Here is a 141,127-nt window from a genome sequence, read left to right on the forward strand (position 1 = left end):
ACTAAGAATAAAGATGATCAACAAACTGGAGGAAAAAGCTCTGTTGTAGCTCTCTGATGTTTACACAACACATTTTTCAACAAATTTGATGGGATAATAAAGGTTTATTCTATTCTATTCTATTCTATTCTATTCAGAAGGCTGAATGTCAAGTCCTTTTACCCCCTCAGCTTTGATGGCAGGGGACGGCCAGGGGACCTCAATCTCTCTCATTACGCCACTTTACTCGACAGAGCCAATCATGTTCTGCAGTGTGATGGTGATGAACCAATCAGACCTGTCAGATGTGGCAAAATGTAGGACAAGCTGGCGTTTTTAAATCTGAGAAGTATACTGCTGCTTCATTAGGTGTGGACTGCTGTACTGAAGAAGGAGACAAGATGAAGATGTTCTTTGTGAACGTTTTCCTGATCTGCTCATTATGTAAGTAAAATAAATTGACTTGTGTAAACTTTTGATCTTCATTTGTGTGAAACTGAGTCTGTCTGAATTATTTCAGGTGCAGCACAGTTAAGTGACGTCTCTCAGCCTGAATCTTTGAAAACAGTGAAGATTGGCGACTCAGCTACTTTTAAATGCTTCGTAAAGAGCGCATCAAAGAAAACCGTGTGGTACAAGGTGACTACAGGGAGGAAACTACAGCTGGTGGTAAAAGCTGATTCTTACTATAATGTGAGAGAGTTCAGTGATGAATTTGTTAACCGTTCTTCAGTTAAATTTGACATGACTAACAATCATCTGACCATAAATAAAACATCATGGGAAGATGTTGGAACATACTTCTGTGGAGTCTTACACATAAGTGAGGTTCAGTTTGGGTCAGGAACATTTCTGATGTTGACAGGTATGTTTGGACATGTTTGCATTTCAAATAATTTCAACTGAATGTGAACACAGTGCTAACAATCACAGTCCAAATGGTTTGTTTTCCAAGGTGCAAAGACAATCAGCGACTCTGTCGTCCAGCAGCCAGAATCAAAGTCAGTGAGGTCCGGAGACTCTGTGACTCTCAGCTGTTCTGTTCACTCTGCTCAATGCACAGCAGAACTCACTAGTTTCATGTGGCTGAAAAACTCGGATGGTTCTGCTCCAGAGATGATTTATTGCTCTGACAATAAGAACAACATCTCCCAGAGAACTGACAGAGGACGAACTACCTGCGAGTACAACTTTGTCGTCAGGAGCCGGGATGACGCTGGAGTCTACTACTGTGCTGTCAATGCATGTGGACAAATACTGCTTGGAAATGGGACAACAATCAATAATGGTAAGACACTAGCAGTGCATTTTTAAAGTTTTTACTTTCACTTTAAAGTTCAAAGGTATTGAAATATTTTTCTTCAAAGTGCAGTTGACAAATTGTTCAAAAGTTAGAAAACCTTCACTGAAACAAAAAGTCCAAATTTACAAAAACTATTTTGCCACCTGATTATTTGTAAAAAATATTTTTAAAGTCTTTACCTTAACATATATAAATGAGAGGGTGAAAAACCGATCAGTTCAGTTTTTTAATTTTTTTTATTTTTAACTGAGGCAATGTGAAGTACGTACGGTGTCCACAGAAAGTCAGATCTAGTTAAACGCATTAAAAATAAAAAACCCACAAACCACCCATTCAAGTCAAGTGGCAGATCATCTTCTTCATATAAGTGTTTGTCAAGAAAATGTGGTAGCTTTGAAGAGATCAGAGATGAGATAAGGTTTTCACTTTGCACCAGGTTATCACAGCAAGTGGTAAAAAAACCAAAAATCTGAATATACCATATACTTCATTTATCTTTATCTGTTTCACTGCTGTCTGACTTTGTTGACCCATTTGTGTAGAAAACAAAATGCTTGTGGTAACAGTCAGTAGCCAAATTCTACATTAAATCCAGTTAATCGCAATTAGTGTTGTCTAAATCAGTAAATGTGTGTTTATTAAATGTTAAATCATGTATCATGTTGACAGCAGACACTGAAAGCATATCACTGAGTCCGACCGTTATTGCACTGATGCTGTCAAACATGGTTCTTGGAACTGTGACGCTCCTCCTTGTAGTGACATTTTGCAAGACAAGAATGAAGAAATCTGCAGGTGTGTAAAACTTTATGCAGGATGAGATCCACATTCTGTTATTCTGCAGTAACTACTAACTATAGGTATCTTTTAATGCTTGTTTTTCCACAGAAGCGGCCGATGAAGGCGGTCAGGTGAGAGTTTGTCTTAGTCCATCCACCTCATGGCAGCCTATCCCAGTCATCAAACAGCAATAGATTATTTCACATATTTTAATTTGTTTGTCAGGACATGACTATATTTATTATATATTTATTTATTGAAATTTCCTTTTTTCACAGACTGGTGATACAGTCGTCTATACATCTGTGTGTTTGACTCACAATAGTATCAGGCCCAGACAACCTACAGTAAAAGCCAACAAAGATGCTGTAATTTACTCTACACTCAAACCCTGACAACAGAACATCAACGTTTCATCAGGGGAATACGACCAAGCTATGACAAATAATGGCTAAGGGATGTCTTGCAACCCTCATAGGTAGTATATCTCTGTTCAGTGGTGCATAGAAGCATTCAAACTATAATCAAAGAAGTTTAGAACATTTCCTCAACTTCACCTCTTTGTAGGCTAAATTCACATTTTTGTATCCTTCGGATTTTAAAACCAGCATGCTTTTCATGGACTGTCACGTTTAACAACCAGCTTCTCACTAATGGAATGTATAAGTCTTCAATTATTTACTCTGCTTTGCACTGTGAAAACCAAATGTACTGTTTTGATATACTTTTATGTTTGGATTGAAATTCTTTCCATTTCACAAATTGTCCTGCAGAACACTTTGCTATGTGATGTTTGCTGTAGGTTTGCATTTGGCAGCAAGGCTATTGGTTACGAAATTACACTAACTAGTGTAACAAAAAAAATCTTTTAATTCAGAGAAATGTGTTGTGACTTATATCATACACGACAATATATTAAAATGTAGATTCCTCTCTTCTTTTCTCTTCAGATTAATATGAATGTTTTAAGTGAGCATCTTTTCTGCAAAATGTTTTACAATAAAAATGTTCATGTTTGGAAAAACCCTACACTCACCAACGATAACACCCTTCTTCTATAATCAATATAATATTTTAAGTTAAACAGAGTCATGAACAGATACAGAAGGTTAAGATGGCAGTGATAGGACTGTGTTTGTATCCCTGACCAGTCCTTGGCTGGTTTTTGACAGTAATGAGAGCCAGTGATGTAGTGTGTACAGCCATGAGAGGTATACCCTTAAGCAGGATATAGGAAAACGTGTGTTTCCACCAGGAGACCAGCCATAATAGAAGCTCATTTGTTTACCTGCTGTCATGCACTTTAAATTTGCTCAGGGCTTCTGTAATTGTCAGGGAATCATAATTTTGAACCTTTCTCTAAAGCATTTTGTACGTACTTGCCTGCAGAAAATATCAACTGGAAGTAGTTCAGGTTGAGCAAGAAGAAAGATACAGCCTGCAGTTATTGCTGATCAATGTTTTGTAACATAAAAGCTTGAAAATTTTAGTTAACAAAACTGAAAATATTCCCATATGAGAACTCAAATTTAAGTTTAAACATGAATTAATTAATAATTGATCAAAAGACAACCCCAAAGAGAAGAAAGACTTCACAAGGCCATAGATGCAGACCAACAGTTTAAAAACACCCAATTTACCCCCTCGGTGCTAACAGTAAAAAATTGAGATACGATGCATGAAAAGATTAAAATGCTTTACTTTAAGTCAAGATTTGGGTTTATTAATGATCAAGAAACTGGTCTGTCATATAAAAATGACAGAAAGAGAAAGTGAGCAAGAGATTACATCAACATGTCAGCTTTCATCTCACACGCCTCTGTCTTACAGAATAGATAACAAAAATTTTATTTAGAACAAAACAAAGAAAAAAAGAGCAGGCTTTAAACCGATTGAGCAGGATAATGTTAGAAAGAGCTAGAGAACAGCCTAAACATTTCAAAGCTGCAGTAATAAGTTCATGTCTAGACATTTGGCATCAAAGTCGTAACGGCTTCAGTTCAGTGTAGCTTCACCCTGGAGTACACACATTCACTCCAGATACCATCTCTCTGTTCATTTGATCTCTTGATTTCGAGGTTTTCTTCACCTCGAACCTGAGAAACAGTACAATAATGTGAATGAAATCAAAGTTATGAGCCACTTAGGATGGTGTAATGATTATATAAATATTCAACTAAACAGCACACACCTTGGACAGAGGTGAAAGTCCTGAGCTAAACTCTGAAAAGCAGGCAAAGTGATTGGTGTTATGCTCAGTGGAACATACAGTATAGAGATCAACAGCATCGGTTACTGTACAGTGGTAGCAGTTTCTCTTACTGATCATGAACACAGCGAAAACCAGATAAACACCCATGATGATGATGATGATGATGATGATGCATGGTATTGGTGTCTCATGATAATTGATGCCGTCTGCAAATGCAGACAGAAGGAGGCATAAGAAGTTCAGTTCAAAGCAACTTCTAATGTATAAAATAAAAAGCAAAAAAGATCTTAAAAAGTTAACCACCATACGTGCATTTTGGAAATTTTAAATGCATGATTTTCTACTGCAAAGTTACTTACACTTAAAACCAATCTTGGTCCCATTTCCAAGCAGAATTTGAATTTGGGGGTATTGGTATTTTTAGAGGGTTTAATTAGATCTGACATTCTGATAAAAAGGACAAATCTGGCAAAGTTTCACAAACTTGTTGTCTTTGGATCTAATCTACTGGAAACTACACTTTAAAGAAACACATTTAAAAACCGTTGAAGCTTAAATTGAAAGCCTTAAAAAGTTGAAAAATGCACTGCTAGTGTCTTACCATTATTGATTCTTGTCCCATTTCCAAGCAGTATTTGTCCACATGCATTGACGACACAGTAGTAGACTCCAGCATCATCCCGGCTCCTGACGACAAAGTTGTACTCGCAGGTAGTTCGTCCTCTGTCAGTTCTCTGGGAGATGTTGTTCTTATTGTCAGAGCAATAAATCATCTCTGGAGCAGAACGATCCGAGTTTTTCAGCCACATGAAACTAGTGAGTTCTGCTGTGCATTGAGCAGAGTGAACCGAACAGCTGAGAGTCACAGAGTCTCCGGACCTCACTGACTTTGATTCTGGCTGCTGGACGACAGAGTCGCTGATTGTCTTTGCACCTTGGAAAACAAACCATTTGGACTGTGATTGTTAGCACTGTGTTCATATTCAGTTGAAAGTATTTGAAATGCAAACATGTCCAAACATACCTGTCAATATCAGAAATGTTCCTGACCCAAACTGAACCTCACTTATGTGTAAGACTCCACAGAAGTATGTTCCAACATCTTCCCATGATGTTTTATTTATGGTCAGATGATTGTTAGTCATGTCAAATTTAACTGAAGAACGGTTAACAAATTCATCACTGAACTCTCTCACATTATACTGAGAATTAGTTTTTACCACCAGCTGTAGTTTCCTCCCTGTAGTCACCTTGTACCACAAGGTTTTCTTTGATGCGCTCTTTATGAAGCATTTAATAGTAGCTGAGTCGCCAATCTTCACTGTTTTCAAAGATTCAGGCTGAGAGACGTCACTTAACTGTGCTGCACCTGAAATAATTCAGACAGACTCAGTTTCACACAAATGAAGATCAAAAGTTTACACAAGTAAATTTCTTTTACTTACATAATGAGCAGATCAGGAAAACGTTCACAAAGAACATCTTCATCTTGTCTCCTTCTTCAGTACAGCAGTCCACGCTTAATGAAGCAGCAGTATACTTCTCAGATTTAAAAACGCCAGCTTGTCCTACATTTTGCCACATCTGACAGGTCTGATTGGTTTATCACCATCACACTGCAGAACATGATTGGCTCTCTCGAGTAACGTGGCGTAGAGAGAGATTGAGGTCCCCTGCCATCAAAGCTGAGGGGGTAAAAGGACTTGACATTCAGCCTTATGTGTTTTTTAAAAGTTCAGAGTGCTAAAACAGAGCCTTTCCTGATCTACTAGTATGGCAATCATCTTTCTTTTTAATCAACAATAAATCAAAAACGTAAGTGATCATGCAGAGAAATGCAGTTTAAGTAGTGCATATGTCTAATGTTTAGAGTTTTCTGTGTAGACATGAGCCATAATTAATCTTTTGTATTCATGTGCTTAATATGAATATGAAGAAAGGAGAGAGAGAGACTACATGAGAGTGCACACAGTATATTCTGATCTCTGAATATCTGACATTTCAAGTTCATGATTTCGTTAAAACGGAGACTGTATTGAGTAAACTCTGATTGGCAAACACAATTTTAAAAAGAAAAAGTATTTGGATTAAAGGAATATGCTAAGGTGAATGCTCTAATGAAATCTAAAATGAATGAAATATAAAGCAAAGCTTATTCATATATGACTGAATGTTCAAATGTAACAGAACTGTCGATGTTAAGAGGTTAACAGTTCAGACGATTGGATCTCAGAAGTTCAGCAGAGATGCTCAGAGGCAGGAGACTGCCCACAATCTGGACTTGCTGTTATGTCAGTAATCCAGTCATTCATGACACAAAGCAAATCCAGGCATATCTTGAGTACTTTTAGCTAATTACATACTCCATCTGTGGTTTCTTTTATTTTTTATGTTTTTTTTTTATGTTTGTCACACTTAAATGTTTCAGATCATCAAAAACTTTAGATAACACAAACTTCAAAAAATGCCTTTTCCAAATGAAGGTGTTTATTTATAAGAACAGAAAACCTACATGGTCCTGTGTGAAAACGCCTTTGCCCCTAATAACCTAATGAACCTAATAACTGGTTGGGCCACCCTTAACAACAACAACAACTGCAGTCGAGCGTTCGCTGGCAATCAGTCTTTTACAGTGCTGTGTAAGGGAAGGGGGCGGGCACTTTTTCAAACCACTGTATACACACTCCACTCACGTTCTGAGCTAAACACACAAACATCAGAAAATTTGAAATAATTTTAATTTGGATTTGGGGGTTCAAAGAGATTCTCATAAGGTCCTGTGTTTCTACACTGAGACCAAAAGCCTGTCCACTCTTCTGCTTTACACAAGAATAGACAGCATAAATTGGGATGCCTGGAGGTGTTCTGGGTCGGTCTCCAGCAGCCTGTGAGGTTAACAATTCAGTGGCTTGGATCATTTCCAGGTGGATTGCAGCTTCTCTAGACTTCCAAGGCCTTCCCTGTGGATTAAAACTTTGAGAAGTTGTGGGATCTATCAAGAAGTCCTCCTTTTCCCATTATATCAATGAACACAGAGCATTAAAGTGGAACACATCTTCAGTGCTGGAAGTCCCTATCACCACCAACCTCTCTCTCCCTCAAAGATATGAACACAATCATCATTAGCACGGAGTGGGTTAATTAAATAAGAAGTTTTTAATGTTTTATGTTCTTCACACTTAAATGTTTCAGATCATCAAAAATTTTTTCAACATTAGACAATATAGAATATAGGACCGGAGTGCAGGACTCGAACACAAACAGGTGAACTCAACAGCTCTATTCTAGCTTTATTTGCTGGGAAAAAACTGTAACATCAAAAATGAAACTAAACTTGACACATGACCAAAAACAAGAAATTCAGAGTAGAATTGGCCAGGAACACAAAGGGAAAAACACAGCACTGTGAGGGTACAACATGACAAAGGGCAGAGGAAAACACAGGGCTAAAATACACAAGGAAGTAAAAAGGGAATGGGAAACACAGCTGGGACCAATCTGACTTAATGAGACGAGGGGGAAGCAAAACACACCACTGAACACAGGACACAAGATGTCTGTGAAGGTTCTCAGTCATCCAGGTCATCGTAGTCTAAGGAGCTTGGAAAGAAAAGCGTCTGGACTTCTTCAAGTTACTTGAAGACGTTTCACCTCTCATCCGAGAAGCTTCTTCAGTTCTAAGGTCAAATGGTGGAGAGTCCCAGATTTAAACCCAGTGGGAGTTTCCCCCCAAAGAGGGACAAAGGACCCCCTGATGATCCTCGACCTAATCACATGAGCCAAGGTGTGAAAACAGGTGTGGGTCACAATCAGCCAGGGTTTCGGGTGAGCTCATTGTGAAACCTGGCCCCACCCTATCATGTGATTTCTCGATGTCAGATGGCCCAGGATGTGAGTGGGTGATAAGGTGCCTGGGGAGGGAACTCAAAACTGGATTATAGATGGCAGAGAGTTGGTGTCGTAAGCCACCACCTCTGTTCAAAGATGGTCGCTCACAGTGGACATAAATGGCTTCTTTCAAACCATCTGTCTTCTCTGTCCAAAATGTGAACATTGGCGTCCTCGAAAGAGTGTCCTGTGTCCTTTAGATGCAGATGGACTGCTGAGTCTTGTCCCGTGGAGGTGGCTCTTCTATGTTGTGCCATGCGCTTGTGAAGTGGCTGTTTGGTCTCTCCAGGACGCAAGACTACCAAAGTAAAACAGGAAACACAAAATAGGCATGGAGACACAGACTTTACCAGGAGGCACGGAGGAGACTAGACGAGAAACATGTAACACAGGACAGGCAAAGAAACAAAGAAAAAAATCACTAAAATACAACCAGATATTCACAGACACAAACAATACTAATAATCAAAAAACAAACACTGAGTCAGCCTCAGGACCATGACAGCCAGTTATCACATAAATACAGTTGTTGCTGTTAAGGGTTCCCCAACCAGTTGTTAGGTTTAGGGGTAATCACCTTTTCACACAGGGTCATGTAGGGTTTTTTGCCCTGATAATAAACACGATCATTTAGAAATTGCATGTAATCTTTACTTATAAAGATTACATGCAATAAGTTAAACATAAGTCAAACATTTAAATTCGTCTCATGATCTCGTAAATTTAAATTTGACAAAATAAAAACATTAGAAATCAGGAAATTGGGGGGTGGGGGGCAATGTTCAGAAATGTTCCCTCTAATTTTTCATGTGTCTGAGCAAACACACAAACTCCCTGAGCGGTCTCTTGGACCACTGTGAGCAACATTAGACGTGTACACTGTGGTCACGGCAGCATCGAATCCATCCAAGTTACATGGTTTATTAAAATAATCAAATTACAGCATTTACATTTATGTTAGACTACTTTTAATTAACTGCTTTAGCCCACTTACATGAAACTCCAATTTTGAAAACCCAACTGTCTTTCTTCATATATAAAACACCCAGCACGCCCCTGCGGGCGGTTTATCCTTCAAGCTCGGGTCCTCTACCAGAGGCCTGGGAGCTTGAGGGTCCTGCGCAGTATCTTAGCTGTTCCCAGGACTGCGCTCTTCTGGACAGAGATCTCCGATGTTATTCCCGGGATCTGCTGGAGCCACTCGCCTAGCTTGGGAGTCACCGCACCTAGTGCTCCGATTACCACGGGGACCACCGTTACCTTCAGCCTCCACATCCTCTCAAGCTCTTCTCTGAGCCCTTGGTATTTCTCCAGCTTCTCGTGTTCCTTCTTCCTGATATTGCTGTCATTCGGAACCGCTACATCGATCACTACGGCCGTCTTCTTCTGTTTGTCTACCACCACTATGTCCAGTTGGTTAGCCACCACCATTTTTTCCGTCTGTATCTGGAAGTCCCACAGGATCTTAGCTCGGTCATTCTCCACCACCCTTGGGGGCATCACCCATTTTGACCTCGGGACTTCCAGGTTATACTCGGCACAGATGTTCCTGTACACTATGGCGGCCACCTGGTTATGGCGTTCCATGTATGCCTTGCCTGCTAGCATCTTGCACCCTGCTGTTATGTGCTGGATTGTCTCTGGGGCATCTTTACACAGCCTGCACCTGGGGTCTTGCCTGGTGTGATAGACCCCAGCCTCTATGGATCTTGTACTCAGAGCTTGTTCTTGTGCTGCCATGATTAGTGCCTCTGTGCTGTCTTTCAGTCCAGCTTTGTCCAGCCACTGGTAGGATTTCTGGATATCAGTCACCTCCTCTATCTGCCGGTGGTACATACCGTGCAGGGGCCTGTCCTTCCATGATGGTTCCTCGTCTCCCTCCTCTTTCTTGGGTTTCTGCTGCCTGAGGTATTCACTGAGCACTCGGTCAGTTGGGGCCATCTTCCCAATGTATTCTTGGATGTTCGTTGTCTCATCCTGGACTGTGGTGCTGACACTCACCAGTCCCCGGCCCCCTTCCTTCCGCTTAGCGTACAGCCTCAGGGTGCTGCCTTGGGGTGAAACCCTCCATGCATGGTAAGGAGCTTTCTTGTCTTTATGTCAGTGGCTTCTATTTCCTCCTTTGGCCAGCCTATTACCCCAGCAGGGTACCTGATCACGGGCAGTGTGTACGTGTTGATGGACCGGATCTTGTTCTTACCATTCAGCTGACTCCTCAGGACTTGCCTGACCCTCTGCAGGTACTTGGTGGTTGCAGCCTTTCTAGCGGCCTCTTCATGGTTCCCAGTTGCCTGCGGGATCCCCAGGTACTTGTAACTGTCCTCTATGTCTGCAATGTTGCCTTCTGGTAGTTCAATCCCCTCAGTTCTGACTACCTTCCCTCTCTTTGTTACCATCCGACTACACTTCTCCAGTCCGAACGACATTCCAATGTCATTGCTGTATAGCCTGGTAGTGTGGATCAGTGAATCAATGTCTCGTTCACTCTTGGCATACAGCTTGATGTCATCCATGTACAGGAGGTGGCTGACAACTGCTCCGTTCCGTAGTCAGTATCCGTAGCCAGTCTTGTTAATGATCTCACTGAGGGGGTTCAGGCCTATGCAGAACAGCAGTGGGGACAGAGCATCTCCTTGGTAGATCCCGCACTTGATGGTGACTTGTGCTATGGGCTTGGAGTTGGCCTCTAGTGTTGTACGCCACATCCCCATTGAGTTCCTGATGAAGGCTCTTAGGGTCCCATTGATCTTGTACAATTCTAGGCATTCCAGTATCCAGCTGTGGGACATTGAGTCATAGGCCTTCTTGTAATCAATCCAGGCAGTGCACAGGTTGGTCAGTCTGGTCTTCCAGTCTCGGCTGACTGTTCTGTCTACCAGTAACTGGTGTTTTGCGCCTGTGGTATTTTTGCCAATTCCTTTCTGTGTCCCGCTCATGTATTGACCCATGTGCCTGTTCATCTTAGCCGATATGATGCCTGACAGGAGCTTCCATGTAGTACTGAGGCAGGTTATTGGTCGGTAGTTGGAGGGGACCGGTCCCTTCTTGGGGTCCTTGGGGATCAGGACCGTCCGACCTTCGGTTAGCCATTCCGGGTGTCTCTCGTTAACTAGCAGCTGGTTCATTTGTGCTGCCAGACGCTCGTGGAGTGCAGTCAGCTTCTTTAGCCAGTAGGCGTGAACCATGTCGGGCCCTGGTGCTGTCCAACTCTTCATACTGGAGACCCTTTCTTGGATATCTGCCACTGTGATGGTTACTGGACCCTGTTCAGGGAGGTCGCTGTGGTCTGCCCTCAGATCCACTAGCCGCTGAGCATTGCCGTTATGGGTTGCGTCCTTCTCCCATATGCTCTTCCAGTATTGCTCCGTCTCCAGCCTTGGTGGTGCTGTTCTCTTATTATTATTGTTCCCTTGCCACTGAGAGTACACCTTTGCTGGTTCTGTGGAGAACAGCTGGTTTATTCCCCTGCCTTCTATCTCCCTGGTGTACCTCCTCAAGCGGCTGGCCAAGGCTGTGAGTCTTTGCTTGGCAGTTTCCAAGGCCTCAGGTATGGACAGCTTGCTGTATTTCTTATGCACCTTCTTTGTCGCACCTCTCTGCAACTCCGTTAGTTGGCTAACCTCCCTCCGTGCTACTTTGATCTTGCCCTCTAGCCTCCTTCTCCATGGAGGGTACTGCCCCTTGTGGCTGTTCAACTTGTACCCAAGCATCTCACTGATCACTGCTGCCGTATTGTAGATCAGCTTGTTAGTGTCGGTAATCGTGGTTGTAGGTATTGTCCGTAGTGCTGCACTAACAGATTGGGTACATAGCCCCAAGTGCGATAGGAGAAAGATCGTTGAGTGCGAGAGGAACTGACCTGAAATAGGATATATATATATATATATATATATATATATATATATATATATTAGGGGTGCAACGATACTCGTATCGATATTGAACCGTTCGATACAGTGCTTTCGGTTCGGTACGCATATGTATCAAACAATACAAAATTTTTAATTTATTTTATCAACTTTTCTTCTGATGATGCTGTCTGTGTTGAGCGCTCAGTGGATCTGCGCTCGACAGTGCAGCCTAGGCGGAGTAGTCGAACGCAGATTCACTGAGCGCAGGGCAAGCTAGCGAGACAGAAGTTAAGCTCTCCTTCCAACATGGCAAATTGAACCTCCCCCACCCTGATTCAGATCTGGCGTTTGGAACTATTTTGGTTTTCATGTGACGTATGACCCTGAAGGTAAGCGGGTCATGGACAAAAGTAAAACAGTATGTTGGATGTGCCACGCAATGCTCAATTACATTGGTGGGAACTACTGCGTTAGCGCAGTTAGCTCATTAACGTGTTGACGCCATCCAGCCCCACGCATGGGGCGATCCGCGGTAGCTCGTTAACAGAGATTTGCCGTGTTGTGGCGTTAACGTCATTTCAACGAGATTAACGCTGACAGCACTAGAGGGAACAAAACGAATATGACTGCACATTTACTCCGACATCATCCTAGTGCAAAGACAAGTGGAAGCAGACAAAAACAACAAGCACGCATGCTACAAACTTTACCCGAGTCATTTAGACAGCCGTTAGCACATGATTCTCCTTATGGGGACCTGATATGTTTAATATGCTGCTGAGAATATAGCCCAGAAGAAGCGTATAGTATAGCTTTTATTTTGGAAAGAGCCATTTCTCTGTAATAAACTCTCTTTTCCAAACATGAGTGATTTCTCGATCAGATAGATTTATTTATTTTTTATTACTTTGTTGTGTCAGCAACATTAAATTTAAAAACTGTACCTTTGAGTTAAAATATATATTTATAATTTTAATAAATGACAAATTAAAAAGGCATGAACATTCTTTTTTGTATCGAAAAAATATCGAACCGTGACACCAAAGTATCGAACCGAACCGTGAATTTTGTGTATCGTTGCACCCCTAAAAAAAAATATATATATATATATATATACATATATATGACTTGTACTATGAGTCTGTGGTCTGGGAGAGATTCCTCTAACTCTCTGTCTGCAAAATACAGTATATAATGACCAATGTTGGGCAATTAATTCTATAGTTACTTCTTCAAAAAAGTAACTGAGTTATGCAAACAAAGTGTTTTGCAGCTGTTTACCTGAAAATGCAGCCAAGGCATTTTTTTAAATAAACATTTCAAACTATTTACAGAACAATCAGGTGTTCTGCATCAAATTTGCTGCCACACAAATTATTTGTGCCACTCCAAAAATAATTTCTGTCCACTATGAGATAAAGGAGAACAACAGCCTGATACCTGCAGGCCTGACAACAGGAGATGCATCACTCCTGTAACACCTGTAACATTCAGCAGTCGCCTCATTGTTCTGACACACACAACAAAACTATTGACTACACTACACACTAACTACACAAGATTTGCGCTAAACGTCGCAAATCTCTCACATCTCAAAACACCGCCGTCACTCCTAAAACTTCCCCCTTCCTAAACAACTAAATGCCATGTTGCCATATCATTTTTTGATTGGTCAACATGGTACATTTTTCCACCAATAGGAAAGGGTCGGGTTTTTTCGGTTTTGTTTTTGCTCACGGGTGGAGAGTGCTTTCGAGCATTTTCCTTATAAAACGCCATTTTTACCGTTTCTTCCTGCAGTAAATATAAACAACGATAGTATTCAGGAAGAAAACAAAACATTGCATATTTTTATCATAACTCTGGTTTTACGTGGTCTATCAACACAATTTAAAAACTGGTATAAAGTCCACAATTTTTCCGTCAATTTCCGTCTGTCCTGCTCACATCTCCAATGGTTGTACACATTGTCATTAACGTGGCTTCACTCCACATCAGCTACACCGCTTTGCTAGCTAAAACACCGGTGTCGGCACATAAGGACGCTGTCATAGCCTGCCAACCACTTGATTAACTGCGTATATACGAATGTGGATCGCATTTCAGGTGCAGCACAGTTAAGTACAAACTGAAACATTAAGTGTAAAAAACATGGGGAAAAAAAATCAAATGCTTTATTACGCCTCAGTATACACAAACCACAGCTGGAGTATGTAATGTGCTCAGTAAAAATACTCAAAAATACTCAAGATATGCCTGGATTTTCTTTGTGTTATGAATGACTGGATTATTGACATCACAGGAAGTCCAGATTGTGGGCAGTCTGCTACCTCTTTGCATCTCGGCTGGACTCTGCTGTTAATCTCACAGGACCGCTGAGAACTGACCCACAACACCTCCATCCATCCCAGTTGAGACTTTGTCAAGTGCTGACTCGCCACTTCTCTCTCTCTCTCTAATATATAGTCAATCAATCAGGTCAACTGATCTTCCGCCACACCGTATCATTCTTCACTTCAAGTTTCATTCATTTTAGATTTCATTAGTAAATTCACTTTTAATCCAAATACTTTTTCTCTTTAAAACTGTGTTTTTCAATCACAATTTACTCAATACAATCCCGGAAAAACCACATGAACCATCAACCTGTGTTTGACACTCGTTCAAAAGTATAATGATGGGTTGGTGACACAGTTCTTATCTTCTCAGTCCAACAGATGAATACAAAAGGTTGATTATGGCTCATGTCTACACACAAAACTCTAAACATTAGAACAGACATTTCCAAAACTCAAACTGCATTTCTCTGCACATTGATCACTTACATTTGTGATTTGTCTTTGATTACGAATGAAGATGATCAAAAAACTGTAGGAAAAAGTTCTGTTTTAGCACTCTGATCTTTTTTAACACACAAGGCTGAATGTCAAGTCCTTTTACCCCCTCAGCTTTGATGGCAGGGGGCGGCCAGGGGGACCTAAATCTCTCTCATTACGCCACGTTACTCGACAGAGCCAATCATGTTTTGCAGTGTGATGGTGATGAACCAATCAGACCTGTCAGATGTGGCAAAATGTAGGACAAGCTGGCGTTTTTAAATCTGAGAAGTATACTGCTGCTTCATTAAGTGTGGACTGCTGTACTGAAGAAGGAGACAAGATGAAGATGTTCTTTGTGAACGTTTTCCTGATCTGCTCATTATGTAAGTAAAAGAAATTTACTTGTGTAAACTTTTGATCTTCATTTGTGTGAAACTGAGTCTGTCTGAATTATTTCAGGTGCAGCACAGTTAAGTGACGTCTCTCAGCCTGAATCTTTGAAAACAGTGAAGATTGGCGACTCAGCTACTATTAAATGCTTCATAAAGAGCGCATCAAAGAAAACCTTGTGGTACAAGGTGACTACAGGGAGGAAACTACAGCTGGTGGTAAAAACTAATTCTCAGTATAATGTGAGAGAGTTCAGTGAAGAATTTGTTAACCGTTCTTCAGTTAAATTTGACATGACTAACAATCATCTGACCATAAATAAAACATCATGGGAAGATGTTGGAACATACTTCTGTGGAGTCTTACACATAAGTGAGGTTCAGTTTGGGTCAGGAACATTTCTGATGTTGACAGGTATGTTTGGACATGTTTGCATTTCAAATAATTTCAATTGAATGTGAACACAGTGCTAACAATCTCACTCCAAATGGTTTGTTTTCCAAGGTGCAAAGACAATCAGCGACTCTGTCGTCCAGCAGCCAGAATCAAAGTCAGTGAGGTCCGGAGACTCTGTGACTCTCAGCTGTTCTGTTCACTCTGCTCAATGCACAGCAGAACTCACTAGTTTCATGTGGCTGAAAAACTCGGATCGTTCTGCTCCAGAGATGATTTATTGCTCTGACAAGAAGAACAACATCTCCCAGAGAACTGACAGAGGACGAACTACCTGCGAGTACAACTTTGTCGTCAGGAGCCGGGATGATGCTGGGGTCTACTACTGTGCTGTCAATGCATGTGGACAAATACTGCTTGGAAATGGGACAACAGTCAATAATGGTAAGACACACAGTGCTTTTTTCAACTTTTTAAGGCTTCCACTTTAAGGTTCAACAGTTTTTAAATGTGTTTCTTTAAAGTGTAGTTTCCAGTAGATTAGATCCAAAGACAACAAGTCTGTGAAACTTTGCCAGATTTGTCCTTTTTATCAGAATGTCAGATCAAATTAAACCCTTTAAAAATACCAATACCCCCAAACCCCACAAACCGCTCAGTCAAGTGGCAGATCCTCCTCTCCGAGATAAGTGTTTGTCAAAGAAATGTGGTAGCTTTGAAGAGATCAGAGATGAGATAAGGTTTTCACTTGCCAACAGGTTATCACAGAGAACGTTATAAAAGGAATTCTAAATATGGTGTTTACTTTATTTATTTATTCATTTTTATCTGTTTCTCTGCTGTTTGAATTTGGCTCATTTGTGTAGAAAAAGAAATGCCTGTGGTCAGAGTAAGTAGCTAAACTTACAAAAATCCAATTTGTCACAATTAGCTTTCTCTAAATCAAATTTTAAATGTTAAATCATGTATCATGTTTACAGCAGATACTGGAAGCATATCACTGAGTCCGACCGTTATTGCACTGATGCTGTCAAACATGGTTCTTGGAACTGTGACGCTCCTCCTTGTAGTGATATTTTGCAAGACAAGAATGAAAAAATCTGCAGGTGTGTAAACAGTTATGCAGGACGATATCCACATTCTGTTATTCTGCAGTAACTACTAACTATTGGTATCTTTTAATGCTTTTGTTTTTCACAGAAGCGGCCGATGAAGGCGATCAGGTGAGAGTTTGTCTTAATCCATCCATCCACCCCATGATGGCCTATCCCAGTCATCAAACAGCAATAGATTATTTTATTGGAATTTCCTTTGTTCACAGACTGGTGATACAGTCGTCTATACATCTGTGGGTTTGGCTCACAGTAGTATCAGGCCCAGACAACCTACAGTAAAAGCCAATAGAGACACTGTAATTTACTCTACACTCAAACCCTGACAACTGAACATCAAAGTTTCATCATGGGAATACGACCAAGCTATGATAAATAATGGCTAAGGGATGTCTTGCAACGCTCATGGTGGTTGCTGGATTTTGTTCTGTTTGTTTCTTGCGCCTTTAAGAGTTTCTGCAGGTTCTTCCTGATTGGAGATCTTTCTCAGTCACTGAAGCTTAGTACATTTCGGCAACTTCACCTAAACTATATTTTTATATACTTAAGATTCAAAAACCAGCATGATTTCCATGGAATGTCATATTTAAAACCCTGCTTACCACTAACAGAATGTATTTCTCTTCAGTTATTTACTGTACATTGCACTGTAGAAACAAAATCTACTGTTTTAAAATAATGCTACTTTTGGATGAAAGTCTTTCCATTTCACAAATTGTCCTGAAGAATGCTGTGCTACCTTTCTTTTTGTGGGTGACTGAGATGTGAACGTGTGGAATTGTTTGCTGTGACTCTACAAACCACTTTGCTCGCTATAAAAAATAACTTTAATACATACGTGGCAATTATTGCCTGTGTTGGGCAAATGCTCTTCTTTGCACTGTTACATTCAAATACCAATATTACTGAGAGACAGAAATAGGTTGTGAAGCTCAGCTCCTGAAAACACATCTGTATAAACTGCACACTCATTACTGACTTTTCAAATAAAAAGCCACTCATAGGCAGTTATCACACTTATTCTCACGTGATTGATACATTGTCCACAAAAACAAACTATTTTCTATTATTCATTTTACATCTCTCCTCCAAAAGTGTGCTTTAAAATGGGCACTCCAAAAGAGGAGGGTCCACACCTTAGTGTAAAAAATTTGTTTGAAAAGTTGCCATCATAGTTTTAAGAACGTACAGGTCAGACAGCACAGGCTATCATTAGTAATACGACAGATTCTTGGTCACATCTCCCACAGAAGGACAAAAACTTTCAAACCCCACTCAGATGGGATGTTAACACAGTAAACTGTCGTCTTTGTGGGAATCATTGACACAAAGTTGATTTGCAGTCTGTCTGAGGGCTCAAACATTCTGTAAATTTTATCCATCTATTTTACATTTTCAAAACGTAATTTTGATTAAGTTTTTGTACTTCAGGAGATGAAGATACGATAGCTATGAAAAGAATTATAACTTAACTATACAAGTCAGATGTCTTGATGCATGCTCAATCATCCAGGTAACAAAATCCCAAAAAGTTATTTCTGTTCATCTGGACGTAGCCATGAGAGAAATGTTTCATCACTCATCCACTTGACCTCTTCAGTCTCAGCTGACTGCAGATTTTCCCAACCGTAAAAACAGTACATTTGCATAATGACTGAAACTGGCACCACTGACTAACAATGACATCAGTTTCATGATCTGTTTATGAAGTTGGGGAAACCTGCAGTCAGCTGAAACTGAAAAGGTCACTTGGCTAGCTGTCAACAGTCTGGTTAACAGGTAGCTGGCCTGGAGTGCACTTGCAACATATGGTAACATGTTATTATAGCAACCTAATTATTTCCATTATTTCCTTCACGCAAGATCTCACCCCATGGGGTCAAAATAATCACAAGAACAGTGAGCAAAAATCTCAGAACCACATGGGGGGACTTTGTGAATGACGCGCTGAGAGCTGAGGCTAAAGTAACAAAAGCTTCTATCAATAACACGCTACGCCACCAGGGACTCAAATCCTGCAGTGCCAGTTGTGTCCCCCAGCGTAAGCCAGTACATGTCCAGGCCTGTGTGAAGTTTGCTGTAGAGCATTTGGATGATCGAGAAAAGGATGGGGAAAATGTCATATGGTCAGATGAAACCAAAATAGAACTTTTTGGTAAAAACTCTACATGTTTGGAGGAGAAAGAATGCTGAGTTGCATCCAAAGAACACCATACCTACTGTGAAGCATGGGGGTGGAAACATCATGCTTTGGGCTGTTTTTCTGTAAAGGGACCAGGATGACTGATCCATGTAAAGGAAAGAATGAAGGGGGCCATGTATCGTCAGATTTTGATTGAAAACCTCCTTCCAACAGCAAGAGCATTGAAGATGAAACATGGCTGGGTCTTTCAGCATGACAGTGATCCTAAACACAACGCACGGGTAACAAAGGAGTCGCTTCATAAGAAGCATTTTAAGGTCCTGGAGTTGCCTAGTCAGTCTCCAGATCTCAACCCCATAAAAAATCTTTGGAGGGAGTTGAAAGTCCGTCTAGCCCAGTGACAGCCCCAAAACATCACTGCTCTAGAGGAGATCTGCATGGACGAATGGGCCAAAATACCAGCAACAATGTGTGAAAACCTTCTGAAGACTTAAAGAAAACGTTTAAACATTTGAATGGTTTGTAATAAAGTACTGACATTAAGTCTTGTTATTGAGCAAATACTTATTTTCCACCCTGATTTGCAAATAAATTCTTTAAAAATTAGACAATGTGATTTTCTGAGGGTTTTTCTTTCTAATTCTGTCTCTCATAGTTGAGGGATATCTATGATGAAAATTACAGGCCTCGCTCATCTTTTTATGTGGGAGAACTCGCACAATTGATGGCTGACTAAGTACTTTTATGCCCCACTGTAGCTGTGTGGAAGATCTAATGCAATTTTACAAAGTTTTGACCATCTTAAAATATGATGTCTCTTATAGATGCATATCTCAAAACTCCAGGAAGCAAAACCAAAACAGCATGAAATGCAGTGGTGAAAGTATTTTTCAACTACACCTTAAATGTAGTTGGTGAAGTGTGAACAGGAATAAATGTGTGAAAACAGTCGCCCACGACCACAGGAGGCTTTACACTTTGCAAAAGTTATGACACAACACAAAGAAATTAGTGTACAGTTTGTTTACTACGGTTAAAAAAAGCAAAACCAAACAAAACCACTGAGTAGAAACAAGGTAATTTAATGGTGAGAAATAGATGCTGACAAAGACGAACACAAAAAACCCATCTGATCTATTAATACTCCCGTGTAACCAGTGACTTGAGTGGAGGGTGCAACCTTTAAAGTAGCCAGCGCATAGCAGTTGACTTTTGTTTTGAGTCCTGTGGTGAATAAGGTGAGAACAGGTTTCCACTGGTGGAAACTTGAGACGTATCTTGTGTACAGGAAGGCTGGCCTGTGGCTTCTAGGCCACAGTGTGCTCAAGTTCAGACAGAAGAGTCAAGAGAAGCCATTTTGTGTATTGCGTGTTACCTCATTAGTGGCAACAACCCTGTTTAGAAAATGTCTGAACGGAGTAGCACGTTCATGTTTAATGCAGTGGGAGATGCAGTATTGAAGCGAATACCATGTTACATTCAGCTTTCCATGAGCTGAAGCGCTCCTTCATTTACTTTGGCAAACACTTTGCAGTGTTTTAATCACTAAATGTACTTGATACTGTTTAACATAATTTATAGTGAAGTGGTTTATAAAGTGATGAAATAAAACCAAGAGTTGGGCATCACAGACATCATACTGTTGATGTCTATCAACCAGTGAACAGTCTTAGGCGTTCCCTTACCAATGCAATCACTGATGGCAGTTAGTTATAAGTTATATGTTGCTTGAATTGTGCACTGGCTTCTTGAGATTATCCAAATGGGTCAGATGTCAGTTGTCTCATTTCAATCATGTGTACACATAACCAACTCAAATGTGTCCATTGAAAAATGAAGGTGACTAATTTTTTGAAAACAGACATTCATGTCCTAAACTACTTCAGAAATTTGCACTTGAATCATGAACATTTCTGATGCTGCTAAGCTAATCAAACCAACAGTAGTTGCATTGACTCCTACTCCCACCCTCGCTATGGGCCACTGTGATATTGTGGTATATTGTGTGGTATGTGGTACCATATGGAAAAGATATATATAAATCTTATAAAGTTTGTATCTGCCTTGTGTGAAACTTGTATGAAAAGCATACGAGAGTGAAAACAGATATAAGATCCCCTGAAAAATTCTATAATGAAACTTGTATGTTTTGGATACTTACTAAAACAATATATGAAAGTAATGACAAAGTGGCCACTTTCATGAGTAAATCATGTAAGTTTTTACTATTTCTTTTCCATATGTGATTCTTATTCTAGTGCAGAGCTGTCAAACATATTCCCTGACCTGAAGGTTTAATCTAATCCACCGAATAACTTTACAAAGTGTAAAAATTAAAGTTACACTGCTAACAATGCCAATTCAGTGAAAACACTGCTTGTCCCGCTGCTGGACTGTACTAATATTACCAAGCAGGGAAGTAAATCCTCATTTCTTCTTCATTTGTGGGTTATAACAAAGTTAAACGCTATAGTTTTGTTTAATTACAAAAACTTACCTTTTGAAGCGTTGATGAAGTTGGATATAACTTTATAAAGTTTTATATTTTATACATGTAATCATAGTTAATTGACTTAATATAAATATTGTTGGAATTTCAAATAGATATTGAATTGTATAAATATATAAACCATGCAATCTATTGCTAAGGAGAGAGTTTATTTTGACTGTTTCCAAAATAGGACCTTCAGACTGACTGGCCAATCAGACACAGTCTTCTCTGTGAAGAGTGGAAAACGTATACAGATTGTGTTCATTCCTCACAGCATTTGAAGCAAGATGACACCTCCAACCTGTGCTTTGTATTTCATCTGTCTGTTCGTGGCAAATATGGGTAAGTTGTGCTTTGTACCTTCTTGTTCATTTTAACCTAAAACCAACATGTTTGCTTGTTGCATTCTTATGGTGGAAGATGCATATTTTGGATATATATTACATTTATTTTCACATTTATGTGATTTGTGTCCTCATTTTCTCCTCAGCTCATACAACGCTCTTGAAAAATACAGCATTACATTTTAAACCAGCCCATGTTGGGGAAACTCTGACTTTTGAATGCCAATGTGAAGACAAATCAGCAGTGATGCTTTACTGGTATAAGCAAACTTTAGGAAATAGACCACAGCTGATGTCTACATACTACAAGCACAGTCGTAATGGTACTTTTCAGGATCCGTTCAACGATCCCCGTTTTTCACTGCTTACTGGAAACTTACTGAAGATATCAGATTTGAGAACTTCAGACTCAGCTACTTACTACTGCGTAATGAGCAATTTATATGACTTTAAATTTTGTGAAGGCACAATTGTCAGTGTAAAGGGTTCGGATCAGAACATCCGAGCTTTAGTCTACCAGTTGTCATCTGAAACCCTACAGCCAGTGCACTCTATGGTTCTGAACTGTATAGTGCAACCTGGGACCTGTGATGGAGAACACAGTGTTTACTGGTTCAGAAAGTCTGAAGCAAGTCTTCCAGGAATCATTTACACCAATGGAAGCAGGAACGATCCCTGTGAGAGGAAACCCAACACACAAGGTAGCACCTGTGTGTACAACTTGCCGATGAAGAGCCTGAATCTTTCTCAGCACTATTGCGCTGTGGCCTCATGTGGACACATACTGTATGGAAGTGGGACTGCAGTGAAGGGTAAGTAACTTTGTAGGATTAATTCCTTAAAGCATAAAAGTAGATCTAGATATAATACGTACAACCCATCAAGAATAATGATTTTTCATAAACATATTTTCCAACTCAGGCTGCTGTTAGCCTTTCTTATCTGACCATTAAAAATGAATTGTGTGAGGATGCTGGAGAAACCAAAGGAAAACATACAGGTTCAGGAAGAACATATAAACCTTTCTGTTGCAGACAGAAAGGTTCCTGTTTATCAGCAGGTTTACATTTCTTGCTGTGAGGCATAACTGCTGACCACTTCACCGACTTGCTGCATCCATATTAGCTGGAGATAATTGTAAAATGCATTTTCATGGATACTTTGGAATTCTGTCCTATATCAGCCTAAAGTAAATTTCTTTAATTTGGTGTCTTTTTGTGATAATCATGATTAAGACCAGCAATTTGCAACAACCACTATCAACCAGTAGAAACAGGCATTTTAGTACTGTTTGAACGTAGTCAAAGTCTTTTTTTCCTAAACCAGAAAAAAAAAGGCTAAAAGCACTGTCATATTTGTTGCTCTCTGCAGAAAAAGCAGAATCTCTTCTCTTGGTGCATTTCTTCAGTGGAGCCTTGGCATTAACTGCCATCCTCACTGGTTTTCTGGCATTCAAGTTGTACAAACTGAGCAAACAGCACAGGCGGTGCGCAGGTAAGTGTTACACTTTTAAGGCAACATTAAGTTTTGATCATCCTGTTCCATTGAAATCTAAATAATGTTTTAATTTCTTTTGTAACACCTTCAGAAACTTCTACAACTTGCACAGAGGTAGGAATCGTTTTCTACTATAAAAACTAATAATAGCATAGCATCTTTATTCTTTCTCTCCTGTAAGCTGCTGCAGTTTAGCTCTTTATACAATAATTTCTTATAACGTCTTATACAATAATGGTGGACCATTTTTTCTTTTTTTTTTATCACCAGTTACATCAAGACAGCGAATACAAAGAAAACCTTCATTACGCTGCTTTGCGCAACCACAAGACTAACAGATCAAGAAAAAAAACAGATCAAACCCAGAGTGAGTGTCTATACTCCAGTGTGAAGGAACAGAGGTGAAGAAGTGGACCAAAACTGTCTTTATTTAAGTTGCTCTGGAGGTTTCAGAAGAATGTACTTTAAATTTGTTTGAAATTGTATAAATGACAGGTTTACCCTTTATTAATAAAAGCTCTTTGAAAATGTATTTGGGGGGTTTGCATGAAGTGACCAATGCTGTTTCAACACAGAATGATGATGATGCATGTCAACAACCAAGCTCAACATTTGAAAGAGAAGATTCACATTCACAGCTGTGCATTCTGCCCCCTCAACACACTGCATGCAAAATTAGCCAACCATCTTTCAGTGCTGCTTAACTGGCATAACATCTACTAAATACCAGGTCAAACTCATTATGAGCAACTCTTGGTGGGTTATTTTTCTGTTTGCTACACAGAGAAGCATCTTTCCTCTTGCTGATGTGTACCATCAAAAAGAAGAGATGCTGTTCTATAGTCTCTTTGGAGTTAACAGTAAAATATACTCTGTGGTTTCACCAGGATGTTGTAGCATCAGTATTTCACAGGTTGATTTGTTGTCTCATGTAAAAACAAAAAAAAAGCACTCTGATGTGTGGTTTATGAGAGCCATGCAAGAAAGCACTTCATCATAATGTTATACTGGCCTAACATTGTATTGTAATGACAAATGAACTCCACAAGGCAGGCGGCAAACATGAGACCTGATTTAAAAATGACCTTTTAAGTAAAGTGTACAAACAACCTGGGGGTACTGAGGATAAGTATCTTCTCTAAGGACACTTCAACATGCAAGAGGAGGTGCAAATTAGTGGTCTATATACAACCACACTTAGACAAGCATCTTGAAATGGCTGGTTTCACAGAGTCTTGGGTAGTAGTGGCTAATGGGCCACAGACCTTATCAGCTAATCATAAAAGATTATATTATGGTACAATTTCATTGGTGAGTTTCCTTGGAATTTTAAGTAACCTGTTACAATTATGGAAGCAGATTAGCAAAAGATGCAGTCCATGTTAAACTTTCTTTGTAAAATTAGCAAAAGATGCAGTCCATGTTAAACTTTCTTTGTAAAATAGACCTTAAAAGGGAACCCAAAGAACAAAGCCAGGAAGTAAAAACACAAGAAACAAACCCTCAAAAAAGAAAAAAGAAAAGAGGAGGGTGTGTAATAGGGAACCACAGAAGAAGATACAAGGATGGTGACAGCTGTTTGCACAATCTCCATGATTTCTACATGTGCAGAAACATGTGTTTCTACATGTGTATCCAGTTATTGTCAGTGCGCCCCAGGGCAGCTGTGGCTACAATGTAGCTTGCTATCACCAGTGTGTGAATGGGTGAATGACTGAATGTAGTGTAAAGCGCTTTGGGGTCCTATGGACTAGAAAAGCGCTATACAAATGCAGGCCATTTATTGTGTTTTGGGTTCACGTTTAATAATAGGTTTCAGGAGGGTTACTTTTGATATGCAATATGTTACAGATTACTATTTATCCTATTCAGAACTTTTAAAAGACAAGGGTTCATCAGAGTAATGTAATTCATGACATTTGATTCATTGCTTATTGAAAGAGTTTCTAACAAATGCTAGGTGCAGTGAAGCTCAAATTTAAGCACTTACCACAAATGGGTGGACCTTTTCTAAGAAAAAGAAATCACCTAAACCTCTGTGCGCTGGTGAGGTTAGCCAACAGGTTCTGTCACACAGTAATTACGTGTAAGGTGTGAACATACATTAGGTCAAGTCTTCTAAATATGTCTTGACATGTTATTTCTACTTGTTGACTCTAACTATAGAAGCAGGATACTTTTATAGACTCTTTGCTGTTAACAGTAAAAATGCCTTGTGGTTTAAGCAGGATGTCTCAGCATCTGTGGCTCTCAGTTTGCTGAGGTTGATTTGTTGTCTGTGCTAAAAGCAGGTGAATGCAGTATATAGTCAGTAGAGTAAAAAAAGCCTTCACAATTCTGGATTATGAGAACCATGCATTTAAACCATTTACCCATAATGTCATTCTGTTTTCTCCTGGCCTGTTCTGCGGTATCCTAAATGACCTTAGATAGCAACATTATGACAACATTATGGTAAATGGACTGATTCTTATATAGCGCTTTTCTACTCTCCTGGAGTACTCAAAACGCTCTACACAACATGCCTCATTCACGCAATCACACTAAACTCAAGTTCACACACATTCACACTCCGATGAATGCATCGGAGGGCAATTTGGGGTTAGTATCTTGCCCAAAGATATTTGGCATGCAGACTGGAGGAGCCAGGAATCAAACCACCAACCTTCCAATCAGTAGCTGATCTGCTCTACCACCTGAGCCACAGCCACCCCAATTATGACAACATTATGATAACATTATGGCGCATGGCAAACCAGCATTTCATGGATGTAACAAACTAGCTTCTATATAATGTGCAAAACACAAAAATGGAAAAATTCAGTAAAAGTATTTAGATCCATTGTAACATGATGTAATTGGTTAGTTATCAGCGTAATCTGACTTTCCAACCTTTAAGTGTTCTTCAGAGTTGGCTTTGAGGTAGTTCTTCTTACAGTTTGTTTTTTCAGCTGCTTCTCCTTGATAGGAGGTGTACGGTGGGTAAGTTTGGAGTGGACGTTTCTATGTGTACCTAATGGTCCTTTAGTAAGTGGCTTGTTCGTGGTACAGCTCTTCCAGAAATCTGTATTATCTGACAATATTCAAAGAACCGTCTCAGCATTTTTTTTTATTAAAATCTAAAAGCTTCAAGAGTCATCTGACCATATCCAAGACTATACGGGACGACACTGGTGCATACTACTGTGGAGTGTTAACACTAAATAAGTGTGAATTTGGACAAGGAACCTTTCTCCTGATTAAAGGTACAATGTGTTTACATTTCAAAAGTTTTTATTCATTCATTTATCTTTTTTTCTTTCTCTCAAATTGACTACAAAGCTAATAACTGGGTCAACGGTTTCTTTTCCAAGGTACAAACTTGATCAGTGACTCTGTAATCCATCAGTCAGAGTCCCAGAAAGTGCAGTCAGCAGACTCTGTGACTATCAGCTGTTCAGTTACCTCTGCTCAGTGTGCACCAGAACATACTAGTATCACATGGATAAAAAACTCTGAGAATTCTGCTCCAGAGATGATTTATTCATCTGAAAATGAGAACACATGTCAGAGCCCATATGGAAAAGAAATAGTAAAAACTTATATGTGATTACTCATGAAAGTGGCCACTTTCATGAGTAAATCATATAAGGCTTACATGATTTACTCATGAAATTGGCCACTTTCTCATTACTTTCATATATTGTTTTAGTAAGTATCCGAAACATACTAGTTTCATTATATAATTTTTCAAGGGATCTTATATCTGTTTTCACTCTTATATGCTTTTCATACAAGTTTCACACAAGACAGATACAAACTTTATAAGATTTATATATATCTTTTCCATATGGGAGGACTGAAATCAGCAAGGTGAGGTTCATATGGAACCTCACCTTGGACGATGCTGGGACCTACTATTGTGCTGTGACTTCATGTGGACATACAATGTTTGCAAATGGAACCACAATCAAAATTCGCAGTAAGACGTGCATGTTTTGTATCAGTAAGTCTAACATACCTAAGCTGATGTAATGTAAATGTAATTATTTATTTCTTCTTTATTCTTCTCGTGTCACCAAATTACATGATATCAGCCCTGCTTTTATTGCATTGATGCTTTCAAATATTATCCTTGGGATAACGACTCTTCTACTTGCATGGGCACATTGGAAGAATCACGGAAAAGACCTGAAAAGTATGTAAAATTATACTTTACACTGAACGCTCTCTCTCTTTATCTATCCAGCTGAAAGGCTAAATGTTACTTTATAGTACATAATGCTTTGATTCTATATGTTGACATTTCAAATATATACAGTAACTACCACTGATTGTCTATATCTTTGTTTACAGTAACATCCGAATCTGATGGATCTCCACAAGACAGCCAAGTATTGCATGAATGTTTTTTGTATCTTTTGTCCTTTGTTTATTCTGCAAGTTTTATACCCTAAAGTTTTTTTTAAAAGGCTCATATTATTCTTTCCACACTAGTTAGATACCTTACAACCTAAATGCAAACCGCATATACCAATGATTAGATCCAAAATATACTATACTCAGTATAAATGTGTTAGTTTTAGCCTTTAAATAAGAGGTCCAAGTGCATTTACCAAAACACTTAACTAAAAACTATAGTTAGTCTCCAAAATCCCTGAAATCACTCAAAATCTTTATTTCAGTGATGATGAATAAATCATCAGCAGTAACAAACATGGTTCCTTGACATTATAGAAACTGGAGTCATCAAAGTTTTTAGAAACTTTCTCAGAATAGTGGACTTTTGTGTGTCTGTTAGGCTTTGTTCTAAATGTCTTTGCAGACTCTGTCAATCAAGTTAATCTCTTGAAATTGAGATTTTAAGAGGGTAAAGCTTTAAATTTCTTGTCAGGAAGACAGGGCTTATATTTCCTGCTTTGTTAGGTGAACGATTATTCCCTAGTACACAGTGTATTACAATCATTGTGATGGTTTATTCTCATACAAAGAAAATTGGCATTTTGAAACATGAATTAAAGGTTGTGAGAGAGCTACACCTCTTTGCACATTTGGTTATCTCAAGATCATCCTGGCACTAGGTGTCTCTCTTTTGTTTTCTTTTGTGCTATATTTTGTCATGCAGGAGTTAACTGAAGATTCATTGGCTGCACGAGCTTCGATGGTTTGGTGTGGGCTTGGTGTGCTCAGCTCCCTCCTTCCTGCGCCTTGTCTCTATGACTCTCAAACACACCTACAGCCTGCTCTTTGGCTTTCTTGATTTTGCTTTCTACATATACTGCCACCTATCTATACATGCATATGCATTACACTGCTGACTTAATTTAATAGTATCGCTGTAAAGAAATTCCTGTTTTCTCCTGTTTGCATGCATCAGCTATTTTGAGAAATGCAACCTCAGAGTTAAGAATTTGAAAAATGTTGTGAGCATTGTGCCAGATTTGTGGTCATAGTTTTCAGCCCTTGTACATAATCAAAAACAACGTAAATACTGGCTTTATAGTGCAATATGTTAGCTATTTGGGAATAAATAGACTTACTGCTATGCTATTACAGACAGGGGATTTCAAGCATAAAAGTGTTGACATTTTATTTGAACTATAACTACATGAGGACCAATGGCCCTTTACCTCATAAAATAAAATATGAGCTGTTGTCTCTCTTTGTCCAAGCAGTCAGAACATGTGTGACGTATCTATATATATTTCATGTTTTTTCAGAGTAGATCTGGAGTCATCTATGCTTCAGTGTCTTCTGCTCCCAGAATTTCCGCCTGCAGATCTCCAGTGAAAAATCATCAGTCTTTGGCTCTCGGAGGAGGCGGACGCACTTTTCTCCTCTCCCTTATCTTCCCTGCTAGTTCTTATGTCCTTGTCTAGTCTCGTGTCTTTTTTGTATTACTTTCCCTGCAACACTCTCTCACAGTCTGTGTCTAAAACCTAAAAGAGAATTATGGATTTGATCAACTGGTCTCTGAATGCTATTGACACCCTTTAACGAGAAGTCTGGGCTCGGGAGAACCCGAGTGCCCTGGAGGGACTTTCCCTGCCGGATACACGATGGACGGGTGGCAGAGGATCGTGTGCCTGGCGGGACTGTCGATCGACGACGCTGAAGATATCTACCTGTTCGGAACCATGATAACAGGGTTCTTGCTGATCGGAGCTGGCTTGGCCCTGGCTTATCGGAGAATTAAGAGAGCGGAACCGGCTGTTCAAACTCCCACAAGGCTGCCCGCTGGGATTGGAACGACAGGTGCGACTTCTCAGAAAGGGCTCACTGAAGGCAGCATGGTTAAGAGCTTGGAGGCGCTTACGACCAGTGTTGGGACTAACGCGTTATTAAGTAATGCGTTACAGTAACTACGTTATTATTGTGGTAACGAGCACGGTAACTAGTTATTATGCCAAAACCAGGAACGCGTTACTCGTTACTGGGATTTAGGTAGGCTCGTTATTCGTTACTTCGTGTGGTGGCTATCGCGGAGCTTCCACATTTTCAATAACATTAGCAAGTGGTGGAAGCCAGCAGGTGGATGAAGGAAAAGGGAGGCAAGAGGAGAGACCCGAAGCAGCCGCCGGTCCGAGTATCAGGTGAACTGAACTTCAGGTAAGAAGTTATGACCTGCAGTGTATCTGAGTCACATATAAACCAAGTTTAGGTGGAGTTTATTTTCGTTATGCTGACTTTTTCGTACTGCGTGCTAGCTAGCATGACGGAGTTTCTATACAGCTGGGTGGGTGCTATGATACTGATGTTGAACTTTATTTTGTTCATAAGGTTAATTATTAGAGTTGCCAACCGTCCCGTAAAAAACGGAACCGTCTCGTATTCAGAGAAAATATCATGCGTTTCGTATTGAGGTGAAAATGAACACAGTTTGTCCCGGATTTCAGCTGCAATGAAAAAGACACAAAGCTGGATTTATTCTGTGTTTACGCTGCACAGCTGCCTCTTCTTCTCTCATTCTCCCCCCTCCCTCTCCTGTTTCTACTTCAATCATGAAACTGATCAATGATCAGCTGATCGGCTTTTCTCTCTTGTTTGTTTATTGCCCACTTTGCGCCAGAAAGAGGAAACCAGCAGATGTCGCGGTAAACAACAGCAGCACTTTTAAGCTTGATCAGCTGTTGTTAGAATTTATTTAATATTAATTTCTAGTATCAGCTGATGTTGGCTGGAGTCACAGCTGTAAACCTGCTGGTCATGATATCGGTTTGGTTATGTGATGAGAGGGAAACATGAAGATGAAACCAGGAGATGTCCTTACTGAATCATCAGAGTTGTGATGGAGAAACAGGTTTACCTTTTAGGTGACATGAATGAGTTGAAGGGAAGTTATGAACTGTTTCTAAGAGACAAATAACACCAGGATCCTTTTCTAAGTAGCTGACAGCTGGTAACTGTGCAGGGGCGGATCTAGCAAAGTGTTGCCAGGGGGCCATGTAGGGCATTAAAAGGGAAAGGGGGGCACAAAGAAATACTTTTCTTTCTTATTCTCATTTAAAATGTCTCACTTTTAAAAAAAATAATTATCTGAGTCTTGCAACAAACAATTGATAGATTGATACATATATACCATCAGAACAGTGTACATCATTGTCACAACAGTGTTTGTTTTCATTCAAAGGCTTTATGATTTTTCCTATAATGGTGGGCCGGTCTCTAGTCAAAATGCCCGGGACGATTTTTTTGTCCCAGTCCAGCCCTGCATGCAGCTCATCTGCAGTCTGGTGTTACCTACATCTTCCTATTCAGAAGGCAGAATTTCCGAGTTCTGAGTACAATCGAAAGCACCACGACTGCAGTTTTTGTGTGGGATGTAAAAAGCAGGCTAGGATAGAATCAGGTGTGGGATTTCTCTCGTGGAAATGTGCACATTATTTTTTCCTTTCTATTGGTAGGTGGCACAGTGCACTTGTGGCAAGTAAGCAAGCTAGAAGACTGACAATCTTGCTGGGTATCCAGTTACGGAAGCAACACATTAACAAGAGAATTCTGAGTAAAACCAAAGTTACTTTCCCTAGTAACTAGTTACTCTGAAAGTAACGAGTAACTTGAAGTAACTGAGTTACTTTTGATAGAAGTAACTAGTAATGTTACTAAGTTACTAATTTAAAGTAACTTACCCAACACTGCTTACGACTGCAGTGAATGCTCAGAATAACACCTTTGAGCGTATGTATGTTGGATTACATCAGGAAAGAATCAACTCAGAACAACATCTCTGGGCGGAGCTCGATTACACCTCGGATCAGTTGGCTGCGGTCGTGAGGTCTCAGAATCTGCTATGTGAGCAAAAAGAGTGACAAGACCACAGAATCGACGGCTAATAACAAGCTCGCAGCTATTAACGGGAGACTGAGAGACCAGTGTCGGAGTGTTAAAAAACAGCTTGAAATTCTCAATTACCATCATAATGCGGCTACCCTTTCAGCGCCAGCTCAAGGCTGGAGCCGAACAACAACTCCCTGATAACGACTGTGTTGAGTCTGTTCCTTCCCATTCCCTACAAGGCCACCTGGGTTGGCTGGAAGACTGTTTACTTAGCCTGGCAGGGCAAAGGACACTGTCTCAGCTGAACTATGGACACGCACACACATACATATACTGATACTGATAAGCACTCACTGACGCATCACCCTCCCTACCCCGGATCCAACGCCACCTCCAACGCTTACCTCCCCCATGATGTGGACATCGGGTCAGTTGGAGGCGCAGTCGAAAGATTGCAGCGGTCCCAGATCAGATGTACACACTGGAACTCTTTCCCGTGTTGCTTGTCTGTGTTTATTGTGTTATGGTGTGTTGATACCTGTGCAATCCTGTATTATCCTTTTATGTTGCACATTTCAATGTTTTTTTTTCCTCGCTACCTGGCCTGACCTGTCTCCCCAATGTGATGTTTGTATTGTATGTACGGTCGGCAAGGTCTGTCATCTCGGTTGTGGGCAAAAGACCTGCAACTGACAAATAAAGGCTATCTCATCTCATCATCTCTCAAAAACAGTCAGGACACCGTGGTTTATTCTGATGTCATGGTCAGCCAAAGAGACTGAAAGGCCTGAATTGAAATACACCAGGAAAAAAAAAAGGACCATTGTACCACTGTGACTTGGAAAGCTTCTTACAGAAGTATCAGCAAGATCCTATTTAACATTATGATTGTATCTGAAAATATTGTGTGCTACCGTACTTTATGTTTATGCTTTTACATTATAGATGTATAATGAATTTAGGTATCAGTCTCATTTCTATATGTTATGTCGTCATCAGTTTTTTGTGCGCTACATATCAAAAAATAATGGTAGTAGTGATCTTATCATAGTCCTAAACAAAACGTCATGTGCTTGTTTGAAACTCCACATTCACTTTATTCTTACACATCGGTGGTTTTAAGCATGATATGCAATACAATGACATCTCCCCTTCTCAAACAACGAGTAAAGAAAAGTAAGCTATGTTTTTGCTTAGAAACTTGCTGATTACTAATTAACTATTACTGTTTGCAAAGGATTCTCAGTCTTAAAAATTTGGTTCTTTGCATTATTTTGCTGTGTGTGTGTGTGTGTGTGTGTGTGTGTGTGTGTGTGTGTGTGTGTGTGTGTGTGAGCTTATGGTTTGTGAATTAGGAATGAAGGGGTTAAATTCATTTACTAAAAGAAACAAGTCAAACAAGAAATTTCAAGTTTCTTGATACGTCTTTATTTTTAACAATTATTAAGCAACAAACATATTATCACTCCAGTTACAACTATATGTGTATACACGGGGATGGTCAACAAACTAACTACACACTTTAGGGTACTTATACAGTCATGTAAAAAATTAATATAAATGAAACATGAGCAAACTCTAACACAATGTGAAAATGTAATCAATCATTATGACAACGAATGTATGAAATCTATAATACAGATTTTGAAATGCCCTGTGTCTGGGCGGGTGTTACTAATTGCGTCCAATTTTTTAAAAGTCTTTACAGTAATAAACTTATATTCTAAAAATAAAAATGTACAACGGCAAATATTGCGACTGAGTACATGAACATGTTGACACCCGTTCATCTCTTCATCTATTTTCTTCTTGACCAAATAAACTTGTGTTTAAGTTTTGCGTAACACAAGTTTGCTGAATTAACAGCTCTTTCTGACAAATACACAAATACACGAGGGTAGAAAGATCAAGAGAATCCCGGCTCTAATGATAGAGAGCCACATCAAAATCTTTACCTCAGCATCTCGGTCTTTAACATCATCGCTGATGATGAGCTTGCTTCCATTACCAAACAGTATCTCCCCACAGGAGGACACCGCACAGTAATAGGTCCCAGTATCAACGGAGCTAAGGTTCATTTTCTGCAAATGGTACACACAGCTCTGTGAAGGAGACTTCACAGAGACCGGTTTACTTGTATTTATATATGTGTGAACAATTCCTGGGTGAGATCCGCGTCTAAACCAGTAGACGCTATGTTCTTCGTCACAGGTTCCAGTGTGTACTGTACAGTTGAACATCACTGAGTCACCAACTTGGATGGTCATGGATGCTGGTTCTTGGTCAATTGTCTGGTGATTAGCTGCTGAAAAAAAGTAGAAATTTGAGAAAGTAGCTTTATGTGTCATTTTTTGTAGATCTGGAATGTATATGCATGTATTAATGAAGATACTGTTGATGATCTTCCCAATCTACACCAACAAAATATTAACAGGTTTTCAAAGAAAAGGACACTGCAAAATAAACAAAAACCAAAAAAATGCACAATAACGGCAGGTAAAAAAATATACTCGCTAACTGGCTAGATGAAAAAAAATATAAGCTAAATGCACAGTAGGCTGAATAGACAAAGGCTGATAAGGCAAAGGTGAACTAAAAATAATAATAAGTGGAGAGGACAAAAAACAAAGGAGGTAAGTAGAAATATAAAAATCCACATCACGTGTGAAATTTTTATTGTTTACTTGGTTTCCATAGGTCTTTTCCTGTGTGTTATGAATAAATATTGGGGGGGGGGGGGGGGTTTGGTACTGGTACTGGTTTTATTTTGTTGTATTTATCTGCAACACCTTAAAAGCCAGTCTGTGAAAACATTGTCGGACATAAACCGGTCCGTGCACAAAAAAGGTTGGGGACTGCTGGTTTAAAGCGATTTGAGTACTCAGTTACAGTAGAAAAGCTCCATAAGAACCAGTTCATACCAGTTATAATATTTAGACAATAAAACATGAATCTTTTTGGATGGTAAGGATTTTAAAAAAAGAAAATAAGCCAGTTGAGGTCATTCAGACAAGGTAGACCAACGACTCAATGGAAAGAGTAAATCTTTTGTCTGGTTTGTGAAGGCCCCAGTGTCCCCTTGGAAGAGCTGGAGGGAGTGAGTGGGGGAGTCTAAGCACGGGAACGCTAAAGGAACATGGAATAAAAGGTGTTCATGAAAAATAGAAGCAAAATACCTCGAACACTCAGAAAGATCCCTTCTCCAAATTCCACCATGTTGGAGTGAGAGCTCCCGCAGTAGTATGTAGCTGAATCTGAGAGGCGGACACCAGAGATTTGTAGATGATTGGTCCCTTCCTTTCTTTCCACAGAGAAACGAGGGTTCTTCTCCAATGTGTGGAGGACTTCAGATGGCTTATCATATTTGTAAATTGTAGAGAGGCGCTTAGGTTGGCTTCCTAAGAATTGTCGGTACCAGGAGAAGTGCATCGCCACTTGGCTTTCATAAAAGCAACGCAAAGTCACGTTGTCCCCAACAGCAGCAAATCTCACCCCAGTCTCCTGCTTGACTGTAGCTGACTGGATCACAGCTGACAGATGAACTGTGTCAGAAAAATACACATTGTTAAAGAAGCATAATCAGGTATGAAAATACAACCCTACCTCAATATACATGAATCTTCTACTGAGACACTTACATATCCCACAGAGGATGATACAGAGATGCATCTTTTCAGAGGTCTCGTCAACTGAAGATTTGGAGGAAAAGAGCAGCCAACAGCATAAAAACTGGGTTACTCTTGATTGGTTCTTAAAAGGGTCACCCCGTGTGTTGTTTTAAACTTCCGTCTCAGTGTCATAGAAAAATAAATCTGTTTAACAGCAAAGCCACACATGTCAAATAAATATATTCTACATTTCTCCACTTTTTAAATAGTCATTCAGTTATATTATCTATTTTTAAAATAAAAAAAAATAATAATAAAATAAATACGTGAAAGTCCTTTTTGTAATACCTGACTGTAACTATGTATATGAGACTAAACACTTATATTTGAGAAACAAATTTATATTTAAGTCCTCATGAAGTCATTTGTTTACTAAACATTTAATATTGTTTGTCAGTTATATGTAGTTATATGCAGTTTAATTGAACTTGACACAGAGAGCAAATTCAAAGTTCTTTTCAGACCAAAAAGAATGATGTCCTGGTGAAAAGTTGTTCAAACTGTTTAAAACACCAGTAAAACTGACTCAGGCTAAATATTTACTGCAGTGGAATTCAGATCTTCTTAAGTATACAGAGATCTGGAGTGCCTCCTAGAGCTAACAAGCTGAAATGTGTGGTGAGTCAGGTGGTCGTGTTGCTGAGATTGACTCATAGAGCCAGACTATGATCTCAGAGAATCAGCTGATAAAGAAGACTCTTGGAGGTCTTATAGAGTATTAGAAGCTGCATCCACAAACAGAGCTATTTGTGATATAAACTGTCTGATTTTCTAACAGACCTAAATTTGCATATATTCAACTAGGCCTATAAACCCTTTTCCCATTTTCTTCCATGTATATGGCATTATATGTTTGATATGAATGCTCATATCAAACAAATCCAAAGTTTCATAAAATGAGATTATTGAATGTAAAAAATGCTCCTTCCACTCCAGTGTTTTCTACCTGTGAGCAAGAACTGATCTCCCTAAAAGAACAGAAGCCCCACATTCAGGTCAGTTTTCTGTTTAGAAAAGGCAGCAACTCCCAAGAAAATCTGCAGACTCATTTCAGATGGCGGATGAACCAAGGGCCTATCAGACCCAGTATAAGATAAATACAGATTATTTGGTATTAAAGAATAAAATACCAGAGCTAGCAGTGAGCATAACAATTTGTTTTTAGTATAAATGATAATAAATTTTTCATTTTTTCATGAAAGCACCTAACGTAACTTACTGGCCTCATTGACATGCAATTCCTGGTCAGTCTCCCATTCAAACACACACATCAGCTAGAGGGGTCAGTGTTCAAGGTTCAAGGTTCAAGGTTCTTTATTTGTCACATGTATAGTTATACAAGTATAACACACAGTGAAATGTAGCCTGACACGCTCCTCGACATGTGCAAAAATTGGGGGGGGGGGGGGGGGGGGGGGGGGGTGTAGAGGAGGAACATTATATATATATATATATATATATATATATATATATATATAGTATATACACTGGGTGAATGTGCAGTAGTAGCAGCAAGCAGGTGAATTCTGTACAGTAATATGAATAGACATCTGACTATTTTACAGGATAGACAATATAAACATATTTAAATTTAAAGGAATTTGAAATTATTATTATTATTATTATTATTATTATTATTATTATTATTATATGTTATTATACATCCACTGTTTAGTTAAGTGATATAACCTAGACATGACAAGGAAACAGAGGTTGTGATAACTACATTAAAAAAGAGCTGAAAAAAAGAACATGTTGGAACATGTTGTTCATGAAACACGAGATAGAACAGAATGAACTATTAAAAAGCGTTCTTACTAACAAATATTGAATAAACATTAGTGCCTCAGAGTGTTTGTGGCTGTTCACCTTTGACCCCCTCCATACTGGGCACTGGTATCCCAAAAGGCTACATAGCTGACTGAGTACTATTGACACTATGCTGCTTTGGTAAGTTTGATAATGATTAGCAGCAAACAGAAAGAGGAAGTATCATCATCTACTTGTGTAGCAAAGAATGGATAACCTGAATCTTTATGAGGACAAATAAGACGCTCATGGGCTGCAATAAGAAACAGAAGTGAATATTTGCAGTTGGACATAAGTGGAATAAGCTGGTTTCTTAGCGCGTGGGGGGAGTACCCAAATAAGAGTCTTGCATACCTTCAAAACAACTTCTCTTGCCAATAAAGCACAGCACCAGATTCATGTTTATTGTCTCACTTTCTGGTGTGCTGTTACTTCCACACAAGGCGTCGATAACTCTTCTATAAACCTGCACGAGTGTGAATGAATTGCTGCCTGACATTTTAAACGGTACTGATGAAAATAGGCTGTGTAGATTCAAATCTCCTGGCATGATGTATTCAATACCACACCCCTTTCTAATGAAATGAAACCCCCCTACAGAACATAAAGTTTCCTGACTGTAAGACGGTTACACGCAGAATGAGGAGGTTCACTTTAATAACAGCAGTGGCTTTCTGCAGCCGCAGTAAGTACAGCATATCATTATTCTGATTTAATATTAAACAAATGTAATTCTATCTGTCCATTACATAAATCAGTGTTATGTTGTATCTGTTTTTCTGTTTCAGGCTGGATCTCAGCTTCTGAGTTTCAGACTGTGGAGGTCCAGCACGGGGACGAGGTCACACTGCAGTGTTCCAACATTTCTGCCTATCCAACACAGACAGACTGGTTCAGAGTGGTCAATAAAACTAAGCCCAGCTGTGTTTCTTCTATGTATGGCTCTGACAGCGAAGCGTCGTTCTGTCATGGATTTAGAAACAGAAATTTTAATATGAGTTCCAACGTCTCTTTTGTCTTCCTTCAAATCAAACGAGTGGATTTATCTGATGCCGGGCTGTATTTCTGTGGATTGTACATCAGTGGGCACACAGTCATTTCCAATGCAGTTGAGTTAAGAATTGAAGGTAAGCTTTTGTTCATGATTTAGATATTTTTGTTTCGTTTCTTGATCATGTTTAGCATGAAAACATGTCATGCGATCACAAAATGATATTATAACGATGATTCTTTACAGGCAGTGAACCCAGAGAAGAGGAGGATTTTAATAAGACTGATCGTAAGATTGATTTTTTTGTTTCAAAAGATGTTTTTCAGTTTCCATGTAGTTATTTCACTATCATCAATAGTATATCTAAAGTAATCATAAAAATTATGTTTTTATCTAATTATTTTTGTAGAAGAGCCCAGTGGAACGACAAACCTCATAATCATCGCCCTTGGAGGTCTGACAGGTCTGCTCACTTTAGTGGTCGTTATTCTGGTTCTAAAAATCTGGAAATCTCAAAAAGGTGAGGTTACTTACAAATTACTTCACTCATCTTCTAAACTGATTAACCTGTCCAAAACAATGTATTTGGTTGTTAATAACAAGCAATAATTTTTGGTATTTCCATTTAGCTGTTGGAGAGCAAGAAGAAAATAACAAGGTAAACTCACTTTTTGAGTTTTTCTTCTTTTTTTACAACTAACAACTGTTTTCTGTGATTCAAAAGCTTCATTGAAATGCCTAATTACTCTGTGAATAGCCTCAACCTGTTGCATCATAGAGTAAACTCAAGCAAGCAATTGTAATCTTTTATTTTCTTTGACTTTAAGTAATATCAGAAATGAAAAAAAACTTAATAACTTTAAATTATTTAGTAATAGTTCATCTAGACTAAATAAAAAGTTAATTTTTTTTGTTTGTTTTTTTAAAAACAGGCAAAATCTATAGTTTGCAAAACTCCAATTATAACTCTAAAATGTAATGTGGGTAAAATGCTAGCTGAAGCGTTCACTGTGAAGAGTTTGTCCTTATAACATATTTCCTGTCTGGGAAGCTTTTTAAACACGTTCATTTTTCCAAAATGACTTTTTTTAAACTTTTTCAATCAAAACGGAAAAAAAGAAAGAAAATAATTTGTACTGTATATGTGGTTTCTCATTTTTATTTATATTTACCTCTAAAAATCTCACTCTGAAACTCACATAACCCACAAATCCACCTTGGTTGTCTCATATAGTGTTTAACTAAATATCCTGATTTTCAGAACATGACTTCAGACAATCTGAACTACGCAGCTCTGAATTTCCAGAAAAAGACCAAAAGAAGCTGCAGGCCTGTGGCGCAGAGAGAGCAGGAGCCTCATGTTGTGTATGCTGCTACAAAATAGACTGAGGAAGCGCCTGCAGCTCAAGCTCTGAACAGGATATACCTTATTCCTGTTAATTTTCTGATGATTTTTTTCTTTTTGTTTGTATGTGTCGTGGTTCACATAAATGTCTTACAAAATAACTAAATAAATGTGCATCCAGTCCATATTTGCATCCTCTGCTTTTTTGTTATTTTCAGATGATTTTTTGTGATAAAAAAATACAATTAAAAAAAAAACTTTAAGTGATTATAGTGAGTGAGTCAGAAATGAGAGTGATGTCTGTTGACTTCCTCGTGGGAGAATCTAATGGTCTGCTGTGGGTGGAGTGACATACATATGTCAGTCTGACGTCTGACAGGAAGAAAGAGCAACATGTGGTCTGGGCGCAACTGAGGTGACAATCATGAGGCTTCGATAGTAAAAAATGCTTTAAAAAAGTATAAAATCAACATTAATATGATCTATTAAAACCAGCGGCTATATTTATACATCTGAAATACTATAAAATAATCACAGAATATGCCAGTGCCCAGAAGTGACTATGTGCGAATACTATGTGAGCCAAAAATAACGTATTCACCAGAAACCACAAACACACAGTTCCGTTTAAAGGATATACCAGTCTCACCTGACAATGGTAAATCACTTCACTCACTGTCACATTACTTGTGTGAAGGTAAACATGTAAAGTATTTATGCTTTGAACTTATACAAAGCGAAGACCTTTGTCCATAGTCTGGTCAAGAGCCAAATATTTTCAGGTATTCACTGAAATTGTTTAGCTTGTTGTAGTGAAGTAGATTTTGGATAGGCTTTTACATGACGTCCGCGAATGCAACGCTAACATCCACACCTTCCCAGCAGATAATTAGAGGCCTTATAAGAAACAGCTGCGCTTCACTACCACACGGAGAATTTGGCATACTTTTCACATCCAAGGTGGCCGAGCGTGATAGATGGCTAAGCACTGCAGAGTGGTTTGATTCTTCAGGAAAGCTGCTCATTTTAGTATTGCCCTCTAGAGAGTGGATTGTGCCACTGCTGCTGTCTTTTTTCAGTCTTGTTGTCATTTTATAAACGCTTATGGACTGGCCTTGACTGACTCATGGTTTCATGGTCTTTTAATCATGCTTTTATAAAGAAGTGTATCTTAGGCTGTATTTGTTTTGTTTATCTCTTTTACTGAATTGTTTAATATTGTATATGTTTTGTTGTTTTGTTGCTTTAGTGGAGGTACGGCCTCTTGCTGTGGGGTTAGCCACGTGAGGTGGAATACCCCCCTGATGCATGAGAGTGTACACAGCAGGAATAGGTAGATTGCACCACTTAGATTGCAGTGTGAGTGACAGTGAGGTTTGCAGTGGAACTACACGGGTGAGTAATTGGTGGCACCCTTGGGCACTCCTCTCTGTAGGCTGCCTCCTCAAGTGGCCGGTCTCCACCATTTTGTTTAGTTATTCTATCGAGCTTCTATTTTACTAGGGTAGCACTGTGGCAGCGAGCCTTGTCGTTTTAGTCATTGTTTGTTAATAAAGTGCTTTAATTAACAGTCTTGCATTCTCAGCCTTGCTACCTTAAGAAGTTCTCTGATTTTACAGTTCTATGCTTTTAATAGTTTTTCCTAATAAATTTTGATTTGTAAAATTGATCTGCCTCACCTCTGCTTGCTAATAACGAGCCTGTGGGCTTTGGTAGCTAGTATAACATCCACATTGGCTATAGAAATCTCTCGTGGGGTGTAGCTCCCTCCCCAGGCGGTGTTGTCAACATGCCTTAGTCACCTTCACTGGTTATCCTCCTTCGTGCCACCACAATGTGAACAAAAAAACAACATAGAATAAAGGACTGGTATTCTTATACCTAAGAGCTCAAACAGCAGGTTAAGGACATACGGGAACCACAAAAGTCATATTCATGGTGATACTAGAGTAAAAAGGTCATATCTGTACAAAATGCAAAGCAAAATTTTCAAGAATGCCATTGAACAGAGGTGGTGGCTTACAACACCAGCTGTCAGCCACTTATAATCCAGTCTTATGATCCCTTCCCTTCAAATTCAACCTCTTCTTCATATCTTGCCTCCAGTAACTTTAACAAGTCACATGATGAGGTGGGGCAAGGTCTCACAGACGTTTCACCCTTGACCATGAATGATGATAATTGCCTTTTTTCTCATCTTGGCTTATGTGATGTTTCACATGACCAATATTGGGTCAAAGCTAGGTCAAGGATAACATACAGTATACATAAGAATTTATAGCCTTTGCTCCATACTTTGTTGAAGGACCTTTGACAGCAATTACAGCCACAAGTCTTTTTGAGAATAATGCTACAAGGATACTATCCCTACAATGAAGCATGGTGGTAGCAACATTATATTGTGGGAACTGGGAGACTTGTCAAGGTCGAGGGAAAGATAAATGCAGCAATGTACAAAGTCATCATTGATATTAACTTGCTCCAGAGCACTGTGGTCCTCGGACTGGAGCAAAGGCTCATCTTCCAACAGGCCAAAAAACTTAAGCAGAAATCCAAGACAAGAAAGCAGTGGCTTCTGGACCACTCTGCGAATGTCTTTGAGTAGCTCAGCCAGAGCCCAGACTTGAACTCGACCGAATGTCTTTGGAGAGATCTGAAAATAGCTGTGCACAATCCTCCCCGTCCAGTCTGATGCAGCTTGAGCTTGCCAAAAGCACTTCAAGTATTGAGGAAAGGTCGTGAATACTTGTGTACATTTCATATTTTCTATTTTGTGTCCTGTGTCACTAGATCAAAGACAATTTAGAGCTGAAGTTTGGATTATAAGACATTATAATACATGATAAATGGGATCCTTAATAAATGCACCAAGCATAAAACCAATGTACCCCCTTTTTGCTTCCTTTTAGACCTTTAAGGACTAGAAACACATAAATACTTCTAACTGCAGAAGCTGCAGACTGGATTTTTAAGTATTTGTATAATTTTCTGAAAATCGTATCTCAAGCAGACATAATGTAAAATGATAAAGTGGAAATTTTATGTTAATGGATATTCGCTTAAGCTAAAACATGCAAAGCTATTGCATTGTATAGGGCGGCAATGGCAAGATGAAACACAAAATATAAAGCCAACACACACACACACACACACACACACACACACACACACACACACACACACACACACACACACAAACAAAAGACTCCCCGCCCCTCTTAACCCCCATATAAGAGCTGTGTGATACAAACTATCCATGCAGTTACAGGATTAAACGCATGATGAGGAGCTTCGTCTTGAGCACAGCTTTATTTCTCTCCAGCCTCAGTAAGTACTGGCACCTCAGTACTCTCAAATAATGGAATGAGAAACGCCGGTAAACAAATGTAGTTGATGTTGTTGTCCTGTAACACTGTAGGTTCAGACATAAACATCATGTTCTTTCATTCCAGGCTGGATCTCTGTTTCAGGTTCTGAGTTTCAGACTATGGAGGTCCAACTTGATGAAGAAGTCACGTTGAAGTGCTCCAACATTTCGAGTCATCCAACACAGACAGACTGGTTCAAAGTTATCAACAGAACTAAGCCCAGCTGCATTGCTGCTATGTATGGATCTCAAGGCAAAGCTTCATTCTGTGATGGATTTCGAAATGGAAAATTCAATATGAGTTCCAACAACACCTCTGTGTTTCTTAAAATCACACAAGTGGATTTATCTGATGTCGGGCTGTATTTCTGTGGATTTTATGTGAATAAGCATACGGTCATTTCCAATGCAGTCGAGTTAAGAATTCAAGGTAAGCTTGTAGGGAGGACTTTTGTCCTCCAGGTTAGTTTTATGTTCATACGTAATCCAAAATCAGCTCAGAGACAAAAAGGAAATCACAAAATATTATAATAGCCATGTTTCTTTACAGGCGGTGAAACCAATGAAGGAGAGGGTTTTAAGACGGAAAGTAAAATTATTTTATGGCTTCTAAAATTTTGCTGTTCAATGTGCTAAAAGTTAATATCAATATTATGTTTCAATCAATCCAACTAAAGTGGACTGATGGGTTTTTGTTTGTATTTGTTTTTTGCAGAAGAGTCTGACAGAATGACACACCTGCTAAGCACCATCCTGGGTAGTCTGGCTGGTTTACTCACTATAGTGGTTATTATTCTGGTTTTTAAAATCTGGAAACTTCAAAAAGGTACACATGGCTTTAATTTGTTTCACTTCTTTTTGGCAGGTAAATCTTGTACCTCCTCTTGTACGCTGGTAATAATGAACTAATGACACTTTTGTATTTGGTATTTAGTGGCAGAACAAGAACCAAAAAGCAACAAGGTAAATGTTTATTTGTTTTTTGTTGTTCCTGTTGTTTTCTTTTTCCTTAGAATGCGCAACCAATATGTCATGATATATTAATGTTGGAAAGAGAAGTGTCTAAGAGTTTGTCATGGTAACTGTAGAATTAATAATGTATACTTTATTGATCCCCATGTGGAAATTGCTTGTTTTTCCTCTGCATTTGACCCATACACTCAGTGAAGCAGAGGGCAGCCACTAAGCAGGCGCCCGGGGAGCAGTCTGTAGGGACGGTACCTTGCTCAAGGGTATCTCAGGGTAGCTGTTCAGTGGATTTGAACCCCCGACCTCCCAATTGTAGGGCAACCACTCTACCTACTGAGCTATCCCTGCTCAGTAGTTTCCTTCTTCTGAAGATTTTTGTTTTCTTCTCTGAAAATGTTTTTTTTAAAAGACATCTTTACCTACATAGCTGCATTAGTTCCAATTTCTGGCCTATGTTACTGAAGCTAAACTCTTTTTTTACTGTATAATCTAATTGAATTGTGTTTAACACTGGACAGCACAGGTGTTCTTCCAGTGTGATGTTTTAGTATTAAACTCTAAAAATCACATTTTATGTAAAATCATTTTTGGTTTAACCCACATATCAGCAAATACGTGATATATACGTAGCAAACTCAGCTGTGTAAATATTCTGGTTTTCAGAATGTGAGCTCAGACGATCTGAACTACGCAGCTCTCAACTTCCAGAAAAACGTCCAAAGAAACCGGAGGCCTGTGACACAGAGAGAGCTGGAGCCACATGTTGTGTACGCTGCCACCAGATAGACTCGTGCTTTGTGATAACCTGCAGATAAGGTTTTGTTTTGTGGAGGATATGGCAAAAAATAAAACAAATAAAATTTGCATTCAAGTTGTGTTTGTATCTTTACTTTTGTGTCATTGTCTTTTTTATTTGTCCACCTTTTGTTGGAGGGGGAAAACACTACTCTTAAAGTATGTTGATGAGGGAGAAGTCAATGGTCTTACACCGATTGTGAAGCTTTCTTTTGGGGAGAGTCTAATGCTCTGTTGTGGGAGAGTAGAAATACATTTTAACAGGAAGAGACAACACTGTGTGGTCTGAGCCCAACTGAGGTTAAAATCACAAGGTTTCCAAGCCCTTCAGGAAGTATAAAGGTGACATAGTTCTAATTTAAACCGGTTGTTATGTTTAGACATTTTGATAACATCAGTTTCATTCAGTAACATTTGTCGCATGTAATTTACTGGATATTAAAGTGAATTTCCAGTTGCAGTAAATTTAATCATCAAAAAGCTGCCTGATGTGGCGGGAATAGCTAATATTAGGAGTTTTAGTGGCTCAAAGCAGAGATCCTATAACTCTTTACTCTCTCTCACTGCCATACTTTATCCTAAATGTTTAGGGCAGAGTGCCACATATTTCCTGTGCTCTACTTATATTTTTATTAAAAAGAGGAAGAGCACTGTACAGTTCCTTTTTTGCAGGCAGTCAAATGAATTTTTACAGTAGAGGAATTTGCATTTGTCTTACTGTATGAGTGTGAGACATGTTAAAATCCATTGACACCAAGGTATCATACAATAAAATAATGTGATTAATACATAAGTAAAAGAAATTCCTATACATGCCCCTTCCTGATTTCTTATGTTTTAACATGTTTGTTACACTTACATGTTTCCAATTTCAAATGTTAACACAGATGTTCAGAGTAAATACAGATTGTAGTTTTTTAAATGCTGATTTCATTTAGTTTGGGGAAACAGCTCTCCAACTTTACCTCATGTAGAAAAAGTCATTTCCTTCTAAACCTAATAAGTGGTTTTGTCATCTAGCAAGAACTGCAATCAAGCATTTGCAATAACTAATAAAAAAAGCACTTGGGACAATTGTGTTGGTGACAGCTTTTGTTATAATATCAATAATATTTCTATGAATATGGGATACTGTTACATGTTTGCATAGACTTTTGTGGAATATGGAGACACTCCTGGCATTATATGAGCAAAGTGAGACTCATTTTTTAGGGTTGGTGGAGATGAGTGTGAAGATCCAAACAATCCCTGTCAGTGATGGAGAAGCTTTGATGAAAATATTTGGTAAAAAGTTCACCAGCATGAAGGAAATGAAGTTTCAAACTTTCCTTAGGAGGACCCCAGCACACCTGCTTAAAGAAACGTAATCAGCTGTAACTTTTAGTTACATTTTTACGCAATAATTGAAGAGTAATAAAAACCTCTCTGCCTGTTTGCTCTGTTGGGGTAAAAGACCCAGATTTGACTTTGTTGTTGCTTTTGTTCTGTTGTTGGTTTTCTTGCTGGTGGTGTAATAACATTTCTGCTTACCAGGTGTATGATTGTCAGTCTCTACTGCAGATCCAATGTGCAGGAGCTTCAATTGGAGATCAGTGTGTTGAACTGCTCTTTCAGCTTTGTCCTTTTATCCCAATGTGTCAAATCCATCTGGCACTACCAGACATTATTGGACCTCTGTCATAGCGTGGGGCTGGTTGAACCCACAAATCAGATTCAATAAACAGCGACTGTTGGACATAGTTGAGGTCTAGTTGAGGACAGTTTTTAGGAGTAGTTGATGGTTTTTGCAACTGCACACATTTACAATTTGCAATTTTCTGGACCAATTGACCTGATTGGTTCTTGCTATATTATGAAGTTGTCAAAATACTGCTGTCAGCTGTGTACCAACCTGACTTTTCCACCACAGAAAAAGAGAAAATTATTTCAGGTGACTACATCATGAAGCTCATTGAGAGAAGGCCAAGGGTTTGCAATATTATCGACAAAGCAAAAGGTGGCTACTTTCAGGAATCTAAAATAAAGCATATTTATTTATTCATGAGATATTTATCAATTGTTTCTTTGCTACATAATTCCAAATTTCCTGTTTCATATATTTGATGTCTTCAGTTCGTATCTACAATGTAGAAAAGAGGTAAAAATAAAGAAAAAACATTAAATGAGACAGTGTTTCCAAACTTTTGACTGGTAGTGCATATACTGTGTATAGTATCCCATCCAACTGGTCCAAACTTTTTACTTCTGAAAGAACTGTTTCTTTTTTTTTTTCAATCTTTCTCACTTTTCACGTTCTTTCTTTGTTATTAAAACCCAGCATGCCAGAGTCAGCATTACTCCTCCTTCCTCTCCTGACAAAGCCTTAACTGGCTGTCTAATGTGATGCCAGCCCACCCTTTGCACCTTCTGGGAAGGCTTTTACAAGGTTTAGGTGTGTATTTATGGGAAGTTTTGACCATTCTTCCAGAAGTACATTTGTTAGATTAAGAATTGAACAAAGACAATCTGAAGCACAAGAGTCCAAAAAAAACAAACAAAAAAACCCAAAGGCAGTTCAGGTGGCCTGATCTTCGGGTTTGGCAAGTCGCCATCATCAGAAACATGAAGCCTTGCGTGGCTTGACAGGAGAATGTTGACAACAGAGCTACAGGTGGCTTAGCAGTAGGGGTGGGTTTTGATTATCGATTTATCGATTAAAATCAATTCTAGCTTGGATAACGTGATATCGATTCATTAAAATCCTGAATTGATTTTTTTATATAAATTTATTTTGCCCGAAATGCCAGAATTTCAGGTTAAACCTCACAAAATTTCAACAACCACCAAACAGCTAAAACAGTAAATGAGAGCAGGTACACGGATTCTGCACATAGACGTAAACACAAAGCACGGACCCGCTGACGGTTCAGAATCAGTGAGATGTCGCCTTTCTCACATGACAGCACGGACACGGTCGGGGCTTAAAGCTGACAGCTCGCTGATTCTGATGTTTCGGCGGGTCCGCGCGTTGTTTACGCCCTTTTTGCGCTGATTCTGAAGCTGTAGGTTTTATCTCTCTCCAAACAATATTGACTGAACCAGCAGCAAAAGATCCAAACTACGCTTCACATAAACATCATCATGAATTCCCTCTGACTTTTACTGTTTTGCTTCCACCACACTTCATGCACAGCTCTCTCTCTCTCTCTCTCTCTCTCAGTACACTTCAAGAACAGTTTCCCATCTAAAAATCTGTTTTCTGCATTATTCACTTGCTTGTTGTGCACAAGTCTACTGTTATTTACATCGCTGTCGGACGCTGTGTTTTTTTTTTCCTTTTACTTACTTCCGAAAAGAAAACCCCATTTCTGTTGTTCAATAGGCTAGTGAACAAATTTAAACTTTTTAAAATTATGCAAAATTGCAAAACGCTTAGCTGTGTCTCTAATAAAACCTCTTTAACTTTGCTCTGCTTCACTTCAGCAGCATCAGGTAATGTTCATATGTTGATTAATGGTTTTCTTTCATTTTTGATCTACTGCAGAATATTTTTTATAAAATCCCAGGAAAATCACCTTCATGTTTTTCTTTATTTTATCCTCAGCTCATCTGCTGTGATGCTCACACCTTTGATAAAGTCTCGCAAGTGTCAGCTTTCTTTTTATGGAAATGTACTGATGCGTGATCTGAATTATAATATTTCTCACTGTCTGAGGCAAAATTTCCAAGAATCTCTGTCCCCTTCTGGCTGCCTCTGCCTCAATTTTATCCCAGAACTTAGACATTCACATTACTCACACTCTCATTACACATACATATAGGATCTTGGGGGTGGGCACGATACACGGAATCCAAAGTACCATCAGGGTGTACACCCCACCCCTGGCGTCGTTGCCCACCTCTCAATTGTAAATACACGTAGACATTGAGGGCTAGCAGGAGGGACCTTACCTGCCGCTCCTTGGCAGGTAGCTCCATGCCCTCCTGGGTTTTAAATGCACCTTAGAACACACATGCATCAACACTACAATGAGCGGGTGGAGGGAGGTTTGGAGTCTTCTCTCACCCCCATTCTCTGTGACCTGCTGGAGCGGGGGGGCTAGGAGGAGGAGTTGGCCGTCCGACTGCGGTCTGGAGTGTGGGGCCTTCCTGCTGCTGCGGAGTCGGGGCGGTCTGCCTCCCCCCACCGCAAGGAAAAGGGTAACACCACCTGGGTCTGGGTGCAGTTCCCCCCTCCAGGGGCAAGGGTACCTAGACCCGGTTTGTAGAGTACACTTGGGAAGTGTGATCGTGTGTACAGCGTCTCTTTATGTCTGTCTCCACGTTGGTTGAGTGTGGAGTAAGTGCATATGAGAGCATGAGGGTGGGAATGGATGTTTGTATCTGTGTGTGCCTGTATGTCTGTGTCTATATGTCAGATTGGGTGTCAGGCGCCACCTCTCTGGGGACATCTCAGGCCCTCCAAAGTTTGGAGGTCTATCTCCCCCTACCACCACTTCCCCTGCCAGTGGCGGACTCCCTCAGACATCGGTGCGTTGGTGGTTCTTTGTGTCCGGGGATGGGCGTCCAGGTACACACCGGCTCACTCCTTGGCGGCCGCTTATCGGGGCCTGGAGCCTGGGGCTCGCTCGGGCCACTTCGGAGGTGGGGTGCCCCCGGCCTCTCGGCCTGGGGCTCGGTCACTCAGGCACGGCTGGCTGCCGGCGGAGCTCACGGGCACGTCACTGCAACTCCCCCTGGCTTCTGCTCCGCGGCTGCTAAGTGAGCCCTCATCTGGGACTCTCCTCAGCTCTTTCTGGGACAGTGGCGCGACTGCCCCTCTGTTGGTCTTCCTTGGTCTCTTGTGTTCTGGGGGCCTCTGGATGTCTGGAGTTTTGATCTCCTCCATACCTGCTTCATGCCCTGGAGGACGGGGCTGTGCCCCCCCCCCCCCCCCACACCTTCGAGCAGATTATTACATGAAGGAACCTTTTAAAAAAAAAACAAAAAAAACAAGCGCGTCCATGCTCACAGGTGTACACACGGGTGATCACACCCACAAACTACACCCTTTTTGGCTCCTACCTCAAAGCATATTGTGTTCTGTTGATCTTATGTGCTGCACAATAATGTTTAATATTTAGTATTTACTGTCATATTCCCATATATCATTGTGATGTTGTTTATTCTATTACTCTTGTTCTCTTCTGCTTGTTTTCTTTTTTCTTTCTCAGCAGGTGATCCAGGTGATTGATATATGCATTTTTTTTCTCTGCCCGTTCTGTTGGTTTATGTTTTTTGCCCTTCTCCCCCGTCCCTCTTCTCAGCTGTTTCTCTTTCCCTCTTTCTTTCTCCCCTTCTTTCCCCCAGTCAAGTCTGTCCCGTATTCAGTAAGTGAAAATAAAATAAACAATAAAAGGTGAATCAAATGGACCATTACGGCAAGGCTGGGATGGTCAATTTGGTAAAGTAAATCCGTGGGGCATCTTTGTTTGCCTTTAGACAACAATTCTGATGGCAAAAGAGCCAAACGGGACAGGCCAAAAAAAAAAAAAAAAAAAAGAATCGAATCGAATCGAATCATGGATCAAATCGATTCAGGACCTTGTTATCCAATAGATTATAGAAATCAGTGACGATACCCAGCCCTACTTAGCAGGAGGCCGGTGTCAGTGGCGATGTAGACATGTTCCTGGACTGCTAGGACTACCCCTTGTCACTAGTTTTTTAAATATTTTTTTTATGGACAGAATTTCTCGCATAGCCAAGTGGCAGAAATTTTCAAGATAGTTTGAGAATCTTGTTTCTGCTTTTCGCAGATGATGTGGTTCTGTTGGAATGTGAAATTGTGGGAATGAGAAACAGCATCTCCAAGTCTGATGCCATGGTCCTCAACCGGAAAAGGGTTGAGTGCCCGCTTCGGATCAGAGATGAGCTGTTGCCTCAAGTGGAGGATGTCTTTTGATCTTGTCCACAAGTGGGGGGAGGGGGAAATCAATGGATAGATAGGTGCTACGGCTGCAGTGACGCGGATGCTGTACTGGTCAGTCGTGGTGATAAGAGTGCAAGAGTGAGGCTCTCAATTTACTGGTCGATCTACATCCCTACATCTTTAAGATTATTAACTAAGTCATGTTTCTTAGAAAATATTTTTGTTTAAGTTTTTTTCTTGTACTAAATGATGATAGTATTGAGACAAAGTATGGTGTGAATTATTTATCATAACTTTGTTTTTACTTGACCTTTATTACTTGGTAGTTTGAAGTCTGCACTTTCAACACAAGTTAAAACGAAGACTTATCAAGGGTGGATCTTGCTGCTATATCATCTTAAATTGGTCATGTGATTTGCATGCATCGTCTATCAACTTTGCAGGGTTATCTGCATAATTCTGATTGCAAAAGCTCACAGAAAGTATGGGAAAACAACTACAGGGTTAAACAGCTTTAAATAATTTGACAACTTTAGGATATTTAAAATGAGCTTTAACTTAGGTCTACTGAATGCAAACATCCTATGTGAAAAGTATATTAAATTTTAAAAACACTATTGATCCCCATTTTTGTTTTTCTTTATATGCTGCACCAGATCTTAAGGGACTAAAATAAGATACTTGATCAAAAAACAGATAAAAGACTGGATCCTAAGAGTGTGAATATCATAACACAAAATAAGAAATAAACAAACAAATAAACAAACTACTTTAATGTTGTTTGATATTAGCCAGTGCTAAAAGATATGTAAATGTATTGCATTGCCTTTGTAGTTCATTGGCAAGATGACAAACTAAATCACCCCGCCCCTCTAAACCCCTTTATAAAAGCTGCATGGTTCACTAACTGTCCGAGCAGTGAAGGATTAAACACACGATGAGGAGCTTCGTCTTGATAACAGCTTTGATTTTCTGCAGCCTCAGTAAGTACTGGCACATTACTACTCTCACCTTAAAATAAGTAATGGGACGAGGAGCCCAAGAGTTTTTAAATTTGAGTTTAGAAAGCAGTGATTTAATTAAATCAAATGAAAAGTTGTTGCCCTGTTACAGCGTCTGTTGTACCGTACACTTTGTGTTGAATCTCATTTTGTCTTTGTTGTTTGATTCAGGATGGATCTTTATCTCTGGCTCTGAGGTTCACACTGTGACGGTCCAGCGTGGCGAAGACGTCACACTGCAGTGCTCCAACATTTCCACAAGTCCAACACATACAGAGTGGTTCAGAGTGATCAACACGACTAAAACGAGCTGCATCTCATCTATGTTTGGATCTCATGGCCAAGCTTCTTTCTGTAACGGATTTCAAAATGGAAAATTCAATATGAGTTCGAATGTCACTTCTGTCTTTCTTAAAATGACAGAAGTGGGTTTATCTGATGTTGGGCTGTATTTCTGTGGATTTTACATGGATGTGCATATTATTATTTCCAATGCAGTAGAGTTAAGATTTGAAGGTAAGCTTTCCTTAGTAGCACAACAGCATGATGAGACGTTCAATGAGAACTGGAAGTCACAAATTATTATAATACTCATGTTTCTTTACAGGTGGTGAAACGAATGATGAAGAATCTAAGACTGAAAGTACGATTTTTTTTTTGGTCTCTAAGCACTTTGATTGTTGTTGAGCTCAGACTTCAACCAGACTGAAATATTCCACTCCAATTATGTTTGTAGAAGAGCCTGAAAGATGCATACACCTGATGAGCATCGTGCTGGGTAGTCTGACTGGTTTACTTACTATGGTGGTCATTGTTCTGGTTTTAAAAGTCAGGAACCTACAAACAGGTAGACTTGGCTGTAACTGTTTCACCTGCTACAGTAAACTGAAACAAGAAGATAAAAAATATGTTTGTGAAAATTAACTCATCTCAATTTTCTATTTGCTGTTTAGCTACGGAACCTAAGGGTGAAGAACTAAAGGTAAATGTGTTTTTACTCATATTGTGTGAACTGCATGTCATGATTTAAAAAGATGCATTTAAACATGTAATTATTCTATGACTAATATCAACCTATGGCATCCACATGTATTTTCTTCTCATTAACCACATTCATCAGTATCTGACAGAAATTTTAAAAAAGTAAAAAAATAATCCCAGCAGAAAAAAAGCTTGATGATAGCTGCAAATAAGCAATAGTTTAGTTTAAAAATTATACACAAAAATACAAGGAATACATACACCATTATGATACATTGTCTGTGAGATTTCTAACACCAATTGTAACTTTAAAAGTTAGTGTAGAAAAAATTATAAAAATATTAGATTATTATTATAAATTATTCTTCTAAAATATGTCTCAAAATAAATGTTCCTGTTGGGTTAGAAGTTACTTTGTTGGGGATGTCTGTTCCTGCTCTGCTGTTCTTTACATTACAGCTAGTTGTATGTAGTTTGTGAAATGCAGATGCAACCGGTAAATCAGTTGCAAAACAGTGTTTTATGGCCCAAAAAATCATTGGACATCCTCTTCCCTCCCTGAAGGACCTGTACAGCACTCGCTGTCTCAAGAGGGCACGCAGCATCCTACGGGACTGCACACACCCAGGACACCGGGTGTTTAAGCTGCTGCCGTCTGGCAGGAGGTTCAGGCTGCTGAGGTCCCGAACAAATAGACTCAAGGACAGCTTTTACAACAGGGCAATAGCCCTGATCAATGTAAATAGCTGACCTGACTGGATACCTCCCTGGACTTTTTAGGGGGAGGTAACAATGTTTAAAACGATAACAATAATATTTATATTTATAACAAGGTGCAATAATAATTAATGTGCAATAATAACAGTGTGCAATACACATACACTTATTCTTCTTTTTTATACTAAGTTAATATACTGTGTTGTGTTGTTTGTTACGTTGTGATGTGTCATATCGTGTCGTGTTGTGTTATATGTAGTGCCGATGTAGGACAGTTTTTCCAGTTTCATTGTACTACTGTACTATGTATGACTGTGCAATGACAATAAAGAGTTATCTTATCTTATAAAGAGTTATCTTATCTTTTAAAGAAAATTAATGCAACCACTCTAAGACATTAGAATCATTATTGATTCTTGTTTAATTCAACTAATAAAATCTTACTGAAATCTTATGTCATGTGACTCACAAATCCACAAACTTTTCAGATTGTGTTGATTGTGTTCATCTGTTTAAAAAAGTATTTTAATTTTCAGAACATGAACTCAGATGACCTGAACTACGCAGCTCTGAGTTTCCAGACAAAAGCTAAAAGAAGCCGCAGGCCTGCGACACAGAGTGAGCCGGAGCCTAACGTTGTGTATGCTGCCACACGATAGACTTAGGAAGAAGAATTAGTTCTTATTAATATAACCTGCTGATATATTTCTGTGTGTGTGTTGTGGGTGACATGAATCTTGGAAAAAAAATAAAATTATGAATAAAATTTGCATTCAAGGTTGTTTTTTCTTCTAAATCTCTGCTTTGTGCCTCTTTGTTTTTCTTATTTATTCACGTTGTCTGAGAAGAAAAACGTAGACATGATAAAGAAGATTCAGAAATAACTGATTAATGCAATTTTCTCAGAGTCTAATGGTCTGGAGGAGTCAGATAATAAGAAAAGCACAGTGTGGTGTGAGCAGAGCTGAGGTGAAAACCACAAGGTCTCTAAAATCAGAGCTCGAGGACGATATAAAAGCAACAGAATAATGATCGATCGATTCAAACTAGCTTTCTGTGTTTACATGTCTTAACTTTATCTTCAATGTCTTTTAAATTTCTTAGGCTGTCAAACAAACTTATTGGGCAATAATAACAACGTCACTCAACATTTTATTACACGAGTTGCTTCAGTTTTATACAATCATAATGCCTATGGTTAGAGATTAAACACAGAACATATTTTGGCTATATTATGAACAAGTTTTTAATTTAAAAAATATCTCAGTGTTCTCAGTAATGTTCTTTATCAATGATTAGTGTCATCACATAATCCAAGTGTCAGGGTCATAAAATATCATTGAAATTCATGGAGGAGTTGCTGAGACATCAGATCAACATAAATGAAAAGCACTGTGAAAATAGATTTAAAGTCAGGGCATCACCAGGTCTGGACTGGTAATGTGGCTTACTGGGCATTTTCTTGGTGGGCCAACACACTTTTGGGCCGATGTACTGGCCGTACAAGCACTGACAGCAATCCATTCCTTCTTTTTCATTACTTACACTGGACAATGCCTAATCAAACCTTTTACGCAGCTTCTAGAAGAAGTGGTGGAAAGGTGGAGGTCAAAAGCTGACAGAAAACAATAAAAAGAAACTAAACTAAAAATAGATTCAGCAAAATGTACAAAATTAACCTGCATGTTAGCTGTCAGTGCTGCCAGTAGTACCAGCTATAGCTAGTAACCTGGCCTCACAGTGACAGTATGCTGCTGCTGTAATGAGAGAAATATGTCTCAAAAGGGTTGCAAATGTGCAACATATGATCCATAAGTGTAAACTAAGCTTTAAGAATGTGTACAATTATTTGTGTGCAACTTCTGAAGACTCCCAAGCACATGCTTGAATCCACCCACAAATACACAGCAATTTGGTTACACGTAAAACTATTTCACAAATGCGTACATCCAAATGGGAAAATAAATACTGCTAATTTATGCACAATTTATTAAATTCAGCTTCATAAATCCAATAATTTTGACTTTCAGAAACCTTACTGTGTGTATAAATATCTAGGTTGAGGCGCTGTCACTTGGTGTTCACTCTTTCTGTGGTAGAGTATCACTTCCTGCCTTTTCCATCAAACGGTGATGTGCTGGGTAGCTTATATGCGTAGCAGTGTAATCTTCACGTGCTTCACCAGTAGCACACTCGCTTCACTCGTAAATGTATAGTTACAGTATTCACTCACTGTGTCTTTAGGGTTTTGCTAGCTTAGCTTAGCTCATAGCCGACTAGCTAGCAGCATGGCCTCTTTACCTGTCCCTCCTGCACTTTCCTGTTCATGTGTCAGATGTTTAGTTACTCCTCAGCCTCTAAACGCTTTTCCCTACTCGGCGACACACTTGACTGAGATCAAACTTTGGTTTTTGACAATTCTGTTCTGAGACATGTGAAGCTAGAGACACCACCAGCCATAGTCAATTTTCTTCCAGGGGCCAGAGCAGGCGACATTGATGGAAATTTTGAAGGGAAAACCATTTCAGGTGACCACATCATGAAGCTCACTGAGGGCAGGCCGAGGGTTTGCAATGCTGTCAACAAAGCAAAGGGTGGCTACTTTTAGCAATCTAAAATGTAAGACATATTTAGAGTTATTTATCAATCTTTGCTACATATATTTTGCATCATATATTCGATGTATGAAAGAAAAATCATTAAATGTCCAAACTATACACATAATATGTGTATGCATGACATATACATTCTTCTTTTCCTATTTTCTTTTCTTTTTGAGTGACCATGGTGGGCTGCCAGGACCAAAAATGCCAGGGCCGATTTTTTGTCCCAGTCTATCAACTAGTAATCACTCAGGTGATCAGCAAATAAATAACCAACACTCTTAATCTGATGCTGTTTAAAAGCTATCCTTAAATATTTTATTCAGCAAAAGAAAAGAAAATGAACTGTGGTGAGTAGCACTCCTCTAAGAGCATGTCTAAGAGACTATGACATCTAACCCAGTGTATCAGGTTTGTGGATGCTTTAACACCTCTATCTGTTGTATGGAAGATGCATTCCCATTCCTGACAAAGGTGGAAAAACCACAGTATCATCATTCCACAAACCAGAAATTACAGGAAGTACAGAGTACAATGAAAGCCATCAAAGCTGAGAGGTTTCAAAAGCATCTGATGAGTTCTCACTTTTTTAGGATTCAGTTGTATTAAATTGGATTAAACCCATACCTTTTGGCTTCTCCAAGCTTGGGCTTGAGTTAAAAAATATATAAAAAGGAAGTGCTGCATTGCTCTAAAAATAACTTTAAACAGGCGCTTATAAATGGGACAAAATAACTAGATAAAACCGGTCCTTTCAATAAGTCTGGACTAAACCTTTGGTATCTAATATAGCAGTGGTCCACAACCCCCGGGCCTCGGACCGGTACCGGTCCGTGAGTCGTTTGGTACCGGGCCGCGAGAGTTGAGGCTCAGGTGTGAAATGTATAGTTTTCAGGGTTTTTATTGGTTTTCAGCGTTATTTTGTTATTGTTTTTATCGTTTACTCAGTTTTCCTGGGTCTTTTCACGTGCGTTATGAATAAATTTTCTTTTTTTCGGTACCGGTACTAGTTTTATTTCTGTTGTATTTATCCGCGACACCTTAAAGGCCGGTCCATGAAAATATTGCCGATGCTCAACATGCTTAAAATTGCAGTTTTAAGGATTTGGTCTTTGTGTAACTACAATGCTGTATGAAGAACCATGTGAAAAATACTAAAACAGGTATGTGATTCTGTGGTCATGGAGTCACTATGAACTAAAAAGGTTTAGTAGTTGGCAGGTATGACTGTAAATTGTACTTTTTGTAATTCTTGTCTGTAACTTTTAAATGCTGCTGAATAATCAAGCCTGCTAATGTTAGCATTCATAACATAGCACTATCCACTCCTGTCTAAATGTTCTCACTTCTGGGACAAAAATACCAGCATAATTAAAATGCTAATGTTAATGTACAGAAGTTCTCTGAACTGAGCTACACGCCTGTAAAGTTTCATGACTGTATCGCCCAGAAAACTATGTAAACCTACTTTTGCGTCTGTACAGACAAAATCACATTTTACCTTAGATGTAGACACACACACACACAGCCTTGGCTAAACCTTGGCTAAACTATGTACTAAGCTGAAACAGGTATGTAACCAGAACACAAGTTTTTACACTTGTTTTACATGTAAAATTTAAGAAAGACCTGAGTGTGCACCAGAAATGTGAAAATGTTGGTGAGCTTCACCAGGACACATATCAGCCTCAAAAAGAAAACTCCAAATAGAAACCATAGAAAACTGTACCCAATATAACATAATGATACTGCAGGTATTCTTTTCCATGTTATACCAGATGTTTAGGGACTAGAAAAGGATAATAGTTTAAAATAATAAAAATTTCATAGGAGATATTCTTTTTGCATCTGAAAAGCATGGAATCTCCATGTACAAAACCTTTATGTATTCTATTGATAACAGATGAAACTTGACTACATGCAGAGGCATTGCACACTACCGATAGATCACTGGCAAGTTAAAGGAAAACACCCCGCCCCTCTAAACCCCTTATAAGAGCTGCGTGTTACAAACTATCCGATCAGTGGCAGATTTAATCACACAATGAGGAGCCTCATCTTTATAACAGCTTTGTTTCAATGTGGAATAAGTAAGTAGTGGTACCTTACTACTCTCTACTCCAAATTATGCAACAGCTAACCTTCCAGTATTTCAATTTGATTATTAGGACACCGCAAATTCATTAAAACAGTTTCACTGTTACAATATTCTGGTACTGCGCTCTCTAGGATGAATCTTGTGTTTGTTTCAGGCTGGCTCTCTCTCTCTGGTTCTGAATTTCAGACTGTGGAGGTCCAGTTTGGTGAAGAAGTCACACTGCAGTGCTCCAACATTTCCAGAAGTTCAACGCATACAGAGTGGTTCAGAGTGGTCAACCGAGCTACGTTGAGCTGCATTGCCTCTATGTATGGCTCCAATGGACAAGCTTCTTTCTGTGATGGATTTCAAAATGGAAAATTCAATGTGACTTCTAACAACGTTGCCGTCTTTCTTCAAATAAAGCCAGTGGATCTGTCTGATGCTGGCCTGTATTTCTGTGGATTTTTCTTGGACTATCATATAATTATTTCCACTAGGGTAGAGTTGAGAATTCAAGGTGAGTTTTGGTTAAAAACCTCTTTGCAACTTTAGTGTTTCTCATCATGTCATGTGGAAACACAGTAACTACAAACAGAAAATTGTAAAATAATACAACAATCATGGTCACAGGTGGTGAAACCAGTGAAGGAGAGGATTTTATGACTGAAGGTGAGATTCCGTGATGAGTGGGAAGATTTTAATCTTCACTGTGCAGTACTTTCAGCATCTTGTAAAAATATATCTTAACCACACTGTTTAGAAGAGTGCAACAAAACGACCCAACCATTGAGCATCATCTTGGCTGGTCTGACTGGTTTACTCACTATGGTGGTCATTATTCTGGTTTTAAAAATCAGGAAACTTAGTTTCACCTACTCTTGCTGCTGATCAACAAACCCAAAGCAAAGTACTGTGTTGCTAATAAACTAATTACAATTTCATATTTGGCCTTTAGGTCCACAACAGCAACCAGAGCAAAGCAGTGAGGTAAATCCATCTTTTCTCTCTATATAAAATGTTTATGATTTAACAGAACCATTAAACATTTGATGACCCTATGAAAAACCTCAACCTTCAAGCAAGGAGAAAGAACTCTAAACCGTTTATTTTAATGAACAAAAATGAATTATTATAACAATATAACACTATTAATCCCAGCAGAGATATTGTTTAGGAGTTGTCACTTAAAACTGTCAAAGTTGTAAATTATAAAAGAATAAAGAAATTGTATTTTATTATATATAAGCAATTAGACGAAGATTATAAATGAAATGCAATAACAATAAAATGCTAGTTATAACTCTGTCTGCCGAAGAAATAGTTCTTCTGTCACGGCGAGTGAGGTGAGCCGTGTGGAGGAAATGAAGGAGGATCCAAGTGCAGGCAGTCGTGAAGGTGTAAAGGTGGTTTATTGAACATGAAAGTAAATACAAACGGCAAATGGAGCTGGAACTAAACTATACTGGGAAACAACTAAACTACAAAGCACAAACCTGAATGAGAACAAGCAGAGGAGAATGACGATGGACAGCAGGGAGAGCACACGGATGTGACATGGTAGATACACAGATGACGCAGGGTGGAATACACAGACGGACCAGCAACTACAATAACGGAGGACATGACTTAAATACACCCAGAGAAACACAGGGGAATTACACACAGGTGGTGGACACAGCTGGGAATGATCAACAAGACGAGACAGAGGTAAAACTGAACACTCACATGAGACCCAGACCTTCACAATAAAACAGGAAATGAGAACACCACACCAAGACGCAGACCTGACACTGAGAGACAGACAGAATGACACATGGAACCTGAACTAAACTAAACGTGAGATACAACAGAGAACAAATCCTTAAACATGAAACTCAAATAATAAACATCATAATCATCATCATAAACACAACAAGAGAACAAGAAAACAATCCCTGATGCAAACTAAAACCAAAACATAATAACCTCAAACATGGAATAACAAAAACATGAAACTCCACATACTGGGTCCAACGGACCCAGACCCGTGACATCTTCTGTTTTTAGAAAGCAGAAGCATTAGCATGAAGTTTGTTAAGTCAAAGAAGAAGAAAGGAAGACTTTCTTCCATGTTGTTACAACACAAAGCAGCCACCATATTTTATTGAAGTATCTATGTGTGCATAAAGCAAACTGCTATGAATTTGCTATTTCAAAACTCAATATAAACTGTACGTCACAGTGATGGCTTGGGTCATTACATCTCCACTCAATGTTTTTCTGTACATGATAATATGGTGACTCTATAGTCATTAATCTGAGTGTTACAGATTTGCATATGTAATGATGTTATGTGTATCCGGTATTATTATTGAGATATTATAACTCCACCAACTTTTCATATTTTTAACAAACACAGCGTTCACCTAAATTCTTTGATATTTCAGAATATGAGTTCAGGCGATCTGAACTATGCAGCTCTAAGTTTCCAAAAAAAAGCCAAAAGAAGCTGTGGACCTACCACACGAGACCTGGAGCCACATGTTATCTATGCTGCCACAAGATAGACTCACAGGATAGCCTTTGCCTGCCTGACTGCAGAGAATTAAGAATAAATAAAGCATAAATAAAACTTGCATTTGGGCCATGTTTGGGTACTCCTTATTGTGTTTCTGTGTCTTTCTTATTTGTCAGACTTTTGTCTGAGTCGAAAAATGTAGACCGTAGTGGTCTAATAGACCAGTGAAAGGAAGCAACATCACAGCGCCTGACAGTACAACTGGTGAAAAGCTCCCGTGGGTGTGTAACACTCAGAGGAGACATTATTAGGTACAGCTAGCTCTGAGCCATGTCGGCCTTTGGATGTGCCTCAATTTTCTGTGGCATTCTACAAGGTGCTGGAAACTTTCCTCGGAGATTTTGGTCCATATTAACATAAAAAGCATCACACAGTTGTTACAGATGTGCTGACTGCACATCTATATGCAAATCTGTTCCACCATATCCAGCAGTGCACAGCTGGATTGGGATTTGGAGATGGAAGAAAGTATTAATGAACTCACTATCATGTTTGAGATGATCTGAGCTTTTTGTTGTAGCACATTATCCTGATGGAAGCAGCCATGAAAAGATAGGTGGACTGGACAAACTGAGATAAGCCGTAGTGTTCAAATGATACCCATTTTATACCAGGGTACCACCACCCACAGCCTGAATCCTTAAATAAGGCAGGACGCATTGATGCTTTTGTGTTGTTTCTAACAAATTCGGACATTACTATCAAAATGTCATAACAGGAACCAAGATTCATTAGACTGGCAAACTTATTCCAATATTCAGCTCAAGGTACTGCTGCTTACTCATAGGGGAATGAGTAAGCAGCAGTGGGAAGGAGAAACTCTATTTTAACAGTAATAAGCCTGTGTCGACCAGGCTCAGGGATCTGCAGCCATCTGCCATGGTTAGAAAACAGGACAAAGACATGCTGTGGAGTAAAAATGACTAATGACTAAATTCACAGTGATCTATAAGCATATAGAAAGTGAACAAAAACACAAACATGCATCATGGGAAGCCTCTCCAGAAGTCTAGGCCTATTGCAACATAGCTAAATTGGAAATTCAGGGTAAATATATTAGTGGTGCTACAATACTTGTATCAGTATTGAACCGTTCGATACAGTGCTTTCGCTTCGGAGTCCCCCCCACCCCCACCCCTCCAGTGACCCTCACAAGGATAAGAAGAAGAGGATGCATGAATGAAACTGATAAACCTCTCCATCCATCAGGCATGAGTCTTCCACCCTCACCTAGAGACATAAACTGAATGCCCTTGCAACAGTCTTCATCCACTCCTCAAAGACACATGATGCACCACATACCTGCCCCTGTCGTTGTCTCTGCAGGCGACATAATATTGGAATGTTTATAACCAGATGTAACCACACATATTGTTAAAGTGGCATAATGCACATTCAGGGAAATGATGGAGAGAAAGGAACATAAATAAAAAACAGATGATAAATAAAAACAGATGAAGCAAAATGATCAAGTATCAGTCAAACAAAAACACCCTCAAATATGAAAACAGTGAAACTAGCCTCTACTCATGGTCAAAGTTACTCAGATCACCTTTGTTTATTTATTCTTCTGATGCAGGCAAGAAAAAGGGCTTTCGTTTTAGCTGATAGAACATGCTGTCACCACAGTGGAAAATTACAGGGGGAGGAGCATGAGACTGCACAAGAACATCGTCAGGCAAGAAAGCTGCCCATACACACACCGACTGTGTCAGGATGTAATAGAGGACAATGAAAAATGAAAACACCCGACGAAGTTAAAATAAATTCAAATGAATACACATAAGATATTATTTAATTCAGTACTAAGAAACAGCTCTAGTGCAATCCCTGGCTGCATAATTTTCATTAGCCGTTGTGCTTTATAATAAGTGTCATGACCTACACATAATTTTTCATCAAAGCGTGCCAGATTGTTCTTTTAAAAAGTATATATATATATATAGATATCTACATATATATATGTGTGTGTGTGTGTGTGTGTGTGTGTGTGTGTGTGTGTGTGTAATTTCTCATTCTCAATGTTTTTTCTAAAATAGGTAAAAAAAAATCTGTAAATGTACAAAGGCTGGATTTATCTGGTCAAAAGCAAGTAGTTCAAGTTTCATTTCTTCTTCTTAAACTTCATGTGAACCTCTTCTGACTGTGCTCAGACCACACTGTGTAGTCTCTTCCTGTAAAGCGACGAGTATTTTGCTCACACCTCCCTCCCCCAAAGACCTTTTGACTCCCCTAACTTTGTATGCTCTTGTTTCATTAAGATAGAAACAAACAAACCAGCAGAAAAACGGACACAAAAATGTTATAATGACTTCACTAACATACATGTTGTACCCTCATGCACATAGAGAATCAACTAAATGTACAATCACATACAAACTCATGGATGTCTCATCTCATCTGCTCTCAGAAGCTAAGTGGGGTTAGCTTAATGAAGTATATATTTTAGGGGTGCAACGATACACAAAATTCATGGTTCGGTTCGATACTTTGGTGTCACGGTTCGATATTTTTTCGATACAAAAAAATGTTCGTGCCTTTTTAATTTGTCATATATTAAAATTATAAATATATATTTTAACTCAAAAGTACAGTTTTTAAATTTAATGTTGCTGAAACAACAAAATTATTAAAAAATAAAATCCGACATACTGTTTTACTTTTGTCCATGACGTGCTTACCTTCAGGGTCATGCTTCACATGAAGACCAAAATAGTTTCAAAGGCCAGATCTGAATGAGGGTGGGGGAGGTTCAATTTCGGGTAACGTTGAGGCATGTTCCAACGAGCTTAGCTTCTGTCTTGCTAGCTTGCGCTGCGCTCAGTGGATCTGCACTCGACAGGGCCAGACATTTTCCCAGTTAGATTTGGACAGTTATTTTTTGTAAAACCTCGCCCTTTGTCCCATTTCTACCTCATCCAATCAAAGCATGCTGTTATCTGTGTTGCAGATATCAGAGCTCTGCATTTGCATTGTATAGGTAGGTCAATACTAAAATGAAAAAGAAAAAAAACACTCCATCCCTTTAACCCCATTATAAGAGCTATGTGAAACAAACTATCAATGAATAACGGTCGGAAGCGCATCTGTAACTGGAAGGTCGCCGGTTCGATCCCTGGGCTCTCTGTCCTGGTCGTTGTGTCCATGGCGTGCTTACCCTACCGCCTACTGGTGTTGGCCAGAGGGGCCGATGGCGCGATATGGCAGCCTCGCTTCTGTCAGTCTGCCCCAGGGCAGCTGTGGCTACAACTGTAGCTGCCTCCACCACTGTGTGAATGTGAGAGCGAATGAATAGTGGCATTGTAAAGCGCTTTGGGTGCCTTGAAAAGCACTATATAAATGCAATCCATTATTATTATTATTATTATAATCCAACACAGACAGACTGGTTCAAAGTTATCAACAGAACTAAGCCCAGCTGTATTGCTGCTATGTAGGGCAAAGCTTCATTCTGTGATGATTTCAAAATGGAAAATTCAATATGACTTCCAACATCACCTCTGTGTTTCTTAAAATCACACAAGTGAATTTATCTGATGTCGGGCTGTATTTCTGTGGATTTTGCGTGAATAAGCATACGTGAATTCTAATCTTCCAGGTTAGTTTTATGTTCATATGAAATCCAAAAATACCTCAGAGACAAACAAGAAATCACAAAGTATTATAATAGCCATGGTTCTTTACAGGCGGTGAAACCAATGAAGAAGAGGATTTTAAGACTGCAAGTAAAATTACTTTTCTGTCTCTTAATTTTTTTTTCTTTTTCCATTGTGATCATTGTTATTATTATTGTGTGCAATTTAACCAGACTGAATTGGAGTGACGTTTTATTATAATTGCCTTTACAGAAGAGCCTGATAGCGCACACATGATGAAAACCATTCTGGGTTGTCTGACTGGTTTACTCACTATAGTCATCATTATTCTGTTTCTAAAAATCAGTGTTTCATCTATAGACACATGAACCGATAGAAACAGAGGCTGCAGCCTCACTGCTCAATAGTTTGTTGCCTGATGAAGTTCACCTGTCGCTGGCTTTGCTCTTTGAACAAGGTGCTGGGCTGAGGTTGACATTCACTTGGCTTTAGTTCCACTCTGGGTTCTTGGCTAGCATGCTATCTGTGCAGATGCTTGCAAACAGCAAACCTGTAGACTGCACTGCTATTATCTTCCTCTGACACACAAACTAAAGTACTCTGATGCCTCACCATTGCTAATTCAGCTGCACTGCCTTGAATCCAGAGCACGTTTCAAGATTCTGGTTCCAACTTTTAGAGCTTTCCATGGAGAAGCAGCAGCTATCATACTTATTGTACATCATACAAGACTAGACAAAACTGAAGGACATAAAGCTTTTCCCACAGTGGCCCCCAGACTTGCGAAATCTCTCACCTTGTTTGAGAACTGTGGTTTCTTCAGTTTTTATCTTTTATCTTTATCTGCCAAAAAAGCAGCCTAGTGTGGCAACACTGATAGTTGCTACCAGGGGTTTTGATGGCCCACTGCCTGGCTAGACCATTTCTCCACGTGAAAGCCTGGACAGGTTGAAAGAGGCTCCTTAAATAAGGGCTGCATGCTGAACTGAAATAATGATTTTGCAACATACTTTTTCTTTTGGGTTTTTTTTGTTCTTTTTGTGTGTTTTTTACAACAGCCAAGCTTTTTTATCATCATCTCATACCTACCTGTCTTGATCCTGTAAAGAACAAATGTCACAGTTAAAAATGACACAGACTAATGTGTTTTCAGCATTTTCTTCATTAGGCTGTGACACTGTGTCAAATCTCAACACACTGAGTAACCTCATGTATCATGGTTAAACTTTTCCAGCTCAAATGTGCAACTAGTATGTTAAAGTAATTATCATGCCAGAGTGCTACAGTATATCTAGTGGTGCAGTGTTGCTACTGTTGCCTCATAGCAGTGAGGTTTGATTCGCCTGCCTTGACTGGGCTACTTCTACAAATGAAAGCGTGGTCAGACTCTACCTAGCCTCTTGACCACCCTACTTTTTTTGGAGCCAAGCCCAGAATGATCTTTCATATGCTAAGACTGTCACAGTCAAGAATAATGAAAGTAATGACTGTGGTTGTTTTTGTATGTGACTGTAAATTTTTCACCTACAGAATGTGGGCTCTGTTTACTCTGCAGTGTTGAGACTCCACCCACAAACACCCAGAAGCAGAAGGCCTGCAAAAGAGACACAAGTGGAAACTCATGTTGTTTATGCTGCCAGTGCATAGAGCTGATTCTCTGTGTTCATGATGAGATAGCACGTTTAGTGGTTAAGTTTTTTTTTTTACCCTGGACTAAACAGTTTTATGTTTGTTTTTTTCTGCCTTAATTTGTCTTCATATCAAATAAAAGAAGGGCATATAAAGTTTACTAATAGGGAGAGTCAAGTGGTGTTCAGTGGGAAGGACGCATGAGCGAGATACTGATCACGTGACAGGAAGAGACTTCACAGTGTGGTCTGAGTGCTGAACTCCCACGGCCTGTACAGTCAGTAATGGTTCACAGCAAAGTTTAAGAAGAGGCAGCGGATATTAAAGTACTGTCTTTTGACTAGATAACACCAACCTTTGTATTTTCACAGACTTTAGAAAAATATAATGATATGTTTTATAATGAAATGTAATTAAAACATTTTTTTCAATCCTGCAAGCTTTCATGAAAAACAGTGAGGACCAGTAAGGATTCGCTGATTTCAAGACTACAGATGATTAAGAATCAAAGAAAATCAAAATCCTGCAACAGTCACCTCTTTACTGATGGAAACGATGGAATCACAGATTTAAAAGTACATTAGTGGTACTAAAGTTACATCATCTAAATTTATTTTAACTTTTTTTTTTTCATTTTCCTCTATTACATCCTCACACAGTGTGTATATCAACAGTTTTCTTGCCTGACCATGTTCTTGAGCACATTCTGGCGCGCAACAGGTCTTGTGCACCTCCCCCTGTTATTTTCCACTGTGGTGACAGCACTGTTTATCAGCCGAATTGAAAGCCACAGAAACGCTAGCCTTTAAAACCACACGCAACAAATACTGTGTTGTTTTCACACTTACTTATTTCACTTCATTCTTTCTTTGCATGCATCAGAACAATGAATATAGTTGATCTAAGTGTCTTTAACCATGAGCAGAGGTTGGATTCACTGTTTTCACATGCATTTACTGATAGGGTTACTGATAGGGTTAGGGGGAAAAAAAGGGCTCTGAGAGAAAACTTCAGTGAGCAGCGCTTCCCTTTGTCAAAATGCCTCTTTAGTGGCAAAGTGCTAACTCAGTTAAGCACTCATGTTCTTTGAATGTATGTTATGACTTTAACTTTCCTAAATGTTCTACTGTGGGAGGTGCCTGTGTGAACGTGTGGCATTCTTATCTTAGACTCTGGCCTTTATTCTGCTGTCACTGACATGCTTACTCCACTCAGCTTCATGCATTGTACATAGAATGCACAGTTCCGCATTCAGGTAGGCAGGAAGTGAAACACGTTGACACTCTTCCTTTCTCCAGTGTAGTTATGAAGATGGATGGATGGATGGATGGATGGATGGATGGATGGATGGATGGATGGATAGATAGATAGATAGATAGATAGATAGATAGATAGATAGATAGATAGATAGATAGATAGATAGATAGATAGATAGATAGATAGTCTTCAAGTTAAGGCTATAGATGTACCCTTAAAAACAACCTATAATACACTAATCATAGCATGTAAAAACAAGGTGGCAGGTCATCAACTCTTGAGAAGGTTCGTAATTCAATCCCTTGTTGTTCCAGTCTGCATGCCAAAGTATCCTTGGGCAAGATACTGAACCCCACATTGATTCCCAATGTTTTACTGGAGCGTGAATATTGGATGGAAAGCACTTAAGTGTAGAAAAAAGTTCTTGTGTAAATAGATACATGCAGTATAAAGCACTTTGATTGCTAAAGGAAAGTATAAAAGCTTAGTGTGCTACTGAATCTGAACAAGAGTTTCTATCAGGAAGGTGCAGAAAGTTTGGCCATCAGCCTTCTGCATGAGAACAAAAGCCTTGATGTCCCCAGAAAAAAAAGTGTGTGGTTTTAGTGATTGGTTAGTGAAGATGGTTGTGGAAGTAAACTGATCCTCCCTCAAGCTGTATCACCACACAGGTGCTTGAGAGTTTGTTGTGGACATCTTCAATGCACTTCACAAACCAAGATCTCTTTATGAGTTTTATTCATCTTTACAAAGACAACAAACAGCAATACAGACAGCATGACAGCAGTCTGAATGTGTTTTAACCAAGAGGGACCACAAGCCTTGAATATTTAGAGAGGCAAGTTGTGTATCTGCCATGGTCACAGAACACATTCAGTACGTGTGTGTGTGTGTGCAAAAGATATTCAGTAAGGAGCGGTCTTAAAATCTTCTTCTGTTTTTGATAATTTATTGATTATATAAATATTTAGAGTTATATAAACATCAGGCTCAAAAATCCCATACAGGTATGGGTAGATGTTACAATTAGACAATGAAAATATGAATTAGCCAATATTTTATCACTAGTTAACCCTTGTGATGTCCTCGGGATTCCCATACACTTGTTTGCCATACACCTGGGGTCATTTTTGACCTGAGGACAACACAAAAATCTGCAGGTTTTGACAAAATCTTAAAGTGTTTAACTTTAGCTACCATCTTTTTCGTTTTTCATTTATGGTGGGTGAAATTGAGTGTGTTTTGGACAACGTCTGAGCTTTAAATGCGAAGGATAGTGGACAGTGATTGTTACTGAAAGAAGATCTATATCTGGATTTATTAGACTTCATCACTTAGAACTGTTTCATCATTGCTTATTCAAATATGAAGGGAGGTTCAAAGAAAACTAACATCTTCTGATCATGTATGCTTATATGTGGAAAGATCTCTGTAGTGGGGTGTGGCTGGTGGCTCAGCTATAGGGGAGGAATGAAGCAGCAGAGACAGAGCTTAGGGGAGGGTGGAGGCCACAGGGTTAGGGTTCATCATGACCATCAAGACTTTCCCTATTTCAGTAGCATACTGGGTCCAGGATAGGGATAGGTTTAAAAAATGGATTTCCTGATTCAAATCAATTTGAATGTGAATAATGCAATATCAATTCATTAATTCTTGAAATTGATTTTAAATATAAATGTATTTTGTCATAAATGCCAGAATCTCAGCTTAAAGCTCATAAAAGTATTTCGACAAACGCCAAACAGCTAAAACAACAAACGATTAAAGAGCAGGTAAACTGATTGCCCAAAATATGTAAACACAAAGCATGACCAGCAGAGTTGGGCAGTAACGCGTTCCGATTACTTTTTTCAAGTAATGAGTAAAGTAAGGGATTACTATTGCAAAAAAGGTAATTAGATTACTGTTACTTTCCCGTAAGCACGCTGCGTTACTAAAACCGTGATTTTTTTTGCGAGTGTGTCTCATGACAGTGACGTACGCGAGTGCGACATTCGTGGCAACAGCTGTGTGCAGATCAAAAATGGATAACATATCGAGTGCGGGAGAGAGTATGAGCGTGCAGCGTTTAAAGCGTAGAAATACTGACCTTACTTTGAGTTTGATTCCGTGAAAAGTGACAAAAACATTAGCGTCCACTGTTCACTGCGTGGGAAGAAAACTTCTTTTTACAGTGAAAAAAACCCTAAACGTCCGAGCAAGCACCAAGTACGCTACCACGTAATGGGAAACTCACAGAGAAACTGCCGTATCCTTCCACTGACCACTGCGGCACACCTGCACCAAAGCATACCTGCCCCACTCCTGCTATACAGGTGAAAAAAGGGAGCCACGACCGCTGAGTCTTTGATTTTATTTATTTTCTGCTGTGTTTTACTTGCATCTATTTGAAAGACTGAGTGTAAACACAAAAAACGAATTTATTTTATGTGCTGGAATGTGTAGAAAATAGGTTTAAATGTTAAACATATTTCTTCCAGTCAGAGAATGTTGCATATAATTTAATGTTTGCTTGATGCATAAAGTTAAATGATCAAAATTAATAAAACAAGTTTTAAAAAGAGACTTTTTCATTTGATTACATTTATATGATGGATTATGCAGAAAAAGTAGAATTGGGCTGAAAGATCTATCGCTTTATCACCTATTTAGGGGATAAATCATGTTTTAAAAAGTTACTAATTAACTAAGTAACTAACTACTTTTGAAAATAAGTAAACAGTGAAGTAATGGGATTACTTTTTTCAGGAAGTAATCATTACTGATTACTTTTTCAAGTAACTTGACAAACACTGATGACCAGACAGCAGTAGTGTGTACGTATATACTATCGGGTGCTGAAAACTGAAATCTTACAGGTTCCGAAACAGCAGGTTTTGTCACTCTCCAACCAAAATTCACTCAACCAGCGGTTAAAGAAGATCAAAACTATGCTTAAATTCGCTCTTACTTTTGCTCTTTGCTTCCACCAAATCACACTTCCTTCTCAGTGTACTTCAAGACCAGTTTCCCATTAAAAATGTCTATTTTGTGCATTCTTCACTCGCTTACTAAGCACCAGTCTACCGTTGTGTTCAGTGCTGTCGGCCGCTGTTTTCTTTTTTTGGGGTTTTTTTTTTCAAAAATGACCTCCAACAAGAAATCCTTATTTCTGCTGTTCAGCACTGAAGAAATTTAAACTTATACCAAATTGCAAAGCACTTGGCTGTGTCTCTAATAAAATCTCTGTAACTTTACTTCACTTCAGCATCAGGTAATGTTAATATGTTGTTTCATGGTTTTCTTCTGTTTTTTGATCTGCTACAAAAAGCCAGGCCAGGAAAAATTCCTTCATATTTTAATTACCATGACACAAAAACATCTGATGAAGTCTCACAAGTGTCAATTTTTTTATACCTAAATAGTTTACATTGAGTTTGTGATTGCAGAGAAATAGTCAAATAATTTGGAATTAATTTTTTTAATTTACAAGGTTTAGAGGGTTCTTTTGACAGTACATATCCAATATAAATTATCAGAATTATAATATTTCTGACTTCCTGAGTCAAGATGGAATCAAACTGAATTGAATAGGGAACTTTTGAATCAGAATTGAATCAGTTGTAGAAATCAGTGACGGTACCCAGCCCTAGTCCAGGAGGGACAGAGAGAGTGGATGATTAGAAAAGAGCTCGAGCCAGAGCAAAAGCAAAGAGCAGAGCGGCTTGGAGTAGCTGAAAAGACATTGTGTTATAAAGTGTTTTACAAACCCGAACATTACAGCTAACAGTTAGGTTTTTCTGTCTCAGTGCAGCTAGCCAAACAATGAAGAACCTCCTAATAAGACAGAGAGTGAAAGTGGACAGTATATCCCTAATGTAAAACTTTGTTTTAGGGCCATCCAGTTCTTGGTTCTATTATTAGTTAGCTAACATAAATAAAGTAAATCTATTGATTGCAACCAACCAACTAAACATGTTTTGAAAACTTTAACCTTAAGCACTTATTTCTTAAATCCAGCTGCGCAGACAGTGTTACATCTATGACAGTTTTTGAGAGTAGGGCTCTATGGTGTAAAATAGCCTTAATAAATGTGGTGTTCCATGTCCACTTTAAATACAGCAATCTGTTCTCCACAAACAAAGCACGTGGTTTTGCCTCTGACTGAGTAAATACTTAGCTCACACTTCAAATAAGAACTTCTGACATGTTTCAGGACATCTCTCATAAATGTCTGTTCCAACGCATTTTCAGTGAAGCTGAAATTCAACAGCAAAATGGGCCCACTATGATGCCAAAGTACCACATTCTTCTTTCGTTTTAAATGTAAACCATTTTAGGGCCGAGAAGAGGACTGTGGGAGTTTCTGAGTTACTTTTTATGAATTTCTGCCACACTGTGAAGTTTTTTGGTAAAATTTGGAATGATAACATTTGGAAACTTTGTAACTGGATTTATAAACAGAAATGTATGCAAAAGCATTACATTGTATAGGCAGATCACTGGCAAGATAAAAAAGAAAAATACACTCCGCCCCTCTGAACCCCTTTATATGAGTTGTGTTGTACAACATATCCATGCAGTTACAGGATTAAACGCATGATGAGGAGCTTCGTCTTGAGCACAGCTTTATTTCTCTCCAGCCTCAGTAAGTACTGGCACCTCAGTACTTTCAAATAATGGAATAAGTGAAGTCATTAAACAGATATAATGGATGTTGTTGTCCTGTAACACTGTAGGCTCAGACATAAACATCATGTTCTTTCATTCCAGGCTGGATCTCTGTCTCAGGTTCTGAGTTTCAGACTGTGGAGGTCCAACTTGATGAAGAAGTCACGTTGAAGTGCTCCAACATTTCGAGTCATCCAACACAGACAGACTGGTTCAAAGTTATCAACAGAACTAAGCCCAGCTGTATTGCTGCTATGTATGGATCTCAGGGCAAAGCTTCATTCTGTGATGGATTTCGAAATGGAAAATTCAATATGAGTTCCAACAACACCTCTGTGTTTCTTAAAATCACACAAGTGGATTTATCTGATGTCGGGCTGTATTTCTGTGGATTTTACGTGAATAAGCATACTGTCATTTCCAATGCAGTCGAGTTAAGAATTCAAGGTAAGCTTGTAGGGAGGACTTTTGTCTTCCAGGTTAGTTTTATGTTCATATGAAATCCAAAATCAGCTCACAGACAAAAAGGAAATCACAAAATATTATAATAGCCATGTTTCTTTACAGGCGGTGAAACCAATGAAGAAGAGGGTTTTAAGACGGAAAGTAAAATTACTTTTCTGACTCGTAACATTTTGTTTTTCATTGTGATCATTATTATTATTAATATTACGTGTAAATCAAACAGATTGAATTAGAGTGATGTTCTATTATAGTCTCTTTTACAGAAGAGCCTGGTAATACACATGTGATGAGCATCATCCTGAGTGGTGTGACGGGTTTACTCACTGTGGTGGTCATTGTTCTGGTTCTAAAAATCTGGAAACTTCAAACAGGTAAAATTTGCTGTAATTTTTGTGCCTCCTCTTATAAGTTGATTTGAAATTCAAAGGAAAGTATGGTGGTATTAAAGAGCTAATCATATGTTTATATTTGCTCCTTATCTGCAGAACCTAAACCAGAGAGAAACAAGGTAAAAAAAAAATTGTCTTAAATTAGAATTTACAAGCTTAATGTTATGAGTTGAAAACAAATATCCCAAATATTATCCGAATCAGGCAAAACGTTATTACTCACAGCAGGGAAACATTTTAGTACTGTAACATCAGTAGGACTTATGTCATTAAGATTCTCCTCATTTCTTTTAGTTCATTGGATATGATAATATTTTAACTTAACTTGGATTCTTAATTAAATTTTGTTTAATACTGTGCTGCCCAGCTGGTATAGATAAGGTATTATGGAATTAAAATCAAAAAATCCCATTTAATGCAAAATATTTTTTGGTACAAACCACAAGTCAATAAACATTTCACATATGTGTTGTAAACTCAGCTGTGTAACTATTTGATTTTCAGAAAGTGAGCTCAGAAAATCTGAAGTACACGGGGATGAATATACAGATGAAGGGCAAAAGCAGCTGCAGGTCTGTGGCACAGACAGAGCTGGAGACACATGTTGTGTATGCTGCCGCCAGACAGACTCAATAAGTGGAGCTCATGCTATATGATAGTAACCTGCTGATGTAGTTTTGTGGATGTTTTGTGGATGACATGGCAAAAACTGGCTGGCAAAAAATAAAAATAATAAAATTTGCACTAAAGTCTTTGTATCTTTACTTTTGTGTTTCTGTCTGCAAAAATATGCATCATCTATTTTTTTAAGTAGATGATGTAATTTGAGTATTTCAGGCTTTTAGTCTCATTTTTGCTCAACATTTCTGCTCAACATTTCTGACACATAATGAAAATGTCTCAATGTCTTTCCTCAGGAGCAAGCTCACATTTTGCAATATCACAAAATGTGAACCAAAGGCAAACAAAAGACAATTTTGTAACCTAGCTAATAAACAGAAGAAATGAGTCTTCAACAAAAAGGGCTTCTTGATGCAACTAACTTGCCTCAAAGTGTTCAATATTTTTTGTGTATAATAAGTATTTAAAGCCGTACATGACATTTACGTCTCTATCCTAAATCACCCTAACCTGCTGAACGTCTCTAGCCAACATTTACATGTGGGGCCCATATGGTTTAGAAATGGGCTGAAAAATGAACCCATACAGGAAGGACCACGGATCTGTAATGGCCCCATGTTAAATGTCCATATAAGTGTTATGTTGAGAAAATTTGGTCACTAAATGAGCCCCAACTGGGCAAAGTACACAAAAACCCATCCGGGCCCCATCTTTCAAATTTGTGTGGGTCCCATTTGGGTACCACAACAGCTAAAAATTGGGTTTTAACCCTTTAGTGCCGATCGGAGCGGGAACGCTCTGTTTTGCGTAACTATTTTTAAATCCCAGTAGCACTGCAACCACGTAAGCTAGCGCAAAAATTTTTTTTGCATATGAAACCGGAGGAGTTGTACTTACATCTTATGCCATCAGCTTGTCCTAGGTCACGGTTTCCTTCCACATAAAGCTGTGCAAAAACTGCATAAAAAGCGCTTGCAGGAACAAAAATATAATATTCCAGAAACACGCTTTACCGATCTGATCAGCTGTTCATAACACTTCCTACGTTGGAATAGACGTCAGCGCGAACTTTTGCATTTCCGCCATTACCTGCCCGAAACCGGAAGTGACGTCATTTTCGCGGAAATGTAGTCTTTTTTACTATCAGGGCCTCAGGGCCTATACTCGTCTTTTTAAAAGTTATCTTTGACTTTATGACTTTCTGTGTCGTTTCTGGGATGCTTAGGACTCATATTGCACTGCTGGAAATAGTTTATTTTGATGCATATGCTGCTTTTTTGCAAATTTGCAGTATAATATTTATTTTCGTTTTTCCTGCAGTGTATAAAAATTGGTGTATTTCAAAAATAAAACTATGAAGACACTCAAAATAAATTTCCTGTGGTGGGAAACTATTTTGTGCAACTTTTTTGTATTTACAGTTTTGAGGGATAAGCCTCTTAAATTTCTCTAACTACAAATATATGTTAAAAAAGAAAAAACGATTTTCAATTTTTTTGTAGTTTATTGCACTTTTTTGCAATATATGTAATTACTATGCACTTAATGAATACATATTATTAAAATCTGGGCTATAATGGTTGTATTGATGTATAGCAACTTGAAATGCTCCCAAAAATGGCTCCACAGCATGTAAAAATATAATATAAGCTCTGGCGTACTTGGTTCTATGGTAGGTCTTAAAGGGTTAAGTGGGATTGTACACGGGTTCCATAATGGCCCCAATTTTAAAAGCTCATATTGGTGTTATGTTGGGAAAATCTGAAACTGAATGGGCCCCAACTGACCCAAGTGAGTCCGTGAATGTGTCTTTCCCATTTCCAACCAAGTTAAGTATTTCCCATCTTTGACCCAGCAAGGACCTACTATATGTGCCCACTTTGGATTGTCCATATTGGTTTAATGTGAGGAACCCAAGTGGAACCCATACAAAAAACCCATTTTGAGCCAGTGCCCACATGGTACCCATCCACCCCGAGCAAATCCCAGGTGTGCATGTTGGCTGGGTCCTTTCCACCTCAAGATCTTTGCCTTGGCAGCCAATACAAGCCTTTGTGGTTTCCTTAGTGTACAGCCTCACATACAAATCATCATTTGCCTTTTCCTTTGCAACTTCTCTCTTTACCAGTCTAGATGTGTGCACATTGTTCCAAACTTATGCATCATCTTATGTTCCTCCCTCTTTGTGTATGTCATCACCACAGCTTTTTTTTATCCCTTTGAAAAATCCACTGCTCTCTGGCAGTCTGCATTTCTTTCCTTAACACTATACCTACCCAACACCTTAGAACTCCGTTCTGCTCACCTGTCCATGTAACTCCATAATTCCTCTCTCTCTTCCTATTGACATCCATCTTTTGGGCCATGCACACTGAAAGCACCCCTTCAACTTCCAGCTTCAAACTCATATACCTGTCTGACACTTTTGTCACCTCCACAACACTATTAACATATTCTTCTTCCTTAAAGATTACCATTAAATGATATCTCTTCCTATCTAGGCTATGGTAGAGCAGGTTGAACTCAGTGCTCCTGGCATTGCTTACCTTCCACCTGGTCTCTTTGACAGACTACCTACCTTCCATCTCTCCATCATATCACCCAGCTATCTCATTTACCAGTCTAAGTCCCTATATTTAAAGTTCCTTTTTTCTTGCTGACTCCTAGCATGCCTTCCTCCTTTCTTCTTCTGTCTTCAGCCAACTGTACCCTGTTGGCCAACAGCACAAGAGGTAGTCTTATTAACAAGTCTAAGCTACGAGTTCGATTCTGTAAAATGAAAAAAACAAACGCAGACCCCCTTCTTCTAGCTCTTAGTGGTTTTCTTGTATATACCACGCCAGGCATTAAAACTCCAAGGGCTTCTGAGGAGTTGGTCTTTTTCTGTATATGTGACTCATTGTTAAGCTATGTTCGAAATAAATAACCTCTACATTTGAATTTGACAAGAGCTAAAATATATGCAAATATACTGTATTGTATTGGCAGGTCATTGGACAGATAAAAAAAAAAATACCCCGCCCCTCTAAACCCCTTTTTAAGAGGTGTGTGGTTTACTAACAGTCCAAGCAGTGACAAGATTTAACACATGATGACGAGCTTCATCTTTATAACAGCTTTATTTTTCTGTAAATTCAGTAAGTATCTACAGACTGACTGGCAGTTTATTACTCTCAGCTCCAAGTAATGCCATGAGGACCCATTCGATTTAAAATTTGATTGTTACAAAATAGTTAAGTAAATATATATATATCTGTTGTACCGTACACTTTGAGTTGGATCTTAATTTTGTCTTTGCTGTTTGTTTCAGGCTGGATCTCTGTCTCTGGTTCTGAATTTCAGACCGTGGAGGTTCAGTCTGGTGAAGAAGTCACACTGCAGTGCTCCAACATTTCCAGAAGTTCAACACATACAGAGTGGTTCAGAGTGGTCAACCGAGCTACGTTGAGCTGCATTGCCTCTATGTATGGCTCCAATGGACAAGCTTTATTCTGTGATGGATTTCAAAATGGAAAATTCAATATGACTTCCAACAACGTCGCCGTCTTTCTTCAAATAAAGCCAGTGGATCTGTCTGATGCTGGCCTGTATTTCTGTGGATTTTTCTTGGACTATCATATAATTATTTCCACTAGGGTAGAGTTGAGAATTCAAGGTGAGTTTAGGTTAAAAACCTTTCTTTGCAACTTTAGTGTTTCTCATCATGTCATGTGGAAACACAGTAACTACAAACAGCAAATTGTAAAATAATACAACAATCATGGTCACAGGTGGTGAAACCAGTGAAGGAGAGGATTTTAAGACTGAAGGTGAGATTCCATGATGAGTGGAAAGATTTTAATCTTCACTGTGCAGTACTATCTTGTATAATATGTCTTAACCACACTAATCACACAGTTAATCTAATTCATTTTTTAGAAGAGTTCAACAGAACGACCCAACCATTGAGCATCATCCTGGCTGGTCTGATTGGTTTACTAAGTATAGTGGTCATTGTTCTGGTTTTAAAAGTCAGGAAACCTCAAACAGGTAAATGTGGCTATAATTTGTTTCACCTACTCTTACAAGCTGATTAACAAGTCCTAATAAAAGTACTGTGTTGGTAATAAACTAATCACACTTTTATATTTGGCATTTAGCTCCAAGACAGCAGCCAGAGCAAAGCGGTGAGGTAAATCATTCTTTATTGCAATTTTAAAAGGTTTACGATTTAACAGGAGAATTAAATGTGTGATTAATCTAAGAAAAACCTCGGCCTTCAAGCAAGGAAGAAAATCTCTCCCCTTATTGAGGAAAAATATAAAAGCAGAGTTTCTGTCAAAGGTTACAAGCACCACATTGTCACTGAATCTTTTTCAGACATCATTCATTGCAACATATTTTCATGTTACACATGCAGCAGTTTCTTGCTAACATCACAGAAACAAATGATATTCATTGAATTTATGCATCAATCGAGTGATTACATGATGATGTAATGCATATAGTTCGTTTTACACTGCTGGTATCGCAGTGACTCCAATCAGACTGATTAATCTATTTATCACAGAGAATATTGAATTAATGAAATTAATTTGATTTTGAGCCCTGCGACAGACTGGCGACCTGTCCAGGGTGTACCCCGCCTTTCGCCCTATGACAGCTGGAATAGGCTCCGGCGCCCCCCGCGACCCTGGAAAGGATAAGCGGAAGCGAATGGATGGATGGATGGAATTTGATTTTGATCTGGGCACAGACTAATATATGTTTCTGCATTGTCTTCATTAGACTGCAATACAGTCACACTGAGTAACCTCATGTATCATGGTTAAACTTTTGCAGTTCGAATGTGAGGTTTGATTCCCCTGCCCGGCTGGGCCACTTCTACATAATGAAAGCCTGGTCAGGTTCTACCTAGCCTTTTGACCGCTGACACCTGTGGTAGATTTCAGATGCTTTCTAAATCACAAGCATCTGAAATCTAACATCAACTGGTTCTCACCCTACCTTTTTGAAGCCAAGTCCAGTTATCTTTCATATGCTATCAGACTGACACAGTCAAGAATATTGAAAGTATTGACTGAGTTTTTTTAGGTCTGTGACTGTAAATGTTTTCACCTACAGAATGTGGACTCCGTTTACCTGAACTCAGCAGCGTTGAGACTCCACCCACAAACACCAAGAAGCAGAAGGCCTGCAATAGAGACACAAGTGGAAACTCATGTTGTTTATGCTGCCAGTGCATAGAGCTGATTGTCTGTGTTCATGATGGGAAAACATGTTTAGTGGTTTAGTCTTTATAACCTTTGACTAAACATTTTTATGTCTGTTTTTCTGCCTTAATTTGTCTTCATATCAAATAAAATATGGGCATATAAAGTTACTCATAGGGAGAGTCAGGTCGTCTTCAGGGGGAAGGAGGCATGAGCGAGATACTGATCACTTGACAGGAAGAGACTTCACAGTGTGGTCTGAGCACAGCTGAACTCACAAGGCCTGTACAGTCAGTAATGGTTCACAGCAAAGTTTAAGAAACGGCATTGAAGCTTGAGCTAGATAACGTCAGGCTTTGTACTTTCACAGACTTTAGAAAAATACTCCAAGACAGTAATATGTTTTATAATGAAATGTAATTGAAAATATATTTTTTGATCCTGCAACTTTGATGAAAAGCAGTGTAAGAGTCACGAATAAAATCTGTGGAACAGTAAAAATTTGCTGATTTTGAGACTACAGATGATTAAGAAACAAAGAAAATCTAGCAACAGTTTTCTCCTTACTGACGTAAATGATGAAACCGCAGATTTAATACAACATTACTACCACATAAGTGGTACTAAATGGACGCCATCTAAATTCATATTACTTTGTAAATGTTAATTGCACCTCTATCACACCCTGACACAGTCAGTGTGTATATGGGCAGCTTTCTTGCTTGACCATGTTCTTGTGCACATTCTGGGGTGCAACAAATCTCATGCATCCCCCCCTGTTATTTTCCACTGTGGTGACAGCACTGTGTATCTGATGAACTGAAAACCACACAGACACTAGCCTTTAAAACCACACGCAATAAATGCTTTGCTGTTTTCACAGAAATGTGTTGCTTTCATTCTCCTTTTTTTGCCTGCAACAGAGGAATGAACAAAGGTGTGACTTTAACCACGAGCTAGTTTCACTGTTTTCAAATGGATTCACTGATAGAGTTTTAGAGATTAAAAACAGCTTCATAACATAAAACGTGAGTGAGCAGCAGTACTCTTTGTCACAGTACATTATTAGTGCCAGACTAGCTTGAGGTGACAGAACTGAGAACTTGAGAAACACAACTGAAATAACAACTCAGGTTCTCCGAACACATGTTGTGACCCCAACTGCACTCTCTGGTCTACTGTGGGAGGTGCCTGTGTGGGGGTGTGGCATCCCCATCTTAGGTACCGCCCTTTATTGTGTGGAACCTATGACTCCATTTAGCAGTGAGCTCTGTTAGTTAAGCTATAGATGGACATTATTATTGTATTGTACAATCCATAGAAAAAGACAGCAATAACTACACAACAAGCTATAAAATCAATAAAGACAATAAATTAACATATACAACTTCTGCTGTTCACAGTAAGACACAGCTATGAGGCAAACTTAAAAAGCTGATGAACTGACTTTTGAATTATTATTCACAAGTAGGAGTTTTTGAAAATAACTTCATAAGGCAGCCAGTGTAACATTGCCAACAATGTTTTTGTCTACCAGTCAGGAGATGGTGCAGCAATCCTGATAATGCCTTGCCCAAGCCAACATATATACAAAAGCAGCAGTTTCCAGTTTGCATGTGATTAAAGCATAGATACCTTTTTTTCAATGTTATTCAATTCAATTCAATTTCTTTTAGATGATCACGAGAATTGGCATCTAACCTGTGGGACACACTGACAATATTCAACATCAACCCTTTTCAAACTCATGATCCTGTCTGATACTCTCCACAACACTAGTCACATATTCTTCCTTAAACATTACCATTACTCCATTTCTCTTTATATCTAGGCTGTAGAACAGATTGAACCCACCTCCAGTGTTCCTGGCCTTACTTCACACCTGGTCTCATGCACATGCAGCTTACTGATGGGTGGCTGTAGCTCAGGAGGCAGAGCAGATCATCTACTGATTGGTAGGTTGGTAGTTCAATCCCTGGCATAACCATAAGTTGTTCTATGTGTGAATGTTAGTTAATAAGCACTTAAAAATCATAGAGGGAAGTGGTGTGGTGTATTAAGCGATTTGAGTACTCCAGGAGAGTAGACAAGTGCTGCTAAGCCCATTTACCTTCCTGCTCACCATTACATGAGCTGAATCTCTCCTTTTACCGGTCATAGGCCCTACATTTAAATCAGAATCAGAATACTTTATTGATCCCTAGGGGAAATTATGCTGGTTACAATGTTCCAGTACAAACAGTAACAAAAACAGACAATACAAGAAATAAGAAATAGCACAATATATACAATATATGAATAAGTCACTTACTAATAAATATCTGAATAAGAAAGAAGAGCATGTGCAAAAAAGGTGTAGCTATTGCAGTACATGTTAGATGGAGGAGTTGTACATGGAGATGGCCACAGGCAGGAATGATTTCCTGTGTCGTTCAGTGGTGCTTTTTGGTAATCTTAGCCTCTCACTGAACGTGCTCCTGTGGCTAGCCAGCACATCATGGAGTGGGTGGAAGGAATTATCCAACATTGTCTATATCCTGGATAACATTCGCCTCTCCATCACCACCCTAAGAGAGTCCAGCTCGTAATCCTGAGCATTGTCTGGCAGATGTTGAAGGACCTCAGAAAATAGAGTCGGCCCTGGCCTTTCCTGTAAAGTGCTGAGGTGTTTTTAGCCCAGTCCAGTTTATTGTCAAAGTCTACTCCGAGGTATTTATAGTCATCTACAATGTCAACATTGACCCCCTGGATTGAAACAGGGATCAGGCGTTAAACTCTTACTCTCACCTCCACACTCCTCCCTTTTCTTCTCTCCCATTGCCTCCTAGCAGGACACCCCCCTTTCTTCTTCTTTTGTCTTTGGCCAACTGTAGCACAGTTTCCACTTGCAGCCTGTTGGCCAACCGCACTAGAGGTGGTTATTGTTGTTAACTTAGACCCAAATATCTAATACTGAAACTGAGCTGCAAATATGATTTGGTAAAGCATTCTGACTCAATCCTACCAGTCTGGGCTTGGAAATGCCAGTAGGAGTAGGAGTAGGCTGGTTCTTGCCCTTTGTAAGAGCTGTGAGTGATTTTTTTTTGTTAGTAACTCAATTATTAGAATTATTTCAGGGCTTTAACTCGAAGTTGGTGTTCTTTTAATTGTCAGTCAGCATATTTACATGTCTACATTCCAACATGTCTTCATGCAGCATGCTTACCGAGCTTCAGAATATTAGCTGATGAACTTAGAACTCCAGCCTCTCTTTTAAATACAGTAACATCCAGCTAGAATTAAAACAACATGACTGTGACCAAAATCTTTTACTGAGTCCAGAAACTAGTGGTCACCATTGGTGACAACACAATGGTGACATGTACATGCAGTCAATTTTTAGTAATCATGGGTCTGACCACACACATCTTTAAACTCACGCTTTGATTTTCATCTCAGTTAAACATTTATAGACCATGAAAGCGTGCATAAAATAATTAAGTTTATAAAGAGCATTGTGCCACTTTCAACCAGTAATTCAGAATAAAGACCTTCCTATATATAACATTTATAACCATTAAATAGAAAGATCAAAAACGTATCTTTTGCTGTTTGTTGTTACATAAACAAGTAAATGTAACTATAACTCAAGTTTCCACACCAGCGTTACATGCAATCAGAAAAGCAGTTTAAAAAGTCTGAAAAAGAAGCTGAATTTCATACAGAAATCTAAAAATTTTAGATGGTGTCATGTCAGGAATGAGCACAAGAATCAACAAGAAAACAGTAAGACTTTAAACAATTTTACAACTTTAGGATATAAAGTTACTTCCTTATCTCATCTCCATGATCAAATCTAAATTGCATCCTTGGATAGCTGCCAAAAAAGGGGCAGACCTCTGTAACCCCCCCCCCCCCCCCCTTTCCTTTGTTTTATGTTTCACACCAGACTTTTAGTGACTAAAATAGAATATTTGCTCAAAAGTCCAAGAGTTTTTGAGGAAGCTCATTGATAAGTGACTCATTGTTTGACTCTGTTTAATATGTTCTGAAATGGATGTAACATGGTATTATTATTAAGTCTGTGAGTCTCAAAGCTCAGAAATCACAAGTGAAAATCTTTCAGTTATCTCATAGTGAATAAAGCTAAAATATCTACAAATGCATTGCATTGCTTTGGCAGGTCATTGGCAAGATGAAAAAAAAAAATCACCCCGCCCCTCTAAACCCCTTTATAAGAGCTGCGTGGTTCACTAACTGTCCGAGCAGTGAAGGATTATACACACAATGAGGAGCTTCATCTTGATAACAGCTTTGATTTTCTGCAGCCTCAGTAAGTACTGGCACCTCACTACTCTCACCTTAAAATAAGTAATGGAACGAGGAGCCCAACAGAATTTAAATGTGATTGTTAGAAAGCAGTGATGTAATTAAATTGAATAAAAAGTTGTCGCCCTGTTATTGGGTCTGTTGTACCGTACACTTTGAGTTGAATCTCATTTTGTCTTTGTTGTTTGATTCAGGATGGATCTTTGTCTCTGGCTCTGAGGTTCACACTGTGACGGTCCAGCCTGGTGAAGACGTCACACTGCAGTGCTCCAACATTTCCACAAGTCCAACCCACACAGAGTGGTTCAGAGTGATCAACACGACTAAAACAAGCTGCATCTCCTCTATGTTTGGATCTCATGGCCAAGCCTCTTTCTGTGATGGATTTCAAAATGGAAAATTCAATATGAGTTCCAGTGTCACTTCTGTCTTTCTTAAAATCACACAAGTGGGTTTATCTGATGTTGGGCTGTATTTCTGTGGATTTTACATGGATGTGCATATTATTATTTCCAATGCAGTAGAGTTAAGATTTGAAGGTAAGCTTTCCTTAGTAGCAAAACAACATGATGAGACTTTAAATAAGAAATGGAAGTCACAAAGTATTATAATACCCATGTTTCTTTACAGGTGGTGAAACGAATGATGAAGAATATAAGACTGAAAGTAAGATTAGTTTCCTGTCTCTAAAAAAATTGATTTTTATTGGGATCATAGTTATTTCACTATTGTCAGTATTATACCTGAAGTACACAGCCTGAAATGTTTCAGTGTAATTTTTTTGCAGAGTCTGAGAGAATGATACACCCAATGAACATCATCCCAGGTAGTCTGACTGGTTTACTCATTATACTGGTCATCATTCTGGTTTTAAAAATCAAAACACCTCAGACAGGTAAAGTTGCTTTCAAAAGACAATTTCTATGGTTGCTAAAAATAAACTAAACACACTTTTATATTTTCAATTTAACTCCAGATCCCCAACCAGGAAACATCAAGGTAAATGTGTTTTTACTCACACTGTGTAAATTGTATGTCATGACTGAAAAGATTAATTTAACCTTGTATGTCTGTGAAGGTTCTCAGTCATCCAGGTCATCGTAGTCTAAGGAGCTTGGAAAGAAAAGCGTCTGGACTTGTTTAAGTTGCTTGAAGACGAACCTCTATTTGTCCCTTTTTGGGGGGACAAATAGAGGTTCGTCTCCAAGCAAGTAATTGGCTCAAGTAATTAGAGGATCATCAGGGGTCCTTTGTCCCTCTTTGGGGGGAAACTCCCACCATTTGACCCTTTAGAACTGAAGAAGCTTCTCGGATGAGAGGTGAAACGTCTTCAGGCAACTTAAACAAGTCCAGATGCTTTTCTTTCCAAGCTCCTTAGACCATTTAACCTTGTAATTATTCTGTGAATTATATCAGCCTGAACATGTTTTTCAGGCAAGCAAGCAAGCAATGTTGTCCTATCATTTCATTCATTTAGCTCAGCTGAAAAGTACGTGGATAATCAAAACATGCATGCACGGAAAAGACTCAGTGATAACATAAAAATAATAGCTGAATTTGAAAAAGTATAATTTAGGGTGGCCGTAGCTCAGGAGAAGGCCATCTACTAGCAAGAAGGTTGGTAGTTTGATGCCCGGCTTTCCCAGTGTGCATGCCAAGTATCGCAAGTTGCACTCTAGTGTGTTCAATGGAGTGTTACATAGAAAGGCAGAAAAAAAAGTGCTAGTGTGAATGACGCAAATTGTTTAAAATGCTCAGTAGAGTAGAAAAGTGCTGTACATAAAGCCTTCAAATTAAATATTAAATGGTAAATGGCCTGTATTTGTATAGCGCTTTACTAGTCCCTAAGGACCCCAAAGCGCTTTGCACATCCAGTCATCCACCCATTCACACACACATTCACACACTGGTGATGGCAAGCTACATTGTAGCCACAGCCACCCTGGGGCGCACTGACAAATTAAAACAGTATTTAAACCCATTATTTGGAATCCAAGTGTCATTATTCATCTTGTTTTCATATTTTACTTTAAAACTCTTAAAATGTTACTTTAAATCAAATCTTTCGTCATGTAACCCACAAATCCACTACTTCAGATTTTGTTAAACTCTACTGTAACTAAATATTTTGATTTTCAGAATAAGAGCTCAGATGACCTGAACTACGCAGCTATGAGTATCCAGACAAAACTCAAAAGAAGTCGCAGGCCTGCGACACACAGAGAGCTGGAGTCTCATGTTGTGTATGCTGCCACACGGTAGACAAGGAAGTGGAGCTCATATTTTAGGATAATAACCCACTGATGTAGTTTTGTGTATGTGTTGTGGATGATGTGGCAAAACATACTAACAAAAATAAAAATAACAAAATTTGCATTGAAGTTGTCTTTGTATCTTTACTTTTGTGCCTGTCTTTTTTATTGTGCAACTTTTCTTTTAAGTGTGTTGATGATGGAAAAGTTTTTGATCTGATGCTGAATATGAACTTTTCTTATGAGGAATGTCTCATTGTCTGTTCTGGGAGGAGAGGAATAGACATGCTGATATATTTTTTGACAAGAGTCCTTGGAAAATAAAAACATTTTTTCCAACTTTTCATCCATTGCTTTATTTCTCTTTGTCTACCTTTTGTGTGAGAAAAAAAAACACGTATTAAAGTGTAAATATAGAGGAGAAGTCAGAAATGACACTGATGACTGTGAAAACGTCTCATAGGGAGAGTCTAAATGTCTGCTGTGGAAGGAGTCAGGTAGTAAGGAAGAGACAGCACAGTGTGATCTGAGCAGAACTGCACTGAAAATCTAAAGTTGGAGTTTCTTAAACAGCATAAAAACAACAGAATTATGATCTATTTAAACCAGCTGCTGTGTTTCCACATCTTAATTGTGTAACGATACAATAGGTCAGTGCCTTGAGGTATGAGCAAAGAGTTCCCTCCATCAGTCGCATCTGGCATTGTCAATCACCTCACAGACCATTACATTGCACAAGCTTTTTAAAATTCACACAAACATGATGTCTTTTTTGTTAAAAAATAAACAGCAAGAACAGATTTTGCTATAGCTTTTAGAGCTTTTAGAGTTTTTTTCTCTGACATCATGAACCTGAGTCTTGTCTCGTTGTCAGTAGTAGATTATTTGACATGTTGGTTATTTATTTGTGAGAAAAATAAGCTACTGGGAGGTCTACTTTTTGAGCATGCCCAAGAGCACCGTGCGTGTCCCTACAACACTGACATCAACTGTCAATGGAACCGAGCATTGGGAGCAAAAGGAGGAGGAACTTTAACCTCTCAAAATCATGCTGGTATGGATGCTGGTAAGTTCAATTTGGAATTCAGGAAATAAGTTAATTTGTGGATAACTGGTTATGCCTATCTGTTTCAGTCTGAATTACAGCTGAGTCTAGGTATTGAAGTTGACTCAGTATTGGCTCTGCGGGAGCGATATAATTCCAGCATGTTTTGTGTGTTTCTTGTGAGGATTGCTGATAACATGGTTAGTTTCGGCCTTTGTATAGGCAAGTCTAGCAGAGTTGTAGGTTTACCAGATAATACCAATAAGGCAAGAACCTTGTCAGCTGTCGGAAACTCTTGTTTAATCACAAAATGATGCAGATGTTCAAAAAAGAAGTTCAAAGAAACAAATACATTTCTTAGGTTTTCTCAAAAAACTTTAATCTTTCCAAGATTGCAGTTTTGTTCTGCATAATCTGAGATTCTCTGAGCCCATTAAAATAAAAAAGACCACCTTACTGTTACAAATGCAAGATGAGTGGCAGGTTAGAAAAATTGAAAGGTGTATGGCAAACCAATAATTGTATAAGGACAATACAGACACAGGAGTAGCTCACAACTGTGTTTCTCTCCACAAGATAATGAACTTGTAAACATCAATTTGCACCAGTTATTTACAATCAAGTGCTGTGACAAAATCCAGCTACCAACCTATGTTAGAAGTTCTCCAGTATTGTAAATTGAGTAATAAAAGTCATCTGTCTGCTTTCCTGTTTAGTGTCACAGGTAACTACAACTAAATCTCAGGTTTCACATGCACCACACAGCTGGAAGACCCTAAAAAGAACCTGTTGAACGAGGGACAAAAGTGAAAATGTTTGCAGCTCATTGGTGGGATGAAGAAGAAAAGAAACACTCCGCCCCTCTGAACCCTTTTATAAGAGCTGTGTGTTAGAAACTATCAAAGCAGTGACAGGATTAAATGCATGATGAAGAGCTTTGTCTTGATAACAACTTTGTTTCTTTGCCTCGGTAAGTATTGGCTTCTTGTTACCTTGTAAATTGTTAAACGATTGCCATTAAACAAAGCTAATTGACAATTGTCCAGTCACAATAACTTTAACACTGTAGAGATAGAAATAGATTTTGTGCTCTTTCATTTCAGGCTGGATCTCAACTTCTGAGTTTCAGACTGTGGAGGTCCAGCACGGGGACGAGGTCACACTGCAGTGTTCCAACATTTCCGCCTATCCAACGCAGACAGACTGGTTCAGAGTGGTCAATAAAACTAAGCCCAGCTGTGTTTCTTCTATGTATGGATCTGACAGCGAAGCTTCGTTCTGTCATGGATTTAGAAACAGAAATTTTACTATGAGTTCCAACGTCTCTTTTGTCTTCCTTCAAATCAAGCGAGTGGATTTATCTGATGCCGGGCTGTATTTCTGTGGATTGTACATCAGTGAGCACACAGTCATTTCTAATGCAGTCGAGTTAAGAATTCAAGGTTTGATTGGAGTTAATGATCTATTTATATGTTTCTATGCGTTTGTGTAATGTTTAGCTTTTGTCATCAATTTTATTTTTACAGTAGCATGAAATGAGCTGAAAGAGTAACAGAATATTTTTATGCATAAAAATAAATTAATGGCCATGGTTCTTCACAGGTACGGATGAAACAAATGATGGAGTGGAATTTAATGATCAAGTGAATGGAGTGGAAAGTAAACATCTTTTCCTTTCTCTTAAAAGTTAGTTTTAGGTTTTTAATTATATTAACATTTGAAATGAGTTCCAGGGTAACTTTGTTTTTTGTTTTTTTCCTTTCCTTCATTTCATTTACATGGATTGCCTGTGTTTCTTTGAACTTTACATAAATAAGCATCTAATCATCGCTAATAACATTATTAATCAACATTATAAGATGATACACAGTAACAGAGCTTTAATAAACTTCAGTTTATAGGTTCAAGTGTTTTGACAGAGAAATTAATGTGCTTTAAAATTGTTTGTAACCATTCGAAAGGGAGCCAGCAGAAGTCCCTGTGGAGTATCAGCTGTCTGCTGAAAGCAGAAGAGGCCCAAGAGAGTGGTCTTAAATTTCAGTTTACATTAATTTTAATTTGCTATATTTATAATAGTCATAATACAAAGTAAAATTACATTTGTGGTTGCTTTACAGTCAGAGTGACTTTGATTTTGGTCATTATTTACAGTTTTTTTTAATTAAAGACATAAACAAAAATAATACATATTACTGGAAGTTTTCACATATAGTATTCAGTGTACTCAGTATGAATATTCATAACCATAACCATTACTAATAATAATAAATCATGAACTAAACAAATAAACCCAAGTGTTTTAAATATAATAATAACATTTTCTTTTACCTGTTTCATTTTTGACTAATAAATAACCACATCAGTTTTGATATTTTGATTATATTAAAACTATCTAATCTATTTTTAAAGGCATTTCCTGTTTTGTTATTTTTCAGAGTATGGATTTGTATTTAAGTTAGTAAATGTGACTTTTTGCATGAAAGCACATTAAAAAGTATTTTGCAAATACACGTTATTATATATATTTTAGCATTTTAACAACATATTTTATCAGTCAATGCTGTTTGCTGTTGCAGAGTCCAGCCTTGTGCCTGTGGTGTTTGCTACACTGGCTGTTTTCTTTGTGATGGCTGTCGTTGGTTTGGCTGTTAAGATTGTGCCGCTTTTTTCAGGTACAGCACGTGATTTATTAAGAGTTATTACATGTGATACAATGACTTTTAACACTCAAAATGCAACTTTTTATATTATCTTTCAGCAGTGGACAAAGAACAGCATACTCCCAGGAACAAGGTGACGCTTTAAAAAAAAAAATGCAAATTACATTTACTAAAAAAGCTTAGAATAGATCACTTGTGATTATGATGCTGTGTAATAAATAATAATAATCACTTCAAAGTCTTCAAATATCCCAGGGAAGCTACTAAGGTCAGTGCAGAGCAGCATTGACGATGTTGGAGAAGGTGATCCAAACAGCATATTGAGTGTGAATGGGCTGGAAATTATTATCATGGCTCTTTGTACCATGCTGCAGCACTATGGTGCTTGGAAACTTTTTGCTTGAAATCTCTTACATGTTTTATTTTGTTCAGTTTTAGTTATATAGCAGCAAATCAAAACAATGGTCACCTCAAATTAGGTTGCAAATTAGGTGCAACTTTTTCACTAAATGAAAAAGTTGCACATTTGAGATACATTTATTTCACACGTGCAGCTTATTGCATTGCTCCTTGTTGACCACGAAAGGACGCTCTGTTGTAAAGTTACAGCAGCATGAATTGTATATATCATATAGTCATAAATTCACTTAATGAAGTGTTTGAATCCAGTGGCTGGGCTCTTTCTATGTATGAAAGGAAAGCCTAGCCAGATCTTGTCCAGTGATAACTGGGATAGATTCCAGGTGCTCTACAACCCTGAATAGGATAAGGGCTGGAAAAGAATTGAAGAAAAGATCTCTTATCTTATTTTTATGTTAAATTTCTTCTGTTCTGAAGATATCTACCAACCACTAAGAAGCAGGTAGCCCTGGGTCCATTTTGTGAAGAAAATATTGTACCTCAAACACCAAATTTAGTGTGAGTGGACACAAAGTCTGAATTAGAAACCTGGAGTTATTGTAAAGGAAAGTTGATAGTCCCAATCCCTATTATCTCTATCTGAAGGTTTCAAATGAATGTAATGAATGAATGCCACACTTATTTGGTAGTGTATCACTCAGAGGTACATTTAAAACAAAAATCATTTGGCTCTCTTTCTGTCTTTTTTGGAGTCTAGCCTAGAATAATCTAGCATATGCTAAGACTGTCACAGTCAAGGATAGTGAAAGTACTGAGTCTGTGGTTGTTTTGCTATGTGACTGTAAATTTTTCACCTACAGAATGTGGACTCTGTTGACCTGAACTCTGCAGTGTTGAGACTCCACCCACAAACACCTAGAAGCAGAAGGCCTGCAAAAGAGACACGAGTGGAAACTCATGTTGTTTATGCTGCCAGTGCATAGAGCTGATTCTCTGTGTTCATGATGAGAAAGCATGCTTAGTGGTTAAGTTTTTTTTTTAACCCTGTACTAAACATTTATGTGTCTTTTTTTTCTGCCTTAATTTGTCTTCATCTCAATAAAATGAGGGTACACAAAGTTACTGATAGGGGGAGTCAGGCGGTCTTTGGGTGGAGGCATGAGTGAGATACTGATCACTTCACAGGAAGAGACTTCACACTGTGGTCTGAGCACAGCTGAACTCACAAGGCCTCTACAGCTGGTGAAATTTGACTTTCTGCTTTTTACTAGTTCGCATCGGCCTTTGGACGTGTAGACAGTTAAGGAAAAAGACTTTTCACTCATCACAAATATCAAATAACTGTTGATTTCAACACCAAGAATAATGCTACATTAAAAAGAACGCTGTTGTTTCATTCTTGATGTAAATGATAAAACAATAAATTCTGTGGCAACATCAGTGTTTTTGCTAGAATTATTTTGTGTGGGTATATCCCGTCATATGTTTTTAGATGTGTTCTCTAACTAGATATGTTGAAATTGTTTTTTTTTTTTTTTTGTATACTGACAAAAGGGGCAAATAAAGACACAGCCAGTGTTTATATGGGCAGCTTTCTTCCCTGACCATGGTCTATGTGCAAAGCTTGGCAAGTTTTATGCACCTCCCCCTGTCTTTTTCCACTGCAGTGGCTCTGTGTATAAGCCAAATAAAAAGCCACAGAAGGACTAGCCTTTAAAACCACAAACAACACATCCTGTACTATTTGCACACAATTGTTTTTTTCTACATTGTTTAACAGCCTGTTTTTTAACTGGTAGGTTCCTTTGTCAAAAACTACAAAGTACCAAAGTAGCAGAAAGGCAACTCAATTTACCACTCGTGTTGTCTGAATGCATGTTGTAAAACTAACTATCCTACTATATAGCAATGTGTCATTTGTGAATGATCAGCTCTAAGAGCCCATCTGGATAATCACGTGCAAAGACATACTAGCATCGTACCATAAAGTGGAAGAAGGAAGTGGGGCAGATGCTGGAGTGGAGCTCATTTCCCTTTCATATTAGATATTCTGTTAGATCTGAAGAGTCAGCATGTCTACCCCTTACATGTATGGGTGCCCAAATCTTGGACTGATGATGGTGAAATCGATCATTATTTGCTGGTTGTTCACCATAACTCCAGTTGCAAGACTCTCTTTGGGTTCAAAACACAGATGACTGGCAAAGGAGTGAACTCTTGGTTGTTGGTCATACTGGGCTGACAGATACTTGGTTCTTTGCAAGCTTTTGCTGTTGCCTCGATGGCAGTGGCTGCCCAATTGTGGAGTCTGCAGATCATTATTGAGTACTGATTGTTGCCACACATACTCTTGAACTTGTTCTGTTGGGTTGATTTGCTGCATGTTGCCCAGCTGGGGCTGTTTTGGATGTTCACTTTCTTGTGCAGAAATTTCCCAAGCTTGAGCCTCAGCTAATGCAGCTGCAGCTGCTTTCTGTGATTTGAGTATGTGTAGATTTGCATCCAGATCTGTTTTCCTTTTAAGCTGTTCATCCTGTTTCAGGATGTTATCTTTCTGCTTGTGTAGCAGATTTCAAATGGTAGACTGCCTTGTGATGAAAAACAGGGACTGGTTGTAAAATATGGCTTTATTTAACAAAAGACAAAATGCAGCAGTAAAATCAGTGGACACACACAGCAGCAGGCGCCTCTTCATCCCACTGTGGGCCACAGTATATACAAACATACAAATATCAAACAATGGTGTGGTTTCTCTCAACAGCAAAATCAAAATCAAATGTAATAGTGGGTTAAGTTGAGACAAATATGAAGCAAAGTATACTCAAAAATAAACTACTGATAATCACTTTTAATATTTAAACTAAAACACATAAATAGGTGGTATAATGGATAAAAGGCTGTTGGTTACTATTTTCGTCGTTCAAAGAAATCAAAAGCACTTTGGGGATATTTAGCCCTCAGAACTAATTCTTAATAAAACAAAATGCACCAAATTTAAACTTATAATTTAGTACAGGGAGAGGAGGAAATGTGCCTTACCTGCGTGAAGTCCATACGACTCTGGCTGGGAGCCCCCACGCATGCAACATCATTAATGCCCTACTACAACAGTGGCATGTGGAACCTTAGTATTACAAACAAATTACATTTAAATAATATACACACACACACACACACACACACACATCTATCTATCTATCTATCTATCTATCTATCTATCTATCTATCTATCTATCTATCTCTATAGATATATAGATATAGATATGCAGTTTTAAGAAAGTTCACTGTGACCTTGTCAGTATGTTATTGCTCAGCTACAAAGGAGAGCTCGACACGTGCACCTTCTGTTTTTGCCCGTACTCTGTCGGCAGCAGTAGATGAAGATGTAAGATAGGTGGACCAAAGAGAATTGGACACTCTTGGTCTCGTTTCCAGAATTTTGTCCATCCTTTCTTTTACAGAAATATGACTGATGCAGATGCAGGAGTGGCAGGACAGGAAGAATAAAAGCTAGATCAAGTGATGCGTTAGGTAATGATTTATTTACAGCTACCTTGAGGGCTAGTAGTATTTGGCTTTTAAGCTTCATGGTAAATTAGTACTTGGTTCAACAGATCTCTGACTCTGAGTCTTCACACAGTGCTGAAATGAAACCTGGAGTTCTTACTTTCTTCACTAAATGTTATTTTATTCAACATTAAGCTTTCCTGGCTTTATGGGCTTCTTAGCTTTAGGGATTCTTTATAATAATTTGTACAGAGCAACAAAACCCTCTTCTTTTTTCTTTTTTAGCAAAAAATGAATGAAATAATGCTATTTTCCTTCAGTTTCTCTTCTTCAGTCATACCATCCTTAACACTGGCACCCTTCAGGGCTGTGGTCTCAGTCGACTCTTATATTCAGTTTTCACACATGACTACAATCCCATTCATAGCACAAATTTCATATATAAGTTTGCAGATAACATATCCATGGCGCAGATGATAATCAACAACAATTCAGCAACATACAGAGAGAAGGTCCAGGCCCACACATAATCTGGTGGAGAATACCTAACAGTGGCTTAGCTTCCTTCACCTGCACATATCACAGGGGCCTGGCTGGTTACAGGGTTGTCAAGGGTGCAGATCTGGGTCTTCAGTTAAGTGAGTGTGATCTCCAAAGGTACAACCAGGCTAAATTTATTATAGGTATCTTTATTAATAAAGGAGGCCAAGGAGTAAATAAACATTGTTACTAAATTGTTATGTAAAGGTTTGTAGCTAAATGCGCTATACAGATTAGAAAAAACACCACTAGCAAAGGAAGTGATGTGACAACGCTGTGATCCAATAGCACGTCACCACCAAGAGGAAGTGGCTTGATGATTTTTAAGCCAAGGTACTGCAATGTGTTAACAGGTCACTGACAGGATGAAAAACTAGAAACACCTCGCCCTCTAAAAGCCTTTGTAATAGCTGTGTGGTTTACTAAATGTCCGAGTAGCAACTGGATTAAGCATACAATGGGGAGCTTCACCGTTATAACAGCGTTGTTTTTCTGTATTCACTGTAAGTACTGGCATCTAATGATTCTCAGTCCAAGATATGGATCCTACCAGAATTTAAATATTTTTGGAACCCTGTGAAAATGATTACAGTTAATTTAATACTAATTTGTCTGTGGTGTTTGTTTCAGGCTGGATCTCTGTCTCAGGTTCTGGGTTTCAGACTGTGGAGGTCCAGCCCGGTGAAGAAGTGACACTGCAGTGCACCAACATCTCCAACCATCAAACACAGGCAGACTGGTTTAAAGTGGTCAACCAAACTAAGCCCACTTGTGTCTCTTCTATGTTTGAATCTCGTGGCTCAGCATCGTTCTGCGATGGATTTCAAAATGGAAAATTTATTATGAGTTCCAACATCACCTTTGTCTTTCTTCAAATCAAGCAAGTGAATTTATCTGATGTTGGGCTGTATTTCTGTGGATTTTACACAAATAAACACACAGTTATTTCGGATGCAGTAGAGTTAAGAATTCAAGGTAAGCTTGTGGGGTAAAGGCTTATTTCTTGCACATGATTTATCATCAAATTGTTATGTATAAAGTTATACCATGCCTACAGGAAATGGTGAACCCAATGATGAAGTGAAACTCAGTAGTCAAGGTATGGTTAATTTTATCTCTCTAAAATGTTTTTCTTTTGTCACTTTACTCTAGTAAACTGTGACCTGTTTTGTAGCATAATTTTCATTCCTAAAGTAATACAAGTGGATTAATATGCCTTTGCACTTTATTTCCTCAAATTTCAAAGAAGTAAAAATTAGAAACACATTCACAGTAACACATACATGGATGAGGAAAAAAAGGATCTAGTAAAAATGTATTTATATATCACCTTTGAAAATAAAACATAAAATATTTAATGAATATTGAACAAGACAACTGAAACAAGAAAACTGATGTAGAAGCAACTTTTGTGTTGTTACCTTATATGCGCTGCTAGGTGTTAATGTGTTTTACAGTATGGTGTGTTTATGGGAATATATTTAAGGTAGACATACGTAATTGGCGCCAGGTGTTATTGGTCGGAAGAAGAACCAGTTTGTGACTGTCGTTCTGTTGTGATAAATGTTTTTGGATAAAGTTGCATTTGTTCAAAAACAAATGCAACTGATGGAATACCATACAGATGTTAAATGGACAAGATAAGTATGGCTGGAGTTATTGGACTTGGTTACATGTTTCATTCATAACAGTGGCATTACGTCACCCCTACCAATGAACACCACCGTGGCTTCAACTGTGGTCTTAGCCTCTATAACAGAGAATAAAATAGTATAACAGATATGTCATGTATTTAGAAAATGCACTGATGACTCCGTGGGCTGGGCAGCACAGTGGCACGGTGGTTAGCACTGTTGCCGCACAGCAAGAAGGTCCTGAGTTCTATTCCCCCATCAGGCCGGGGTCTTTCTTGGCCATGCGACAGACTGGCGACCTGTCCAGGGTGTACCCCGCCTCTTGCCCTATGACAGCTGGGATAGGGTCAGCGTATCTAAAATCTTATATTAGACTATCAAATTTGGATTATATGATTTTAACATAAAGAGTGTAAAATCAAATTCAAATTCAAATTTTTATTTGTCACGTACACAGTCATAGACAGTACGATATGTAGTGAAATGCTTGGACAACTGCTCGTGACCTAAAGAAAACAAAAAAGGAAAAGGCTATGAATAAGATAGGAAATAAATATGAAAAATTAAAAAGGGTAAATTTAACTAGGAAGGAATAAAATATAAATTAAGGTTAAAAATGAAATAACTGTACAACACACTGGGAAAGAATAAGATAAAATATATAAATTAAATTGAAAATAAAATAACTGTACAACAAAATACACAATATAGAACTATATAAGAATGTATGAACAAAATACACAAGAAGTATAAATAAATATATACACAATAACAGCAGCAGTGATTTAAGTGATGAAGTGAAAACAATGTCCAGAATGTCCAGTGTGTGTGTAAGAACTATATGTGTGGGTCAGTACTGCGTGGTGGTGTGATTGTGATTGAGAGACCGTATCGCCTGCGGGAAGAAGCTCCTCCTCAGTCTCTCTGTGTTGGTCTTCAGGGAGCGGAATCGCTTTCCTGACCTCAACAGAGAGAACAGTCTGTTGTTGGGATGGCTGAGGTCCTTCACGATTTTCCTGGCCTTGGTCCAGCACCGCCTGCTGTAGATTGAGTGCAGGTCAGGGAGCTCGGAGCGGATGGTGCGCTCAGCTGACCGCACAACCCTCTGTAGAGCTCGTCTGTCCTGCATGGTGCTGTTCCCGAACCAGGTTAAGATGTTTCCCGTCAGGATGCTCTCTATGGTGCACGAGTAAAAGTTCCTGAGCACCTTGGAGGGCAGTTGGAAGTCTCTCAAGCGTCTGAGGTGGTAGAGACGCTGTCGGGCCTTTTTCACCACGGAGTTGATGTGACAGGACCATGACAGGTCCTGCGTGATGTGAACTCCGAGGTATTTGAAGCTGTCCACTCTCTCCACTGGGCACTCGTTGATGACGGGGGTCTGGTAGTTCCTCTCCTGCTTAGTGCTGAAGTCCACTATCAGCTCCTTTGTCTTACTGACGTTTAGAAGGAGGTTGTTCCTCTGGCACCAGTTCTCCAGATTCCTAATCTCCTTCAGGTAGGCCGTCTCGTTGTTATCAGAGATCAGGCCCACCACGACGGTGTCGTCAGCAAACTTGATGATGGTGGTGGAGCTGGTAGTGGCCACACAGTCATATGTGTACAGAGAGTACAGCAGGGGGCTCAGAACACACCCCTGGGGGGCTCCAGTGCTGAGAGTGGTGGAGGCTGAGACATGTCCGCCCATCCTTACTGCCTGTGGTCTGCCAGTTAGGAAGTTGGAGATCCACTGACACATAGATGAGCTGAGTCCCAGATGCTCCAGCTTGGTGGTGAGTGTGGAGGGAATTATGGTGTTAAATGCAGAGCTGTAGTCTATGAAGAGCATTTTAACATAATTCCCCCTTCTAATGTCCAAGTGAGTGAGTGATGTGTGGAGGAGATGAGAGATGGCATCGTCTGTGGAACGATTTGGACGGTAAGCGAACTGTAGTGGGTCCAGTGTGTCTGGTAGTGAAGAAATGATGAAGTCTCTGACCAGGCGTTCAAAACACTTCATCACTACTGAGGTGAGGGCTACAGGGCGATAGTCATTGAGAGAAGCAGGGTGGGGTTTCTTCGGGACAGGAACAATGATGGACTCTTTGAAGCATGTGGGGATCACCGACTGAGATAAAGAGATGTTGAATATCTCCGTGAACACAGGAGCTAGCTGGTATGCGCAGTCTCTTAGGATACGACCTGGGATGCCGTCTGGTCCTGCTGCTTTCCTGGTGTTCACTCTCTTGAAGGCTCTCCTTACTTCATGCTCGGAGATGACGAGCACGTTTCCGGTGCTGGCAGTATCTTCCTGTCTGCAGCCGTTAGCGCCGCTAGCACTAGCATCGTTGGAGTCCTTAGCTGCAGCCTCGAAGCGAGCATAGAAAGTGTTCAGCTCGTCTGCCAGAGTCACGGCCGAGTTCGTCATACCGGTTGTTGGTGCTTTATAGTCCGTTATTGTCCTTAGTCCCCGCCACAGGCTCCTAGAGTCACTCTGTTGGAGTTGTGACTCTAGTTTCCTCCCGTAGCGCTGCTTCGCCTCTTTTACCGCCCTCCGCACGTTATATGACGCGGCTTTGTACGGGTCCATGTCCCCCGTCGTGAGTCCCGTGTTGTAGGCAGCGGTGCGGGATCTCAGAGCGTCGCGGATGGTTTTATCCACCCACGGCTTCTGATTGGGAAACGTTGTGATAGTCTTTGTCTCCACGGTATCATCCGCTAGTTTCCCGATGAATCCCACAACCGCTTCCGTAAACACGTTGACATCATCATCGGAGCTGTTTCTGAACATGCCCCAGTCTGCGTCATCGAGTGCGTCCTGTAACGCGGCCACTGATTGATCCGTCCAGCGCGCGACCTTCCTCTGAACCGGAACTTCCTGTTTCAGCCTTTGTTTATATTTTGGCATGAGGAAGATGGCGGCGTGATCAGATTTGCCAAACGGAGGGCGGGATTGTGCCTTGTAGCCGTCCTTGACCGTAGTGTAGCAGTGGTCCAGTGTCCTTTCACCCCTGGTGGGGCAGGTGATGTGTTGATAAAAGTTCGGCGCTGCGCGTTTGAGGTTGGCGCTATTAAAGTCCCCCGTCACAATAAGCGCAGCGTCCCGGTGTTGTGTCTGGTGCTGTGTGAGTGCCTCATGCAGCTCGCATAAGGCGGTGACCGTGTCCGCTTGTGGTGGAATATAAACGACACTTATAATGACCGATGTAAATTCCCGAGGTAGATAAAAGGGACGACACATGATGGACAGTAGTTCCAGATTTGGTGTGCAGGAGCGTGTGAGAGGAACAACGTTCGCACTGTTGCACCAGTTGTTGTTCACCATTAAACACACGCCGCCTCCCCTTGACTTCCCCGAGTCCCGTGTCCTGTCCATGCGGTGAACCGAGAAGAACTCGGCCGGCTGGATGGGGTGGTCCGGCACCGCTGGGTTCAGCCATGTCTCGGTGAAGCAGAGGAGATTGCAGTCCCGAATGTCTCTCTGGAACTTTATCCTGGCCCTGAGGTCGTCAAGCTTGTTCTCCAGTGACTGGACGTTGGCAAGCAGGATGCTAGGCAGAGGTGTGCGGTGTGCACGAGCTCTCAGCCTGTTCCTGACGCCGGCTCGCTTCCCTCTAGGCCGCCGCTTCCCTTTGTTCTCCCTCAAGATCTCACTCGGCCAGCTCGGATCCGGAGTTAAAAACTTCGAATTGTGAGTACATTGTATACCAATAGAAACAAGAGTGTCACTGTCATACCTAATGTACCCAATGGTGATGATTTTGCCGATTTAGAAACGCTGAAAACTAACTTAAAAAGCAAAGACAAAGAAAAAGTGGTCGGAGCGGTCGTGACGGCAGCCGACCTCACCGGCGCCATCTATATATCTGTAACAGTGTAACAGTGTAACTCAATGTGTTGTATATTTGCCATTTAAAGATAAAGTAAGCATCTGTTTTCTATGTTTTAAAACACAGCAATAATCTAGCAAATAAACCTACATATTTTGTTTTAAATACATTTGCTGTGTAAAAATATTTAACATCAATTTAGGTTACTTCATTTTTAATTTTTGATTGACCAAGTGTATTACATCTTTTTTTAACTATCAAATACAAATGTATGAAACTTTTATGTGCAACTGAAATACATAATCCTATATCCAATTCAATTTTTCAAAACAATTTTATTTATATAGCCAAATCATAACAACAGTCACCTCAAGGCGCTTTATATTGTAAGGTAGACCCTATAATAATATATGCAGAGAAAATCCCAACAATCAAATGACCCCCTATGAGCAAGCACTTTGGCAACGCTGGAAAGGAAAAACTCCCTTTTAACAGGAAGAAACCTCCTACAGAACCAGGCTCAGGGAGGGGCGGGGCCATCTGCTGTGACCGGTTGGGGATGAGAGAAGGAGGACAGTATAGAGGACATGCTGTGGAAGAGAGATAGAGATTAATAACAAGCATGATTCAATGCAGAGAGGTCTATCCGGTCTTTAAGTGATGACGTGATGAATCCTGCTTCCGAGCCCAAACGACTCCACATTTAATAAGGCTTTTGTGTTCTTTGCATGTTTTAATACCTTGTTTGTTGTTCTATTTAATCTCAACAAGCCCCTGAAAGCAGTCAGTGATCACTGGCAGGCCCTCTCGTTTTTTATTATCACTAATCATTTTAAAGCTCATTTTTAAAACCTTACAATATAACTACAGCTCAGCCAGTGTATTGATAACTAAACTCGTATTGTTCATGGATTATCTCAGTTGTTCTTCCAATTGAAGTTCAGTCCGTTTACAGCATCCTGACATGCGATTGCATTTGTCCCGAACCTTTGGGAATCCTCACCTTAACTTTTATTGAATGGAAAAAAGTTAGCGTTCATCCTCCAGCTTCACTGTTTATATTATGCTAACATAGCTGTGTCGCTAGCAATCACGTAGATGCAAAGTAGCAAGCTAACTTCCTGCTAACTTCTAACTCTGCTAAATTTCTTAAACTCTGTTTTCGTGGATGCCTGGATGTTAAACTTAGAGCAGCAATGGTGATCATTTTATTACAGATGAAAGGATTTAGACAGTTTTTAACTCTCAGTGATGCCACAATTAGGGACCTGCAGCTAGGGTTGCCAACTCCCTGAAAAATAAATAAGGGACAACTCGTGGCCAGGGCCGGGCAACCCAGTTGTCTTCACCCTTCCCAGTGTGGTAGCTCTTTTTTTTGTGTGTGAAATTATTTTTTAAGCATTTGACTTGAATTTGATTTAAGCAGATGCATATTCTTTGTGATATGACCATATGGGAAACAAATGATCATTTAGCCATTTATTTTTAGCTCAAAATGAGAACATTAACACAATAAAACAGGTCTCTTTCTTAAGCCTGTCATGCTTAACTTTTGAGAATATAAGTAAATCTTTCTTTAAAAGAACTCTGTCCTGTTTAACTTAAAATTATATAAATTAATAGAAGGCAATAGAACGAAAAACATTCTTGTAACAGTGCACATATAGTGCATTTAGTACAATTGGCTTCAGTTGAGGTATTATTTCAGCTTTTCTAATGCTAATCAGCTGCTCCTGTTTGTAAACCCGCTTGTTCCCATGATTACGCATCTTAACTCATCATCATTATTCATCTATGTATTACTTTTATGTATTAGTGATCTATTTGTTGTAATCATCTATCCTTGCAGTTGTTTATTACACAAAATAAATTATATTATCACACTTCTGGCCACATAGCGCTGATATTCACTGCACATGCCCATATTAACCTTAACCAGAGGGTTTAAACAACAAACCAATGTTTACATACCATATCTGCTTCTGCCGTGGCCTGGTGGACAAAAAATTGGTTAAGGGTTCCCCGAGCTTTCACGCCCCTCATGTTCTTCATGTGCCCACCACTAGAAGCATGCCTATGGAAAAAGTGCGCCGGCACACAGTGCAGTGCGCTTTATAGGTGTTATCGTGCACTTTTCCAGCCAGGTGTTTTCCTTTTCCCATTCCTCCCTGTACTTTTCCAGCCTTTTTTTTTTCTTTCTCTGAGCGAACAAACATTGCTGCTCTAATGCTGGGCTTACACTGTGCGATTTTTGGCCCATTTTGAGCCGATTTTTGAGTCGTGCGACCGATTTGGTGATCGGACCAATTTTGGCCTTCATCGTGCATCGTGTAGTATACGTGGGGTAACGAAAAGCGATTAACACCTCACGACCAGCTCCCGATCATCAATCGCTCGTGAGGGTGTCACCGCAGCTGCTCACACTGCTCACGCGCAAACACGTAAACGTCGGTGAAAAAGATGGAGCAGCACAGCTGTGCGGCGTGTGATCTGGACACAAGCGATGGAGGCACAACTTGTAGAACTTTGGAAAGCTCATCCGAGCTTTTTCGATGTGGCATCACAAAATTATCACGACCACAACAACCGTGAAAGTAGTTGCATTTACATTGCTGCTCAATCACAGCTGCCTGATTAATGTTTTTCATTAGCAATTTAGCAAAGTTGATGGTGGTGGTGTGTCTGTGTGAGTGAAAGACAGAGAGAGAGAGAGCGAGCGACAGATTTTCTGCTATAACCTTCATTTTATGGACGCACAGTGTGAGCACTCAGGTCGCATCAGAGCATCAGGCAGTATAGTGTGAGACCCTGCATCGTGACCTACCAACGTCTAACCCCTGCGAGTCAATCGTGCAGTTTGAGCAGGAGCTGAATAACGTGACTGAAAAAATTGAAAAAATCGCACAGTGTCTGCCCAGCTTTAGGTGTACTGTCATCCGAGACTTGCACCGCAGTGTCTGCGTTTGTTTCCCTGTTGGCCATGCTTCTTGTTGTGGTCATCTGTTGTCTTCCGGTATTTTCTCCACAAGCGACCTTTCCTCGACCAATGAGATAAGCGGTAATCTGAATTGTCATACTCGAATTGTCATAAGTGTGCTGTCAGCTCATTGGTCACAAAGCAGGAGAGGGGCTGGGAATTATGTTTTCAAACAAAGCGTTAATTCCATTAAAAGTTATAGACTACTTTTGATTATCACTGTATTACGGGACAAAGTGCGTCCCTTTTTTTTTTTTTTTTTTTTTTTTTTTTGTGTCCCGTTTGGATCTTTAGCCATCAGAATTGTTGTCTTAAGGCCAAGAAAGATGCCAAGCGGATTTATTTTACCAAGTGGATCATCATGGCCTTGCCATATTGGTCCATTTGATTGACCTTTATTATAATTATGAATTTATTTTATTTTCAGTTGCTACAAACGGGACAGACATGACTGGGGGATAGGACAGGGAGAAAGAATGAAAGAAAGAGAGGGAGAGAAAGAAAACCAAAGGGGAGAAGAGACGGTGAGAAGGGGGGGAAGAAAGAAAAAAAACAAAAAAACAAAATGTATGGAGAAAAAAAAACAGAAGAGAAAGCAAACAACAAAGAGCAACATAAAAAAAAAAAGCACCATCACAATAAACTAGCTAGCAGTAGATATCAGTAGATACTAAATAATAAACGATATTGTGCAGCACGCAAGATAGACAGTGCACAATGTGCTTTGAGGCAGCAGCCAAGAAAGCTGTAGTCCGCGTCTGTGAATACCCGTGTGTACACCCGTGTGCATACCTGTGTGGATCAGCGCGCTTGCATTCCAAAGGTTTCTCCATGTAACGATCTGCTAGGGAGTGTGGGGAGCCACAGCCCTGTCCTCTATGGTATGAAGCAGGTATGGAGGAGATCAAAACTCCAGACATCCAGAGGCCCCCAGAACACAAGAGACCAAGGAAGACCAACAGAGGGGCAGCCGCGCCACTGTCCCAGTAAGAGCTGAGGAGAGTCCCAGATGAGGGCTCACTCAGCAGCCGCGGAGCAGAAGCCAGGGGGAGTTGCAGTGACGCGCCCGTGAGCTCCGCCGGCAGCCAGCTGTGCCTGAGTGACCGAGCCCCAGGCCGAGAGGCCGGGGGCACCCCACCTCCGAAGTGGCCCGAGCGAGCCCCAGGCTCCAGGCCCCGATAAGCGGCCGCCAAGGAGTGAGCCGGTGTGTACCCGGACGCCCACCCCCACACACAAAGAACCACCAACGCACCGACACCTGAGGGAGTCCGCCACTGGCAGGGGAAGTGGTGGTGGGTGGAGATAGGCCTCCAAACCTTGGAGGGCCTGAGATGTCCCCAGAGAGGTGGTGTCTGATACCCAACCTGACATATAGACACAGACATACAGGCACACACAGACACAAACATCCATTCCCACCCTCATGCTCTCATATGCACTTGCTCCACACTCAACCAACGTGGAGACAGACATAAAGAGACGCTGTACACACGATCACACTCCCCAAGCGTACTCTACGAACCGGGTCTAGGTACCCTTGCCCCTGGAGGGGGGAACTGCACCCAGACCCAGGTGGTGTTACCCTTTTCCCTGCGGTGGGGAGAGGCAGACCGCCCCGACTCCGCAGCAGCAGGGAGGCCCCCACACAAAGTGCGTCCCTTATTAGCTCAATACGGGACGTGTACTTTTGTTTCTAAATACAGGACGATTCCGTTTTTTAAGGGACGGTTCGCAACCCTACCTGCAGCAGAGTTTGAGTCCAGGCACGGCTAATGTCATCGGACTTAAAGACCGGATTGACACACAGTGAGTGAGAAAGTTGACTGAAAAGGAAAAACTCAATGCATCATGGGAATCCCCCAGCAGCCTATGCCTATTGCAGCATAACTAAGGGAGGATTCAGGGTCACCTGGTCCAGCCCTAACTGTACGCTTTAGCAAAAAGGAAAGAATGCGCTATTAGGGTGATGTGGTACATAAGGTCATTAAGATATTTACTGTTTTCTCGGGATGCATCACGCTGCCTTGCCTGGGGTTAGCTTCTGTTTTCTGGGGATGAGGGATGAGTGTGCTCCCTTACCTTCTCAAGGTAAGCTAGGTTAGCCTTCTTGTGTGAGCTTTTCAAGTGCACTTTAAGGTTTGTGGGATTTTTTTCCCTTTAGAAATGTCCCTCATAATTTGTCTCTTTCCACTACAAGACACTTGCTTTATCCAAAACACAGTCATATTCAAAGTAATCCCAAATTGGACTCTGGCGCTTTCTCCCGACTTTTCCTGACATGATTCTGCGCGTGGACGGAGCAGCAACACAGACGACTCGACTAACGTACTTGCCACCTGCTGGCATAATGAGACACAGCAAGAAAAAAATCTGGAAACTAAACTTCATTTTCACCCTTGACTATTGTATGACACGCACACATCAATGAATTTTTGCTATAAATTCAGTTAATTTTAGTTTGTTTTGTGAACACTCATTACAGTTTCAGTTAGTTTTCCTTTTTTTGTTTTTATTTTTATTTCCGTTAACGAAAATGTTTTTTCACTTCTAGTTTTCGTTATTTCGTTAGTTTTCGTTAACGATAATAACCTTGGTTTGGAGTAGCGTTCAGGTAGCTGCTCTGCTCTGTGTTGGTACAGGGCATTGAGGATGATAACAGTGGGTGGATTATATTTTTAAACTGAGTTAAGATGTCTTTGCTTTCAGAAAGACATCTATTATGATAAAGTCTACTCTCCACTGCTTTGTAATCCATTATTGTAAATGTAAATGTTATCAGGAAATGATCAGACAGGAGAGGGTTTTCAGGAAACACCACTTTGGACACCACTTAGACAGCCAGCAATTTAAGGAGAACATGCGGCTAAATATGTCACTCCTGGTCTGATTGGCCTTGTATTTGCAATTGATAAACATCCACTTAAACAGTTTGGCATGCTAGGGTAACTTTCTAACACCATTTAAATACCTTTTCAATCAATGCAGAAGAGTGTAATGGAAATACAAAAGCTGGCACTGTGATGTTTATCAGCATGGCTGTTTTCTTCATGATGACTTCTGCTGCTTTGGCTATTAAAGTGAGGCAGCTTCATGCAGGTACAGAAAAAAGTGATTTATTAAACATCCTCATCTATCTGTAACAATCATGTACAAACTTCTAACTTTTTACCTTGTGTTTTAGCCTCAAAGAACGAGCTGCATCTTGAAAGAAACAAGATGGAGAACATTTTTTGTTATTCAAAAGCTGTGTTACAGGTAATTTATAACTGTGATAGCCTTTATATAAAAAAAAGGAGTAATTAAAAAAAATAATAATAATAATATATATAAGTATGATTTTGCAACATTAACCGTGAATTGCCAGCAAAGCTGTCTTATCCTGCGCAGGATAAGATACTGCGCAGGACCCTCAAGCTCCCAGGCCTCTGGTAGAGGACCCGAGCTTGAAGGATAAACCGCCCGCAGGTGCGTGCTGGGTGTATATATATATATATATATATATATATATATATATATATATATATATATATATATAAAGTATGATTTTGCAACATTAACTGTGAATTGCCAGCAAAGCTGTCTTATCCTATTTGTAGCACTCATTCTGCCTTTTGATGTTAGATTTCTTCTACTCTTTTTAGAGCTTCATCAGATTTTTCTCTGATATCTCTGATTTAAGTAAATGACACTCAAGGAAAGCAATTTTGTACTTGTTCAGCAGTATCACTCAGATGTGCACTCAGTCATGGCTTTTTAAAAGTCCAAAATTATCTGTTTACAAGGCACCAGACAGTCATGAATAAGATGGGTGCAATGACAGTGTCTTTTTTTGCTTTTGTTTTTGTATGTGACTCTAAACTGTTCATTTGCAGGATGAGGGCTCTCTTCACCTGGACTCTGCAGCATTGTGGCTTCTTGCCAAAACAAGAAGCAGAAGGCCTGCAATAGAGAGAAAAGTGGAAACTCACGTTGTTTATTATGTTGGCAGATAAAGTGCGTTCTCTGTGTGTACAATGGTGTTTTTTGTTATGGTTATTATTTTGTCCTAATATGTCAGCTCTCTCCTGAAAAGAAAAAGACAAAGGCATTATGATTTGTCACACACAACTGAAACAAGGTCTCTACAGATATAAATGACGATACAATGGCATCCTGAATGTTTCTTTTTTTTTTTTTTTTGGCCTGTCCCGTTTGGCTCTTTTGCCATCAGAATTGTTGTCTAAAGGCAAAGAAAGATGCCCCACGGATTTACTTTACCAAATTGACCATCCCAGCCTTGCCAACGCGCCGATGTCTGAGGGAGTCCGCCACTGGCAGGGGAAGTGGTGGTGGGGGGGGAGATAGGCCTCCAAACCTTGGAGGGCCTGAGATGTCCCCAGAGAGGTGGCGCCTGACACCCAACCTGACATATAGACACAGACATACAGGCACACACAGATACAAGCATCCATTCCCACCCTCATGCTCTCATATGCACTTACTCCACACTCAACCAACGTGGAGACAGACATAAAGAGACGCTGTACACACGATCACACTCCCCAAGCGTACTCTACGAACCGCCCCAACTCGGCAGCAGCAGGGAGGCCCCACAGTCTAGACCGCAGTCGGACGGCCAACTCCTCCTCCTAGCCCCCCCGCTCCAGCAGGCCGCAGAGAACGGGGGTGAGAGAAGACTCCAAACCTCCCTCCACCCGCTCATTGTAGTGTTGATGCATGTGTGTTCTAAGGTGCATTTAAAACCCAGGAGGGCATGGAGCTACCTGCCAGAGAGCAGCAGGTAAGCGCATAGGCCCTCCTGCTAGCCCTCAATGTCTACGTGTATTTAAAATTGAGAGGTGGGCAACGACGCCAGGGGTGAGGTGTACACCCTGATGGTAATTTGGATTCTGTGTCTCGTGCCCACCCCCAAGATCCTATATGTATGTGTAATGAGAGTGTGAGTAATGTGAATGTCTAAGTTGTGGGATCCTGAATCCTGAATGTTTCATATAAAGCAGGGGTCTCAAACTCGTGACCCGGGGCCCACTTCCATGTCACCCCTACCTTGACGTGAAGAAATCGAATGCAATTTGGTCCTTGAACTTACTTTTTTTTGTTAGGGTGGATTTGTTTGTTTTTCAGTGCAATGCTAAGTTAAGGTCTTAAAAAAGCAAAAACATCATTGACTATGAAGTCAATATGAGCCAAGAGAACAAACATGTTGAGTGATTGGCTGTGTTAGTTTAGTGAGAGTTATTTGTAAAGAAAATCATTTTCACTTATTCTGTTGTAGTTTTTGTAGTTTATATGTATGATGGGTCTGTCTAGCACAACCCCACCGCTGGAACGAGAAAATTCTACTACACAGCAAAGCAAGACACAAGTAGGCAAAGTTCATTGTGTTACTCATGCATGAAGGAGAGAACAGGATGAGCGCTGTTCCTTCTCTTGACCTTAGTTTCTCTCGTCTGCTCCCTCGTAACACTGCTCTTTGTTGAGGTTACATGAATATGCATAGGTTTATTAACATATGACGTCTTACATAGGTATACATGTGAATAAAGAGTATCAGTCTGTGAGTTGTGTAGGTAAGTGTGTGTGTGTGTGTGTGTGTGTGTGTGTGTGTGTGTGTGTGTGTGTGTGTGTGTGTGTGTGTGTGTGTGTGTGTGTGTGTGTGTGTGTGTGTGTGTGTTCAACAATATGAACCTGACAATGTAGTTTTTGACTAGAAAGAAATAGGATAAGATGGACAAGGGACCCAAAAATGAACAAAGTGGTAAATAGACTGATTCTCACATAGCACTTTTTTCTACTCTGCCAGAGTACTCAAAGTGCTGTGTACAACATGCCTCATTCACGCAATCACTTCTTTCTATAATCAAGTGCAATCTAACCAACATTCACACTCTGATGGCCACATCGGAGAGCAGTATTTAGTTAAGATTTTGCCCAAGGATATTTGGCATGCAGACTGGGGAAGCCAAGGATTTAACTACCAAACTTCCACTCAATAGCTGATCTGCTCTACCACCTGAGCCACAGCCACCCCAAAGGGAGGCAGAAGACATAAATACACAGAAGAGTAACGAGGGAAGTGGAAACACATAGCAAACACAGCTGACACAAATAAACGTGATGCCACAAGGGAAGCAAAACTAATCACACTGAGAATGGAAAATGAGACTGTGAAAATAAAACAGGAAACATAATGAGATGTAGAAATGACAACACGAGCTTGACGATAGGATGTGGAACAAGCAGACATGAAATACATAGCAGACTGGGAACACAAGGAGAGGAACATGGGATCAGATAAGAGGGACAAGGGACGGACATAACTAAAAGTATAGCGGAAAAGAGAGAATTAGACAGGAAACGGGAAAATGACACAAGCGAGGGAGCATGGAAGATAATATTAACTAAAACCCAAGACACACTAAATAATAACACGAGAACTTGATATCCTAGTACATCATAAGAACTCAAAAATACAAAATAAACTCACATTGCCCAGCGCCCTGATAAGTGCGCTTAATCAGCATGAAGTCATACTCTGCCTCTTGTTTTCCCTGGGGTTTTTTGTGAGTTTTGCTTGTTGAATGTTTCTTTTGTCTGCCCCTTTTCGCTTTGCCTGTTACAAAGACTGTCTTCCCATATGACTGTATGAAGGAAGCTGCCATATACTGGCCTTTAACAGACTGGATTAGCCACTTTTTAAAAAAATTATGGCTCCAAATTATTCATTGAGAGAGCTATAGCTCTGTTCAAATCACACAAAAGCAACAAGAGTCAGACGACATGAGGGAGGCTGAAATTCATGTTGATTAAATTGCCAACATATATTAGCTCTGTAGTGTTATTTATTAAAACAAACAAAAAATGTTTTACTAAAATCCATATATCTATCAAAAGTTACATTTTTATGGTTGTTTCTTAAGTTGTTTTTCCTCTGATTTTCATCTGAAAGGAACCTATTATTTACCTATTTTTATTAAATGTGTGGTAAACAGAAAGAATGGAACCTGATGGCTGTCATACTTACAGTGAGAGTCAAATGGTCTGAAGGGGGAGGAAGAGAGGCCTGAGTGAAATTACTTATCACTTCACAGGAAGAAACAGCACAGTGTGGTCTGAGAGCAGCTGAAATCACAAGGCCTCTGCAGCCAGTAATGCTATAGTGAAACCTGGCCTACCTATTGTTTGGTTTTATAGGAACAAGACAGATGTTGCAGGTAATGAACAAAGTCTATGCAACAGTAAGACTTCACCAATAATAAGAAATATCAGATGTTCTTATTGATTTCAATGGGAGTGCTCCTTGAAAAAGCTTTCCACTTGCTGATCTACTTATGAATGTTACTTAATATTGTATCCAGTATCGAGTAAATGTATGTATGTATGTATGTATGTATGACAAAAAGGATAGCTTTCTCCCTTGATATCTGAACATGTGTAGCGGCCCACCCCGTTTACTGCTGTGTTGACAACACTATAAAATGAAACCCACATACAGAAATAGCATTAACTGCTTTCACATTAAAGTTTCACATCTTTCTTTTGGTTATTTAAATCAACTTTTTTAATGCATGTAGACAAGATCAAAACAGTCAGTTGAGGTTTAAGTATCACAATGGGGAGGAAAGGTGTGGCATCCTTCTGGTGAATAAAAAATGGATCCAGTAAGAGGCTGTACCCTTACTCTTAAAAAATACTTGTTGATAGTAGAGTTTTGCTTCCCTTGTTGCTATCAGTGTGTGAAGAGTGGGAGAAGAGGGTTGCATTGACAATCCAACACAATGGGCAGCACATTGAACACATGTTATGAGTGGTCAGAAACTTGTAAATAACTCATGAAAGAATAAAGCTATGTCGAAACCAAGCACACCATTGTTTTTCTTGTGACATTACCAATAAGTTTGATGTGTCACATGGCCCTCTTCCTATTGAAAAAAGTTGTATCCAAGATGGCCGACTTCTAAATGGCCCCCATGGTCACCACCCATCTTGAGGAGTTTGCCCCCTCACATATACTAATGTGCCACAAACAGGACTTTAATATCACCAACCATTCCCATTTTATTACGATGTATCCATATAAATGGCCCACCCTTTAGATTGCTCTAAAGAAATTAAGATTCCCTTGGCATTTGATTTGCATTGTTACGCCAATGTCCAAATCTCTCTCATTTTTTCTTAATTGTTAAATTGCTTTTATTTTTCATATTTGTATTTTAATGTTTTTAATGTTTGTCAATGGCTTAAATGATTTCAGTTGTCCGTTATACAGCAGGCCTGTTTTATTTAAATGTGCTATATAAATAAAGTGTTTTCACTTCCTGCAATTGTCAGTGTGAATGTTCATATGCAGTTAAAATAAGAAGTGCAAGCACTCTGCTTTAGAGACAGTGAATGTGTTGTCAAGACATTTTGTTCATCAGAGGTGTAAAGTTGCAATAATGTTTTATTGTCATGTACAACAGCATAACATCCTCACAGAGTGATGCTGGGAAACTAGTTCATGCATGGATTACTTCTAGGCCAGAGAAGGTTGGATCAGGATGGCCTAAAAGTTTCCTGAAAAGCCCTTCAGTTGATCCAAAATGTTGTAGTGAGGGTTCTGACAGGCACTAGAAAGAGAGCATATTTCTCCCATACTGGCTTCTCTTCATTGGCTCCCTGTTAAACCCTGAAGTTAATTTAAAATCCTTCTACTCATTTTCAAGGTCCTAAATAATCAGGCCCCATCTTATATTAAAGACCTCGTAGTGCAATATCACCATATAGAGCATGTCGCTCTCACTCTGCAGGCTTACTTGGAACCAGCTCCCAGTTTGAATTCGGGAGACAGACTCTGTCTCTACTTTTAAGATTAGGCTGAAAACTTTCTGTTTTTGTAGAGTTAATAATAAAATAATAATAGTAATACATTTTATTTCAAAACCCTCAAGGACGCTGTACACAAGCAACAACAACAACAACAAACATAACAATTTACAAAATAAGAAGGATAAAACATTGAGCAAATAAATAAAATTAATTAAACTAGCAGGATGGAAAAATTTATGCGGAATAGGTTAATGTGAACAGGTGAGTTTTTAGTGAGGACTTAAAAGGAGGGAGGGAAGTGATGTTTCTTATCTCAGAAGGAAGGGAGTTCCAAAGATGGTGGGCAGAGAACTCTAAAGTAAGAGGGACGTGGGTGCACAAAACTGGAGGGTTAGTTATACTGCTATAGGTCTAGGCTGCTGGGAGCTTCCCATGATGCACAGAGTTTTTCTTCTTCACTCACCTTTTTCACTTACTATGTGTTTTGTTAAATTCTCAATTCTTTAATCTTTGGGCTGAAGGAAGAACAACACAGAAAACAAGGAGTATGAGTCCAGAGCAGTTCATAAACAAGAAAACAGTTCAACACAGAACCAGATCCATCACGATTCCACGGGAAAGTTCCGGGGGCCGACCGTGCGGACGGACGGCAGCGGCGGCGACGGTGAAACAGTTCTGGGGACCGACTGTGCGGACGGCAACGGCGGCGACGGGCAAACAGTTCTGGGGGCAGACCGTGCGAAAAGCAGCAGTAGCGGCACCGGTGGAACAAATCCGGGGAGCAGCCACGCAGAAGGCAGTGGCGGCAGTGAAAGAACAGGTCCGGAGGCCGACCACACTGAAGGCAGTGGCGGCAGTGAAAGAACAGGTCCGGAGGTCGACCACACTGAAGGCAGTGGTGGCGGTGACAGAGCAGGTCCGGAGGCCGGCCACGCCAAAGGCTGTGGCAGCGACGGCCTCGTTCAGGGGGCCGCCCTCAACGGCGATGACGTCCGACCAAAGGCCTGGAAAGTGGCCGGCGATGCTGAGGTGGCAGTTGGGGACCTGAAGACGGCGTGGCCCCTGCAGCACCAGGCGAGGCAGAGGCTGGGCCAGACGAGGCAGAGGCAGAAGTTGAAGCAGAGGCTGCACCAGGCAAAGCTGAAGCCAATGCAGGTGAGGCTGATGTGGAGGCTGGACCAGGCGAGGCTGATGCGGAGGCTGGACCAGGCGAGGCTGATGCAGAGGCTGGACCAGGCGAGGCTGATGCAGAAGCTGGACCAGGCGACGCTGAAACTGATGAGGAGGCTGCTGCAGGCGAGGCGGAAGAGGCTGCCGCTGGACCAGGCGAGGCAGAAGAGGCTGCAGCTGGACCAGGCGAGGCGGAAGAGGCTGCAGCTGGACCAGGCGAGGCGGAAGAGGCTGCAGCTGGACCAGGCGAGGCGGAAGAGGCTGAAACTGGACCAGGCGAGGCGGAAGCAGCTGCTGCTGCAGGCGAGGCGGAAGAGGCTGCTGCAGGCGAGGCGGAAGAGGCTGCCGCTGGACCAGGCGAGGCGGAAGAGGCTGCAGCTGGACCAGGTGAGGCGGAAGAGGCTGCAGCTGGACCAGGTGAGGCGGAAGAGGCTGCTGCTGCAGGCGTGGATGAAACTGCTGCTGCAGGCGTGGATGAAACTGCTGCTGCTGCAGGCATGGATGAAACTCCGGGATGATAGTTTTTATATTCCCAGCCCCCAAAAGAGCACAAACAGAAGAGTCTTTAACGTCCAAAGAATGGGAATTAACAGCATCTGAACTATCAGTGTCTGAGACGGATATGTCAGCTGAGACAGTTTTGAGACCTCTAAGTTCAGTTTTGGCACAGCCTGAAAAGTCAGACATGGGGTTGTCAGATAGAGGAGAAACTGACTCAGGGTTAACAAAATCCGGGCTGGCTGTCTCAGAGGGATTTGCCCCAAGATTAGGAAAAGTAACAAAACATAAGTCCTTTAGCCCCTCAACTCTAGCATCTGGGTGAAAATCAGTCCTTAAATCCTCTGAGCTGGAGTCTGTGGAACCAGATACATTGGTGTTTGCATTCCTGCTCTTAGGGAGTGAACCGAGAGAGTCTTTCTCACTCACCACAACTGGCGGTTCGGAAGTTCTGGAATGCGGCTGAGGGGTGGAGCGCCGGTGGGGCTTATGTCGCTTTCTCCTGGAAACAGGGGCTGGAGATGTAGAGGAGACCGGTAATGGCGAATTAGTGGAAGCTGGCTCCTCGTCCCCCGACCACATTGTTGCCAGAAAAGAGGCAGGTGATCGATAGTCAACCAGAGTCAACCAGAATGGGTGGGTCATTCTGTGGCAGCAGCGAAGGATCACTATGCTGCTGCCGCGGTCGTCGTGGCGTTGAAGAAAGCTCCATGTTCTGCCGCTGCTGTGTCGCGGGGAGCTCATACAGCTTCGTAGCGAGCTCCTTCCACTGCTGCTGTGGTTGCTGCGACTTTGGCATGGAGTACTGGGAGCGAGCAAAGGCTGCTAGCTCCCGAGTTTGAAGAACCTCGTGGGCTTCGTGCAGCTCATCCAACAAGCCCATGAACCCCCTGATTTGGCGGAAATGTGGATTCCTCTCGAGGATTGCTTTGATAGCATTTATCCCAATTGCCATCGCCTTAGTATCCTCTGTGTGGGAAATCCGCTTCATTAAGCTCATGATGCGGGCAAGCCCGCTGGGTCCAGGTTATGGTCGCATCGTTCTGTCATGGCTTTGTGCAGGCAGGCAGAGAGGAAAGACCCAAAATGCAGGACTCACAGAGGCGAAAGTAAACTCAGAATAAACTGCTTTATTGCAGGCTGCTGATCAAACAGAAGACTAACTAAACTGGAAAATATAAAGTAACAGGCAGGCAAAAACAGGTAGCAGAACACACAGCGGAAACTGAGGGTGAGTAGACATTGACGACGCGACACTGACACAAACACACACTGGGCTTAAATACACTGAGGGAGTCATCAAGGAATGAGAAACAGGAGGGAGACACAGCTGAGAGGGTTTGGGCTAACGAGACGCGGGAAGCAAAGCTAGACACACTGACATGAGGCACAACCTTTCACAATAAAACGGGAAACAAGAAACAGACACAGACTTGACACTGAACTGAACTTATACTAAACACGGGACACAACCCAAGAACTAACCCCTCACAAAGAACATAGAATAATACTAATAAACAAAGCATAACAAAAGGATCAGAATACCAAACCATAATATAAAGGAATGTAAGAACTGAAAATGCTGGGTCAAAATGACCCAGGACTGTGACAGTAATCAGTAAAGAAAGGCCATCATTCTACACAAACAGCATTTCTAATAACTCAGCAGTATAATGCATCATAAACAATGTAATTCATTCACAATAAATCAGCAGTCTAATGTAATACAAATCAGTCTAATAGTCATCACCTTCTTCTAAGTCTTCTAATAATGCAACCTAAAACTACATAATGATTTCACAATCTTTAATAAGAGGTATAACGTGTAATGTGTGCAATGTAATGTAATGTAATGTGTAATTACACAAGGATTGGCCAAAAAGCAAAATTATAACAGCTCCTTTATACTCATTGTGTGGATACAGTGGGTATAAAGGATCTTTCTTTTCCATGGTTGGGAATTCTTGATATCATGCTGATGCTGGTGGTGGATTTCCACAGGTGCAGACCCACCACACCGACACCAGTGAACATCTGGGGAACTGACAGTGGGATAGTGGACTGATGCTCATTACAGGAATGGTCAGAGCTGACTCTACCTGCTCAGGAAGGTTTTGGAGTGCAGCAGGTGCTCCTGAAGACCTTTTCTGACTCTGTGGTGGAATCAGCCATCTTCTATGGTATCTGTTGAAACAGCAGCTTATCTGCAGCTGAGAGGAAGTGGTTGGATAAGCTCATCAGGAAGGCCAGCTCTGTCATGCCCATTGACTCAGTGCTGGTGGTAGGAGACAGAAGACTGGCAATTAAATCATCAATGTCTGCACTACATGCATGAATCTGTTGGAGACCTGGAGAGCTCCTTCACTGACAGACTTGGACTTTATAATTATCACTGCTCCCAGCAAACACATGACAGGGGGAGATGAAACAATCAGTTACATTTATATCTGAAGGAGTAAATACATCCTGTGGGGGTTCAAAGCATATTGGAGGCCTCGCAAAATCACTTGTGGGAATGAAATGACCACAGAGTGCTGGAATTTAAGATGATGAGTCAAAATTTGTGTGGTTGATATGACAAATGAACTCACAGCAGTAATTGTTATTGTTATTAGGGTTGATTATAAGTAGGTCTACTTGCCATACAGAATATGCACTAAGAATTTATTAGTGAAGTAGTTTTGAGATTCAAATAGTGTAGGCACAATTTTATTTGGATAAAATTTAGGACTAGAGAAGAAGCTGAAACTCTCAGGAAGAAAACACCTTGATTGATTCTTCAAGCCTTTCCAGCTTTTGTGTTTATGTGGATGTTGATAAATGTGAAAATGATCACGAATCACAGAAAACACAACACAACTGAAAAACCTCTCAGGTCACACCATCCTAAACAGGTATTGTCTGTGTTCAGCTGCTGATACCTGGTGACAGTTTCCCCCGTGTGTCACTTAGTTGGAGCTTGATAAGCTCTTGTTGGGGCACTTTTTCACCCAACACTCTTACTTTAGTTCCAACGCAGCTGTAGATTGAAAGGGCAAAGCACGTTGATCAACCTTGTTGATCTTTAAAATTCTGAGTAGGTTTTGTGGTTCTGGAATCCTCTTGTAATCGCTGGCATGAATCTTAAGCGGTTCAACTTTGACTTTAACCTCAGTCTGGGTTCACAGAAATATCTGGAATATCTCTTATCACTTTTCTGGTTTGTAAGGGTGTGGGTTTTTTTATGCACATTGTGCCTTAACCTACTGTTTCAAAACTAGTGCTGAGCTTATCTGGAATTCGCCACTTTGAAAGAGTTTCTTTGAGCAAGGTTTTTGCTTCTGCATCTGCATCTTATTTGCAAGAAAGGAAATCTGCTGCTTATTTTGAAAACATCTCAGCAAACACCAAGCATGTTTCTTTATGTTCACATGGCCTGAGTTCAATGTCAAAGTCCATGTGTAGATGATCAAAAGACTACTCTAGGTGTGGATGTGCTGCCTGTAGCCTTTGAATGCCTCTGCTTGTATTATTACTTGCACAAATCATACAAGAGTTAAAAGATTATTGAAAGGGTAATTACAGAATCTCTTTGTAAACCACTGTTGCTGTATTTGTTGTAAAATCCCTCCTTTTAATACATGGTTCTTTCCATGTGTCAGTGTAGCATGATAAGAGCATCATCTCTAGCTCATCGTGTCACATTAAGCTGGCTGGTGTTCTTCATGAGCCTTTGGTCAGTTCACTGCCCTTGACTCTTATTCTGCTGGACTCCTTTTCTTGGCTGTTTGTGCTGTCTGGATTCTGTTGGTTCTCAGCAGGGGCCTTGGGCACGGGTCTTCCTGTATGTTTCAGGCTTGGCGTACTGATGGCATGCACTGCGATTTGGTCTTTGTTTTTGTTGGGGCCACCTGGGGTTTCTGGGCTCATCTGGGTTTTTGTTAACACTTTATGTGTTGGTGTTCAAAGTCTAGTGATTTGAGAAGCCTTGATTCATGTAACAAAACTATGACAGACCCGTCCACATGTTCATGCTTTTCAGAATCTCACACACTTTATTAACACTCAATATTGCTGTTACAACACGGCTGCAGCTTTCCAGCTGTCAGCAGCGCATCTCGCTGCTGGCAGCGCATCTTTCATGGTTCCCATGACAGATAGTAAATGTTTCTTAGGTCTCATTTGATATTTTGTTTAGGTTGCTTGTTCTTCCTAGTTTAAACATTTAGTTTTCTAGTTCTTGGTTTCTTCTTCATTTAATCTGTTCCCTTTTGTGCTCTGGTTGTTTTGGTGTCGTCTGTGTTCTCCCCAGCCCGTCATGTCTATCACCCATGCCTGTTTCTTCCCCAAGTGTCAAGCCTGTGCGTCTTGGTCTGCGTGGTTCCTGTTTTATTTTGACAGGCTCTCATCCTGTGTTCAGTTTTGCTTCCTACTGTCCTATTAGTTTGATTATTTCCAGCTGTGTTCCCTGTTTTCCTCTGCTTATTGTCGTGTCATTGCTGTTGCAGTGTGTTTCCTTGTTCCCCCTGTTTCCATCGCTTATCCTTGTTTCTAGCTTTTTGTTTCCAGTTCTTAGTTTCTAGTTTTAGAGTTTTGTGTTTAGCTATGGTTTAAAACTTTACAGCAATAAAACTCCCTTCTTTTGGGTCTACCCTTTGCCTGCCACACAGCCAACAGTGACACTATCAGCATTTTAACAACAGCCAGCTTTTTAATAATGCATGTTTTTAAAGCTGAGAAAAAATGAAGCATCACTCTTCTTCTTATTCTTTGAAGTAAAGACAAAAAATAAGCTTGCAAAAAGCCCTTTAAGACTAAACATGTGTATCGTGACTCTATGACCTAAACACATTTAGCTTTGAAAGCAACACAAAACTCCCACCTCTATCACATTTATCACACTGTGGCACCCTTCCTGGTGAACACACCATCTGCGGACATTGCAGGGCAGCAGTCATGTGCAGGATGATGAACGTGATACAAGCTTTAGCTCTTTCTTGTTTCTGTAAGTTTGCTCTATTACTCTTTGACATCATTAGCTAATCTTTTATTGCATTTTTCACATATAATAATTTAAACACATTTGCTTATTAGTAACTTTACACTCACAGGTGTAGCACCATGTAGAGCAATTAAACATCTCATTGTTTCCACAGTTTCAGGCTGGATTGCTGTCTCAGGTTCTGAGTTTCAGACCTCAGAGGTGCAGGCAGGTGAAAATGTCACTCTGCAGTGCCACAGGATTTACACATATGACGTTACGACTTTCTGGTTCAGACTGGTCAACGGAACCAAAGCCAACTCGATCGCTTTTAAGCAAGCGTCTAGTTCAAATGTTAACTACAATGCTGCGTTTCAATCTGGAAAATTTGAAATGACAAAAAACACCTCTACTCTCTTCCTCAAAATCAAACAAGTGGATGTGTCTGACTCTGCGCTGTATTTCTGTGGATTTCTTTCAGAAGGACGTCTAAATTTAAGCGTCGTGCAATTAAAGGTTGGAGGTAAGATTATTGTAAAGTCTTTGCCTCCTCATTCTTCGGTTATTACTCTTTTAATTTATATTACATATGCAATGTAATTATTGTCAACACGCTGTATACAAAGACTATGGTGGTTATAGATTAAAATAAATATATAAATGAGGACTAAAAAAATCAAGGCTTTATTTTTGAATAGACACCGATGAGCCTAAATGTAAGTCAATTAGTTTTTCTTCTTTTATACCCTTTCTTGCCAGCCACGCTGTGGAGTACTTGGACGCGTGTGATGGAGCATTGTCCTGCATGAAAATCATGTTTTTCTTGAAGGATGCAGACTTCTTCCTGTACCACTGCTTGAAGAAGGTGTCTTCCAGAAACTGGCAGTAGGACTGGGAGTTGAGCTTGACTCCATCCTCAACCCGAAAAGGCCCCACAAGCTCATCTTTGATGATACCAGCCCAAACCAGTACTCCACCTCCACCTTGCTGGCATCTGAGTCGGACTGGAGCTCTCTGCCCTTTACCAATCCAGCCACGGGCCCATCCATCTGGCCCATCAAGACTCACTCTCATTCCATCAGTCCATAAAACCTTAGAAAAACCAGTCTTGAGATATCTCTTGGCCCAGTCTTGACGTTTCAGCTTGTGTGTCTTGTTCAGTGGTGGTCGTCTTTCAGCCTTTCTTACCTTGGCCATGTCTCTGAGTATTGCACACCTTGTGCTCTTGGGCACTCCAGTGATGTTGCAGCTCTGAAATATGGCCAAACTGGTGGCAAGTGGCATCTTGGCAGCTGCACGCTTGACTTTTCTCAGTTCATGGGTAGTTATTTTGCGCCTTGGTTTTTCCACACGCTTCTTGCGACCCTGTTGACTATTTTGAATGAAACGATTGATTGTTCGATGATCACGCTTCAGAAGCTTTGCAATTTTGAGACTGCTGCATCCCTCTGCAAGATATCTCACTATTTTTGACTTTTCTGAGCCTGTCAAGTCCTTCTTTTGACCCATTTTGCCAAAGGAAAGGACGTTGCCTAATAATTATGCACACCTGATATAGGGTGTTGATGTCATTAGACCACACCACTTCTCATTACAGAGATGCACATCACCTAATATGCTTAATTGGTAGTAGGCTTTCGAGCCTATACAGCTTGGAGTAAGACAACATGCATGAAGAGGATGATGTGGAAAAAATACTCATTTGCCTAATAATTCTGCACTCCCTGTACATATGCAATGTAATTATTATCAACACTCTGTATACAAAGACTATGGTGGTTATAGATTAAGATAAATATAGAAATGAGGACTAAAAAAATCAAGGCTTTATTTTTGAATAGGCACCGATGAGCCTCAGGATGACATGGACGGCATCTCTCAACGTAAGTCAACATTTCTTTTATTGTGCAGATGATTAAAAACACATGAATGTGAAATAAATTTCAGCCGTGTTGCTTTTTACCTTTATTTTTGTATTAGAGGCTCACGAAGTAGCAAAGCTGACGAGTGTCACCCTCGGTGTTCTGTCTGCTTTCCTGTTTATGGTCATCACTGTTCTGGTTGTTCAACACGGGAAATCAGGTACTTTTTACTTCAACTATGTGTTTCTCTTATAAATTTTGGTGAAACGTCAACTATATGAAAAAATACAATGTTGCCACAAAGTCTTAGCTTTTAATGTCACTGTATTGTTCACTGAATTGATGATCATGTCTTTGAATTATCAGCTAACGAACATGAAAATAAGAATCCAGAACAATTTGAGGTGGGAGCCTTTGTATACCGTATGCTGTAATGTTTGAATATTTTGATGCTTGCACCTTTAAGCCAGTTCAGTTATTTTATTTCTGTACTTTTAATTACAGAGTCTGGACCCTGGCACCCTGAAGGATCCAGCACTGCAATCAGCAGTAAAAAGACGCAGGAGGCCTGCAGCAGAAACTCATGTTATTTATACTACCAACAGAAAAAACTAATTTCCCTGCTGCTTCCTGTTTTTATTTCTATTTCCTCTATACTTTCAGTTGCATCTTCACCCCATCAGCCCCTATTTGTTTTGTTTTCTACATAGACTGCCTGCCACTGTATGCAGGAAGCTGCTGTACACTGTCCTTTAACAGATATGATCAGACACTTTTTTCAGTATGTGATTCTAGATTTTTTGTTGCGTTTACCTCAACCTCAAACCAGCAGGAGACAGAGAGCCTGCAGCTGAGAGAGAAGTAAAATTCATGTTGCTTAAGCTGCCAGCAAGTCAAGTCAAGTCAAGTCAACTTTATTTGTCAATTCTGCCACATGTACAGGACATAAACAGAATAGAAATTGCGTTACTCTCAAACCCTAGTGATTAGAAAAATGCAAATAAAATAATTAAAAAGTAAAAATTTAAATAAATACAATACAATTTTACGTATAACAAAAAAAGCTATGCAATGTACAATATACAATATTCAAGTAAGGAGGCATAGTGGTGCAAAATAGGCAAATAGTGCAAATGGAGATTTAGTAGTGTACGGTAAGAGATAGTGTAACAACAAAGTCTTATGAGGTAATGGCAGTCCAATGCTCCACAAAGTGACTGGAGCAGGCCAGTGAGTGCGTCAGAGAGTGAGTGTGTGTGTGTGTGTGTGTGTGTGTGTGTGTGTGTGTGTGTGTGTGTGACAGAGTTCAGTGAGACCGTGGTGGAGAAGAGGGGAGAGGGGGGCAGAATCGGGAGGGAGTTTAGCTTCCTGACAGCCTGATGGATGAAGCTGTCCTTCAGTCTGCTGGTCCTGGCCTGGAGACTCCGCAGTCTCCTCCCCGACGGCAGCAGCTTGAAGAAGCTTTGCATTGGGTGCGTGGGATCAGCCGCTATGCAAAGGGCTTTTTTAGTGAGACGGGTGCTGTAAATGTCCTGGAGGGAGGGGAGAGAGACACCAATGATCCTCTCTGCAGCTCTCACTATGCGTTGGAGGGTTCTATGGCAGGACGCATTGCAGGCTCCAAACCACAGCAGATAGTAATGTGATAGTAAAGTTTAAAAAGAAGCTGTGAAACCTCATCTACTTGTTTTGATTACATACGGTGTTGGGGAGTAACGGAATACATGTACCGCCGTTACGTATTTAAAATACAAAATATGAGTAACTGTATTCCGTTACAGTTACCATTTAAAAAGGTGATATTTAGAATACAGTTACTTTGTTGAAATAAATGGATTACACGGCGGTACTTTCCTGTTTCATATTGTGGCGGGTCAGGACTGTTTGGGTTTTGTTTGACAGCTACGTTCTGTTGCTCCAGGCGGCAGCGTTACGGTTGCCATATTTACAGGGCGACACTCTCTCTCTCTCTGCGACTGTGTGTTTCCTTTTTGTTGTTGTTGTTGTGCTAAGCTATGCCAAGCAATTTGGTTAGCAGCGGTGTGTTTCTGTTGGAAAATAAACGGCTGTGCTTCCTGGCAACTCAGGGTAGCAAGACCAAACGACACCTCTGTCTCCTCCTTGTCTGAGCTTGCCACAGTATGTTTGGCTTGTTTCCTCCGAAACAATAAGTTCCGTTGGAGCAGCCTTTCAACGCCTCTCTCTGTCTCTCGCCTCACAAGCAATTATTTAATGAAAGTGATTAAAACTGCAGCCATGCACCATTTGAAGACAAATAAATGGATAAATGGACAAAGCCTGCGCCACAGGAAGATTTCAGCACTAACAACAAATATGACATGACATCATTAATTCAAATACTAAGAGAGACATTATTTACAAAACTCTCTTCTTGCTGGTGTAACCGGTGTGTTTCTGTGTTGTGTCTGACAAAGAAGGGTAAAAAAAAGAAAGACCTCCAAGTAAATATCTTACTCGCTTCAGCTCCTCTCCCACAGGGGAATTGTAGAAAAAGGGGAGGGGCCAAAGGGGGACACTGTATTCATAGGGTTGCACCAAAGAAGAAGAAGAACAATGAGTAGGTGCTCTATCTGATGATGAATATAACTACAGGCTTGAAGGTCCTAACAGTCAGGTATAAAGAACACATTTTGTGTAATTATAACAATAAGTAATCTATGACTGGGCTACACTGGTCTTATATGCAAAAGCAAAAATAATTAAATCATTGGAGCTATGGTATTACGTATGTTTCTCTGAAATTAATTCCATCAAGTTTTATATAAAACACAAACATGATTTTAGTTTGAATACACTGACATTAGTAATTGTTTCACAGTTTCTATTATCTTGTATGAGAAAAGAGAAGTTGTCTTTCCTGACATTTGAACAAACAGAAAGTTTGTAGCAACACTTTTTATCAAAGGCTTTTAGCATTGCAATGAAACCACACGCAAAAATAGCTGAACTGCTTTCACATAAAAGTTTCACATCTCTCTTTCAGCTTTTTAGGTCAACTGCTTTAATACATTTGAAAAGGGTGACATGCTTTTAGAGGAAAAAACACTGATCCAGTAAGAGGCTCTACTCTGAAGGCCAGGCTGGTTTCATTTGACAGAAAGCAGCAAAAACTAAGTTGTGCCTCTTTGAGTCTTTTAAATTGTTCCTCATACTCAATGAGCTTGAAAAAGTTAATCATCATATTTAGAGAGGATTACCGCAAGTACGTTTCAGACTGGGTAAGGCATGTGATGTGAAACAAATTGACTAAGAACCAAAATCAAACTGATTTTCAGATATTTATTGAAAGATTGTTGAAGCCTTTGTAAAGACATCAATACTGCATGGACAGTCTTATCACAAGGATTGGCCAAAAAGCAAAATTATAACAGCTCCTTTATACTCATTGTGTGGATACAGTGGGTATAAAGGATCTTTCTTTTCCATGGTTGGGAATTCTTGATATCATGCTGATGCTGGTGGTGGATTTCCACAGGTGCAGACCCACCACACCGACACCAGTGAACATCTGGGGAACTGACAGTGGGATAGTGGACTGATGCTCATTACAGGAATGGTCAGAGCTGACTCTACCTGCTCAGGAAGGTTTTGGAGTGCAGCAGGTGCTCCTGAAGACCTTTTCTGACTCTGTGGTGGAATCAGCCATCTTCTATGGTATCTGTTGAAACAGCAGCTTATCTGCAGCTGAGAGGAAGTGGTTGGATAAGCTCATCAGGAAGGCCAGCTCTGTCATGCCCATTGACTCAGTGCTGGTGGTAGGAGACAGAAGACTGGCAATTAAATCATCAATGTCTGCACTACATGCATGAATCTGTTGGAGACCTGGAGAGCTCCTTCACTGACAGACTTGGACTTTATAATTATCACTGCTCCCAGCAAACACATGACAGGGGGAGAAACAATCAGTCACATTTATCTCTGAAGGAGTAAATACACCCTGTGGGGGTTCAAAGCATATTGGAGGCCTCGCAAAATCACTTGTGGGAATGAAATGACCACAGAGTGCTGGCATTTAAGATGATGAGTCAAAATTTGTGTGGTTGATATGACAAATGAACTCACAGCAGTAATTGTTATTGTTATTAGGGTTGATTATAAGTAGGTCTAACTGCCATACAGAGAATTCACTAAGAATTTATTAGTGAAGTAGTTTTGAGATTCAAATAGTGTAGGCACAAATTTATTTGGATAAAATTTAGGACTAGAGAAGAAGCTGAAACTCTCAGGAGGAAAGCACCTTGATTGGTTCTTCAAGCCTTTCCAGCTTTTGTGTTTATGTGGATGTTGATAAATGTGAAAATGATCACGAATCACAGAAAACACAACGCAACTGAAAAACCTCTCAGGTCACACCATCCTAAACAGGTATTGTCTGTGTTTAGCTGCTGATACCTGGTGACAGAGTTTCCCCCGTGTGTCACTTAGTTGGAGCTTGATAAGCTCTTGTTGGGGCACTTTTTCACCCAACACTCTTACTTTAGTTCCAACGCAGCTGTAGATTGAAAGGGCAAAGCACGTTGATCTTTAAAACTCTGAGTAGGTTTTGTGGTTCTGGAATCCTCTTGTAATCGCTGGCATGAATCTTAAGCGGTTCAACTTTGACTTTAACCTCAGTCTGGGTTCACAGAAATATCTGGAATATCTCTTATCACGTTTGAGAGAAAAGACTAGGCTTCAAGGTTGTTGATGAACAAGAACACCGCATCTGTCTGACGCTGACTAAAATTTCTTTATGGGGAGCGATGTATTGTAAAGTGATTGCTGCAGTGATTCATCTTTAGAAACATGAACAGGTAGAAACAGAGGCTGCAGCTTTCTATCTAGTTCTGCTTCTCCGTCTATATTTATCAAAATGTGTCAGACAACTGTTAAATGTTGCCTTCTGCACCCTCTAAGATAATGCTACTTGTGCATCTACAGCTGCAATGCTATTTTTATGATAACTGGTTTGCTCCTGCACTTACACAAGGGCCTATTAGCAGTTTAATGCTCTCTACATTTCAACACTGCTCAGTAGTTTGTTGCCTGATGAAGTTCACCTGTTGCTGGCTTTGCTCATTGGACAAGGTGCTGGGCTGAGGTTGACATTCACTTGGCTTTAGTGCCACTCTGGGTTCTTGGCTAGCATGCTGTCTGTGCAGATGCTTGCAAACAGCAAACCTGTAGACTGCACTGCTATTATCTTCCTCTGACACATAAACTAAAGTACTCTGATGCCTCACCATTGCTAATTCAGCTGCACTGCCTCCATATTGAATCCAGAGCGCGTTTCAAGATTCTGGTTCCGACTTTTAGAGCTCTCCATGGAGAAGCACCAGCTAACATACTTATTGTACATCATACAAGACTAAAACAAAAACTGAAGGACATCACGTGTTTCCCACAGTGGCCCCCAGACTCGGGAAATCTCTCCCACTTAGTTGAGAACTGTGGTCTCTTCAGTGGTATATTTTTATCTTTTATCTTTATCTGCCAAAAAAGCAGCCTAGCGTGGCAATACTGATAGTTGCTACCAGGGTTTAAGATGGCCCACTGCCTGGCTTGACCATTTCTACATGTGGAAGCTTTAACAGATTGAAAGAGGCTTCTTAGATAAGAGCTGCATGGATGAACTGAAATAATGATTTTGCGACATGACATACTTTTTCTTTTGGGGTTTTTGTTCATTTTTTTTATAACAGCAAAGCTTTCTTATCATCATCTCATACCTACCTGTCTTGATTCTGGGTCATTTTGTATTCTTTATATCTCCATTTAAAATCACACAATATGAGACTTTAGTTTGCAGTAGTTTATTGATTGGTTTGGATACATTTGTTCTATTTGTAAGCGCACACATTTAGTTTACTTATGTATTCATACCAGTTCATTAGTTTGTTTGATTTTTGACTGACCTTTGTTTCTTTTACTTGCTTCTTACCTGCCATGATCCCTGGGAGTTGCCAGACTAAAGGTGGTGGCCAGGGTTTGAAGCCATTAAATACAAAGAGGAATAACTGGACTGCACCACCACTTCCTGATGAAGTGGAGAATGTGTATTTTCTTTAACTAAAAAAAAGCTTTTGTTGGTGTTTAGTTTATTAACAAAATAGACTATACTGCATTGTTTTGTTGTTTATGACTGTGTTTTGTTTAGTTACCCCTCATGTGTCATAGTGGTCTAATCAGCCATTATGGATGCCCTTGTGTGTCACTTCCTGTTTAGGTCAGTTATATTTGTTTGGGCAGTTGTTTGGTTTGTTCACAGTTTGTTGCCCGAGTCCAGTTTTGTTTCTTTGACCTCTTTTATGAGCTCAACATTTATTACTTTTGTAAATATAATGTTTGAGTTAAATAAATGGAAACCCTATTTTTCCTAATAATTACTGTGACTCCTGCGTTTTTTAAACTTGGTCCAGCACACACAGTTACAAATGACACAGACTAATGTGGTTTCTGCATTTTCTTCTTTCTATTGTGATACAGTGACACTGAGTAACCTCATGTATCATGGTTAAACTTTTGCAGCTCAAATGTGCAGCTAGTATGTTAAAATAATTATCATGCCAGAGTGCTAAAGTAAATCTAGTGGTGCAGTGTTGCCACTGTTGCCTCACAGCAGTGAGGTTTGATTCTGCTGCCTGGCTGGGCCACTTCTAAATATGAAATCAGGTTCTACCTAGCCTCTTGACCACAGACAGCTGTGGTAGATTTCAGATGCTCTCGAAATCAGAAGCACTGAAATCTAACATTGACTGGTTTTCACCCTACTTTTTTTTAAGCCAAGCCCAGAATGATCTCTCATATGCTATCAGACTGTTACAGTCAAGGATAGTAAAAGTACTGACTCTGTGGTTGTTTTGGTATGTGACTGTAAATTTTTCACCTACAGAATGTGGACAGAATGTTTACCTGAACTCTGCAGTGTTGAGACTCCACCCACAAACATCAAGAAGCAGAAGGCCTGCAAAAGAGACACAAGTGGAAACTCGTGTTGTTAATGCTGCCAGTGTATAGAGCTGATTCGCTGTGTTCATGATGGGAAAATGTGTTTAGTGATTAAGTCTTTATAACCCTGGACCATTTTTGTGTCTTTTTTTTCTGCCATAATTTGTCTTTATCTGAATTAAACAAGGGCATATAAACTTAGTCATACGAAGAGTCACGTGGTCTTTGGGGGGAGGGAGGCATAAGTGAGATACTGATTACTTCACAGGAAGAGACTTCACAGTGTGGTCCTAGCACAGCTGAACTGTACAGTCAGTAATGGTTCACAGCAAAGTTTAAGAAGAGGGAGTGAAACTTGAAGTACTTGTTGTTGACTAGATAACGTCAGCCTTTGTATTTTTACAGACTTTAAAAAAATATTCAAAGATAATACAATGTTTTATAATGAAAGGTAATTGAAAATATATTTTTTCAATCCTGCAAGCTTTGAAGAAAAACAGTGTATGAGTCACGAATAAAATCTCTGGAATAGTAAGAATTTGCTCATTTCTTATATCTTTGCTGATGGAAATGATGAAACCACAGATTTAATATTACATGAATTGTACTAAAATAACGTCTTCTGAATTTATTTTAATTTCACCAGCTTCAGGGATTTTTTTTTTTTTTTAATTTTCCTCTATTACAGCCTGACACAGTTTGTGTGTATATCAACAGTTTTCTTGCCTGACCATGTTCTTCTGCACATTCTGGCACACAGCAGGTCTTGTGCACCTCCCCCTGTTATTTTCCACTGTGGTGACAGCACTGTTTATCAGCCGAATTGAAAGCCACAGAAACACTAGCCTTTAAAACCACACGCAAAAAAAGCTGCTCTGTTTTCACACTTACTTACTTTACTTCATTGTTTCTTTGCGTGCATCAGGACAACGAATATAGTTGATCTAAGTGACTTTAACCATGAGCAGAGGTTGGTTTCACTCTTTTCAAATGCATTTACTGATAGGGTAACTGAAAGGGTTGAAATGCTTGCAGCTCACCCCGCTCAGCTGCATGTATTGTAAAATCCATAGAATGAGACACAAGCTGTGTCTCAATTCAGGTGCTGCATCCTTCAGAGGACCCGGCCAATGTGGAACGAGTCTTCCGATGACCAAGAAGGCCAAAAGTGCGAGGCTGTGAAATGGGACGGTCAAGCCATCAGATTTGCATCACCTGTCCCTGGATTTTAGGGAGCAAAGAGTCATCTGCTCTTTGCTCCCTAAAATGTAACACGACATTGGAGTAAATTCTCTTCCATCTCACACTTCTGTTTAATAAGTTTTCTGTTTGAAGTTTATTCAGCTGTGTGAAAACTATAACTTTAATCTCAGCCAAACCGATTTACTCCGGAACAAATAAAACACTGATGAAAGCCAAACAATAACATTTTTAAGTTACCTAAGAGACTTATATATCGTGTTTAACCTGAATTTCCCAGAGTAACCCACCCAAGGGATTAATAAAATTTAATCTAATCTAATCTAATAGAGGCGAAGGAGGTGCGGAGGCCGGCCGCGCGGAAGGCAGGGGCGGCGACGCAGGCGAAGGAGGTCCAGAGGTTATCCCTTTTAGTGGAGTCAGGCTGCTCAGCTTTTGACCACTTAAAAGAGAGGTTTTCCACAATTCCTATCCTCTTCCAAACTGACTTATCTCGCCAGTTCGTCATTTAAGTGAACGCCGTGGGATAAAATGCATGAAGTATGTTGCAAAATTGCAAAAAGCAAAGGAGGATCCAGAGAAAGGTAGACATGTCATTTGGGGACTAGATAGCCCTCAGTGACTTAATCTGTCACTGAGGGCCAACAACTGATTTTTGTATGTTGTAATATGTTTCTGCTTTGCTATAAAAAGTTTCAGACACAGCTGAAATGAGGAACTGTGCCATGCATGTGGAATGTGCGAGACAGTGTGTAGAGCCATAATAGGTGATAATGGAAAGATTGAGGCTCAGGTCGGTATGCCAAAAAGTGAAGACACCGCACTTGACCTAAGAAATGAGAAGCTGTGCCAAAGTTTAGTTTAGTTTTGGACATGATGGGGTGAAGACCGCAGAGCCTGAAAAGAAAAAGAAACTGTTGTTATTGTGAGATAAATAGGCAATGCGATGCCTCGAGAGCTCAGAGCTCACATGACTGTTTGCTCTTTCATGCGCATGGTAATTAAGGTGTTGATTGCAGCTAACCGTGTTTGCGGGCTTAATCAAAGTTCAATGACAGTAGTTCACAATCAACATGTTCATAGAGTGCACTTATTGTAAGACAATCATGCACAAGCTCTCATGGGCCACATAAAATGACATGGCAGGCCTTGAGTTTGATACATGTGGTATAAACAGTCTGATTAAAAAACAACAAATACGTGTGAAATATCACTGAAAATGGACAGAGTGACTTCCTATGGATGCACATAATTTAATTACCATTTAGACATTTAGATTGTATCATGTTATAGCAACATAACTGAATCCAACAAATTCTGGTTGCTGACGTACATATAAATCTTAAATGATTGAATTATTTTCATCTTGGAAAAAAATATTATTTAGTTCAAGTTATATTTTAGTTTCTTGTGAATGACAATGGGTAAACAGAGACCAGAGGCTCTATTTTAATCCATTGGAGGAATATCAACACATGTCAGTGTTTACCCTATTTATCATAGTAAACAAAAAAAAAAAAAGGGAAGAAAATTAATCATTGTTTTGACCTGAAGTATCAGGGTCGTTGTGGATTCCTTTGTCATCTTGGACTTGAGAATTATCAGTTATCAAGTCAAAGGAAACCTTTGTGTACTTTTGAGACGCTCCTTCTGTTGTGGTTACATGAATATGCATAGGTTCATTAACATATGACATCTCACATAGGCGTTCATGTGAACAAAGAGTACCTTGTCTGTATGTCATGTAGGTATGTATGTGTGTGTGTGTGTGTGGGGGGGGGGGGGGGGGGGGGGGTCAAGATGTGACCCTGTGAATGACTTCCCTAAATCTGGTGCCAGGAGTCCAGCAGTCCACCTAAACAACAGGCACTTATACTTAAACAGATACAGAGTACGTGTCCTCCTATAGTATAAATCAGGTACAACCTCTCTCATGACCTTAAGATCTGTGTGTATGCCAGAGTACTCTGGGAGGCACACAGAGTCTTTGCAGACTGCTAAGGATCAGACATCTATCATTATGCAATCGATTATAAAACTCTAAGCATATATGAGTATATATTTCTAAGCATAAATGACAATCAACAACACAGTGGGGCAAAAAAGTATTTAGTCAGCCACCGATTGTGCAAGTTCCCCCACTTAAAATGATGACAGAGGTCAGTAATTTGCACCAGAGTTACACGTCAACTGTGAGAGACAGAATGTGAAAAAAAATCCATGAATCCACATGGTAGGATTTGTAAAGAATTTATTCGTAAATCAGGGTGGAAAATAAGTATTTGGTCAATAAGAAAAATACAACTCAATACTTTGTAACATAACCTTTGTTGGCAATAACAGAGGTCATACGTTTACTATAGGTCTTTACCAGGTTTGCACACACAGTAGCTGGTATTTTGGCCCATTCCTCCACGCAGATCTTCTCGAGAGCAGTGATGTTTTGGGGCTGTCGCCGAGCAACACGGACTTTCAACTCCCGCCACAGATTTTCTATGGGGTTGAGATCTGGAGACTGGCTAGGCCACTCCAGGACTTTCAAATGCTTCTTACGGAGCCACTCCTTTGTTGCCCGGGCGGTGTGTTTTGGATCATTGTCATGTTGGAAGACCCAGCCTCGTTTTATCTTCAAAGTTCTCACTGATGGAAGGAGGTTTTGGCTCAAAATCTCACGATACATGGCCCCATTCATTCTGTCCTTAACACGGATCAGTCGTCCTGTCCCCTTGGCAGAAAAACAGCCCCATAGCATGATGTTTCCACCCCCATGCTTCACAGTAGGTATGGTGTTCTTGGGATGCAACTCGGTATTCTTCGTCCTCCAAACACGACGAGTTGAGTTTATACCAAAAAGTTCTACTTTGGTTACATCTGACCACATGACATTCTCCCAATCCTCTGCTGTATCATCCATGTGCTCTCTGGCAAACTTCAGACGGGCCTGGACATGCACTGGCTTCAGCAGCGGAACACGTCTGGCACTGCGGGATTTGATTCCCTGCCGTTTTAGTGTGTTACTGATGGTGACCTTTGTTACTTTGGTCCCAGCTCTCTGCAGGTCATTCACCAGGTCCCCCCGTGTGGTTCTGGGATCTTTGCTCACCGTTCTCATGATCATTTTGACCCCACGGGATGAGATCTTGCGTGGAGCCCCAGATCGTGGGAGATTATCAGTGGTCTTGTATGTCTTCCATTTTCTGATGATTGCTCCCACAGTTGATTTCTTCACACCAAACTGCTTGCCTATTGTAGATTGACTCTTCCCAGTCTGGTGCAGGTCTACAATACTTTTCCTGGTGTCCTTCGAAAGCTCTTTGGTCTTGGCCATGGCGGAGTTTGGAGTCTGACTGTTTGAGGCTGTGGACAGGTGTCTTTTATACAGATGATGAGTTCAAACAGGTGCCATTCATACAGGTAACGAGTGGGGGACAGAAAAGCGTCTTACAGAAGACGTTACAGGTCTGTGAGAGCCAAAGATTTTCCATGTTTGAGGTGACCAAATACTTATTTGCCACCCTAATTTACGAATAAATTCTTTACAAATCCTACCATGTGAATTCATGGATTTTTTTTCACATTCTGTCTCTCACAGTTGAAGTGTACCTCTGGTGCAAATTACTGACCTCTGTCATCATTTTAAGTGGGGGAACTTGCACAATCGGTGGCTGACTAAATACTTTTTTGCCCCACTGTATAAACCTAACAGACCCGAACTTGACAACAAGAAAACACATGGCAGACATGAAACACATGAAGGCCAAGGGAGGCTAAAACACAAGGCGTGAAGACACAAAAAGACCTAACAAACAAAGAATTAAAGGCTGAGCAATTTAGGAGCTTAAGAAAACTAGATGAGCTTAACATAAACAAAATCCAAGAACTCTCAAGTCTTAACTAATAATTGCAAAAACCAGAACTTAACATTTCTTCCATACTAATAAGAAATACACAATACATCGTGAACTCAAAGCAGATGCAACAGTCACTCAGAGAACATAACAATAATGATTAACAAAGCCTCAAAAATACACTAATGCAAAAACACTCCAATAACCATCATAACAAGTACACAATGACAATATATTGAACTGGATTAAAAACCCAACAGCAATGTAAAGGAAAAAAGCGTTGAAACAGATATAAGGTAAAATCATATTTCAAATATCATTCTACAATATATGTTAAAGGTATCTCAAAGCACTAAAGAAGCTAAAATATATGCAAAGACATTGCATTGTGTTAGCAGATCTTTGACAAGATGAACAAACAAAAATACCACGCCCCTCTAAACCCCTTTGTAAAAGCTGTGCATTACAAACTAACCTTGCAGTGACACATTAAAGGCACAATGAGGAACTTCGTTTTCATTTCTACTTGTTTTCTCTGCAGTCTCAGTAAGTATTGGTACCTTCTTAATTTTAAATTATAACTGCTACTGTTATAAAACAATAAATTAATTAAACCAAATAATCTGCTGTTGTTATCCTATTACACTAACTGTTCACTCAAATTATATGTATTCTTTTAGGCTGGATCTCTGTCTCAGGTTTTGAGTCTCAGACTGTGGAGGTCCAAGCTGGTAAAGAAGTCATACTTGAGTGCTCCAACAGTTCAAGTCTTCAAACATACACAGAGTGGTTCAGAATGGTCAACAAAACTACCAGCTGTATCTCCTCAATGTTTGGGTTTCATAGTCAAGCTTCGTTTTGTGCTGGATTTAAAAATGAAAAATTTAAAATGAGTTCCAACATCACCTATATCTTTCTTACAATCAAGAGGGCAAATATATCTGACGCTGGGCTGTATTTCTGTGGATTTTACATCAATAGACTTATAGTCTATTATAATGCAACAGAGTTAAGAATTCGAGGTAAGCTTCTGTTTTTTATGTTGATATGTAAAAATGTAGAAACTGAAGAGGTTTTAGATATTACTTCTAAGTTTCATTTTCAAACTTAATATAGCAGTAATAACCACACTGAAATGTTTTCATCTTAATTATTTTAGAAGAGGCTGATAGTATGACACGTCTGATGAGCATCCTGGGTGGTCTGACTGGTTTACTCACTATAGTAGTCATTATTCTGGTTCTAAAAATGAAGAAACTTCAAACAGGTAAATTTAGCTATATGGTGCTGCACTTCCTCTGATAAGGTGGTTGAGAAGTCATTTAGCCATTTAGCTGTGCTTGAGGAACTCCTTTCATTTTATTCTCTGGAAGATGGTCTCTGCAATTAGATTTAACTGAAAGGACAAAAAATCCGGTCTCATTGTGTTCTATATTCACATATACATTTCAGGCTGAGTTTTATGATTTTTGATGATGAGTTTATTAACACTTTATTTTCTTTTGCTGAGGTTAAAGAAAATGAAAGATTCTATTTTATTCTTTCTTGAATTTTCACTTTGATGCCACAGACACTGTTGTTCATCAATGGCATGTTTAAATCCAATTTAAAATCATAGCATACAGTTTTCTATGTGAGAAATGCTTTATTTTGTTTATTTCTTGAATGCAGTTCCTTAAGCACCACTAAATGGCTAAATGACTTCTCAACCACCCTATTATTTCCACCATTGAAAACCATTCTAAACCATCTTTGTAGTCATTCCCACTCCCACCACATTTTCCTATGATGTCACACTAACATTCTTAAATTTATAATGTATATAGTGATGTTTTTTACTGTTTGTAAGCTCATAAAAACTGATGAATGAATGAATGTGGAAATCAATAATAGTCAAAGGAAAATATGGCACACAGAAATAAAGTGTCACTGTGTGCAATTTAAATCTGTAAACTGATTGTAACATTTTGCTAACTTTAAAATTCATGTAGAATCAAGAGCAACTGTGAGTATAACAAAGCCTATAAACAACCATACTGTATATTCAAAAAAATGGGTACATATTCAAATTTGCAGTACTTTTTGAGTAGTTGAGTACTTTTGAAAAGTTTCAAGTATTTCTATTGAATATTTCTGGAAGCTAAAATATGTGCGAAGGTATTGCATTGTGCTGGCAGGTCATTGGCAGGATGGAAAACAAAAACACTCCGCCCCTCAAAGCCCATTTATAATTGCTGTGCTACAAACTATCTTTACAGTGACACATTAAACACATGATGAGGAGTTTCATCTTGATAACAGCTTTGTCTCTTTGCAGTCTCAGTAAGTACTGGCACCTTATTGCTCTCAATATTACTCTCTTAGTTACTTTGATTAGCATTACTTACTTTGATTGATTAGATCACATTACATTAAAGTAAGTAAACCACATCTACTGATGTTACCCTGTTACAGTAACTGGCCATTGGGCTCAAAAATATACTTCATGTTCTTTAATTTTAATCTGGAACTTTGTTTCAGGTTCTGAGTTTCAGATTGTGCAGGTCCAGCCGGGGGAAGAAGTTACACTGCGATGCTCAAAGATTTCTGGAAATCTAGTAGCGACGGGCTGGTTCAGAGTGATCAACAAAACTAAGCCCAGCTGTATTTCTTCTGTGATTGAATCTTGCAGTGAACCTTCATTCTGTTATGGATTTAAAAATGGACTCTTTGAAATGAGTTCAAATGTTACCTCTGTCTTTCTCAAAATAAAGCAAGTGAATATATCTGATGCTGGGCTGTACTTCTGTGGCTTTTACACAAGTGCACACACAGTATTTTCCAGTGCAACAGAGTTAAGAATCCAGCGTAAGCTTGATTTTTCTCTTTCAGTTCAGTTTGTACATCATATGTAGCACTGACATGGCTTAAAAACAAGAAATCGCTAAGTTGTCTTATCTCTATTTTTCTTTAAGGTGGTGGCTCCAATGATATAGAAGATTTTAAAACTGAAAGTAAGATTTTTTTATTTTTTTATTCTGCACATAATGTATAATGATATTTCTACAGCAACCAGATGGAAAAAGTTAAAATTAATTCTTTTTGTAGAAGGGCCTGATAGAGTTACATACCCGATGAGCATCATGCTGGGTGTTGTGACTGCCTTACTGACTATAGTGGTTGTTATTCTGGTTCTAAAAATCAGGAAACTTCAAACAGGTAAAATTACTATATGTTGTTTCACTTACTCTTGTAAGCTGATTCGCAAGCCAAATAATGGCAGGTAATTAACTGTTTATTTGGAATTTTAGCTGCACATGATGAACTTCAGCCAGAAAGAAGCACGGTAAACCCCTTTTTTTCTTTCTTTCTTTTTTTATACATACGTTAACTGTATGCTGTGATTTAAAAGTTACGTTTAAACATGCATTAAGGAGGGGTTAAAGTTAAAGTAGGAGGGAAACAAAAACTCAGAACTTCTTCTGAGCTCCAGTACATTTTCATGTAAATGCTGTGAATTGCTCAACTCTACTGCAATCCAATATTTACTGCTCCTTGTGGATTTAGCCAACCAAATTCAACAAGACATAAACAGATGTTTCACAAGTTTTATGGCTGATTTCCAACTACTAGACACTAAAAAGTTAGTATAAAATCTAAAATTTGGAGATTGAATCTGATCAGCATCATCACCAAAATTGAAATAGTTTGGACCACAGTTAACTTTATCAAACTGCGGAGTGCTGTTTTCCATGCAACTTTTGAATAATACAGAATTTGTATATTTCACTTTGTTTGGCAATTATTTAACAAAAACTCATGTATGGATCTGATATTTTATTTAAAAACACAAATAATTTTATAAAATCAGGATATAAATGCAATAATTGAATTTATAGTTTGTAAAATTTCACTTCCTCAACAGACCTTACGTTTGAAAATAACATCTCATCTTGCTCTCATGTCTTGTCTATTACAACTTTCTCCATTTCTGTGCCACAATTTTTTTTCTCTCCCTGCTAAATACAGTAGCTGTACATTACCAGTCGGACACATTTTGTGACAAACTTTGCATAAACAGTTTGCATTTGGTAACATTTATTGAGCTGTTTGAAAATTTAAATTTGAAATTACCTGCCACATGAAAAAAAAATTACTCCTCTTCTCTAGTGATAGCTAGATGCTGAAATAGTTCCACAGTTTGTTTGGTTTTTTTTTTTTGGTTTTTTTTTGTTTGTTTTTTTTTGGGGGGGGGGGGGGGGGTTTAAATGAGTTGTATAAATGATACAGCATTTAAATATGATTTTCAGAATTTGAGCCCCGATGATTTGAATTATGCAGCTCTGAGTTTCCAGACAAAAGCCAAAAGAAGTTGGAGGCCTGCGACACAGAGAGAACTGGAGCCCCATGTTGTGTATGCCGCCACAAGATAGACTCAGCAAGTGGCTGGAAATGCACAGAATTGAGAATTTTAAAAGTTGAACTCATGATTTATGTTAATATGCTGATGTGTTTTTGTGCATGTGTGGCAGGTGTTAGGACACCTTGAAAAAAAACAAATAAATAAAATGTAATATACAGATTGTGTTTACATTCACTCTTTGCATCTCTGTGTCTTTCTTAGTTATGCGACTTTGTTCTAAGAGGAAAAAGTCATACACTGAAAGGTGGTGATGGAGGAGTCAAAAATGCCACAGACTGTCAGAGTTTAATGCCCTGATCTGCAAAGAATGAGGTACATGACAGGAAGAGAGAGAGCTCTGTGTGGTCTCAGTACAACTGAGGCAAAGATTATGCAGCTTCTAAAGTCAAAGTTCAGCTGCAGCCATAGAAGGCTGTGTTCCATTTGAAAGTGCCATCAGTCTATCTTGAATTCAAACCCTGCTTTGTTATAGCTGTTGATGACACACATACATACACACACATATATGTAACGCACTTTACCTAACCATGACAGTGCAACTTCACTGAAACCTTTAAAATATCTGGTATTTTAAAATTAATGACTAATTCATATTTTTCATTAAAGTAAAGTTTTAGAAGGCACTTTGCATTCATTTATTCGTTCATTCATTCATTCATTTTACCTTGTACCTTAAAATTTCATTGCAATTTCATGAATAAGATTTACCTGCTGCAGGCCTGATAGATAAACAGGTGGATGGTACATTCAGTGGCAGGTATAAATATTCACAGCCATCTTTTCATTTATATGCAAAAATCCTAATTAGATTTAGTTTGTATTCATGTTTTTAAACCAAATGTTAAATAAGTCTATGATAGAATGGAGAGCAGGGTGGTCATTGCCTTTTCCCCAAGCATCCCAGAACAGAGCCCAGTCCCACCATGACCCTGGGTTGCTACACGGTTATAAAATAAAAGAACTGATAATATAAATATTATATAAAAATCTGGTTATAATACAAATACAGCACAGGCACGGTGGTTGGCACTGTTGCCTCACAGCAAGAAGGCCCTGAGTTCAACTCCACCATCAGGCGAGGGTCTTTCTTTGCAAGACATGCAGTTAGTTGCGTTAGATTAATTGCCTATGCATTCACACCCATGGGTGTGAATGTATGGGCAATACCCGGGTACGCGTCTATGTGTTAGCCCTGCTGGGGACCTGTGTTCCCTCCCTCTCGCCCTATGACAGCTGGGATTGGCTTCAGCGCCCCCTGTGACCCTGAAAAAGATAAGCAGAAGTGAATGGATGGATAGATAATACAAATTCCTAGATATTTGTTAGATCCTGCAAGAGTAATAAGGGTGAGAAGACTTGGAAGAAAAATGCCATACTCTCTAGGACTAGGCTCACTATTTATGATGACTTAGACAAATAATGTAAATGTATGTTAGATTTGTCAAGGTTCAGTGGGTAGAAAGGGGAACCAAACACTGGACACTTCCAAGAGAAAACAGTGAATTTATTTAAAATGATTAATACAAAGAAACGGGCTGGTCTGGACCGGTGTCACCTGTGACACATGAAACACATTAGGAATTTTCATGTTGATTGAGGATTGATGATGGCTTAAATTTCACATGGACTGATGAGCCATTTTTTTTTAACTCAGTCCTTAAAAGAACATACCTAGTGGACAACCACACCTTCTACCCGAACTTCTACCCTACTCAAATGGAGAAACTCCAGTAACCATCGAGGTTCTGGAGTTGTGGGCGTATTCCACCCACACCAACTGGTTGCTCCACGTGGTCTGGATGGAGGAGGCGCCGCACCACAGGACTGCTCCTGCTTGGCCCTCTCTGCTTGTCCATTAGTCTGGGGGAAACCTATGGACAAACTCACTTGGGCCCCAAGTTCGGAGCAAATCTCCCTCCACACTTGGGAAGTGAAGTGGGGCCCCCGATCAGAAACGATACCCTGAGGGATACCATTTAGACTGAAAACATGCTGGGTGAGAATTTTGTCAGTCTCCAAGGCAGTGGGCAGATTGGGGAATGCCACAAAAGGAGCTGCCTTGAAGAACCAGTCAGCGATAGTGAGGATTGTAGTGTTACTGCCAAGGGCGGGAGACCAGTCGTGACGTTCTAAGCAGTATGTGACCACGGCCATTTGGGAACGGGCAGTGGTCGAAACAGGCCTACAGGCGGGGTGTTCGGAATCTTGTTCTCGGCACACACCAAACAGGCCGCCATGTACTCCTGAGTGTCTTTAATCAGAGAAGGGCACCAAAACATTTGTTGAAGAAATTGAACTATTTCTTCAATGAGGGCTCAACGGGTTTGGCCGCCACGATGCTAGGGGTAGCTGACTGTAAACAGTGTTCATGGCACCATGTACTGCGGCGGAAGATTCTACCTTCACCCCAGTCTACCAGAGGGTTGTGTTGGTGGAGCCAAGGGTAACCTACCACCAGAGGAGTACCGGGCACTTTAAGCAGAAAGAAACTAATCATTTCTACGTGGTTTCCTGACAACGTTAGTTGAATCTCCTGGGTGCAGTGAATCGTGTCAGCTGGCTGTATATCATTCAGAGCGGCAACATGTAAGGGTTCGGCAAGGGGAGCTAATGGAACCCTTGGGTTCTGAGCTAGGGCCTCATCTAAAAAACACTGCTTAGCCCAGGAGTCGATCAGAGGGTTGCATGAATCAATTAATGAGTGATAGGAATGTTAAGCTGGACATGATAGGTGGGGAGACACATTCCCAGTTGTGCCCGTCAGTATCCCCAGTTACTGACAAGCTAAGTCTTTTCTGAAGGACCAGCATCCACAAAGTGACCTTTCTGCCCACAGGCGAAACACTTTCCCACTTGACATCTTCTTCTGTGCCGAGAGGGGCTGAGCCGGGCACTGCATGGGTTGCTCCTCCTCCTTATCATTCTGTTCAGTAGAATAGTAGAATGTAGAATGCTCTCCCCGCCTCCGCCATTCCATAGGTGGAGGCCTCGTCCACAATTTCCCGGACCTTTTCCCATACTCATTGTGCTCAGTGCTGCTCCCTCATAGCACTGCTCTTTTATTGAGGTTACATGCCAAGATGTGACCCTATAAATGACTTCCCTAAACCTGCTGGCCTGGAAGTCCAGCAGTTCATCTAAACAAAAGGCAAAACAGATATACGTGTGTTTGTTATACCATATATCAGCAAGAGAAGATACGACCTCTCTCATGACCCTAGGAGGTGTGTGATCTATGCCAGAACACTCTGAAGAGGCGTGAACGCACTCCCCTCTTCACACTACACAGACTTGTTACAGACCCCCTAGGATGAGACATTCTTTCAATCTACAAATGAATATATACCTCTAAGAATATATGGTTATATATTTCTAAGTATAAATGACAATCCAACATATAAACCTAACAGGAACGCTCCCTGCAGAGGAAAATCCATCACCTTTCTCCGTCCCTGCTTCAGGGTGAACAGGTGGTGAGCCGCAGTGTCCTGGCCTTTATCAAAAACACAGTGGATTTTTAGAAAAGAAATCTCGGTAGGAAATGTCTAGATGTGAGTTCAAAACAACCCACTTTAATACGTGCCCTGTTAGCAGCTTCGCTATAAATTATTTTCTTGCACACTCAGTGACGTAAGCTCAGCTCTGCTGTCTGAAGATTAGGGCACATTGTGTCAAAACTCCCCTGCTTTTATCTAGTTCCCCAGAAAAATTATCTGGCACTGGTAACTGGTGTTCTTGTGGCTGAGATGGGGGAGATGACAGGTGGCCACTATATTTAGTGAAGGGAGAGAGGGCAGAACAGATGTTAGTAACATACCTTTGAGTTCAGTTACAACCTGTAGCAGGGTGCTCCGTTCCATGGTGATGTGTTCAGCATATTTTATGACGCTCCATGAGGTCAGCCTGTAGCGACATTTCTCGCTGTATGGAGGTTGAGTCCGCTGAGTGTATTCTGGATCATTCTGTCAAGGTTCAGTGGGTAGAAAGCAGACCCAAATGCTGGAGTCTTCCAAGAGAAAACAGTTGTCGCGCTGGGTTATCGTGGCTGCGTGTCTTTTAGTTGATCGGGCAGATAAACAAAAAGGGGGTGAGAGGTATATTTTGAACGGCACAGAGGGTGGCCAACATATTTTTTTTGCTTACCTTTAAAAAAGCCAGTCGCGTAGACTCTCTGTGATCGCCGATTATTACGAGTGGTTATGCAAGCCGATGGTATGGTGTTCCGGGGTTCAAATAGTGGGTTCACGCGCACTTGAAAAGGTCGCGTGAACTGCATTATTTTTTGTTTGTGTTTTTTTGTTATTGTGAAACACTGTAGGCTGCCTGGAAGTGGCCATAAATATCTGTACATACATGTATATGTATTGTAGGAATACAGCTGGAAATAAGCTGAGGAAAAGAAGAGTGTTTTGGGAAAAGAAATAATAAAGGAATGACTATTATGCCTAGTGGGAGGGGCAATGGGGTATAAAAGGAGGCTGTCAGGGCCTACCTGGGCATTCTGTCAGATGTACTCAATGAGCTTGTAAAGGTTAATCATCATATTTAGAGAGGATTACCGCAAGTACGTGTCAGACTGGGTAAGGCATGTGATGTGAAACAAATTGACTAAGAACCAAAATCAAACAGATTTTCAGATATTTATTGAAAGATTGTTGAAGCCTTTGTAAAGACATCAATACTGCATGAACAGTCTTATCACAAGGATTGGCCAAAAAGCAAAATTATAACAGCTCCTTTATACTCATTGTGTGGATAGAGTGGGCATAAAGGATCTTTCTTTTCCATGGTTGGGAATTCTTACCATCATGCTGATGCTGGTGGTGGATTTCCACAGGTGGAGACCCACCACACCGACACCAGTGAACATCTGGGGAACTGACAGTGGGATAGTGGACTGATGCTCATTACAGGAAGGGTCAGAGCTGACTCTACCTGCTCAGGAAGGTTTTGGAGTGCAGCAGGTGCTCCTGAAGACCTTTTCTGACTCTGTGGTGGCCTCAGCCATCTTCTATGGTATCTGTTGAAACAGCAGCTTATCTGCAGCTGAGAGGAAGTGGTTGGATAAGCTCATCAGGAAGGCCAGCTCTGTCATGCCCATTGACTCAGTGCTGGTGGTAGGAGACAGAAGACTGGCAATTAAATCATCAATGTCTGCACTACATGCATGAATTTGTTGGAGACCTGGAGAGCTCCTTCACTGACAGACTTGGACTTTATAATTATCACTGCTCCCAGCAAACACATGACAGGGGGAGAAACAATCAGTCACATTTATATCTGAAGGAGTAAATACATCCTGTGGGGGTTCAAAGCATATTGGAGGCCTCGCAAAATCACTTGTGGGAATGAAATGACCACAGAGAACTGGAATTTAAGATGATGAGTCAAAATTTGTGTGGTTGATATGACAAATGAACTCACAGCAGTAATTGTTATTGTTATTAGGGTTGATTATAAGTAGGTCTAACTGCCATACAGAGAATTCACTAAGAATTTATTAGTGAAGTAGTTTTGAGATTCAAATAGTGTAGGCACAAATTTATTTGGATAAAATTTAGGACTAGAGAAGAAGCTGAAACTCTCAGGAAGAAAACACCTTGATTGATTCTTCAAGCCTTTCCAGCGTTTGTGTTTATGTGGATGTTGATAAATGTGAAAATGATCACGAATCACAGAAAACACAACACAACTGAAAAACCTCTCAGGTCACACCATCCTAAACAGGTATTGTCTGTGTTTAGCTGCTGATACCTGGTAACAGACGTTCCCCCGTGTGTCACTTAGTTGGAGCTTGATAAGCTCTTGTTGGGGCACTTTTTCACCCAACACTCTTACTTTAGTTCCAACGCAGCTGTAGATTGAAAGGGCAAAGCACGTTGATCAACCTTGTTGATCTTGTGGTTCTGGAATCCTCTTGTAATCGCTGGCATGAATCTTAAGCGGTTCAACTTTGACTTTAACCTCAGTCTGGGTTCACAGAAATATCTGGAATATCTCTTATCACTTTTCTGGTTTGTAAGGGTGTGGGGGTTTTTTATGCACATTGTGCCTTAACCTACTGTTTCAAAACTAGTGCTGAGCTTATCTGGAATTCGCCACTTTGAAAGAGTTTCTTTGAGCAAGGTTTTTGCTTCTGCACCTGCATCTTATTTGCAAGAAAGGAAATCTGCTGCTTATTTTGAAAACATCTCAGCAAACACCAAGCATGTTTCTTTACGTTCACATGGCCTGAGTTCAATGTCAAAGTCCATGTGTAGATGATCAAAAGACTACTCTAGGTGTGGATGTGCTGCCTGTAGCCTTTGAATG

At 39.8% G+C, this 141,127-nt stretch overlaps 14 protein-coding genes across 17 annotated transcripts; 12 read left to right on the plus strand and 2 right to left on the minus strand.

The window, feature by feature from the left end:
- Window positions 1–380: 380 nt before the first annotated feature.
- Window positions 381–2,256, plus strand: LOC146636869 (uncharacterized). The gene is made up of 5 exons (XM_085350389.1): window positions 381–423; window positions 500–844; window positions 935–1,267; window positions 1,952–2,077; window positions 2,171–2,256. The coding sequence occupies exons 1-5, from the start codon at window positions 381–383 to the stop codon at window positions 2,254–2,256; spliced, it is 933 nt and encodes a 310-aa protein (XP_085206515.1).
- A 1,806-nt stretch (window positions 2,257–4,062) lies between these two features.
- On the minus strand, window positions 4,063–5,762 carry LOC146636870 (uncharacterized). The gene is made up of 5 exons (XM_085350390.1): window positions 5,720–5,762; window positions 5,299–5,643; window positions 4,876–5,208; window positions 4,254–4,480; window positions 4,063–4,158 (listed from the first exon to the last, which is right to left on the minus strand). Exons 1-5 carry the CDS (start codon window positions 5,760–5,762, stop codon window positions 4,063–4,065), a joined length of 1,044 nt encoding a protein of 347 aa, XP_085206516.1.
- A 9,410-nt stretch (window positions 5,763–15,172) lies between these two features.
- Window positions 15,173–17,053, plus strand: LOC146636871 (uncharacterized). The gene is made up of 6 exons (XM_085350391.1): window positions 15,173–15,215; window positions 15,292–15,636; window positions 15,727–16,059; window positions 16,596–16,721; window positions 16,816–16,838; window positions 16,937–17,053. The coding sequence occupies exons 1-6, from the start codon at window positions 15,173–15,175 to the stop codon at window positions 17,051–17,053; spliced, it is 987 nt and encodes a 328-aa protein (XP_085206517.1).
- Window positions 17,054–21,648: 4,595 nt separating this feature from the next.
- LOC146636872 (uncharacterized) lies at window positions 21,649–23,607 on the plus strand. The gene is made up of 5 exons (XM_085350392.1): window positions 21,649–21,703; window positions 21,852–22,517; window positions 23,077–23,199; window positions 23,294–23,316; window positions 23,473–23,607. The coding sequence occupies exons 1-5, from the start codon at window positions 21,649–21,651 to the stop codon at window positions 23,605–23,607; spliced, it is 1,002 nt and encodes a 333-aa protein (XP_085206518.1).
- A 9,710-nt stretch (window positions 23,608–33,317) lies between these two features.
- Window positions 33,318–35,127, minus strand: LOC146636873 (immunoglobulin alpha-2 heavy chain-like). The gene is made up of 3 exons (XM_085351096.1): window positions 35,097–35,127; window positions 34,635–35,000; window positions 33,318–33,763 (listed from the first exon to the last, which is right to left on the minus strand). The coding sequence occupies exons 1-3, from the start codon at window positions 35,125–35,127 to the stop codon at window positions 33,318–33,320; spliced, it is 843 nt and encodes a 280-aa protein (XP_085207222.1).
- A 2,447-nt stretch (window positions 35,128–37,574) lies between these two features.
- Window positions 37,575–39,310, plus strand: LOC146636874 (uncharacterized). The gene is made up of 6 exons (XM_085349720.1): window positions 37,575–37,620; window positions 37,724–38,062; window positions 38,173–38,214; window positions 38,336–38,446; window positions 38,556–38,584; window positions 39,188–39,310. Exons 1-6 carry the CDS (start codon window positions 37,575–37,577, stop codon window positions 39,308–39,310), a joined length of 690 nt encoding a protein of 229 aa, XP_085205846.1.
- Window positions 39,311–42,549: 3,239 nt separating this feature from the next.
- Window positions 42,550–44,393, plus strand: LOC146636875 (uncharacterized). 2 transcript variants are annotated; one of them, XM_085349714.1, is made up of 6 exons: window positions 42,550–42,598; window positions 42,724–43,068; window positions 43,189–43,227; window positions 43,354–43,464; window positions 43,573–43,601; window positions 44,271–44,393. In XM_085349714.1, exons 1-6 carry the CDS (start codon window positions 42,550–42,552, stop codon window positions 44,391–44,393), a joined length of 696 nt encoding a protein of 231 aa, XP_085205840.1. The 2 variants fall into 2 exon arrangements, with proteins under 2 accessions (XP_085205840.1, XP_085205838.1); XM_085349712.1 differs by lacking the exon at window positions 43,573–43,601 and having other exon boundaries at window positions 43,354–43,473; window positions 44,236–44,393.
- Window positions 44,394–51,229: 6,836 nt separating this feature from the next.
- Window positions 51,230–53,650, plus strand: LOC146636876 (uncharacterized). Its single transcript, XM_085349719.1, has 6 exons — window positions 51,230–51,275; window positions 51,465–51,809; window positions 51,901–51,936; window positions 52,030–52,140; window positions 52,247–52,275; window positions 53,528–53,650. Exons 1-6 carry the CDS (start codon window positions 51,230–51,232, stop codon window positions 53,648–53,650), a joined length of 690 nt encoding a protein of 229 aa, XP_085205845.1.
- A 3,988-nt stretch (window positions 53,651–57,638) lies between these two features.
- Window positions 57,639–60,220, plus strand: LOC146636877 (uncharacterized). The gene is made up of 6 exons (XM_085350393.1): window positions 57,639–57,684; window positions 57,847–58,191; window positions 58,305–58,343; window positions 58,435–58,539; window positions 58,630–58,661; window positions 60,101–60,220. The coding sequence occupies exons 1-6, from the start codon at window positions 57,639–57,641 to the stop codon at window positions 60,218–60,220; spliced, it is 687 nt and encodes a 228-aa protein (XP_085206519.1).
- An 11,071-nt stretch (window positions 60,221–71,291) lies between these two features.
- Window positions 71,292–72,853, plus strand: LOC146636878 (uncharacterized). The gene is made up of 6 exons (XM_085350394.1): window positions 71,292–71,340; window positions 71,466–71,810; window positions 71,931–71,969; window positions 72,092–72,199; window positions 72,314–72,336; window positions 72,722–72,853. The coding sequence occupies exons 1-6, from the start codon at window positions 71,292–71,294 to the stop codon at window positions 72,851–72,853; spliced, it is 696 nt and encodes a 231-aa protein (XP_085206520.1).
- Window positions 72,854–75,926: 3,073 nt separating this feature from the next.
- LOC146636879 (uncharacterized) lies at window positions 75,927–78,064 on the plus strand. The gene is made up of 6 exons (XM_085350395.1): window positions 75,927–75,975; window positions 76,149–76,493; window positions 76,609–76,647; window positions 76,757–76,867; window positions 76,978–77,009; window positions 77,942–78,064. The coding sequence occupies exons 1-6, from the start codon at window positions 75,927–75,929 to the stop codon at window positions 78,062–78,064; spliced, it is 699 nt and encodes a 232-aa protein (XP_085206521.1).
- Window positions 78,065–82,296: 4,232 nt separating this feature from the next.
- On the plus strand, window positions 82,297–84,600 carry LOC146636880 (uncharacterized). Of its 2 annotated transcripts, none has more exons than XM_085349715.1 (5): window positions 82,297–82,342; window positions 82,533–82,877; window positions 82,969–83,004; window positions 83,126–83,238; window positions 84,436–84,600. In XM_085349715.1, exons 1-5 carry the CDS (start codon window positions 82,297–82,299, stop codon window positions 84,598–84,600), a joined length of 705 nt encoding a protein of 234 aa, XP_085205841.1. The 2 variants fall into 2 exon arrangements, with proteins under 2 accessions (XP_085205841.1, XP_085205842.1); XM_085349716.1 differs by having other exon boundaries at window positions 84,478–84,600.
- Window positions 84,601–93,159: 8,559 nt separating this feature from the next.
- Window positions 93,160–105,111, plus strand: LOC146636881 (uncharacterized). The gene is made up of 6 exons (XM_085349711.1): window positions 93,160–93,205; window positions 93,333–93,677; window positions 93,760–93,801; window positions 104,105–104,215; window positions 104,301–104,374; window positions 104,992–105,111. Exons 1-6 carry the CDS (start codon window positions 93,160–93,162, stop codon window positions 105,109–105,111), a joined length of 738 nt encoding a protein of 245 aa, XP_085205837.1.
- Window positions 105,112–132,686: 27,575 nt separating this feature from the next.
- Window positions 132,687–134,825, plus strand: LOC146636882 (uncharacterized). 2 transcript variants are annotated; one of them, XM_085349717.1, is made up of 6 exons: window positions 132,687–132,736; window positions 132,917–133,260; window positions 133,368–133,406; window positions 133,501–133,611; window positions 133,704–133,738; window positions 134,703–134,825. In XM_085349717.1, the coding sequence occupies exons 1-6, from the start codon at window positions 132,687–132,689 to the stop codon at window positions 134,823–134,825; spliced, it is 702 nt and encodes a 233-aa protein (XP_085205843.1). The 2 variants fall into 2 exon arrangements, with proteins under 2 accessions (XP_085205843.1, XP_085205844.1); XM_085349718.1 differs by lacking the exon at window positions 133,704–133,738 and having other exon boundaries at window positions 134,683–134,825.
- Window positions 134,826–141,127: the final 6,302 nt, after the last annotated feature.

Source organism: Diplotaxodon limnothrissa, linkage group LG3, assembly GCF_057381915.1.
Source record: "Diplotaxodon limnothrissa isolate DT_005_m linkage group LG3, D_limnothrissa_male_GT1.1, whole genome shotgun sequence".
NCBI classification, from domain to species: Eukaryota; Metazoa; Chordata; class Actinopteri; order Cichliformes; family Cichlidae; genus Diplotaxodon; species Diplotaxodon limnothrissa.

Bases quoted from the DNA above. Each gene is read 5' to 3' on its own strand.
- LOC146636869 (XM_085350389.1), top strand. From the start codon at position 381: ATGAAGATGTTCTTTGTGAACGTTTTCCTGATCTGCTCATTAT. The intron at 424-499 runs GTAAGTAAAATA...GAATTATTTCAG, and splicing joins TTTCCTGATCTGCTCATTAT to GTGCAGCACAGTTAAGTGAC. The intron at 2,078-2,170 runs GTGTGTAAAACT...GTTTTTCCACAG, and splicing joins AAGAATGAAGAAATCTGCAG to AAGCGGCCGATGAAGGCGGT.
- LOC146636877 (XM_085350393.1), top strand. From the start codon at position 57,639: ATGAGGAGCCTCATCTTTATAACAGCTTTGTTTCAATGTGGAATAA. The intron at 57,685-57,846 runs GTAAGTAGTGGT...TGTTTGTTTCAG, and splicing joins TTTGTTTCAATGTGGAATAA to GCTGGCTCTCTCTCTCTGGT. The intron at 58,662-60,100 runs GTAAATCCATCT...TTGATATTTCAG, and splicing joins AACCAGAGCAAAGCAGTGAG to AATATGAGTTCAGGCGATCT.
- LOC146636871 (XM_085350391.1), top strand. From the start codon at position 15,173: ATGAAGATGTTCTTTGTGAACGTTTTCCTGATCTGCTCATTAT. The intron at 15,637-15,726 runs GTATGTTTGGAC...TTGTTTTCCAAG, and splicing joins AACATTTCTGATGTTGACAG to GTGCAAAGACAATCAGCGAC. The intron at 16,722-16,815 runs GTGTGTAAACAG...TGTTTTTCACAG, and splicing joins AAGAATGAAAAAATCTGCAG to AAGCGGCCGATGAAGGCGAT.
- LOC146636876 (XM_085349719.1), top strand. From the start codon at position 51,230: ATGAGGAGCTTCGTCTTGATAACAGCTTTGATTTTCTGCAGCCTCA. The intron at 52,141-52,246 runs GTAGACTTGGCT...TTTGCTGTTTAG, and splicing joins AGTCAGGAACCTACAAACAG to CTACGGAACCTAAGGGTGAA. The intron at 52,276-53,527 runs GTAAATGTGTTT...TTTAATTTTCAG, and splicing joins CTAAGGGTGAAGAACTAAAG to AACATGAACTCAGATGACCT.
- LOC146636882 (XM_085349717.1), top strand. From the start codon at position 132,687: ATGATGAGGAGTTTCATCTTGATAACAGCTTTGTCTCTTTGCAGTCTC. The intron at 133,612-133,703 runs GTAAAATTACTA...TTGGAATTTTAG, and splicing joins AATCAGGAAACTTCAAACAG to CTGCACATGATGAACTTCAG. The intron at 133,739-134,702 runs GTAAACCCCTTT...TATGATTTTCAG, and splicing joins TTCAGCCAGAAAGAAGCACG to AATTTGAGCCCCGATGATTT.
- LOC146636878 (XM_085350394.1), top strand. From the start codon at position 71,292: ATGATGAGGAGCTTCGTCTTGAGCACAGCTTTATTTCTCTCCAGCCTC. The intron at 71,341-71,465 runs GTAAGTACTGGC...CTTTCATTCCAG, and splicing joins TTTATTTCTCTCCAGCCTCA to GCTGGATCTCTGTCTCAGGT. The intron at 72,337-72,721 runs GTAAAAAAAAAA...TTTGATTTTCAG, and splicing joins CTAAACCAGAGAGAAACAAG to AAAGTGAGCTCAGAAAATCT.
- LOC146636880 (XM_085349715.1), top strand. From the start codon at position 82,297: ATGAGGAGCTTCATCTTGATAACAGCTTTGATTTTCTGCAGCCTCA. The intron at 83,005-83,125 runs GTAAGATTAGTT...ATTTTTTTGCAG, and splicing joins TGAAGAATATAAGACTGAAA to AGTCTGAGAGAATGATACAC. The intron at 83,239-84,435 runs GTTGCTTTCAAA...CCACTACTTCAG, and splicing joins AAACACCTCAGACAGGTAAA to ATTTTGTTAAACTCTACTGT.
- LOC146636870 (XM_085350390.1), bottom strand. From the start codon at position 5,762: ATGAAGATGTTCTTTGTGAACGTTTTCCTGATCTGCTCATTAT. The intron at 5,644-5,719 runs GTAAGTAAAAGA...GAATTATTTCAG, and splicing joins TTTCCTGATCTGCTCATTAT to GTGCAGCACAGTTAAGTGAC. The intron at 5,209-5,298 runs GTATGTTTGGAC...TTGTTTTCCAAG, and splicing joins AACATTTCTGATATTGACAG to GTGCAAAGACAATCAGCGAC.
- LOC146636873 (XM_085351096.1), bottom strand. From the start codon at position 35,127: ATGCATCTCTGTATCATCCTCTGTGGGATAT. The intron at 35,001-35,096 runs GTAAGTGTCTCA...TTTCTGACACAG, and splicing joins TATCATCCTCTGTGGGATAT to TTCATCTGTCAGCTGTGATC. The intron at 33,764-34,634 runs GTATTTTGCTTC...ACTTTTTTTCAG, and splicing joins GATCTTTCTGAGTGTTCGAG to CAGCTAATCACCAGACAATT.
- LOC146636875 (XM_085349712.1), top strand. From the start codon at position 42,550: ATGATGAGGAGCTTCGTCTTGAGCACAGCTTTATTTCTCTCCAGCCTC. The intron at 43,228-43,353 runs GTAAAATTATTT...TGTTTTTTGCAG, and splicing joins AGAGGGTTTTAAGACGGAAA to AAGAGTCTGACAGAATGACA. The intron at 43,474-44,235 runs GCTTTAATTTGT...TGATATATACGT, and splicing joins ACTTCAAAAAGGTACACATG to AGCAAACTCAGCTGTGTAAA.
- LOC146636881 (XM_085349711.1), top strand. From the start codon at position 93,160: ATGGGGAGCTTCACCGTTATAACAGCGTTGTTTTTCTGTATTCACT. The intron at 93,206-93,332 runs GTAAGTACTGGC...TGTTTGTTTCAG, and splicing joins GTTGTTTTTCTGTATTCACT to GCTGGATCTCTGTCTCAGGT. The intron at 93,678-93,759 runs GTAAGCTTGTGG...CCATGCCTACAG, and splicing joins AGTAGAGTTAAGAATTCAAG to GAAATGGTGAACCCAATGAT.
- LOC146636872 (XM_085350392.1), top strand. From the start codon at position 21,649: ATGACACCTCCAACCTGTGCTTTGTATTTCATCTGTCTGTTCGTGGCA. The intron at 21,704-21,851 runs GTAAGTTGTGCT...TTTTCTCCTCAG, and splicing joins TCTGTTCGTGGCAAATATGG to CTCATACAACGCTCTTGAAA. The intron at 23,317-23,472 runs GTAGGAATCGTT...TTTTATCACCAG, and splicing joins CTTCTACAACTTGCACAGAG to TTACATCAAGACAGCGAATA.
- LOC146636874 (XM_085349720.1), top strand. From the start codon at position 37,575: ATGAGGAGGTTCACTTTAATAACAGCAGTGGCTTTCTGCAGCCGCA. The intron at 38,215-38,335 runs GTAAGATTGATT...TTATTTTTGTAG, and splicing joins GGATTTTAATAAGACTGATC to AAGAGCCCAGTGGAACGACA. The intron at 38,585-39,187 runs GTAAACTCACTT...CCTGATTTTCAG, and splicing joins AGCAAGAAGAAAATAACAAG to AACATGACTTCAGACAATCT.
- LOC146636879 (XM_085350395.1), top strand. From the start codon at position 75,927: ATGATGACGAGCTTCATCTTTATAACAGCTTTATTTTTCTGTAAATTC. The intron at 76,494-76,608 runs GTGAGTTTAGGT...TCATGGTCACAG, and splicing joins GGTAGAGTTGAGAATTCAAG to GTGGTGAAACCAGTGAAGGA. The intron at 77,010-77,941 runs GTAAATCATTCT...TTTCACCTACAG, and splicing joins AGCCAGAGCAAAGCGGTGAG to AATGTGGACTCCGTTTACCT.